The sequence below is a fragment of the Argopecten irradians genome, chromosome 2, assembly GCF_041381155.1.
Source record: "Argopecten irradians isolate NY chromosome 2, Ai_NY, whole genome shotgun sequence".
Classification (NCBI taxonomy): domain Eukaryota; kingdom Metazoa; phylum Mollusca; class Bivalvia; order Pectinida; family Pectinidae; genus Argopecten; species Argopecten irradians.
In genome coordinates this window covers 35,655,795-35,769,359 of record NC_091135.1, presented here as the reverse complement: position 1 = coordinate 35,769,359, position 113,565 = coordinate 35,655,795, and the positions used below count along the sequence as shown (strand labels likewise).

At 34.7% G+C, this 113,565-nt stretch overlaps 3 protein-coding genes and 17 non-coding genes across 30 annotated transcripts; 19 read left to right on the top strand and 1 right to left on the bottom strand.

The window, feature by feature from the left end:
- The first annotated feature begins 4,274 nt into the window (after positions 1–4,274).
- On the top strand, positions 4,275–10,963 carry LOC138316982 (uncharacterized). The gene is made up of 3 exons (XM_069258616.1): positions 4,275–4,780; positions 6,239–6,370; positions 9,659–10,963. Exons 1-3 carry the CDS (start codon positions 4,423–4,425, stop codon positions 9,922–9,924), a joined length of 756 nt encoding a protein of 251 aa, XP_069114717.1. The 5' UTR covers positions 4,275–4,422; the 3' UTR covers positions 9,925–10,963.
- An 807-nt stretch (positions 10,964–11,770) lies between these two features.
- Positions 11,771–11,908, top strand: LOC138317104 (U4 spliceosomal RNA). Its single transcript, XR_011207724.1, has one exon. It is a non-coding gene; the product is annotated as a U4 spliceosomal RNA (small nuclear RNA).
- A 9,025-nt stretch (positions 11,909–20,933) lies between these two features.
- Positions 20,934–24,843, top strand: LOC138316624 (uncharacterized). The gene is made up of 3 exons (XM_069258297.1): positions 20,934–21,291; positions 24,048–24,179; positions 24,575–24,843. Exons 1-3 carry the CDS (start codon positions 20,934–20,936, stop codon positions 24,841–24,843), a joined length of 759 nt encoding a protein of 252 aa, XP_069114398.1.
- Positions 24,844–28,707: 3,864 nt separating this feature from the next.
- On the top strand, positions 28,708–28,846 carry LOC138317100 (U4 spliceosomal RNA). The gene has a single exon (XR_011207720.1). It is a non-coding gene; the product is annotated as a U4 spliceosomal RNA (small nuclear RNA).
- Positions 28,847–30,316: 1,470 nt separating this feature from the next.
- Positions 30,317–30,455, top strand: LOC138317099 (U4 spliceosomal RNA). Its single transcript, XR_011207719.1, has one exon. It is a non-coding gene; the product is annotated as a U4 spliceosomal RNA (small nuclear RNA).
- A 1,450-nt stretch (positions 30,456–31,905) lies between these two features.
- LOC138317098 (U4 spliceosomal RNA) lies at positions 31,906–32,044 on the top strand. The gene has a single exon (XR_011207718.1). It is a non-coding gene; the product is annotated as a U4 spliceosomal RNA (small nuclear RNA).
- A 1,477-nt stretch (positions 32,045–33,521) lies between these two features.
- Positions 33,522–33,660, top strand: LOC138317097 (U4 spliceosomal RNA). The gene has a single exon (XR_011207717.1). It is a non-coding gene; the product is annotated as a U4 spliceosomal RNA (small nuclear RNA).
- A 1,478-nt stretch (positions 33,661–35,138) lies between these two features.
- LOC138317095 (U4 spliceosomal RNA) lies at positions 35,139–35,277 on the top strand. The gene has a single exon (XR_011207716.1). It is a non-coding gene; the product is annotated as a U4 spliceosomal RNA (small nuclear RNA).
- A 1,452-nt stretch (positions 35,278–36,729) lies between these two features.
- LOC138317094 (U4 spliceosomal RNA) lies at positions 36,730–36,868 on the top strand. Its single transcript, XR_011207715.1, has one exon. It is a non-coding gene; the product is annotated as a U4 spliceosomal RNA (small nuclear RNA).
- A 1,473-nt stretch (positions 36,869–38,341) lies between these two features.
- Positions 38,342–38,480, top strand: LOC138317093 (U4 spliceosomal RNA). The gene has a single exon (XR_011207714.1). It is a non-coding gene; the product is annotated as a U4 spliceosomal RNA (small nuclear RNA).
- A 1,468-nt stretch (positions 38,481–39,948) lies between these two features.
- LOC138317092 (U4 spliceosomal RNA) lies at positions 39,949–40,087 on the top strand. Its single transcript, XR_011207713.1, has one exon. It is a non-coding gene; the product is annotated as a U4 spliceosomal RNA (small nuclear RNA).
- Positions 40,088–41,604: 1,517 nt separating this feature from the next.
- LOC138317102 (U4 spliceosomal RNA) lies at positions 41,605–41,743 on the top strand. The gene has a single exon (XR_011207722.1). It is a non-coding gene; the product is annotated as a U4 spliceosomal RNA (small nuclear RNA).
- Positions 41,744–43,401: 1,658 nt separating this feature from the next.
- On the top strand, positions 43,402–43,540 carry LOC138317091 (U4 spliceosomal RNA). Its single transcript, XR_011207712.1, has one exon. It is a non-coding gene; the product is annotated as a U4 spliceosomal RNA (small nuclear RNA).
- Positions 43,541–45,017: 1,477 nt separating this feature from the next.
- On the top strand, positions 45,018–45,156 carry LOC138317090 (U4 spliceosomal RNA). Its single transcript, XR_011207711.1, has one exon. It is a non-coding gene; the product is annotated as a U4 spliceosomal RNA (small nuclear RNA).
- Positions 45,157–49,170: 4,014 nt separating this feature from the next.
- On the top strand, positions 49,171–49,309 carry LOC138317113 (U4 spliceosomal RNA). Its single transcript, XR_011207733.1, has one exon. It is a non-coding gene; the product is annotated as a U4 spliceosomal RNA (small nuclear RNA).
- A 3,971-nt stretch (positions 49,310–53,280) lies between these two features.
- LOC138317112 (U4 spliceosomal RNA) lies at positions 53,281–53,419 on the top strand. Its single transcript, XR_011207732.1, has one exon. It is a non-coding gene; the product is annotated as a U4 spliceosomal RNA (small nuclear RNA).
- Positions 53,420–54,900: 1,481 nt separating this feature from the next.
- Positions 54,901–55,039, top strand: LOC138317111 (U4 spliceosomal RNA). Its single transcript, XR_011207731.1, has one exon. It is a non-coding gene; the product is annotated as a U4 spliceosomal RNA (small nuclear RNA).
- A 1,464-nt stretch (positions 55,040–56,503) lies between these two features.
- LOC138317101 (U4 spliceosomal RNA) lies at positions 56,504–56,642 on the top strand. Its single transcript, XR_011207721.1, has one exon. It is a non-coding gene; the product is annotated as a U4 spliceosomal RNA (small nuclear RNA).
- Positions 56,643–57,850: 1,208 nt separating this feature from the next.
- LOC138317103 (U4 spliceosomal RNA) lies at positions 57,851–57,989 on the top strand. The gene has a single exon (XR_011207723.1). It is a non-coding gene; the product is annotated as a U4 spliceosomal RNA (small nuclear RNA).
- A 2,231-nt stretch (positions 57,990–60,220) lies between these two features.
- On the bottom strand, positions 60,221–101,876 carry LOC138315309 (GATOR2 complex protein WDR59-like). 11 transcript variants are annotated; one of them, XM_069256214.1, is made up of 28 exons: positions 101,795–101,876; positions 100,413–100,462; positions 98,244–98,388; positions 97,297–97,382; positions 95,710–95,790; positions 95,189–95,226; positions 94,772–94,860; positions 94,108–94,224; positions 93,751–93,828; positions 91,795–92,034; positions 90,935–91,156; positions 90,291–90,452; positions 89,608–89,703; positions 88,857–89,034; positions 88,306–88,375; positions 87,490–87,643; positions 85,473–85,621; positions 84,082–84,163; positions 83,680–83,792; positions 83,122–83,248; positions 81,734–81,781; positions 79,412–79,469; positions 70,810–70,926; positions 68,521–68,535; positions 67,450–67,585; positions 66,426–66,568; positions 65,961–66,068; positions 60,221–63,393 (listed from the first exon to the last, which is right to left on the bottom strand). In XM_069256214.1, the coding sequence occupies exons 1-28, from the start codon at positions 101,846–101,848 to the stop codon at positions 63,242–63,244; spliced, it is 3,108 nt and encodes a 1,035-aa protein (XP_069112315.1). In that variant the 5' UTR covers positions 101,849–101,876; the 3' UTR covers positions 60,221–63,241. The 11 variants fall into 11 exon arrangements, with proteins under 11 accessions (XP_069112315.1, XP_069112316.1, XP_069112317.1 ...); XM_069256215.1 differs by lacking the exon at positions 79,412–79,469 and adding an exon at positions 77,324–77,378; XM_069256216.1 differs by lacking the exon at positions 68,521–68,535.
- Between the last annotated feature and the right edge of the window lie 11,689 nt (positions 101,877–113,565).

The window sequence follows — 113,565 nt, the reverse complement described above, 5'->3', positions numbered from 1 at the left end:
CTATCACAAGGACACACGCGCATCCCCTGACAAATGGCCCACTATCACAAGGACCACGCATCCCCTGACAAATGGCCCACTATCACAAGGACACGCGCATCCCCTGACAAATGGCTCACTATCACAAGGACACGCGCATCCCCTGACAAGTGGCTCACTATCACAAGGACACACGCATCCCCTGACAAATGGCTCACTATCACAAGGACACACGCCCTGACAAATGCCACTATCCCACCGCATCCCCTGACAAATGGCTCACTATCACAAGGACACGCGCATCCCCTGACAAATGGCTCACTATCACAAGGACACGCGCATCCCCTGACAAATGGCCCACTATCACAAGGACACGCGCATCCCCTGACAAATGGCTCACTATCACAAGGACACGCGCATCCCCTGACAAATGGCTCACTATCATAAGGACACGCGCATCCCCTGACAAATGGCCCACTATCACAAGGACACACGCATCCCCTGACAAATGGCTCACTATCACAAGGACACGCGCATCCCCTGACAAATGGCTCACTATCACAAGGACACACGCATCCCCTGACAAGTGGCCCACTATCATAAGGACACGCACATCCCCTGACAAATGGCTCACTATCATAAGGACACGCGCATCCCCTGACAAGTGGCCCACTATCATAAGGACACACGCGCATCCCCTGACAAATGGCCCACTATCATAAGGACACACGCATCCCCTGACAAATGGCTCACTATCATAAGGACACGCGCATCCCCTGACAAATGGCTCACTATCACAAGGACACACGCATCCCCTGACAAGTGGCCCACTATCATAAGGACACGCACATCCCCTGACAAATGGCTCACTATCACAAGGACACGCGCATCCCCTGACAAATGGCTCACTATCACAAGGACACACGCATCCCCTGACAAGTGGCCCACTATCATAAGGACACGCACATCCCCTGACAAATGGCTCACTATCATAAGGACACGCGCATCCCCTGACAAATGGTCCACTATCATAAGGACACGCGCATCACATGAACAACATGAGCTGTTTAAGCATGTTACGCAAATTATATCAAAGTCAAATCAAAGCAAGTTAATCCATAAATATAAGCTGTTTTTGGTATTGATATTGGATAATCTATATATGAATATAATTGGTATATAAAATAAATACTTTGAAATCGGATGGTACTACTTCTGTGTTGTCGCATGGAGAGTAATAAAACTATTGAATTGTATGACGCATTAAAGGTTTCGAGGGTATGTTTTAATGGCAGACTCAATCGATGACCGGTAATACCACGGTTTTTTATTATTGACACATGGCAAGACACTTTCACGTTAGGAATTATGCCATCATTACACATCCGCCATCCTGACACACTGAAACCTCGTTGACACATTCCCGACGGAAGGTAAAATATAGTTTGTTTACATGAAAATGCAGGATGACGCGCTCGTTGTAATTAAATGGAAAGTAAATATAGTCGATGTCAAAATATTTTTTACGAAACATGTAAATATTACAAAATGAGATGGAAAGTATGAAACCAAAACCAAAATCTCAAGGTGTGGTAACTATACAAACATTTACAAAATTAGGTAGAGCAGCTTTTAAAGTGGGTGTTCATAAAAATGACCATGAAGATTGACACATTAGTATCCATTTCTTTTTCATCAAACATCTTGCCCTTATTATAGTGCTGTCTCACTAAAACATAACGACAAAGACATCGAACACAACACATCCGACCACATCATACGGGCAAACTTGCCGTCCCACTCCTTTAAATCTAAGCTTTGAGCAAAAAATACCCTCTTCGTGGAGTACGGTGTGTCTCGGCCTATGGATAGAACCCAAATGCTTCCTCACTGGAGCGACCATTCAACAAAAGGCCAAAAGTAAGACGGTTTCAAGGAAGACTTTAGGGAAAAGAACATCATTTCAGAAAAAGAGAAAAGGTAAGTTTCCAAATCTATAAGTCCGTCTTTTTTCTTTAAATTTAAACAAAATTCTAGTTTCCTTAATTATTCAGTGTTTTTCATTCTCCATAAAAAAAGTGTATAATCTAAATGAATTTAGCATTCATATTCGTTCAAACATGTAGAACGCCCACCCTAAAATATATATGGTAAGCCTAATGAAGATCAGAGCTAAACTTTTCTGTCCCTGAGGTTAATGATGTGCACATCCATGTAACAAAACTGGAACAGTAGATCGGTACACAATTTAAGACATTCAATCAGGTCACGTTCCTTCACCATGCTATACTCAACCGTTTATAATTACCCCGGTACTGCTGTAATCCATATCAATTTCAGCTACATTTAAAAATGCACAGCGTTACATTAACAATTATTTCATAATCTAGATACTATTGGTTTTCAGCATTTATCAAATAATATAAAAATGTGTAAATTATATATCATTTATTGTATTTAGTGTGTAGTATGTTAGTCACGTAATAAACGAAGTATGTCTCTGTAAACAAAAGCATGCACTTGAAAAACAGATGTCAAATTAATCACCTTGAGCGATATAATAATCATTCTATTTCACTGTCGTTTATGAACTGGCGTTCTGAAGGTGCAAAATTAATTGATGCTCAATTAATTGCTTTTCAAGCATACGACATATACGTAAATGTTTGAAGTACATCAAAGATTTGAATTATGAATTATGTTTATCTTTCAATTAATCAAAACTTGTCGTTATCCAATTTTTATCTTTCACAACCAACTTAATGAAATATGCCAATCGATATTGATACTAATATTTGGTACATTGTATTTGCGACATAAATAATTTCCCTTCTGATAGACTGCAAACATGTTATCAGGTTTTTTGTTGATAATATATATATGTTATATTTCCCATTCAATATGAAATATATAAAGAAAATTAGAGGTGTTTCACAACACCTTTATATGGGTTTTTTGAAAAGATTTTTATCTTATTGCAATTTACAACTTTAAACCAATTTATTATTGCGTTAGCTTAATTTCGAGTTTTCTTGCCCATCGATATTTTCACGACGATTTAAGTTTTTCAGACTTAGAGGTAAAACTCTTTACTGTACATCGGCAATACAGATATAACTCCCATCTTCGATTCTCCATTGCTTGATCAATGTTAAGGTTATATCCGCCTTATGCTATGTCATAGTAAAACTGAAGGCAGTTCATAGAAAAGAACTGACCAATCACAGGTTTACATATGCTTCTAATGATTCTCAACAAACCGAAGCGTTAGAATTGTAACTGCTGCCCCTATTGCATGATCGTAAAAGGCGACTAAATTTAGGATCTTATCTTTTCTTTTCTTCCTAACTGACTTTATCTTTCCTAATGCCTTCCTTGTCACCGCCTCACTTTTGGCCTTGCGTTGAGCGTTCGCCCCTGTGAGGAAGGCTCTGGGTTCTGTCCCCTGGCCGAGACACACCAAAGTCTATAAAAGTGGTAGTTTCTGCTCCTGCTTAGCGCTCAGCAAACGGGGAGTGGGACGACTGGTTCGCCCGTTGTCAGTATAATGTGACCGGGTGGGGTGTGTTGCTTGGTGTCTTCGGCGGCATGCTTCAGTGATATAGCACTATAAAAAGGGCAATAGTTCCACTATACAAGAAGACATAACATGAATTTACCGCAGTCTCCCAAAACACGCACCTCGCACAACATACACGCAACACACCGCATACATGGGAGGCCGTCCTTACATGACCATAGCTGTTAATAGGACGTTAATTAATCAAACAAACAAACAAACAAACACAAACCGAAGCGCAAATTCAAAGCCGTTACATTGTACCGTTATTAGATCAACCATTTTCTTTTCGTGTACATCAATGGATCAAAATATCATGTCTATTTTATACACAAATTGTCACACTCAACGAAAGTTTTATACCACTTGTGTAACAGAAAATACAACATTCAGTGTTACAACATGTAAAAAAATAGTCGAGCGCTAACGATATTAGATCCATGTGTACATTATCTTTCATTTGGTATGGAATCTACGTTTAATCACATTACTTTGGTAATTTAACTGTTAACATAAATATTGTTAAGCCAATATTATCTTTCCATGTTTGACTACGGAGATGAAAGAACCAGATTAACGTTATATCAGCGGTCAATATCGATCCTAGTACATTTCGTTGGGGTTTGATGAGCCTGGTGCAACCCTATTGTTTGATGGAGCCACTAACCACCAGAGTGCGCTCCTAGTCTCTCATTTATAAAGTTGACGTCATTCTGAGTGGCAACGTTACTGTCCATCATCAACTGCTCAAACGCTGAAAATTAGAAGCGAAAATCATCATTCTTCATACTGGATATCAATTCCTAGAGCGCTTTTGTGAGAAATGCAATCATTATTCTGGACTTTGATATTGCTTTGGAATATTTCATGAATTTAGAATCATCATGAAAATATTTAAAGATCAGCTAAAGGCGGGATTATCGTCTTGGCTGGTGGATCTTGGATGCTTTATCTTGACGGTGATAAGTTTTTGGGACTGCGTTACTACAGTGGACGGAATAAGGATGTTTAAAAGTTCACGACGGCAAAATTTACAAAACATGTCACTGTCTACAAGAACAGTATTTACCAGTCACAACTTAACGAGTCTGAGGTGTGCTGAACAATGTATAAACGACCGTACATGTGTTAGTTTCTTCTACAACAAAAAATCTGGTTTGTGTGCCGGACATTCTATTACTTTAGGAATAACAAACGGATCCACCCCTGCTGTCGGCAATAGGTACTATGTGGTAGAAGACGGTAAGTAATAGATTTACCATGATCGTGTTAAATGTTATAATACAGACTCTAAAATGATAAAATATAGTTTAAGTAATATAAGAAATCATCTCTAATATAGCGACATTTTAAGTATCTTTAGTGTGAAACATCTCATTGTTATCCATAATGATAATAAACAGATAATCATGTGGAATAATTTTATCTGCTATCCATATTGCACATTAAAGATGCTTAATATGAATTTATTTTTTATTTTATTTTTCTTCATATCATACCATAATTTGTGAAGTTTTTAAAGCGACCAAAATCATTCTTTGTTGCCATGGTTACCAAATGAAAGGTCAAACTGAACATAAATGAAATGCAAATGTTGAGTTTAGCTTTCATTCATTGCTCACTCTTGCTGCTTCTTTAATAAAACTTAATGTTTTAGTATTAGAGTACTTTCGTGCGTGAAGTGCGAGGTGCGTTTTATAGTGCTATATCACTAAAGCATAAAGCAGAAGACACCATGCCAAACACCCCAAACGGGTCATATGATATTGACGTACCAGTCGCCCCACTCCCTTAATGCTAAGCAGAGGCAGAAACGAAACTTCCACTTTTATAGACTATGGCGTGTCTTGGCTAGGACAGAACCCAGAGCCTACCTCACAGGGAAGATCGTGAGGCAGTGTAAAGGACGGCGTTAGGAAGAAGGAATTTATATAAGATTTAAGCTTGTTTCCCAATTCCCAAATGGTTTGCATTTTGCATGTATATAACAATATATGAACAAATATTGTTTTAAGTAAGTTAGTCAGTAATAGAGAAAAGATAATGTTCTAAATGTAATAGGCTTAGTCTTTTATAATCATGCAATAGGTGCACCAGGTACTATACTAACGCCCTACCTACAGGGCCAGTGTTTACATGATCCAGACAAGAGCCTTTGTTCATTATAATCACGACTTTCTAGCTAACCTAATAGATATCGATCATTGATGTAAAATTTACTTCACAGAAAGGGAAGCCTGTTCATTAACATCGTACAAAGCAGGAAGGTTGATGTTTCCATATCACTGACTGTCTTGCGGTTATATTATCGCATGGGTTTTTTTTTATTTTCAAAAATGAAATTTGGAAAAAAATTGTTCTGCGATCTACATTAACGTCACGCTAACGTTGATGACGCAGGACGTGCTGACTCTTCCGCAATACTATTGTTCTATATAATAGTCTTCGGATTCTGCCATTGTTTGATGTTCTATAAGTTGATCTATCAATGGGTTGTTACGGTACATAACCATTCACTTTATTCCCGTGATTTCAATAAAGTATGCCATGCGTGCGAGTTTATCGGCTATCACTAGGACATTATCCCACGAGATGCCTAAATTTTGCGTCTTGAAATAGTCCACCTACCTGTCATAATGGTTGTAGGCGTATTTGGTGCCATAGTAAGTATCATCATAACATTTGTTTGTTCTGTTTAAGGTGAAGGTTACATTGGCGATGTCTGTACCACAACCTCAGATTGTTACGTCACAGACTCGGAGTGTCGCAATGGCGCCTGCTGGTGTGCCCCTGGATATAGCTTCTGGCCAAGTTCAAGGTCATGTGTAGCTAGTAAGTTTTTTTCCTGACCGGGTGTCAAGGTATTAATTACCAATAAACTGACATGCCACTTATAATATTAACCGTGGTCAAAGCATACGTACCTTCATCACTGATTACACAACGTTGCATCCATCAAAGTGGTACAGAAAGGTGATAAACGGACGATGCGTGGATAAGATCAATTAGAAAGTTGTATTTATGAAAATGGTAACACTTATACAGTGTACCTTCTCTCAGCTAAGCTTTGACCGAGATATGTGTGCTTCCTGATATATCCTGTGGTATTATATTGATGTCACATTGATTTCTTAATCCTAAGGAAGTTTGTTTCCAGGTCGGGTCACCTATATATTCAAACACATTCTATCACAATAACTAGAACCATAATTTATCATGCTAATACAAGCGGATTCTGCAATTCAATTATTCCTCGGTTTCTATTAAAAGAATCAATAACAGTACGTTCTGATGGTGTGTATACTTAACAATTACATACCTTTAATGTATCAATATAGAATTATATTAACCTGATTCTAATATCAATACATTGACCGAAGGCTCTATTATGGATTTTATTAGTTACGTAAATTAGCATGGTGCCAGAAAACGATGTTCAGTAAAATTGATAATTTAAAAGAACGTTTACTGAGCACCTTACTAAAGATAATTGTGAAAAGTCATTTTCATGGCTTGAAAGCGCTTTATGAAAATATTTGTTTTGGTGTTGTATATTTTTTTCAAAGCATTAAAGAACAATTTTGATATGGTGTCTATAGTGTATATTGAAAAAGATACCAGAGCAATGCATCGGACAAACATTGAACCAACACTCTGTTACGTATGTTGACCACAGATGCCAAATCAAGATAATTGAATTGTTATTTTACGTGATATGATATTGTTTTAAACCAATACAATTTAAAATCGATAATATAAATCTTAAGATACAACATAAAGTTCACGTTTGGGCGTCATTTATATCCTTATATTTATGTGCCTCGAACGAAGCGGGTGCATATTGTTTTTGCTCGGGTTCTTCTTATCATTATTATGTCCCCTAAACGAAGTGGGTGCATATCGTTTTTGCTCGAATTCTTCTTCTTATTATTATAATTATGTCCCCCTAAACGAAGTGGGTGCATATTGTTTTTGCTCGGGTTCTTCTTATCATTATTATGTCCCCTAAACGAAGTGGGGGACATATTGTTTTTGCTCGGGTTCTTCTTATTATAATTTTTAATACATGCTAATCGACTTCCTGTTTTCAAATTGTCGTCTGCAATTCATTGAAAATTGATAAATGGGGGTTTTAACTAAACATTTTAAGGGATTCCATACAGCTATGATCACTGCCAAATCAATTCCTCTGAAAATAGCCTTGTGTTCGGTATGTACATTTTAGGAGACCCTGAATTCCAATATAAAAGTACATCAAAATGTCTCCCAAGATGTTCATATACTGTGCAACTGCATTCTTCATTTGTTGCAGGTGGGAATGGGGAGTGGGAGGGAGTGGTCATTCGGGGACTATGTAATGGTGTCCATTAAAATGAGTACTTGTTACATATGCCCCTATCCAGTCAATAGGAGGGGATTTGCATTTTAAAAAAGCGTAATCGCAATGACGTATGAATACAAACCCAGTGTAGGAACAGATTACTTCTAGTTCACGCTTCGGTAAGATTTTGCGCCAAATGCTAATCTAAATAAACTTTAATTGCTTTACATTTTACCTTGTCATAGATGACATAATTGCGTTGAATTCACAATAAACTAAAAGACGTTTGCAGTCTTATATTGGTCTCAAGACTAATCCTTAGGCGGCACGTACAATACTAAGTTGACAGTAGGAAATTTTACAATGAAATATAATGTTAGTTTCCTCATTATAAGTTGACAGATTTCAAGGGTTGATTTTAAATCCAATTAAATTTGTATTTGTTATCAAAATACAATATGTTTTCAAGCATTGTAACGGTAATAAACAACAAAATGTATCGCTAGCGGGGGCAACAAGTACAAGCAAAATGTAATTATATGGTAATAACGACAAATTAAATAGTGTTTAAGCGCCCAAAAAATAAACATGTATTTCAAATTGGTTTTGCTGATAGCATATACAAAATGTATGTATGTATATCATTAACACAGCAGTTACATTTGCGGCAAAACTATAGTATGCTAAAATGTTGTTAAAATAAATTAGCTTTGAGTAACTCTAAATGAACGTTAAACTACAGTAAAACGTAATTACAAGGAATCTCTGGGGATCAACAAAATTACTTCGTTAAAAGGCACAGTTTTCAAACATCTGTAAAGACTTAAGGGATAAAAGTTACTTCGTTATATCTACAATGTCTTACCACCTCTTCTATATAACCTAACCAAAGCAAAGTGAAGTCTATGGGCGTATACCTAAAACCCATAGTGATCATTATGATGTCACTAATGTTGACATGGTAAAAAGTTAACAGATCACCGTCAAAATGGCTGTTCCATCTTGTGGATTAAATCGGCATGGATAAACGGTTTTCCTGGTCTAACTTAAACATGCCAGAGCTTTGGAGACTAATAGTATCATTCCTTATCTAAATCACAACTCGAAGGGTAATTTATGAACGTCCAGGGTTGGATATTCAGGGCCCAGTTTCATTAACATTCCTTAAATCTAAGGAATCCTTTAACTTAAAATTCTCCATAGGAAACCTTTAGAAATTTTAAGGAAGGCTCCTTAGCTTAAGATTTTTCCTTAACTTTTGTAATGTTTTTCTGGGGAAATTCGAGAAATTCCTTAAAGTGAAGGTATGTTCATGAAACAGGAATTCCCCCGAGGGTTGTGATTTTGTTGTCACACTCTCATAGGTAGAGAATGATTCTTTTTCTCCCACATATCAAAAGAAAAAGAGGAAATAATAGCCTCAACAGCATTTTCATCTCGACATGAACATGGTTCATTGTCTGCACGTCAATATTGATGACGTCATCGACAATTCACGTCACGGTCACACCGCATACAGTCATGACATCACGTAATTGTCTTCATTTTCAAAAGGTTAGCGCGCGCAGACTGTCATACCCTAGGGGTTGACAGAGAAATCTGCCATGGCTAAAGCCGATTACAAATCAGTGAATGGTGGGAGAATATCATCTTATAATGCGTGCTATTATCTGCAAAATTCTGGCATCTATATAGACCATAGGAAAACAGTTCAATGCTTACATAACCACGAATTCGTTGTAGGCGTGTTCGGTATAAATGTAGTTTACATATGTTATATTAAGATTTATATATTGCAGATTGCACAAGCTATGGGGCTGAATTCACTGGAGTAATTAACCACTTTCTCAGTCAAAATAACGAAGATCACATTGCAAATGTCACCTTCCAATCCTGTCTTCAGGCATGCTTGTCGGTGACGTTGTACAATTGCGTCACGTTTGAATATGGATGGCAGTCGGCCGACTGTTATCTACAGAGCGTGACAAAGATGGAGAAACCAGATCAGTGGTATGAGGACGTGTTAAACCGCGGGTTTGTCCACTACCAGCGGGACTGTGCCTGAATGAGACAGGCTTCATTTCTTATATTATCTACAGCGACATTGTCCACTACCAGCGGGTCTGTGCCTGAACGTGACATGCTTCATTCTTATATTATCTACAGCGACATTGTCCACTACCGGCGGAACTGTGCCTGAAGGACACAGGCTTCATTTCTTATATTTTCTACAACGACATTGTTCACTACCAGCGGGACTGTGCCTGGAGGACACAGGCTTCATTTCTTATATTATCTACAGCGACATTTTTCTTTATCAGCGAGACTGTTTACAGCGAGTTTCATCACTAGCAGAGAGGCTTTGTTTAATATACAGTCAATATACAGGCAAACTTGTTATAAAGGAACATATCTATAAAGGACAGACACTTCGACACCATGTGGTGCAATCTACTGTAAAGGACCATTCAGCATATTCCTTTGGTGTCCTTTATAGACAGGTTTGACTGTCTTACATCGCATTTCTTATCTTTACCAATATCCAAACGAGTTTGCCTGGATATATTACAGTTACCTTTTCTTCATTTCTTCACTTTCAGGGATACTGCCTTAATTTGTCACAGTGAGTTTATACCTACTATACAAACCCACGCGGGAAAACCAACCGCCAAACAGACAGTACCAAAAAACATTACCAAGAGTTGGTCCTCTTTCGGTGACACCGAGGTTTCAGGTTTTATCACAAATTTGTCGCGGGTTTTCTGGCGAGACCGTGCTAATTTTCGGTTTAAATGTGAAAACAAAACATACGATATTGGTTTAATTTGTATTTTAGCGACTCCTAATTATAAAATAAAATGATATGGAAAGGCATTTACATCTGGTTGAAATACTCATTAATTACTAGAAGTAATTTAGAGCATTTTGCGAAAGACGAAATTGATACTATCATTACGAAAAATGCTCGATTAACTACCATTTTATTTCATAATATTATTTAAATCTATGCTCGAAATTATGAAACATATCAAGAAAGTGTGAACAGTTGTTGTTCCAATGTCGATATTACAGTCCTCATTTAGCCTCTTTCAATTGAGTAAACATAATAATTATCCATATAATAATGCATGAGATAAAATTTAAGCAAATATAGACAAATCCACTTTTATGTTAAATATGATTTGCATCACCGAGGTAGTTTTACTTAAGACTCTTTGAAGATATTATCAGCATTTTAGACATTAGAAGATATAGTAATAATTATAACAACATGTAGTGTCATTAGGCTACTGAAAGCCAATCTCGTCTACATTGGAATCTAATTTAAATAAAAAGTAGTACTATCAATCAGTAAAATTAACTACTCACTTCTATTGGGACCTCAAAATTATGGTCATTGGCAAAACAAGATAATGAATTATTAACAAATCGATAAAAAGCAAATGTCTGGTCCACATAGAATTCTACCGATAGAAAAATATAAATATGAAGTAGCGCATGTATAATTTAAAAAATAAATACTGACTTCAGTCGGGATCGCACTCAGGACTTTTAAATCATTTATACAAGACGTAACCGATTGTGCTAAATGTCAAGTTACGTAATCGAAACATAGATATGGTAGTAACTGTCTCTGTCTATCGAACGTAAAAACGTTTGGAATGCGAAATATAAAAGCCAGTTTGCAAAATATTATACATGAACGAGTAGTAGATATACACTGTAAAAGACTTCAAAATATTGAATATCAAAAATCTGTTATCAATTACTTTTTATGCATTCAACTATTCGAGGACTGATTAAAACCAGCAGTGGATCAAAAGATGGTTTGATTTATTTCTTAAGTGAGTTAACCCTCGTAAAAAAAAACCATTCATAATATTTAAGCCTGCGTCTTATCACCTTTTGTCTGCTTTGCGCAGTGGCGGTACCATTGTTGATGAGGATTTTCCGAGACGTGGTTATTGCTAGTTGAAAACTATACCCAATACCCTGCACTGTGGCCTGTAATATGGCCGCAAGTGCAATTTTGTTAGCTTCTAAGGGGGCAACATCAAAAATTAAAATCAGTTCCTTCTATGCTGAATGTTGAGAATGTATTCATGTTTAATATTTGATTCAGTCATATTTAATTGATTCAATGAAAGCTGAATTTTATGGTCATGTGATTCGTGGTGCAGGTGTCGAAAATGACCTTCAAAAGAGATGTCGAAGATGCTAACTTCAGTAGATAAAAGATTCCTAATTTAGCCGCGATTAAAACGAAAACGTGTTTTAAAGCCGCTAATGGCTGAGTCAAGCGGCTTTATTAAGATAGGTGCGTGTTGGACCCATTTCCGGTTGATGCGTGCGCATATGCTGACTTCCTGTATTGACAGTTTCGCCAGTTGATGCGTACTCATTTGCTGACATCCGATATTGACAGTTCGCCAGATAAACAATCTATAGCCAAGCCTCCAAACTGTTCATATTTCTATAATCATTACTTGATAATTTTGCAATTCAAAAATAGAAAAGATGTTTTCGTGATGTCTTTTTTTTCTGTATTATTAGCGTGTTTCACGGTCGGTCATATGGTATATGGCTTCAGACGATGAGTTTTGGTCGCTGGCAGTAGATTTGTTGTACAGTACACTTTCTGAAAATAAGGCACATTCTTTAGCAAGGTATTCAACACACTTGGTTCGTAGGTAACATCGGATATGTAGGATAAATTGATTTACAAGATGAATCAATCAAAATTGGTTGTTGCAGTGGCTTTTCATGCTTTCATGAAATATACAACAATAGGTTCCGGATATTTTATCCAGCTCCGCTACTAATATTGTAATATCCATGATTGTGTAACTCTCCAGTCACTGCAGTCAGGGAGGTAAAAAGTGTTGTTGGACTGGAAGCCATCTTGAGTGATGAATACATGACATGGTGACAGAAATTAATATTCACGTTCATCCGGTGTCTGCGCACGAGCTAAAAGATGTATTTGTCACGCACGATAAAAATTTAAATGACAAGATGGCACATAGTGGCGTGAAACACTTGCCAGAATTCAACCCCGCTGACCCAAACACGTGTGCTCCGGAATAGAAACTGTACAAACGAGATTCACATGTGTATTTAGATGCAATATGACTAAATGAGAAACCAGGAAAGAGTAAAGTTGGCATTTTATTGTCAAGTATCAGTCAAGAGACGATCAGAATGTATGAATCGTTCGTATGGGTCGGAGCAATTGAGGCAGACGAAACTAAATAAACTGCCGGTGTACCAGCCGAGGATAGACACAAGTAACAGGACGTGTTCTCGAAGTTTGACCAGCATTCGGCGTTCATTATTACCGTAACATTAAAAGAAAAGAATTCTTGAATACAAAACGTGGAAACATGACAATAATGGATTTCCTTGCCGAACTTAAACGTAAGGCAGAGCGCTGTGAGTACAAAGATCTGAAAGAAAGTTCACTCTCCGATTTGGTAATAAACGGTGTCCAAGACAGCAAATGTTCAGAGATGGGCAACTTTGGTCAAGTCTGCAACACTTGTTGGGTGAAAGGTCGTTTTGGAAGATCACCGGTGTGTAAAGCACGTCAAACAAGTCAGCGATGTGAAAATAATTATCACGACAGAGGCAGGAGTCAGGCGAGACGTGGAGCGACAAATAGAGGTCGAAGGTCAGGGTATGCACCACCCGAAAGGCGACAAGTACACTATACCTAAAGAATACAACCCTCGAGATAATGACGACATTGGAAACGACGATGAACTTCATGAAATGTTTGACCAGTGTACTATGAGGAACATATTCGCTACAATAAACAAATGAACAAAGTAACGATAGTGACTGGGCCATCGAACTCAAGGTAAACAACTATCTCTAGAAATCGACAGTAGAGCAAGGTGCAATGTATTATCGCGAATTGCAGCGGAAATGTACGTGTCAACTAAAGACATCAAGCCAAGTAACGTTATAAGAAGTGAATGAGAGGGAACCCTATGAAAGCATATAGGCAAATCACACTTCCCTTGCTACTACAAGGGCACAAAGAGAAATCTGACATTTCAAGTAATCGACGCACCTGGAATTTAGTTGTTTGATAGACAAGACTCTATCAATTTGGGCCTTCTAACACGAATACATACTGCCAAACTAGAAACATCTCAAATTTTGAAACGCTATGAAGATGCACAGTGTCTTGAGATTGGGTGAATTCCTGGAGAGTACAAAATCAAGATAGACTCGAACATACAACCAGTGGTTAATGCGCCAAGGCCAGTACCAGCACCGATTCGCAGGCAACTCAAGAAAGAACTGGACACGCTGGTAAAAGATAGAATAATTAAGTCAGTAACAAAACCCATAGAATGGGTGAACAGCATGGTTTGTGTCAGGAAGAAAAACAGCCGCGAACGAATTAGCACTGATCCCTCAGATTTAAACAAAGCATTTCTCAGAGAACATTTTCCAACGAAGAGTATTGATGACATCATTACCAGGCTACATGTAAATTAGTGCTGACTGAAAGTGTTATATAGTAGAGATGCATGTGTTCCAAGGGCATGATAATCCATATGTATCTGTATCTAGAGACCACATAGGTCTCATATTAGTTATTGTTGAAAGTTCATAGTTAATGTTAATAGTTTCAGTTTGTATTTCTCTAGTCGAATAAGACTTGCTTATTACATATCTTACAAATCATTATAAGTTACGATGGACAATCGAAAAGTTTATATCTCTAGTCGATAAAACTATAGCTAGTCAAATGATAATAGAGAGCAACCAACTAAATGATTTTACATAGACCACAGTGTTAAACTTTGTTGAAGTTTTGTACTGTATTATTAAAACAAAGAAATATTAGTTAGGTATTGTGTTCTATAATTAAAGTCTAGGTTCTCATATAACACTAGATAGAAAAAAAAGTTTGGGTCCTTCTGCTCAAACTCCAACCAGGGTAGCTTTATTGAAATCAGGCGCATTTTGCACTAAAATATCCGGAAATTCTAATGTTTTTACCTATTCATTATCAAATTGATATTTTGAACCTAAATCTCAATATGAATTTCCAAATTGATATCATGGTTATCTAGGAATAATTACCTGTCAGAAAACATTTTTACTTTTGAAATTCATAATTAGCCAGCCAATCAGCGGCCGGGTTAAAATTCTATCCTGGGCTCAATCTTGTATACACAGGGGCCATTTCGAAGGTCTTTTTTTATTTAGTTGGTTGATCCCTATAGCAGAAATTAAAATTCTAATACTCACCTATGATGTAAAGTGTATTTCGGCTGTATGTCAAATCTGTAATATGAACTTAATCGGTCAAGTGGTTTGTCCAGGACAGGGCTTCACCTTCGGACAGTCACCCGCGGAGTAATTCTGAAAACATGAAATGTTGAACTTACACACTGTGTTGATTAATTGCAAATTATGTATTAAATATTGAAATAGTATTAATGTTGTTTAAGTTAATTATCAGTTACATGATTAAACTTTCTGAATATAATGAAAAAATAGGAAAAGTCCCAAGCCAAGGGGAGATAATCCATTACATAATCAGGTACCCCTATAATATAGAAAATGTGAAGATTTTGGAAGAAAACCAGATATATCAAACCTTTTACACATTCAAATTTACCAGGAACATGGTTCCAGAGCCTTTCTGTTTAAAATAAACAAATTAAACAAAGATCAAACCTGTAATGAGCACAAAAGATGCATGTCTTTGTCCATGACTGGAATCTGTGCAACCAACACATATTTCCGGAAATCTTGAATGACCCTGAAACACCATTAATATGTTTCATTGAAGGAAAAAATATTCACAAAATGGTATTTTTCATCATTATAACATAAAATGCATACTTTTAATAAACTAATTAGCCCTAATATTACAATTAATCAGTACAATTAGTTAAATTAGCTTACCTGAGATGACTCCCCCCAACACCACCCCCCCCCCTCCTCCCACCAATGATACCTGGCAGGTCTAAATACCACACTCGAAACTAGACATTATGTAATACAATGTAATTGTCTCCCCTTAATGTTACCAATTTCAAATGTATAAGCTGTAACTTATGTTTTATACCTTTATGGCTCCCGGCACTCCAATATGGCAGAGATGACTGACCCCCCAATTTCTTGATTTGACCGCTAATTCCTGGTTCACCTAAACTGGAACATGCATACAGTTCTGTGAACTAAATTCTGACAACTGAGGAGACCATGCACCGCGCACCCATGTGATCGTACCCATCTGATGTTAAACGCACATGTCACACGTTTACAGCCGTGCTAATTACCTGAATCTACGTTATATGTACCATTAACTTACTGGCCAATTCTAAATAAACTGCATGCATAGTCACAGTGACACATATTATTCTAAAACTTGGCGACTTACCGTTGTATCCATGGACTCACTCGGCTCCAGTGACTGACTCTTATACTTCCGGTTGCGTTCGCTATAGAGAGCAACCAACTAAATGATTTTACATAGACCACAGTGTTAAACTTTGTTAAAGTTGTGTACTGTATTATTAAAACAAAGAAATATTAGTTGGGTATTGTGTTCTAAAGTCTAGGTTCTCATATAACACTAGATAGAAAAAAAAGTTTGGGTTCTTCTGCTCAAACTCCAACCAGGGTAGCTTTATTGAAATCAGGCGCATTTTGCACTAAAATATCCGGAAATTCTAATGTTTTTACCTATTCATTATCAAAATTGATATTTTGAACCTAAATCTCAATATGAATTTCCAAATTGATATTATGGTTATCTAGGAATAATTACCTGTCAGAAAACATTTTTACTTTTGAAATTCATAATTAGCCAGCCAATCAGCGGCCGGGTTAAAATTCTATCCTGGGCTCAATCTTGTATACACAGGGGCCATTTCGAAGGTCTTTTTTTATTTAGTTGGTTGATCCCTAATAACTCATAATAATTAATTTTCTCTTTGTTTCTGGCTTTCTGATTGGCCTATACATTTTTTTCATTCCACGATGAAAATAAATCCGAGAATGGCGCGGAAATCCGACGTTATCGTGACGTCACAATTGAAACATTGACGATGTGCATTGATTTGGAAAAAATAATCCTTGTGAAAAAATCAATTGAATCGTACGTGTGAACGTATTTCATTTGATAAACTAGCATGGAAAATTAATTACAAGCATTGAAGTCACTATTTTTCAATTTCATCGGGTTATGAAATAAATTTTGTTTGCAAACTTTTGTGAGAATCCGCTACGCGGATTCACACAGTTTGCAAACAAAATTTCCGGCCGCATAACTTGGGTTTGGTTTGGTGTATACTATTTACGACCTATTAACAAAAACGGCAAATTCATGATTCATGATTGGAATAGATACCACATCGACAAATATGGTCTCCAGGGTGGTTGTTGTGGTACCTGTACAGAGGAAACAGTATGTATTCAAACATCAATCCATATGATTTGTAAATCATCGTGAAGATAGTTTTAATATCCTTAAACAGGAACAACGCCCTGACTTTTGATCAGCAGGAGCTGGCAACTCGCCGTTTTCTGGCCAATGGCAGTTTGCTGCAAATTGTAAGAGATGCAACAGGTAAACATTTATTAGTATTGCTTTGTTTGGTCATCTAATGCCAATAATGCCAGATTGTATATTGAAAATTTTCAAGTAAATGGCAGACGATAAAAGACCACTTGAAAATGTCCTGTCCAAATAGATTCTACCTGGCCTATTTCAAAATTTGCTTGCAATATTTTAGAAATTCTTTTAATCTGCTTTTAATATAATTTCATTTGATGGTTTTAATATCTATATTATGTCGTAACCTAAAATGAATTAATGAACGCTGATTCCACGCTAGCTTTTTTATCGGGACCGTATTTTGCTTGGTTTTTAGTTTCTACTCTTTCTTAGCGTTACGCATAAAGGGAGTGGGACGACTGATTCGCTCGTTGTCAGTATAGTGTTGTCTTTGGTGGCATGCACCAACTCACCACTTCACATACGCAAGACACGACATACACAGGAGGCTGTCTTTAAGTGACATTGGCTCTAAATGGGACATATATATATAACCAAACCAAAGGAATGATTCATAAGTAAGAACAAGAATGTATGTTGGAGAAAAAATAAAAATAAATATGAAATTCTGCTAGCAACACGCATCATCGATTTTCAATTACTTAATATCACCGTCGTTATGTCCGCTTTAATACGATGTCGTAATAAAACTGAAGGCAGTTCAGGAGAAACCAACTGACCGATCACAGGTTTATCGTGTCTTCTGAAGAATACAAAAAAGTCCAACTTAAAGTCGATAAAGTGTAAAGTTGTTCTATCAACCGATTTGTTTGTTTATACATCAAAAGATCATACTTTTCTGCCTCATTTCAAATTGTCACACAAAGAACCTTCAGTTTTATAGCGACATAATCCGGGATGGATATAGCAATAGCAACGGTATCGAGGATTAAGATATTGAGGTAGTTAACACCACAAAGTGATCTTGGTTGTTCATACCTCAAACAAGGAATCCGAAGAGCTATTGGGAAATACACACCTTAATTAAAAAGTGGATTAATTTACAACTATTAGGACCCCAAATTATTTTCAACACTCCAAAATCAAATTAAGTTTTTTTAATTAATCGATTCCTAACGATATAAGAGCCACATTGACTTTCGTTTTGAATGGACTCTGCATTGAATTACATCACTTATCGCTTATGTAATGTAAACATAAATATTGCTAAGCCAATATTATGTATCCATGTTTGAAAAGGAAGATGAAAAAACTAGATAACAGTCATTAGCAGTAGATATCGATCCTAGTACCTACCGTATGGTTCGCCGTATCTGGTGCTACCTATTGTTACATAGAGCCACTTAGGCCACACCAATTTGAAAAATAGTTCTTCGGGAAATTGAAATTAAAAATTTGAGCGAGAGGGTGGAATTTTTCTTTAAATCTTAATTTCTCATTTTGGGAGAAATCGGAGCGAGCGGGTTGTAAAATGCTATATTTTAATATATGTATGATTCAACATGTCCAAATTCATTATTAATGTGATATTTGTTTGGTTTATGTTCTTGAAATGTTTTCCTAGCTTTTAATTGCTATAGAAATGAAACCTAAAGGTAGTTGATAAACTTCTTGTCGATTTTGTATGTTCACATCATATAACATTTATATTGTCAATATTAGTTTTAATATAGCATCTAAATAGCATGAATTTGGAAATATATTTAGGATGGGGTGGTTATTTATTTTTATTGGTATCAACACCATTAAATAAATCTGATGCAAGTCATAGGAAATTGAAGTTGTTTCAGTTAGAAAAAATAGTACCAACCAGGTTACTTTTTGTTTGTTTGTTTGATTTATTAACGTCCTATTAACAGCTATGGTCATGTAAGGACGGCCTCCCATGTATGCGGTGTGTTGCGTGTATGTTGTGCGAGGTGAGTGTACATGGAGACTGCGGTATGTTCGTGTTGTGTCTTCTTGTATAGTGGAACTATTCCCCTTTTTATAGTGCTATATCACTGAAGCATGCCGCCGAAGACACCAAGCAACACACCCCACCCGGTCACATTATACTGACAACGGGCGAACCAGTCGTCCCACTCCCTGTATGCTGAACGCTAAGCAGGAGCAGAAACTACCACTTTTATAGACTTTGGTGTGTCTCGGCCAGGGGACAGAACCCAGAGCCTTCCTCACAGGGGCGAACGCTCAACTCAAGGCCAAAAGTGAGGCGGTGCCAAGGGAGGCATTAGGAAAGATAAAGTCAGTTAGGAAGAAGAGAAAAGATAAGATCCTAAATTTAGTCGCCTTTTACGATCATGCAATAGGGGCAGCAGGTACAATTCTAACGCCCTACCTGCAGGGCCAAACCAGGTTACATTATCCTAGAAGTCTATGCAAAGACTCTAAATGATTCTGATATTTTCTCCAACATATGATACAATAATAATTGATGTTTCTCATATAGATTTCGTTTTACTTAGACAATATTACAACAATATTTTTTTTAAAAAAAATATGAAAAAACACAATTCACTGGTCTACAATTTTGAAATTATATTTTAATGAAAAATAACACACACAAAAATAATGTAAAATTATCGCAGGAAGTGAAATTGTTTTTATTGCGTTCATCACAAAATCAAACGGCGATTTTCTACAAAATTCTAGGCCTGCAATTATATATAGTCATGACTGCTTTCCCCCAATCATGTGCTGATTTCTGTATATATTCAATAAATTCCATACATAACTCACCACAGTCATTTAACGCCATAAGATGAGAAGCTATTTCAGTACAACTTTTAGCTGGTGGTTTTGAAGAATGGATTCATGCATTGCATGTTATTCATACTTTCAAAATATTACCGTCATCACTAACGACTCTAACGGCAACTCTAGCAAATCATTGCAAGAACAATCTTCACAACATTCTATTGCCGTGCAAGGGACGTCCAATGTTCATGATTTAACGTTCAATACAGACATTTTCATCTTTCCTCTTGCTTTACTTCAACTATAAAGTTGCAGTTGTAGAAAGCGGCCAACGAAAGCATGTTAACATCCCGTGCCATTTTTCTTTTCATTTCGTTTTTTCCGATCAATTCAAGCGTTTGTGCGACCAAAATGCGAAAATGATGTAAAAACTGGAATTCGTTCGTCAAAATATGGAACTCTTATATAGGAGCGGAATTCGTTCGTCAAAATATGGAACTCTTATATATATATTTTTCTGAAATTTCAATTTTAGGAGCGGGAATTCCCGACAAACAATTTTTCAAATTGGTGTGGCCTTACCACCAGAGGACGTACCTAGTATCTCATATATAGATTTGACGTGCGTCATTCTGAGTGGCAACATTACTACCCATCACCAACTGCTTATTAACTCTGGGAAACAGAGAGCTAAAACCGTCATGCTTCATGCTGGATATAAATTCCTAATGTTTATGTGACAAACATCAAACATCGTTAATCATTGTAGTCAAACTTTTGAAGTGGTTTTGATAAACATTTTATTTCATGAGTAAACTATTATCATGAAAATCATCAAAGTTCAGCTAAATGCGGGATTATTGTCTTGGCTGATAGATCTGGGATGGTTTACCTGGATGGTGATAAGTTTTTGGGACTGCGTTACTGCAGTGGACGACATTAGGATGTTTAAAAGTTCACGACGGCAAAATTTACAAAACATGTCACTGTCTACAAGAACAGTATTTACCAGCCACAACTTAACGAGTCTGAGGTGTGCTGAACAATGTATAAACGACCGTACATGTGTTAGTTTCTTCTACAACAAAAAATCTGGTTTGTGTGCCGGACATTCTATTACTTTAGGAATAACAAACGGATCCACCCCTGCTGTCGGCAATAGGTACTATGTGGTAGAAGACGGTAAGTAATAGAATTGACATGATCATGTAAAATATGACTTTTGTTTTGGAAATGGGTCATTTTTACATCAGAAATCAAACTACACTTGAAATATATTTAGTGATGAAACATTTCATTATTATCCATGATGTCTCCGACACCATTATATACAATATATTATGCCAATGTCCTGATCCAATGAACAGAGAATCTTCTAAAAATTGTATCAGCTATCCCTATTGCGCGTTAAAGGTAGATAGTTTATTTTAATTCTTCTTATATGGGTTTTGTAGGATGACAAAACGTCCAATATTATTTGGTTGTCATGGTTACCAAATGAAACTTCAAAATGAACATCAATGAAAATGATGAATTAATCATTTGGGAGTATATTTGGTCATATTTTCAAAGTAACAGCGAGGGTATTGATAGGGAGGCATTTACTTACAGTTCTAGATTAGCCTTGTGTTGAGTATGGCTTTCATTCCTGGAAGAACGCTCTTTGTTGGTTAGTTGATAATTTTTAACATTCTAGTATTAAGGTACGACATATCCTCAAAATGACGTATTGCATGTGCATAAAGCGTATATCTTCTGATATAATATGTTCGGGGTCAAAGAAGTAATGTCAACAGGATTTTCCAGATGACACAGGATCCCATCAAACGTAAGTCTGTAGGATACGAATTACTTCAAATGGTAAATATGGGACAAAGAAGTAATTCTAACCGTGTGGACAAAAAAATGTCAAATGTTTAAGGCGATCTGCCCCTTTATCAAGACACACAACACAAACACGATTACATAATATTACACGAAATGTAAGACGGGACAATGAAAGAAGACAAATATTTAACTGCGCAATTAACCCTTCGGCAAGTGGCAGCCGAAGGCCGGATTTAACAAAAACTAAAAGTAGCCATGCTGTTCGACAGAACGCTACAATATGAGCGGTGGCTGGAGAGCGTGCAATGTGTAACGTAAAATGTATGGCGAAATTTTTAACATGTAGTGCTCATTTGAATAGGATGCAAATTTAGTCGCCTATCGCTGTGTGCAAAGGAGCAAAGTCCTAAATTTAGTCGCCTTTTGCCGGGCAGCACATGCAAAGAACAAAAATAGCGAAGAAAAAAACGGGAAAATGCTGGAAGTAGGTATTAGCAATTGAAAAGCGAGTGATCAATCGATGTCAATTTGCAAAATATATATATTTAACGTTCGTTAAAGCCCTTTGTATAGCGGGTCTGTAGATAGGTAATCCAGTAATCCTAGTAGCTATGCGATATCGAACAAGTACGATAAAATGCAAACAAACGTTTTATTGTGGTTTACATAATCATTAATTTGCACTATTAGCAGCAATTGTAGCTCTAAAGATGACACCATTTTCTGTATAAAAGTCTTTTGAGCTACAATATTGCAGCTATTTCTGCTCCTGCTTAGCGCTCAGCATACCGGGAGTGGGACGACTGGTTCGCCCGTTGCCAGTATAATTTGACCACGGTTGGGATTTGTAGCTATATTATGGCCAATAGGGTCACATTATAACAACGCGAAATGTTGCCTCACTCTCTTAATCTGTTACCTGTCGTCCTGGTCTTTTTTTTATTACTTTTCACCGCTCTGACCCATCACAATTATTATTTGAACCGGTTCCGGTCCGGTGCGTTCGGTTACAATTAGCAGTCAGGTAGCAATTTGATAGGTTCATTCTTCCAATGGTTCAAAATTTCCTTTGAATTCATTTTTCAAGTTTTGCGCTGAGCAATAGGCAAGGGTTTCGGTTTTTTGGGGTTTTTTTTTTTTTTGACATTGGGAACTATATAGCTCATCTGCAATTGCTACATTAGGCAAAACTACCACTAGACGTCGATGTGTCTCAGCCAGGGCATAGTATCCATAGTCTTCCGCCAAGGGGCAAGCGCTCTGCACAAGCCCAAACGTGAAGCGATATTGTGGGTGAAGGAATAAAAATAATATATACGAAATTTATCTGCCTTGACAATTATGATATGAAGGTACCAGGTTTATTCCGTAGCTTTTTTTGCTACAAAACCATATAACGGACAGACAAAGGTTTGCTTGATATAAAACTGAATCTAGAATAATACGGAAATTAAATAGCTTCCATATAATTCACATAATTAGCGTAATGATTTAACTCCATCATGGCTAATTTTCCATTTATGGGTGTCAACATTCGTTCATGGCCAACCTAGGGTGCCTACATGACACAAGCAAGAGCCTATGTTATTATTTTAATCACGTCTTTCTAGCAAGTTTATTAGATATCGATCACTAATGTAAAATTTGAATTTTAAAACTTACGGGGATGGAAGCAGGTTCCATATTTCAATATTACTGAGTGCCTTGTCGCCGTCTTATTTCAATTTAAAAAATGAAAATTGAAAAAATATCTGCGTCTACATAACGCTAACGCTGATGATGCAGAACTTGCTAACTCTTCCGCAATACTTATTATTGTTCTTTTTAATGAGTATTCGGAATGTGCCAATGTTTGTTCTACTGCATTACCAATTTATGTGACTACCGTTCCGTAGCAATTTAGCTCTTTGTTTTCATTATTATTTCATAAAGTATACCATGCGTGCGATTTTTTCCTGCTGTCAAGAATACATCATTGCGTGGGCCGACATATCTTTGCATCTTGGTTTTTCTCGTTTACCTTGAAAGATGCTAATTACCAGTTTATTCTGGTTGTAGGTGTATTTGTGCCATTGTAAGTATCATTGTAACATTTGTTTGTTCTGTTTAAGGTGAAGGTTACATTGGCGATGCCTGTACCACAACCTCAGATTGTTACGTCACAGACTCGGAGTGTCGCAATGGCGCCTGCTGGTGTGCCCCTGGATATAGCTTCTGGCCAAGTTCAAGGTCATGTGTAGCTAGTAAGTTGTTTTTTTCTGACCGGGTGTCAAGGTATTAACTAGTTACCAGTAAAATGACTAGCCACTTATAATATTAAACATGATCACAAACATATTACCGGTATATGTTCACTACGCATACTCAACACAGGTTACTGTAAACTTTATTTTGCGTCGAAATTATTTCGCTTTTTCATGCGAAGATAACTCTGGCAAATTTTACCGTTGCCAAAGGAATTTGCGCAAAATTTCATAGAGCTAAAATGTGTAAAAAATTAATTAAATTACTTAATTACAGGCTTTGTTTTACAAACGTCTGATAGAAATGTTAAGTGATAAAAGTGACTACGTTATAATCACGAATTCGTTCAAAACGTCTTAGTTATAAACGTGATATTCAGATTTATTTATTGCAGATTGCACAGAATATGGATATGATTTCACTGCAGTTATGAACCACTATATCATTCTAAATAACGAGGAGAAAATCGAAAATTTCACCTTCCAATCCTGTCTTCAGTCATGCTTGTCGGCTACGCTGTACACATGCGTCACTTTTGAATACGTATGGAGTTTGGGCGAATGTTGTCTTCAGAGCATAACAATGCTTGACAAACCAGATGTGTGGACTGAAAACGTGATTTACAGCAGCGAGGTTGTCCACTACCAGCGAGACTGTGCCTAAATGAGAGAGGCTGTCCTAATCTGAGACTGCTTGCTTATATTATGTACATCTTTTGTCCAATATCAGCAAAACTGTCTGAACATGTTACTGCTAGTTTGTTCACTATTATTGAGACTTTTTGAATATGTTACTGATAGTTTGCTCACTATCGGTGAGTGTGTCTGAATATGTTACTCATCGTTTGTTCACTATCAGTGAGTGTGTCTGAATATGTTACTGCTAGTTTGTTCAATATCAGCGAGACTGTCTGAATATGTTACTCCTACTTTGTTCACTATCAGCTGAATTCGTTTCCATAGGTTTGTTCAATTTTGGCGAGAATACGTCTTAATGTAACATCGCAGATTTGTCAATTTGCATTTGTAAGAGATTATGACTGATTTGATCAACACGGTTAACGATTCTTAGACACTTGATTCCCACTAAGATTAAGATAAAACTGTATCCGGATTCCTACTGGCTGACCTAAAGACATCAGCAGTAACTACTAGCACTTTGAACAATAATAGATCAAGACGAAATCAGAATTACTTTATGGATACTATCACTACGAAAAACGCTCGATTAACATCAATGCTGTTTGAATTATGACATTCAGGCTAAATCTGGAAGCTTGATCTAATATTGGTTATAGTCTCAAGTTGTGCAACTGAGAGTGGCAAGTTACTTAAGTCTTCATTTTCATGTTATGTAGAGAATTCCCTGAAATATTTGTTTATTCAATGAATTCAATTTTATGACCACGTGATTTCTGACAGTGGTACAGGAGGTGACCTTTAAACTTTATGTCGAAGATGCTAACGTCACAAGATATCAAATATTTCCTGAAACCACAGTCACATTCTGTGTACGGTGAGTTGATTTTAATTAAGATGTCAATCGCAGTTACCACCTTAGAATTTCTTTAACGATTGGTCAACCTATTCTTATTGATTCATTATATATATCTCAACAACTTTTCAAATGAGATACTAAAACTGTCAGTATTACTTGTCTTGATATTTTAAACGTTACAATGTCCATATTAATTTATTTGTTGTAGCATTACTGTGGACATAAGTATATCTCCATTGCCCAATAATGTCCCAAATACAGTTCGACCAGCATTTCTTTAATACTCGGCGTGACATGCAGCAATACAAACGATCTGTTATTGCTGCAGTATCCCTCTTGAAGTTCTCATTTCGCCCCGGGTATTTTAGTAAATATGACAATTGTAAATTTTCCACACTAAGAGATGATCTATTGTAAATGACTTTAAGGCGTGTGGTCACAAAGCAAAGATGACCTAATCCCCGTTTTAATTCTGTACCACCGAGTTTGTTTTACCCAGGAATCTATAAAGAAGATAGTAACAGCGTATTTGCGACTCAGTGACATAGTAATAGTTATCCTGACATGTACATTGATTAGGCTACTATATTGACCAACCCACTATTACATCTTACATAAATTAAAACGAAACTTAATTCATGATACAGGAAACAGTTCGAAGGTAGTGTATCGCCAGCCGGGCGCGAACCAGCGACCATTGACTTATAGGTCCGACTGAGCTATATATATATATATAGGGAACTTCGCTTGCGACGGGACCAATATGTACCATCAAAACATGCTACACTAGTGGTCCTTCCTTTTAAATATGTTCGCCCCCGAATAATAACCAACCCATGTTCTCTCTCCACAGAAGTCTCCAATACTTTTATTTGGAGTGGTCTATGGTAAACAAATATTATAACATAATGAAATATTTACAACACAATAAAAAGCAAATTTCTAGTTCACATTGGCTTCTAATGATTAGAAAAATATTAATATGTAATAGAGCATCAATAATTAAAATGAACTACTGACTTCAATCGGGATCGGACCAAGGACCTTTAAATCATGTATCTAACACGCAACCGACCATGCCAAATGGCACATATATATTAATTTATGTGTGTTAAACATAAATGGTTTTAGTGCTGATCGTTATCGTTATTATAAGAGCGCTGACCTTCAGAGTGCACGAAGTGCGAAGCACTTCTAAGGTAACACATACATGAAAATATAAGAAACAAGAGATCCAAGAGGGATCTTGCCCCCCCACCAAAGATTGATCTATGTCTGACAATTGTCAGATGGATCTTAAAATGATCATTGAAATGTGAATGTTCTTTTGCCATTTTCCAAGATAATTTAACCTTTTGTTCAGTTTCAATTCGTCTTTTCGTTGATATTTGACTTTTTCGCAGTAAACGGAATTTTAAAGGAAGAAAATGCCTAAAGTTTAGATCTGTCCAAACTTCATCGCAGAAATCGAGAAAATGTGACATGCATGTATACACTACAAAAGATGGCAAACCTTTGTAATTCGAAAGAAATCAAATTTAGTTATCTGAAAGTTTGGTTTCACAATAAAATGATTCATAAAACCATTCATTGATTCTGGGATTCTAACTCAGTTTAGATTTGGTCTCGGCGTAAAATCTTAGTTATCAATATTAATTATACCTAAAACATAATTTCAATATCTGAAATAACCAAAATTGTCATTGAAATTTAAATGTTCATTTATCACTTTTCAAGTTAATTCAACTTTTTGTTCCTTTTCCAATTCGTCATTTGTCATAACGTTTGTTTATATTAGACTCTTCTCCTAGCAAACAATTTTGGTCCAACATCACTGCGGAATTATGAAGAAAGACAATACCTAAAGTTTACAATGTCTGCTTATACTTCATGGGAAATCTTTAATTCAATCGAGAAAACGTAACACATATTCTACAAACGATGGCAGAACTATATATTTCTAAAGAAATCAAATTTAGTTATCTGATAGTTTGGTTTTAATATAATTAAATATCTCCTACAACAATACTGAGAATCTGGCAAGAATTGTGACGCAGTATATTTTTGTCTCAATGTAAATCGTAGTCTATTTAAGTATACATTAAACCTCTGACTGAAAGAAATTTCCTTTATATTATATTGATTTTTTTTTTCAGATAAAATTCGTCACCGTCTATCCAGGACAAGTAGTGATATGTACTATTCGCATTTTTTCCTTACTTTTCCCATCCCAGATCTTTATTTACATTAAAATGTGACAAATATACATTGTATAATCCAAAAGAAAACTTCAATGTAGTTCCATTAAAAAATATATTATATAACACGGCAAGGCAAAAGGTTTTAAACCCATTTCCATACTTGTTTTATTGTGTTTTTTTTTTTTTTTTGAGTTTTTTTCTTATTTTTGATGATCGAATTGATTTTCTGAAAAATGCAACACCTAAAAGATGTACAACTCTGTTCTAAACTTGTTATTGATGTTTAACTCTAAAGGAAAGATTGAGTCCAAATCAACCAGGATCAAACAAAAATGCAAATCCGTACAAGGAACTGACACTAAAAGAGAATGAGAAACGCTGTTGGAATCTAAAGAATAACAAAAATACAAATACTATTTATCGCATTACATTCACTGCCTTTTCTGGGAGTCGAACGGGGGACCTCGAAATCACTAGTTCGTGTCTCTAACGATTGAGCTACTTAACAGACAACATTGATCTTATACTAATCTTTACAAGAGACAAGAGTCGCCCAGATTAGACAAGACTCTATCAAACGTTCTAGATACGTTGGAAATTTGAAATACATTAGACAAGTTACAAATCATACTTCGATAGTACACATTTCATAATTTATATAGTGTATATATTTGCATATGATTTCATTGATATTTTATCTATTAAACGTTTCGATCAAAGGAACAGACACATAAAAAGAAGAAAAAATAATTATTTAGTATGTAAATACGTTACACCAACAAAGAAATTCCATACATTATATTTAAGCCTGCGCCTATCACCTCTCATCAGCTTTGCGCAGTGGCGGTACCATAGTCGATGAGGATTTTCCGAGACGTGGTTATTGCTAGTTGAAAACTATACCCAATACCCCGCACTGTGGCCTGTAATATGGCCGCAAGTGCAATTTTTGTTAGCTCCTACGGGAGCAACATAATACAGAACAAAATTAGTGTTATTGCCTTACTCCTCAACTTGACTAAACTTGGTATTTATATCTTTATTACCTTCCATTTGAAATGGTAAGATTATTTGTCTGAATCATTTCAATATCGGAAATAACCAAAATGGTCATTGAAATTTAAATGTTCATTTATCACTTTTCAAGTTAATTCAACTTTTCGTCCTTTTCCAATTCGTCATTTGTCATAATGTTTGTTTATATTAGACTCTTCTCCTAGCAAACAATTTTGGTCCAGCATCACTGCGGAATTATGAAGAAAGACAATACCTAAAGTTTACAATATCTGCTCATACTTCATGGGAAATCTTTAATTCAATCGAGAAAACGTAACACATATTCTACAAACGATGGCAGAACTATATATTTCTAAAGAAATCAAATTTAGTTATCTGATAGTTTGGCTTTAATACAAATAAATATCTCATACAACAATACTGAGAATCTGGAGAGAATTGTGACGCAGTATATTTTTGTCTCGATGTAAATCGTAGTCTATTTAAGTATACATTAAACCTCTGACTGAAAGAAATTTCCTTTATATTATATTGATTTTTTTTCAGATAAAATTCGTCACCGTCTATTCAGGACAAGTAGTGATATGTACTATTCGCATTTTTTCCTTACTTTCCCCATCCCAGATCTTTATTTACATTAAAATGTGACAAATATACATTGTATAATCCAAAAGAAAACTTCAATGTAGTTCCATTAAAAATATATTATATAACACGGCAAGGCAAAAGGTTTTAAACCCATTTCCATACTTGTTTTATTGTGTTTTTTTTTTTTTTTTTTTTTTTTCTTATTTTTGATGATCGAATTGATTTTCTGAAAAATGCAACACCTAAAAGATGTACAACTCTTTGTTCTAAACTTGTTATTGATGTTAAACTCTAAAGGAAAGATTGAGTCCAAATCAACCAGGATCAAACAAAAATGCAAATCCGTACAAGGAACTGACACTAAAAGAGAATGAGAAAACGCTGTTGGAATCTAAAGAATAACAAAAATACAAATACTATTTATCGCATTACATTCACTGCCTTTTCTGGGAGTCGAACGGGGGACCTCGAAATCACTAGTTCGTGTCTCTAACGATTGAGCTACTTACCAGACAACATTGATCTTATACTTATCTTTACAAGAGACAAGAGTCGCCCAGATTAGACAAGACTCTAACAAACGTTCTAGATACGTTTAAAATTTGAAATACATTAGACAAGTTACAAATCATACTTCGATAGTACACATTTCATAATTTATATAGTGTATATTTGCATATGATTTCATTGATATTTTATCTATTAAACGTTTCGATCAAAGGAACAGACACATAAAAAGAAGAAAAAAATAATTATTTAGTATCTGTAAATACGTTACACCAACAAAGAAATTCCATACATAATATTTAAGCCTGCGCCTATCACCTCTCATCAGCTTTGCGCAGTGGCGGTACCATAGTCGATGAGGATTTTCCGAGACGTGGTTATTGCTAGTTGAAAACTATACCCAATACCCCGCACTGTGGCCTGTAATATGGCCGCAAGTGCAATTTTTGTTAGCTCCTACGGGAGCAACATAATACAGAACAAAATTAGTGTTATTGCCTTACTCCTCAACTTGACTAAACTTGGTTACCTTACATTTGAAATGGTAAGATTATTTGTCTGAATCATTTCAATATCGGAAATAACCAAAATGGTCATTGAAATTTAAATGTTCATTTATCACTTTTCAAGTTAATTCAACTTTTCGTTCCTTTTCCAATTCGTCATTTGTCATAATGTTTGTTTATATTAGACTCTTCTCCTAGCAAACAATTTTGGTCCAGCATCACTGCGGAATTATGAAGAAAGACAATACCTAAAGTTTACAATATCTGCTCATACTTCATGGGAAATCTTTAATTCAATCGAGAAAACGTAACACATATTCTACAAACGATGGCAGAACTATATATTTCTAAAGAAATCAAATTTAGTTATCTGATAGTTTGGCTTTAATACAAATAAATATCTCATACAACAATACTGAGAATCTGGAGAGAATTGTGACGCAGTATATTTTTGTCTCGATGTAAATCGTAGTCTATTTAAGTATACATTAAACCTCTGACTGAAAGAAATTTCCTTTATATTATATTGATTTTTTTTCAGATAAAATTCGTCACCGTCTATTCAGGACAAGTAGTGATATGTACTATTCGCATTTTTTCCTTACTTTCCCCATCCCAGATCTTTATTTACATTAACATGTGACAAATATACATTGTATAATCCAAAAGAAAACTTCAATGTAGTTCCATTAAAAAAATATTATATAACACGGCAAGGCAAAAGGTTTTAAACCCATTTCCATACTTGTTTTATTGTGCTTTGTTTTTTTAGTTTTTTTCTTATTTTTGATGATCGAATTGATTTTCTGAAAAATGCAACACCTAAAAGATGTACAACTCTTTGTTCTAAACTTGTTATTGATGTTAAACTCTAAAGGAAAGATTGAGTCAAATCAACCAGGATCAAACAAAAATGCAAATCCGTACAAGGAAATGACACTAAAAGAGAATGAGAAACGCTGTTGGAATCTAAAGAATAACAAAAATACAAATACTATTTATCGCATTACATTCACTGCCTTTTCTGGGAGTCGAACGGGGGACCTCGAAATCACTAGTTCGTGTCTCTAACGATTGAGCTACTTACCAGACAACATTGATCTTATACTTATCTTTACAAGAGACAAGAGTCGCCCAGATTAGACAAGACTAACAAACGTTCTAGATACGTTTAAAATTGAAATACATTAGACAAGTTACAAATCATACTTCGATAGTACACATTTCATAATTTATATAGTGTATATTTTGCATATGATTTCATTGATATTTTATCTATTAAACGTTTCGATCAAAGGAACAGACACATAAAAAGAAGAAAAAAATAATTATTTAGTATCTGTAAATACGTTACACCAACAAAGAAATTCCATACATAATATTTAAGCCTGCGCCTATCACCTCTCATCAGCTTTGCGCAGTGGCGGTACCATAGTCGATGAGGATTTTCCGAGACGTGGTTATTGCTAGTTGAAAACTATACCCAATACCCCGCACTGTGGCCTGTAATATGGCCGCAAGTGCAATTTTTGTTAGCTCCTACGGGAGCAACATAATACAGAACAAAATTAGTGTTATTGCCTTACTCCTCAACTTGACTAAACTTGGTATTTATATCTTTATTACCTTCCCATTTGAAATGGTAAGATTATTTGTCTGAATCATTTCAATATCGGAAATAACCAAAATGGTCATTGAAATTTAAATGTTCATTTATCACTTTTCAAGTTAATTCAACTTTTCGTTCCTTTTCCAATTCGTCATTTGTCATAACGTTTGTTTATATTAGACTCTTCTCCTAGCAAACAATTTTGGTCCAGCATCACTGTGGAATTATGAAGAAAGACAATACCTAAAGTTTACAATATCTGCTCATACTTCATGGGAAATCTTTAATTCAATCGAGAAAACGTAACACATATTCTACAAACGATGGCAGAACTATATATTTCTAAAGAAATCAAATTTAGTTATCTGATAGTTTGGCTTTAATACAAATAAATATCTCATACAACAATACTGAGAATCTGGAGAGAATTGTGACGCAGTATATTTTTGTCTCGATGTAAATCGTAGTCTATTTAAGTATACATTAAACCTCTGACTGAAAGAAATTTCCTTTATATTATATTGATTTTTTTTCAGATAAAATTCGTTACCGTCTATTCAGGACAAGTAGTAATATGTACTTTTCGCATTTTTTCCTTACTTTCCCCATCCCAGATCTTTATTTACCTTAAAATGTGACAAATATACATTGTATAATCCAAAAGAAAACTTCAATGTAGTTCCATTAAAAAAATATTATATAACACGGCAAGGCAAAAGGTTTTAAACCCATTTCCATACTTGTTTTATTGTGGTTTTTTTTTTTTTTTTTTTTTGTTTTTTTTCTTATTTTTGATGATCGAATTGATTTTCTGAAAAATGCAACACCTAAAAGATGTACAACTCTTTGTTCTAAACTTGTTATTGATGTTAAACTCTAAAGGAAAGATTGAGTCCAAATCAACCAGGATCAAACAAAAATGCAAATCCGTACAAGGAACTGACACTAAAAGAGAATGAGAAACGCTGTTGGAATCTAAAGAATAACAAAAATACAAATACTATTTATCGCATTACATTCACTGCCTTTTCTGGGAGTCGAACGGGGGACCTCGAAATCACTAGTTCGTGTGTCTAACGATTGAGCTATTTACCAGACAACATTGATCTTATACTTATCTTTACAAGAGACAAGAGTCGCCCAGATTAGACAAGACTAACAAACGTTGTAGATACGTTTAAAATTTGAAATACATTAGACATGTTACAAATCATACTTCGATAGTACACATTTCATAATTTATATAGTGTATATTTGCATATGATTTCATTGATATTTTATCTATTAAACGTTTCGATCAAAGGAACAGACACATAAAAAGAAGAAAAAATAGTTATTTATGTAACTGTTAAATACGTTACACCAACAAAGAAATTCCATACATAATATTTAAGCCTGCGCCTATCACCTCTCATCAGCTTTGCGCAGTGGCGGTACCATAGTCGATGAGGATTTTCCGAGACGTGGTTATTGCTAGTTGAAAACTATACCCAATACCCCGCACTGTGGCCTGTAATATGGCCGCAAGTGCAATTTTTGTTAGCTCCTACGGGAGCAACATAATACAGAACAAAATTAGTGTTATTGCCTTACTCCTCAACTTGACTAAACTTGGTATTTATATCTTTATTACCTTCCATTTGAAATGGTAAGATTATTTGTCTGAATCATTTCAATATCGGAAATAACCAAAATGGTCATTGAAATTTAAATGTTCATTTATCACTTTTCAAGTTAATTCAACTTTTCGTTCCTTTTCCAATTCGTCATTTGTCATAATGTTTGTTTATATTAGACTCTTCTCCTAGCAAACAATTTTGGTCCAGCATCACTGCGGAATTATGAAGAAAGACAATACCTAAAGTTTACAATATCTGCTCATACTTCATGGGAAATCTTTAATTCAATCGAGAAAACGTAACACATATTCTACAAACGATGGCAGAACTATATATTTCTAAAGAAATCAAATTTAGTTATCTGATAGTTTGGCTTTAATACAATTAAATATCTCCTACAACAATACTGAGAATCTGGCAAGTATTGTGACGCAGTATATTTTTGTCTCGATGTAAATCGTAGTCTATTTAAGTATACATTAAACCTCTGACTGAAAGAAATTTCCTTTATATTATATTGATTTTTTTTTTCAGATAAAATTCGTCACCGTCTATTCAGGACAAGTAGTGATATGTACTATTCGCATTTTTTCCTTACTTTCCCCATCCCAGATCTTTATTTACATTAACATGTGACAAATATACATTGTATAATCCAAAAGAAAACTTCAATGTAGTTCCATTAAAAAAATATTATATAACACGGCAAGGCAAAAGGTTTTAAACCCATTTCCATACTTGTTTTATTGTGTGTTTTTTTTTTTTTTTTTTTTTGAGTTTTTTTCTTATTTTTGATGATCGAATTGATTTTCTGAAAAATGCAACACCTAAAAGATGTACAACTCTTTCTTCTAAACTTGTTATTGATGTTAAACTCTAAAGGAAAGATTGAGTCCAAATCAACCAGGATCAAACAAAAATGCAAATCCGTACAAGGAACTGACACTAAAAGAGAATGAGAAACGCTGTTGGAATCTAAAGAATAACAAAAATACAAATACTATTTATCGCATTACATTCACTGCCTTTTCTGGGAGTCGAACGGGGGACCTCGAAATCACTAGTTCGTGTCTCTAACGATTGAGCTACTTACCAGACAACATTGATCTTATACTTATCTTTACAAGAGACAAGAGTCGCCCAGATTAGACAAGACTAACAAACGTTCTAGATACGTTTGAAATTTGAAATACATTAGACAAGTTACAAATCATACTTCGATAGTACACATTTCATAATTTATATAGTGTATATTTGCATATGATTTCATTGATATTTTATCTATTAAACGTTTCGATCAAAGGTACAGACACATAAAAAGAAGAAAAAATAATTATTTATTAACTGTTAATACGTTACACCAACAAAGAAATTCCATACATTATATTTAAGCCTGCGCCTATCACCTCTCATCAGCTTTGCGCAGTGGCGGTACCATAGTCGATGAGGATTTTCCGAGACGTGGTTATTGCTAGTTGAAAACTATACCCAATACCCCGCACTGTGGCCTGTAATATGGCCGCAAGTGCAATTTTTGTTAGCTCCTACGGGAGCAACATAATACAGAACAAAATTAGTGTTATTGCCTTACTCCTCAACTTGACTAAACTTGGTATTTATATCTTTATTACCTTCCATTTGAAATGGTAAGATTATTTGTCTGAATCATTTCAATATCGGAAATAACCAAAATGGTCATTGAAATTTAAATGTTCATTTATCACTTTTCAAGTTAATTCAACTTTTCGTTCCTTTTCCAATTCGTCATTTGTCATAATGTTTGTTTATATTAGACTCTTCTCCTAGCAAACAATTTTGGTCCAGCATCACTGCGGAATTATGAAGAAAGACAATACCTAAAGTTTACAATATCTGCTCATACTTCATGGGAAATCTTTAATTCAATCGAGAAAAACGTAACACATATTCTACAAACGATGGCAGAACTATATATTTCTAAAGAAATCAAATTTAGTTATCTGATAGTTTGGCTTTAATACAAATAAATATCTCATACAACAATACTGAGAATCTGGAAGTATTGTGACGCAGTATATTTTTGTCTCGATGTAAATCGTAGTCTATTTAAGTATACATTAAACCTCTGACTGAAAGAAATTTCCTTTATATTATATTGATTTTTTTTTCAGATAAAATTCGTCACCGTCTATTCAGGACAAGTAGTGATATGTACTATTCGCATTTTTTCCTTACTTTCCCCATCCCAGATCTTTATTTACCTTAAATGTGACAAATATACATTGTATAATCCAAAAGAAAACTTCAATGTAGTTCCATTAAAAAAATATTATATAAACACGACAAGGCAAAAGGTTTTAAACCCATTTCACTACTTGTTTTATTGTGGGTTTTTTTTTTTGAGTTTTTTCTTATTTTTGATGATCGAATTTTTTCTGAAAAATGCAACACCTAAAAGATGTACAACTTAAACTTTTATTGATGTTAAACCTCTAAAGAAAGATTGAGTCCAAATCAACCAGGATCAAACAAAAATGCAAATCCGTACAAGGAACTGACACTAAAAGAGAATGAGAAACGCTGTTGGAATCTAAAGAATAACAAAAATACAAATACTATTTATCGCATTACATTCACTACCTTTTCTGGAGTCGAACGGGGGACCTCGAAATCATTTCGTGTCTCTAACGATTGAGCTATTTACCAGACAACATTGATCTATACTTATCTTTACAAGAGACAATAGTCGCCCAGATTAGACAAGACTCTAACAAACGTTCTAGATACGTTTAAAATTTGAAATACATTAGACAAGTTACAAATCATACTTCGATAGTACACATTTCATAATTTATATAGTGTATATTTGCATATGATTTCATTGATATTTTATCTATTAAACGTTTCGATCAAAGGAACAGACACATAAAAAGAAGAAAAAATAATTATTTAGTATCTGTAAATACGTAACACCAACAAAGAAATTCCATACATAATATTTAAGCCTGCGCCTATCACCTCTCATCAGCTTTGCGCAGTGGCGGTACCATAGTCGATGAGGATTTTCCGAGACGTGGTTATTGCTAGTTGAAAACTATACCCAATACCCCGCACTGTGGCCTGTAATATGGCCGCAAGTGCAATTTTTGTTAGCTCCTACGGGAGCAACATAATACAGAACAAAATTAGTGTTATTGCCTTACTCCTCAACTTGACTAAACTTGGTATTTATATCTTTATTACCTTCCATTTGAAATGGTAAGATTATTTGTCTGAATCATTTCAATATCGGAAATAACCAAAATGGTCATTGAAATTTAAATGTTCATTTATCACTTTTCAAGTTAATTCAACTTTTCGTTCCTTTTCCAATTCGTCATTTGTCATAATGTTTGTTTATACATGTATTAGACTCTTCTCCTAGCAAACAATTTTTGTCCAGCATCACTGCGAAATTATGAAGAAAGACAATACCTAAAGTTTACAATATCTGCTCATACTTCATGGGAAATCTTTAATTCAATCGAGAAAACGTAACACATATTCTACAAACGATGGCAGAACTATATATTTCTAAAGAAATCAAATTTAGTTATTTGATAGTTTGGCTTTAATACAATTAAATATCTCCTACAACAATACTGAGAATCTGGCAAGTATTGTGACGCAGTATATTTTTGTCTCGATGTAAATCGTAGTCTATTTAAGTATACATTAAACCTCTGACTGAAAGAAATTTCCTTTATATTATATTGATTTTTTTTTTCAGATAAAATTCGTCACCGTCTATTCAGGACAAGTAGTGATATGTACTATTCGCATTTTTTCCTTACTTTCCCCATCCCAGATCTTTATTTACATTAACATGTGACAAATATACATTGTATAATCCAAAAGAAAACTTCAATGTAGTTCCATTAAAAAAATATTATATAACACGGCAAGGCAAAAGGTTTTAAACCCATTTCCATACTTGTTTTATTGTGTTTTTTTTTTTGAGTTTTTTTTCTTATTTTTGATGATCGAATTGATTTTCTGAAAAATGCAACACCTAAAAGATGTACAACTCTTTGTTCTAAACTTGTTATTGATGTTAAACTCTAAAGGAAAGATTGAGTCCAAATCAACCAGGATCAAACAAAAATGCAAATCCGTACAAGGAACTGACACTAAAAGAGAATGAGAAACGCTGTTGGAATCAAAGAATAACAAAAATACAAATACTATTTATCGCATTACATTCACTGCCTTTTCTGGGAGTCGAACGGGGGACCTCGAAATCACTAGTTCGTGTCTCTAACGATTGAGCTATTTACCAGACAACATTGATCTTATACTTATCTTTACAAGAGACAAGAGTCGCCCAGATTAGACAAGACTAAACAAACGTTCTAGATACGTTTAAAATTTGAAATACATTAGACAAGTTACAAATCATACTTCGATAGTACACATTTCATAATTTATATAGTGTATATTTGCATATGATTTCATTGATATTTTATCTATTAAACGTTTCGATCAAAGGAACAGACACATAAAAAGAAGAAAAAATAATTATTTAGTATCTGTAAATACGTTACACCAACAAAGAAATTCCATACATAATATTTAAGCCTGCGCCTATCACCTCTCATCAGCTTTGCGCAGTGGCGGTACCATAGTCGATGAGGATTTTCCGAGACGTGGTTATTGCTAGTTGAAAACTATACCCAATACCCCGCACTGTGGCCTGTAATATGGCCGCAAGTGCAATTTTTGTTAGCTCCTACGGGAGCAACATAATACAGAACAAAATTAGTGTTATTGCCTTACTCCTCAACTTGACTAAACTTGGTATTTATATCTTTATTACCTTCCATTTGAAATGGTAAGATTATTTGTCTGAATCATTTCAATATCGGAAATAACCAAAATGGTCATTGAAATTTAAATGTTCATTTATCACTTTTCAAGTTAATTCAACTTTTCGTTCCTTTTCCAATTCGTCATTTGTCATAATGTTTGTTTATATTAGACTCTTCTCCTAGCAAACAATTTTGGTCCAGCATCACTGCGGAATTATGAAGAAAGACAATACCTAAAGTTTACAATATCTGCTCATACTTCATGGGAAATCTTTAATTCAATCGAGAAAACGTAACACATATTCTACAAACGATGGCAGAACTATATATTTCTAAAGAAATCAAATTTAGTTATCTGATAGTTTGGCTTTAATATAATTAAATATCTTCTACAACAATACTGAGAATCTGGCAAGTATTGTGACGCAGTATATTTTTGTCTCGATGTAAATCGTAGTCTATTTAAGTATACATTAAACCTCTGACTGAAAGAAATTTCCTTTATATTATATTGATTTTTTTTCAGATAAAATTCGTCACCGTCTATTCAGGACAAGTAGTGATATGTACTATTCGCATTTTTTCCTTACTTTCCCCATCCCAGATCTTTATTTACATTAACATGTGACAAATATACATTGTATAATCCAAAAGAAAACTTCAATGTAGTTCCATTAAAAAAATATTATATAACACGGCAAGGCAAAAGGTTTTAAACCCATTTCCATACTTGTTTTATTGTGTTTTGTTTTTTTGAGTTTTTTTTCTTATTTTTGATGATCGAATTGATTTTCTGAAAAATGCAACACCTAAAAGATGTACAACTCTTTGTTCTAAACTTGTTATTGATGTTAAACTCTAAAGGAAAGATTGAGTCCAAATCAACCAGGATCAAACAAAAATGCAAATCCGTACAAGGAACTGACACTAAAAGAGAATGAGAAAAGCTGTTGGAATCTAAAGAATAACAAAAATACAAATACTATTTATCGCATTACATTCACTGCCTTTTCTGGGAGTCGAACGGGGGACCTCGAAATCACTAGTTCGTGTCTCTAACGATTGAGCTACTTAACAGACAACATTGATCTTATACTAATCTTTACAAGAGACAAGAGTCGCCCAGATTAGACAAGACTCTATCAAACGTTCTAGATACGTTGGAAATTTGAAATACATTAGACAAGTTACAAATCATACTTCGATAGTACACATTTCATAATTTATATAGTGTATATTTGCATATGATTTCATTGATATTTTATCTATTAAACGTTTCGATCAAAGGAACAGACACATAAAAAGAAGAAAAAATAATTATTTAGTATCTGTAAATACGTTACACCAACAAAGAAATTCCATACATAATATTTAAGCCTGCGCCTATCACCTCTCATCAGCTTTGCGCAGTGGCGGTACCATAGTCGATGAGGATTTTCCGAGACGTGGTTATTGCTAGTTGAAAACTATACCCAATACCCCGCACTGTGGCCTGTAATATGGCCGCAAGTGCAATTTTTGTTAGCTCCTACGGGAGCAACATAATACAGAACAAAATTAGTGTTATTGCCTTACTCCTCAACTTGACTAAACTTGGTATTTATATCTTATTACCTTCCATTTGAAATGGTAAGATTATTTGTCTGAATCATTTCAATATCGGAAATAACCAAAATGGTCATTGAAATTTAAATGTTCATTTATCACTTTTCAAGTTAATTCAACTTTTCGTTCCTTTTCCAATTCGTCATTTGTCATAATGTTTGTTTATACATATATTAGACTCTTCTCCTAGCAAACAATTTTGGTCCAGCATCACTGCGGAATTATGAAGAAAGACAATACCTAACGTTTACAATATCTGCTCATACTTCATGGGACGTCTTTAATTCAATCGAGAAAACGTAACACATATTCTACAAACGATGGCAGAACTATATATTTCCAAAAAAAAATCAAATTTAGTTATCTGATAGTTTGGCTTTAATACAATTAAATATCTCCTACAACAATACTGAGAATCTGGCAAGTATTGTGACGCAGTATATTTTTGTCTCGATGTAAATCGTAGTCTATTTAAGTATACATTAAACCTCTGACTGAAAGAAATTTCCTTTATATTATATTGATTTTTTTTCAGATAAAATTCGTCACCGTCTATTCAGGACAAGTAGTGATATGTACTATTCGCATTTTTTCCTTACTTTCCCCATCCCAGATCTTTATTTACATTAACATGTGACAAATATACATTGTATAATCCAAAAGAAAACTTCAATGTAGTTCCATTAAAAAATATTATATAACACGGCAAGGCAAAAGGTTTTAAACCCATTTCCATACTTGTTTTATTGTGGTTTTTTTTTTTTTTTTTTTTAGTTTTTTTTTCTTATTTTTGATGATCGAATTGATTTTCTGAAAAATGCAACACCTAAAAGATGTACAACTCTTTGTTCTAAACTTGTTATTGATGTTAAACTCTAAAGGAAAGATTGAGTCCAAATCAACCAGGATCAAACAAAAATGCAAATCCGTACAAGGAACTGACACTAAAAGAGAATGAGAAACGCTGTTGGAATCTAAAGAATAACAAAAATACAAATACTATTTATCGCATTACATTCACTGCCTTTTCTGGGAGTCGAACGGGGGACCTCGAAATCACTAGTTCATGTCTCTTCTCTAAAATTTAGCTAATTTACCAGACATAGGGCAGGGTTGGGGCCCTTGGGGTTCCTACTTATCTTTACAATCTATTCACAAAAGTTAACCCAGATTAGACAAGACTAACAAACGTTCAAATTAGATACGTTTCACAATTTGAAATATATTAGTACAAGTTACAAATCATACTTCGATTAGTAACATTTCATAATTTAAAAACTAGTATATATTTGCATATGATTTCATTGATATTTTATCTATTAAGCGTTTCGATCAAAGGTACAGACACATAAAAAGAAGAAAAAATAATTATTATGTAACTGTTAATACGTAACACCAACAAAGAAATTCCATACATTATATTTAAGCCTGCGCCTATCACCTCTCATCAGCTTTGCGCAGTGGCGGTACCATAGTCGATGAGGATTTTCCGAGACGTGGTTATTGCTAGTTGAAAACTATACCCAATACCCTGCACTGTGGCCTGTAATATGGCCGCAAGTGCAATTTTTGTTAGCTCCTACGGGAGCAACATAATACAGAACAAAATTAGTGTTATTGCCTTACTCCTCAACTTGACTAAACTTGGTATTTATATCTTTATTACCTTCCATTTGAAATGGTAAGATTATTTGTCTGAATCATTTCAATATCGGAAATAACCAAAATGGTCATTGAAATTTAAATGTTCATTTATCACTTTTCAGTAAAAACCGCGTTATGTGCTACTTTGTAATGAACTTCAATGCATTCCACCGGATAATGTGGTGCGTGTATGACTCGAAAAATACTGTTTACCTGTTGACCCTGGAAGCTATTTTGACCAGAAAGTCACCGATACGGGTAGCGTGAAATGCATGCTGACGAGTACACGGTAAATGCACAGGGGGCCAACTCAATGAAAATGGATGTTGTCATTCAATTTTGTATTTGGTGGATGGACTGATGAGTATATATGACAGTCATGTGATTTTTTTCAAAAAATACGAGATTTGAATTTATTTTAAATCGGGATATTTACTATAAAACAGAGAAAGGGACGACAGTCGCCATATTGGATTTTTTACCCCACCTCGATTAAAGTTAATTTTTTCACAATAGTATACCTTTTTTCCTAGAGTCATAGTCACGCATCAGTCCTCCGATAATCCATAATCACACACATACCATACAAAAGCATATAAACGATGTCTATATAGTCAAACGCAATATTTTAATCCGAAATTACCGGCGCTTTCTGACTTGTGACATCGAAAGCAACGTCCTAGTAAAGAGCGACTAGAGTGACTTCCCCTGCAGTCTAATTCAATGGGTTTAATCAGAGATATTCCGATACGTTTGTTTTCGCGGAAAATTTGAATATTAATACGTATCGGAATACAAAAAAACACCGAGTACTAGAATAGACTCTTGCAATAATTTGACATTGAAAGCGTCCGATTCTGCAGCTGACATCTGTCCACAACCAATACACAATAATTCAGACTTTTCCCTATTTATTTTGGCGCCAGAAGCCCGGCCATATTTTTCAAAAACATCAAAAGCCTGGTCAATGGAAGTTTTGTTAGCCAGAGTCAGTGTAGAATCATCAGCATGCTGGAAAATTTTAGCAGACGTATTACTCATAGGAATTGAAATACCGCTAATCATGTCATTTTTAGGTATAGCTTGACCTAGGGGCTCCGCTACAAGTACATATAGTAATGCAGACAATGAACAGCCTTGTCTTACAGAATTCTTAATTGGGAAATATTTAGTAAGATGACCATTGCATTTCACACTGATATAGATCCCATTGTAAAAAATTTAATCCACTTAATGAAAAAAATTACAAAATTCATGTCTCTAACGATTGAGCTACTTACCAGACAACATTGATCTTATACTAATCTTTAGAAGAAACAAGAGTCGCCCAGATTAGACAAGACTCTAACAAACGTTCTAGATACGTTTGAAATTTGAAATACATTAGACAAGTTACAAATCATACTTCGATAGTACACATTTCATAATTTATATAGTGTATATTTGCATATGATTTCATTGATATTTTATCTATTAAACGTTTCGATCAAAGAACAGACACATGAAAAGAAGAAAAAATAATTATTTAGTATCTGTAAATACGTTACACCAACAAAGAAATTCCATACATAATATTTAAGCCTGCGCCTATCACCTCTCACCAGCTTTGCGCAGTGGCGGTACCATAGTCGATGAGGATTTTCCGAGACGTGGTTATTGCTAGTTGAAAACTATACCCAATACCCCGCACTGTGGCCTGTAATATGGCCGCAAGTGCAATTTTTGTTAGCTCCTACGGGAGCAACATAATACAGAACAAAATTAGTGTTATTGCCTTACTCCTCAACTTGACTAAACTTGGTATTTATATCTTTATTACCTTACATTTGAAATGGTAAGATTATTTGTCTGAATCATTTCAATATCGGAAATAACCAAAATGGTCATTGAAATTTAAATGTTCATTTATCAGTCTTCAAGTTAATTCAAATTTTCGTTCCTTTTCCAATTCGTCATTTGTCATAACGTTTGTTTATATTAGACTCTTCTCCTAGCAAACAATTTTGGTCCAGCATCACTGCGGAATTATGAAGAAAGACAATACCTTACGTTTACAATATCTGCTCATACTTCATGGGACGTCTTTAATTCAATCGAGAAAACGTAACACATATCCTACAAACGATGGCAGAACTATGTATTTCCAAAGAAATCAAATTTAGTTATCTGATTAGTTTGGCTTTAATACAATTAAATATCTCCTACAACAATACTGAGAATCTGGCAAGTATTGTGACGCAGTATATTTTTGTCTCGATGTAAAACGTAGTCTATTTAAGTATACATTAAACCTCTGACTGAAAGAAATTTCCTTTATATTATATTGATTTTTTTTCAGATTAAATTCGTCACCGTCTATTCAGGACAAGTAGTAATATGTACTATTCGCATTTTTTCCTTACTTTCCCGTCCCAGATCTTTATTTACCTTAAAAGTGACAAATATACATTGTATAATCCAAAAGAAAACTACAATGTAGTTCCATTAAAAATATATTATATAACACGGCAAGGCAAAAGGTTTTAAAACCCATTTCCATACTTGTTTTATTGTGTTTTGTTTTTTTAAGTTTTTTTCTTATTTTTGATGATCGAATTGATTTTCTGAAAAATGCAACACCTAAAAGATGTACAACTCTTTGTTCTAAACTTGTTATTGATGTTAAACTCTAAAGGAAAGATTGAGTCCAAATCAACCAGGATCAAACAAAAATGCAAATCCGTACAAGGAACTGACACTAAAAGAGAATGAGAAACGCTGTTGGAATCTAAAGAATAACAAAAATACAAATACTATTTATCGCATTACATTCACTGCCTTTTCTGGGAGTCGAACGGGGAGTCGAACGGGGGACCTCGAAATCACTAGCTCGTGTCTCTAACGATTGAGCTACTTACCAGACAACATTGATCTTATACTTATCTTTACAAGAGACAAGAGTCGCCCAGATTAGACAAGACTAACAAACGTTCTAGATACGTTTAAAATTTGAAATACATTAGACAAGTTACAAATCATACTTCGATAGTACACATTTCATAATTTATATAGTGTATATTTGCATATGTTTTCATTGATATTTTATCTATTAAACGTTTCGATCAAAGGAACAGATACATAAAAAGAAGAAAAAATAATTATTTAGTATCTGTAAATACGTTACACCAACAACGAAATTCCATACATAATATTTAAGCCTGCGCCTATCACCTCTCATCAGCTTTGCGCAGTGGCGGTACCATAGTCGATGAGGATTTTCCGAGACGTGGTTATTGCTAGTTGAAAACTATACCCAATACCCCGCACTGTGGCCTGTAATATGGCCGCAAGTGCAATTTTTGTTAGCTCCTACGGGAGCAACATAATACAGAACAAAATTAGTGTTATTGCCTTACTCCTCAACTTGACTAAACTTGGTTACCTTACATTTGAAATGGTAAGATTATTTGTCTGAATCATTTCAATATCGGAAATAACCAAAATGGTCATTGAAATTTAAATGTTCATTTATCATTTCTTCAAGTTAATTCAAATTTTCGTTCCTTTTCCAATTCGTCATTTGTCATAACGTTTGTTTATATTAGACTCTTCTCCTAGCAAACAATTTTGGTCCAGCATCACTGCGGAATTATGAAGAAAGACAATACCTAACGTTTACAATATCTGCTCATACTTCATGGGATGTCTTTAATTCAATCGAGAAAACGTAACACATATCCTACAAACGATGGCAGAACTATATATTTCTAAAGAAATCAAATTTAGTTATCTGATAGTTTGGCTTTAATACAAATAAATATCTCATACAACAATACTGAGAATCTGGAGAGAATTGTGACGCAGTATATTTTTGTCTCGATGTAAATCGTAGTCTATTTAAGTATACATTAAACCTCTGACTGAAAGAAATTTCCTTTATATTATATTGATTTTTTTTTTCAGATAAAATTCGTCACCGTCTATTCAGGACAAGTAGTGATATGTACTATTCGCATTTTTTCCTTACTTTCCCCATCCCAGATCTTTATTTACATTAACATGTGACAAATATACATTGTATAATCCAAAAGAAAACTTCAATGTAGTTCCATTAAAAAAATATTATATAACACGGCAAGGCAAAAGGTTTTAAACCCATTTCCATACTTGTTTTATTGTTGGGTTTTTTTTGAGTTTTTTTCTTATTTTTGATGATCGAATTGATTTTCTGAAAAATGCAACACCTAAAAAGATGTACAACTCTTTGTTCTAAACTTGTTATTGATGTTAAACTCTAAAGGAAAGATTGAGTCCAAATCTACCAGGATCAAACAAAAATGCAAATCCGTACAAGGAACTGACACTAAAAGAGAATGAGAAACGCTGTTGGAATCTAAAGAATAACAAAAATACAAATACTATTTATCGCATTACATTCACTGCCTTTTCTGGGAGGCGAACGGGGGACCTCGAAATCACTAGTTCATGTCTTTTTTTTTATCTTAAAAATATTATTTTAATTTCCCAGACATAGGGCCGCAGGGGTGGGGGCCCTTGGGGTTCCTCACATTGCAATCACTACAATCTATTCAACATAAAATTAACACAGGCATCAACAAGATAAAATATCAAAATTAAAATATCACAGTTGTGACATCATATGTCAGTAAGCTAAATATCACAGACATTACAAACAATGAAATAATTGAAAAACTAGTAGAAATTATACCCGTACGGCTTTACAAATTTACTTTCACTCCATCCAATTCTACAGAAACAATTTCGTTATCAATTTCAAAATATTTCATAAAGAGCCTTGCATTATCCTGTGCTTTATATTGATGAAATGAATACTTAATAAATTGTTTAACCGTGAATTTGAAAAAAACGTAAAATTGGTACATTCTTTTCACCGAGCAACAACATGTTCCTCCTCTTAAAAATACAAAATCTTGCCACGCTCAGTATAAAATTAACAAGGAAGCCGTTTACATGCTTCCATTTCTCGCCAAAACCCAAAATAATAAGACAGTCATAATTCAGCGAGTTCACATTCTCGGGACTTGCCTTGGAAAGTAAATTTTCTAATAAACCAACCATATAAACCTTGAAGTCCGATAATTCCGGACAGTGAAGAAACATATGAAAAATATCCTCAGACTGTGTCTGACAAACCGGACAATCATCTGAATCTGAAATACCGCACTTTAGAAGTTTCTTTTTAGTAAAAAACCGCGTTAGGTGCTACTTTGTAATGAACTTCAACGCATTCCACCGGATAATGTGGTGCGTGTATGACTCGAAAAATACTGTTTACCTGTTGACCCTGGAAGCTATTCGACCAGAAAGTCACCGATACGGGTACCGTGAAATGCATGCTGACGAGTACACGGTAAATGCACAGGGAGCCAACTCAATGAAAATGGATGTTGTCATTCATTTTTGTATTTGGTGGATGGACTGATGAGTATATATGACAGTCATGTGATTTTTTTCAAAAAATACGAGATTTGATTTTTTTTTTAAAAATCGGGATATTTAAAATAATTTTTCAAATCTCGTATTTTTTTGGAAAATATCCAAAGGTCTGTCATATATACTCATCAGCCCATCCTCCAAATACAAAAAAATGTATGACAACGTCCATTTCCATTGAGTTGGCCCCCTGTGGGTAAATGTCACGCGTGTGTCGTGGGATAGTGCGTGACCCCGAAGCATTCAGTTTCAGTGATATAACGGGTTGTGTCGGACCAGTGTTCATGTAACAGTTGTTTATAACTGTTTCTACAAAATTAAGTGGAAGCTGCCTGAGAAGTCTCAGATATTTTACGGATACTTCCTCCCTTGTGATTTCCGGATATTTTTCCTGGACTAATTCAACCACTGCCTGGATAGGAAGAAAACCCTCTACAACTTTGTAAGTAAGATCCTTCAAGTATATCAGACCTGAGTCTATGAAAATTTTCTCAAACACCGTATTACCATTTTCATTTACTATGAGTGGATTACAAAACATAGGTTGAAAATAAACATTCTCGGGCCCGTTTTCAAAAATAATAGAAGAGTAGATATCGGACCAAGCCAAAAGCATATCTCTGTAAAAAATCGGAACACATTGAAGCTGCTTCAGTTTAAAAACACAGTTAAAAAACTCCCAATCCGAGATTCATACCACCTATTTTAGATAGAAAATACTTGCATGTTTCTTTCCATGGTGATAAATCAGAATTGTAAAAAAGCCTGAAAACAAATTTAATTCTAAAGGACTTCATTTTGAGGTCTATATCCGGATATTGTAGTCCACCTTCAGACTTGAGCCCTATAAGAGTTTTAAAACCAACTAAGTGAGCTCCATTATTCCATAAAAAATTAAGACATAAAGTTTTGAGTTGTATTTGATATTTATCTGCAATACTTGCTACTGTCAATGTATACCAACACTTGGACAGCAACAGAGAAGAAATTACAGTAGCCCTACCCTGAATAGTTAATTTTCTCTGGGACCACATATTTGAAATATTGCGTATAGATGCAACTTTAGGTTCCCAATTCAAAGATTCACATAAGTTACCATTTGGACCCAAAAAAACACCGAGTACTAGAATAGACTCTTGCAATAATTTGACATTGAAAGCGTCCGATTCTGCAGCTGACATCTGTCCACAACCAATACACAATAATTCAGACTTTTCCCTATTTATTTTGGCGCAAGAAGCCCGGCCATATTTTTCAAAAACATCAAAAGCCTGGTCAATGGAAGTTTTGTTAGCCAGAGTCAGTGTAGAATCATCAGCATGCTGGAAAATTTTAGCAGACGTATTACTCATAGGAATTGAAATACCGCTAATCATGTCATTTTTAAGTATAGCTTGACCTAGGGGCTCCGCTACAAGTACATATATTAATGCAGACAATGGACAGCCGTGTCTTACAGAATTCTTAATTGGGAAATATTTAGTAAGATGACCATTGCATTTCACACTGATATAGATCCCATTGTAAAAAAAATTAATCCACTTAATGAAAAAAAAATAAAAAATTCATGTCTCTAACGATTGAGCTACTTACCAGACAACATTGATCTTATACTAATCTTTAGAAGAAACAAGAGTCGCCCAGATTAGACAAGACTCTAACAAACGTTCTAGATACGTTTGAAATTTGAAATACATTAGACAAGTTACAAATCATACTTCGATAGTACACATTTCATAATTTATATAGTGTATATTTGCATATGATTTTATTGATATTTTATCTATTAAAACGTTTCGATAAAAGGTACAGACACATAAAAAGAAGAAAAAATAATTATTATGTAACTGTTAATACGTTACACCAACAAAGAAATTCCATACATTATATTTAAGCCTGCGCCTATCACCTCTCATCAGCTTTGCGCAGTGGCGGTACCATAGTCGATGAGGATTTTCCGAGACGTGGTTATTGCTAGTTGAAAACTATACCCAATACCCCGCACTGTGGCCTGTAATATGGCCGCAAGTGCAATTTTTGTTAGCTCCTACGGGAGCAACATAATACAGAACAAAATTAGTGTTATTGCCTTACTCCTCAACTTGACTAAACTTGGTATTTATATCTTTATTACCTTCCATTTGAAATGGTAAGATTATTTGTCTGAATCATTTCAATATCGGAAATAACCAAAATGGTCATTGAAATTTAAATGTTCATTTATCACTTTTCAAGTTAATTCAACTTTTCGTTCCTTTTCCAATTCGTCATTTGTCATAATGTTTGTTTATATTAGACTCTTCTCCTAGCAAACAATTTTGGTCCAGCATCACTGCGGAATTATGAAGAAAGACAATACCTAAAGTTTACAATATCTGCTCATACTTCATGGGACGTCTTTAATTCAATCGAGAAAACGTAACACATATCCTACAAACGATGGCAGAACTATATATTTCTAAAGAAATCAATTTTAGTTATCTGATAGTTTGGCTTTAATACAAATAAATATCTCATACAACAATACTGAGAATCTGGCAAGTATTGTGACGCAGTATATTTTTGTCTCGATGTAAATCGTAGTCTATTTAAGTATACATTAAACCTCTGACTGAAAGAAATTTCCTTTATATTATATTGATTTTTTTTTCAGATAAAATTCGTCACCGTCTATTCAGGACAAGTAGTGATATGTACTATTCGCATTTTTTCCTTACTTTCCCCATCCCAGATCTTTATTTACATTAAAAGTGACAAATATACATTGTATAATCCAAAAGAAAACTTCAATGTAGTTCCATTAAAAAAATATTATATAACACGGCAAGGCAAAAGGTTTTAAACCCATTTCCATACTTGTTTTATTGTTTTTTTTTTTTTAGTTTTTTTCTTATTTTTGATGATCGAATTGATTTTCTGAAAAATGCAACACCTAAAAGATGTACAACTCTTTGTTCTAAACTTGTTATTGATGTTAAACTCTAAAGGAAAGATTGAGTCCAAATCAACCAGGATCAAACAAAAATGCAAATCCGTACAAGGAACTGACACTAAAAGAGAATGAGAAACGCTGTTGGAATCTAAAGAATAACAAAAATACAAATACTATTTATCGCATTACATTCACTGCCTTTTCTGGGAGGCGAACGGGGGGACCTCGAAATCACTAGTTCATGTCTTTTTTTTTATCTTAAAAATATTATTTTAATTTCCCAGACATAGGGCCGCAGGGGTGGGGGCCCTTGGGGTTCCTCACATTGCAATCACTACAATCTATTCAACATAAAATTAACACAGGCATCAACAAGATAAAATATCAAAATTAAAATATCACAGTTGTGACATCATATGTCAGTAAGCTAAATATCACAGATATTACAAACAATGAAATAATTGAAAAACTAGTAGAAATTATACCCGTACGGCTTTACAAATTTACTTTCACTCCATCCAATTCTACAGAAAACAATTTCGTTATCAATTTCAAAATATTTCATAAAGAGCCTTGCATTATCCTGTGCTTTATATTGATGAAATGAATACTTAATAAATTGTTTAAACCGTGAATTTGAAAAAAACGTAAAATTGGTACATTCTTTTCACCGAGCAACAACATGTTCCTCCTCTTAAAAATACAAAATCTTGCCACGCTCAGTATAAAATTAACAAGGAAGCCGTTTACATGCTTCCATTTCTCGCCAAAACCCAAAATAATAAGACAGTCATAATTCAGCGAGTTCACATTCTCGGGACTTGCCTTGGAAAGTAAATTTTCTAATAAACCAACCAAATAAACCTTGAAGTCCGATAATTCCGGACAGTGAAGAAACATATGAAAAATATCCTCAGACTGTGTCTGACAAAACCGGACAATCATCTGAATCTGAAATACCGCACTTTAGAAGTTTCTTTTTAGTAAAAACCGCGTTAGGTGCTACTTTGTAATGAACTTCAACGCATTCCACCGGATAATGTGGTGCGTGTATGACTCGAAAAATACTGTTTACCTGTTGACCCTGGAAGCTATTCGACCAGAAAGTCACCGATACGGGTACCGTGAAATGCATGCTGACGAGTACACGGTAAATGCACAGGGAGCCAACTCAATGAAAATGGATGTTGTCATTCATTTTTGTATTTGGTGGATGGACTGATGAGTATATATGACAGTCATGTGATTTTTTTCAAAAAATACGAGATTTGATTTTTTTTTTAAAAATCGGGATATTTAAAATAATTTTTCAAATCTCGTATTTTTTTGGAAAATATCCAAAGGTCTGTCATATATACTCATCAGCCCATCCTCCAAATACAAAAAAAATGTATGACAACGTCCATTTCCATTGAGTTGGCCCCCTGTGGGTAAATGTCACGCGTGTGTCGTGGGATAGTGCGTGACCCCGAAGCATTCAGTTTCAGTGATATAACGGGTTGTGTCGGACCAGTGTTCATGTAACAGTTGTTTAATAACTGTTTCTACAAAATTAAGTGGAAGCTGCCTGAGAAGTCTCAGATATTGTACGGATACTTCCTACCTTGTGGATTTCCGGATATTTTTCCTGGACTAATTCTTTAACCATCTGCACGGATAGGAAAGAAAACCCTCTACAACTTTGTAAGTAAGATCCTTCAAGTATATCAGACCTGAGTCTATGAAATTTTTCTCCAAAACCGTATTACCATTTTCATTTACTATGAGTGGATTACAAAACATAGGTTGAAAATAAACATAATCTCGGGCACGTTTTCAAAAAATAATAGAAGAGTAGATACGGACCAAGCCAAAAGCATATTCTCTGTAAAAAATCGGAACACATTGAAGCTGCTTCTAGTTTAAAAAACACAGTTAAAAACCTCCCCAATCGAGATTCATACACCTATTTTAGATAGAAAATACTAGCATGTTCTTCTTTCCATGGTGATAAATCAGAATTGTAAAAAAGCCTGAAAACAAATTTAATTCTAAAGGACTTCATTTTGAGGTCTATATCCGGATATTGTAGTCCACCTTCAGACTTGAGCCCTATAAGAGTTTTAAAACCAACTAAGTGAGCTCCATTATTCCATAAAAAATTAAGACATAAAGTTTTGAGTTGTATTTGATATTTATCTGCAATACTTGCTACTGTCAATGTATACCAACACTTGGACAGCAACAGAGAAGAAATTACAGTAGCCCTACCCTGAATAGTTAATTTTCTCTGGGACCCACATATTTGAAATATTGCGTATAGATGCAACTTTAGGTTCCCAATTCAAAGATTCACATAAGTTACCATTTGGACCCAAAAAAAACACCGAGTACTAGAATAGACTCTTGCAATAATTTGACATTGAAAGCGTCCGATTCTGCAGCTGACATCTGTCCACAACCAATACACAATAATTCAGATTTTTTTTTTTTTTGATGATCGAATTGATTTTCTGAAAAATGCAACACCTAAAAGATGTACAACTCTTTGTTCTAAACTTGTTATTGATGTTAAACTCTAAAGGAAAGATTGAGTCCAAATCAACCAGGATCAAACAAAAATGCAAATCCGTACAAGGAACTGACACTAAAAGAGAATGAGAAACGCTGTTGGAATCTAAAGAATAACAAAAATACAAATACTATTTATCGCATTACATTCACTGCCTTTTCTGGGAGTCGAACGGGGGACCTCGAAATCACTAGTTCGTGTCTCTAACGATTGAGCTATTTACCAGACAACATTGATCTTATACTTATCTTTACAAGAGACAAGAGTCGCCCAGATTAGACAAGACTAACAAACGTTCTAGATACGTTTGAAATTTGAAATACATTAGACAAGTTACAAATCATACTTCGATAGTACACATTTCATAATTTATATAGTGTATATTTGCATATGATTTCATTGATATTTTATCTATTAAACGTTTCGATCAAAGGAACAGACACATAAAAAGAAGAAAAAATAATTATTTAGTATCTGTAAATACGTTACACCAACAAAGAAATTCCATACATAATATTTAAGCCTGCGCCTATCACCTCTCATCAGCTTTGCGCAGTGGCGGTACCATAGTCGATGAGGATTTTCCGAGACGTGGTTATTGCTAGTTGAAAACTATACCCAATACCCCGCACTGTGGCCTGTAATATGGCCGCAAGTGCAATTTTTGTTAGCTCCTACGGGAGCAACATAATACAGAACAAAATTAGTTGTTATTGCCTTACTCCTCAACTTGACTAAACTTGGTATTTATATCTTTATTACCTTCCATTTGAAATGGTAAGATTATTTGTCTGAATCATTTCAATATCGGAAATAACCAAAATGGTCATTGAAATTTAAATGTTCATTTATCACTTTTCAAGTTAATTCAACTTTTCGTTCCTTTTCCAATTCGTCATTTGTCATAATGTTTGTTTATATTAGACTCTTCTCCTAGCAAACAATTTTGGTCCAGCATCACTGCGGAATTATGAAGAAAGACAATACCTAAAGTTTACAATATCTGCTCATACTTTATGGGACGTCTTTAATTCAATCGAGAAAACGTAACACACATCCTACAAACGATGGCAGAACTATATATTTCCAAAAAAGAAAAAAAAATCAAATTTAGTTATCTGATAGTTTGGCTTTAATACAAATAAATATCTCATACAACAATACTGAGAATCTGGCAAGTATTGTGACGCAGTATATTTTTGTCTCGATGTAAATCGTAGTCTATTTAAGTATACATTAAACCTCTGACTGAAAGAAATTTCCTTTATATTATATTGATTTTTTTTTCAGATATAATTCGTCACCGTCTATTCAGGACAAGTAGTGATATGTACTATTCGCATTTTTTCCTTACTTTCCCCATCCCAGATCTTTATTTACCTTAAAAGTGACAAATATACATTGTATAATCCAAAAGAAAACTACAATGTAGTTCCATTAAAAAAATATTATATAACACGACAAGGCAAAAGGTTTTAAACCCATTTCAATACTTGTTTTATTGTGGTTTTTTTTTTTTTTGGTTTTTTTTCTTATTTTTGATGATGATCGAATTGATTTTCTGAAAAATGCAACACCTAAAAGATGTACAACTCTTTGTTCTAAACTTGTTATTGATGTTAAACTCTAAAGGAAAGATTGAGTCCAAATCAACCAGGATCAAACAAAAATGCAAATCCGTACAAGGAACTGACACTAAAAGAGAATGAGAAACGCTGTTGGAATCTAAAGAATAACAAAAATACAAATACTATTTATCGCATTACATTCACTGCCTTTTCTGGGAGTCGAACGGGGGACCTCGAAATCACTAGTTCGTGTCTCTAACGATTGAGCTATTTACCAGACAACATTGATCTTATACTTATCTTTACAAGAGACAAGAGTCGCCCAGATTAGACAAGACTAACAAACGTTCTAGATACGTTTAAAATTTGAAATACATTAGACAAGTTACAAATCATACTTCGATAGTACACATTTCATAATTTATATAGTGTATATTTGCATATGATTTTATTGATATTTTATCTATTAAACGTTTCGATCAAAGGAACAGACACATAAAAAGAAGAAAAAATAATTATTATGTATCTGTAAATACGTTACACCAACAAAGAAATTCCATACATAATATTTAAGCCTGCGCCTATCACCTCTCATCAGCTTTGCGCAGTGGCGGTACCATAGTCGATGAGGATTTTCCGAGACGTGGTTATTGCTAGTTGAAAACTATACCCAATACCCCGCACTGTGGCCTGTAATATGGCCGCAAGTGCAATTTTTGTTAGCTCCTACGGGAGCAACATAATACAGAACAAAATTAGTGTTATTGCCTTACTCCTCAACTTGACTAAACTTGGTATTTATATCTTTATTACCTTACCATTTGAAATGGTAAGATTATTTGTCTGAATCATTTCAATATCGGAAATAACCAAAATGGTCATTGAAATTTAAATGTTCATTTATCACTTTTCAAGTTAATTCAACTTTTCGTTCCTTTTCCAATTCGTCATTTGTCATAATGTTTGTTTATATTAGACTCTTCTCCTAGCAAACAATTTTGGTCCAGCATCACTGCGGAATTATGAAGAAAGACAATACCTAAAGTTTACAATATCTGCTCATACTTCATGGGAAATCTTTAATTCAATCGAGAAAACGTAACACATATTCTACAAACGATGGCAGAACTATATATTTCCAAAGAAATCAAATTTAGTTATCTGATAGTTTGGCTTTAATACAATTAAATATCTCATACAACAATACTGAGAATCTGGCAAGTATTGTGACGCAGTATATTTTTGTCTCGATGTAAATCGTAGTCTATTTAAGTATACATTAAACCTCTGACTGAAAGAAATTTCCTTTATATTATATTGATTTTTTTTTCAGATAAAATTCGTCACCGTCTATTCAGGACAAGTAGTGATATGTACTATTCGCATTTTTTCCTTACTTTCCCCATCCCAGATCTTTATTTACATTAACATGTGACAAATATACATTGTATAATCCAAAAGAAAACTTCAATGTAGTTCCATTAAAAAAATTATAATACACGGCAAGGCAAAAGGTTTTAAACCCATTTCCATACTTGTTTTATTGTGCTTTGTTTTTTTAGTTTTTTTCTTATTTTTGATGATCGAATTGATTTTCTGAAAAATGCAACACCTAAAAGATGTACAACTCTTTGTTCTAAACTTGTTATTGATGTTAAACTCTAAAGGAAAGATTGAGTCCAAATCAACCAGGATCAAACAAAAATGCAAATCCGTACAAGGAACTGACACTAAAAGAGAATGAGAAACGCTGTTGGAATCTAAAGAATAACAAAAATACAAATACTATTTATCGCATTACATTCACTGCCTTTTCTGGGAGTCGAACGGGGGACCTCGAAATCACTAGTTCGTGTGTCTAACGATTGAGCTATTTACCAGACAACATTGATCTTATACTTATCTTTACAAGAGACAAGAGTCGCCCAGATTAGACAAGACTAACAAACGTTGTAGATACGTTTAAAATTTGAAATACATTAGACATGTTACAAATCATACTTCGATAGTACACATTTCATAATTTATATAGTGTATATTTGCATATGATTTCATTGATATTTTATCTATTAAACGTTTCGATCAAAGGAACAGACACATAAAAAGAAGAAAAAATAATTATTTAGTATCTGTAAATACGTTACACCAACAAAGAAATTCCATACATAATATTTAAGCCTGCGCCTATCACCTCTCATCAGCTTTGCGCAGTGGCGGTACCATAGTCGATGAGGATTTTCCGAGACGTGGTTATTGCTAGTTGAAAACTATACCCAATACCCCGCACTGTGGCCTGTAATATGGCCGCAAGTGCAATTTTTGTTAGCTCCTACGGGAGCAACATAATACAGAACAAAATTAGTGTTATTGCCTTACTTGACTAAACTTGGTATTTATATCTTTATTACCTTACATTTGAAATGGTAAGATTATTTGTCTGAATCATTTCAATATCGGAAATAACCAAAATGGTCATTGAAATTTAAATGTTCATTTATCACTTTTCAAGTTAATTCAACTTTTCGTTCCTTTTCCAATTCGTCATTTGTCATAATGTTTGTTTATATTAGACTCTTCTCCTAGCAAACAATTTTGGTCCAGCATCACTGCGGAATTATGAAGAAAGACAATACCTAAAGTTTACAATATCTGCTCATACTTCATGGGACGTCTTTAATTCAATCGAGAAAACGTAACACATATCCTACAAACGATGGCAGAACTATATATTTCTAAAGAAATCAATTTTAGTTATCTGATAGTTTGGCTTTAATACAATTAAATATCTCCTACAACAATACTGAGAATCTGGCATGAATTGTGACGCAGTATATTTTTGTCTCGATGTAAAACGTAGTCTATTTAAGTATACATTAAACCTCTGACTGAAAGAAATTTCCTTTATATTATATTGATTTTTTTTTTCAGATAAAATTCGTCACCGTCTATTCAGGACAAGTAGTGATATGTACTATTCGCATTTTTTCCTTACTTTCCCCATCCCAGATCTTTATTTACATTAACATGTGACAAATATACATTGTATAATCCAAAAGAAAACTTCAATGTAGTTCCATTAAAAATATATTATATAACACGACAAGGCAAAAGGTTTTAAACCCATTTCACTACTTGTTTTATTGTGGGTTTTTTTTTTTAGTTTTTTTCTTCTTATTTTTGACCTCGAAATCACTAGTTCGTGTCTCTAACGATTGAGCTACTTAACAGACAACATTGATCTTATACTAATCTTTACAAGAGACAATAGTCGCCCAGATTAGACAAGACTCTAACAAACGTTCTAGATACGTTTGAAATTTAAATTACATTAGACAAGTTAGAAATCATACTTATAGTACACATTTCATAATTTATATAGTGTATATTTGCATATGATTTCATTGATATTTTATCTATTAAACGTTTCGATCAAAGGAACAGACACATAAAAAGAAGAAAAAATAATTATTTAGTATCTGTAAATACGTAACACCAACAAAGAAATTCCATACATAATATTTAAGCCTGCGCCTAATACCTCTCATCAGTTTTGCGCAGTGGCGGTACCATAGTCGATGAGGATTTTCCGAGACGTGGTTATTGCTAGTTGAAAACTATACCCAATACCCGGCACTGTGGCCTGTAATATGGCCGCAAGTGCAATTTTTGTTAGCTCCTAAGGGAACAACATCTAAAGAACAAAATCAGTTTAAGTGGTTTTCTCAACTTCAATCAAATATTTTAGTTATTCATATATAAACTGGAGAATATTTACTTCATTGGAAACCCAATTCTATTAGACTGATATATCATTTTATTCTCTACCAATCGAAAAAGATTACATTTCTTGTCTAAATCTATTTTCTTATCGGAAATAACAAAAATACCATTTTTAAAGTTTGTTCACTTGCCATTTTCATGTTAGTGATTTTTATTTCTTATGAATTCGTCATTTTTTATAACATCTGTTTGTCTTAGACACTTAACCCAGTAAACAATTGAGATTGTTGTTTATCCTTCCATGTTGAAGTTTAGTAAGTACTCTTATATTTTGGAAGATTTTGGAGTTCGTGATAAGATCCGCATCTCCAATCATCTATTCTTTTGGAAAGCCTTTTCATTAGGGCGAAACAGTGGTTTGACTCAATTGTTTAGAGGTATTTTAATATCTGGTGACCTAAGCCTTTGCATAATTTTTTTCTAGTACAAAAAAAAAGCTTTTTCGCCATCAATTGTTTGAGTAAGTAAATATGGGTTTTCAAGAGGAGAAATTCCAATTTCCTATTGACGAAAATACTGGTAACCATTAATTCTAGCTATTCAGTATTTTTTGTGATTCTTATTACTTTATACCCTTCACGGGTAACATACATGTATTGGAATTCGTATTCTTAAATATCTATATGTATAATTATGCTCCAAACATTTGTATGTGCCCAAATTAATTTAAAGGTAGACTGTGTTGTCCTATTGCTCTCTAAATGGATTATGCACAACTTATGACCTTGAGGAAGCTACATCTGAAATAAAAGTGAAATTTGAAATTTGAGAAAGATACACTAAAGATTATTTTAATAGTTCATCATTTGATACTTCAAGAAAAGCAAGCTGTCATTAATTCCTTTGGCGTTTCAATAATATCTTGAACATCAGTCATTAAAAACACGAGGAACAGTAATTATATGATGTTTCATTTATTCCCAATAATGGGGTCAATTTACTGAGTTTCACATATGGAGAGCTGTTCCAGTGCCATTGAATCGCGTTTGCCAATATTGCTTCTTAATAAAGAACATTTATTTCGCTAAAACTAGTACGAGCATTTTGCATATTCTGTTTCATCTTGCAAAAGGGTGATTCTGGTTAATTCATCCATTTCATTATAAAAACAAGAATTCCACGGAAGTGGATGTGTTGCCTGCACAGCAGTTTACTAACATCACAAAAAATAGTTATTTCCAGTCGAAAATATTGTTAATAATTAAGTGAACTTATCAAGTCCCATAACTCTTGCAAATATTGATGGATTTTAACCAGTATCAAACCGCTCACTCCGAGATATCATTGATATAAAGCAATATACCAAATTTGGTTGAAATGGGATAATATGTATACTAAAGTTATAGAGCGAAAACCATGGATTTATCTGTTTTAATGATTTTAAAATCTCGTAACTCTTGCAAATATTGACGGATTTTGACCATTATCCAACTCATCCGCGATCTCATTGATATAAACAATATATAAAATTTGGTTGAAATCGGAAAATAAATATTAAAGTTATTGAGTGGAAACCATTGATTTATCTTTTTTGACAATTTCAAAGTCTTGTAACTCTTGTCAATATTGACAGATTTTGACCATTATCAATCTCATCCGAGATCACATTGATATAAAGCAATATACCAAATTTAGTTGAAATCGGACTTTAAATACTAAAGTTATAGCACAGAAACAATTTCCAGGACGCCGACGCCGCCGACATAGTGATACCCAAGTGTTGCCCTTGCGTTACACACGACACAAAAACGATGAAAGTTGTGGAGTTAACAATTGACCTCCATGAAAGAAATGTGAGATGGGTAACCCAAGTTTTGAAATAAAAGTCGTCCACTAGCTTTACTAGTCTGGCCATTTTGACAAAATATACACCTATTTTTTTGTACATGTATTTATGTTTTGCAAGGTATTTTGCCATTTTAATGACTAACATTTTGTCAAGTCAACGGGTTCTTTTTTCCTCGGCTGTCTTGAAACCACCAAGAGGCAAAAGACTGATATTAACAGCAAGACATTTAACCTCCAATATTCTGATTTTTTTTTTTTTAAATTTCAATTTGTTTAAAATTGAACATATACTGCATCTATAAAACGTAATTGTTTAAAGGAATAAATTATAAAGAACAAAACAGTAAGAACATTTCAATGTTTTAATACATTCAAGCACCTTGAAACATCTTTTCAGTGAGAATTTTAAAGATGTTTTGCCCTTCCAAGTAGGATATGATAAATATTGTACTATGAAGAACTGTAAAGATGCTACACCGCAGATGAATAGTAATTTTAATCTGTTAAAAACAGGAGCAGATGAATAAGTATTTTTCTTCAGTAACAAAAGTTGCTTATTTTACACTATAACCATCATTGAAAAGTTTGAACTTCTCATTTTATTTCAATATAAAACCATTTAAAATAATTAATTGCATCCCAAAAAATTCCATGACATTGTCCTATATGGAATGAGAAACTGATTGTGCGGACAACAAAAGCAAAACAAATTATTTTTTATGTATTTTTGTGTTAATTAGATATAAATACACACAATCAAACATCAGTTATTGTCCAAATGATAAATATTGTTTATGATCTGTCGGTGGTTGAAGCATTTTTAAGGAATCAAACATTTATTTTTGACAATCATCATATAGTGTTGATGCAAACAGAATGTTCTGTGTGGAAATTTCCTGAATAAATTTATATTTAAACTTTTTTCCAATAATTACAGAGTTAAGTACAACCAAATATACAGGTACATAAAACATTTTCCTATACCTGGGATGTTTTTTTAATAAATTGGTAAAATAAAGTTATCTCCCTTTGTTTTTTAACAATCGGGGTAACAAACCAGAAATAACATAACAACTGACCGTTCACCAGATGGTTTGTACCCATACTTTTTGCTCGCCCACATACACGTTTTATTCAATATCAGAACAAATGCGATAGCACAATACAAAGTGACCTGCGATACCCCGGCTGTTTAATTGATCGCTAGCAATCCCTCATTTTGATATTTTACCAAAATTTGTATTCAGTATTGATAGCAGCTGTCGAAAAAGTCAAAAGAGTGACATCAATTAATATTGAACTTATGTTATCAAGAAACGAATTTTACAGAAAAAACAATTGTTTAAGATTTGTACAATATAATCATATATTTAGACATTTCAGAAACAGCACTTAAAAAGACACAAAACATGTGTAAATATCACAGTCGTTGTTTAAAACATAAATAACCAACCTGCTGTTTCCACAACCATACATACACATACATACATTCAGCGTCGCAAATATACTCAGTACAATTATATAGATCCAGTGTGACTCGGGACTAGACAGCATTTCAATGACATTACCTTATACAGTTGGTTGTCAATTAAATCAACAACACTGCCAGATAACAACTGATTGACACAATAAATGTATTGTAATTTTAAACACTCTCAACTTCTCCATCAAATAGAAACATTATAAAATTCAACAATAACAATGTTAATGGCTATTTTCAGTAATATGAGGAACAACCGGCTCAAGTATTTGTTAAAGTCATTTTTTCAATATATAGCGTAAATTCTGACAGACCTGCAGATTTTATACATGCGATGAAATTCTTTATAAAGATTTTTCTTAAAAAATAACATCAAACCACCAGGTCTATCATTATTGAACAAACAAACAAGCAGGTCCAACTAATCGAACCATGTAAACGAAAATGGTCAAGATCTACAAATTAATGTTCATGCTTAGTTGCCATTTTTCTTAATCACTTAATTCTCTTATTTACTATATATATTTAAGGTGTGCAAAGTTATCTGCCTTTGTAAACAAATCACATAGGTATATGAATTACTGATTGAGAATATTAAATAATTCTTGCAAATACTGGTGATGTTAATCACACAAATGACCTTTCTCTGACAAACAAACGATACAAATAATCCTGTCCTTACTGATAAGCGGTTAACATAAACAATGATAGTTAGTTATTCACAAGAAGTTGTTTAGATGATTTTAGCCTATTTGACCCCTGTGATCTTGAATGAAGGTAAAGGTCCTTCATTTGAACAAACTTGGTAGCCCTTCATCCCAGCATGCTGTAGGCCCAATATGAGTACCCTGGGCCTTTTCGTTCATGGGAAGAAGATATTTAAATTTTCTTTGGCCTTTTTAACCCCTGTGACCTTGAATGAAGGTCAAGGTCATTCATTCCCTTCCGGTCAGATGACCTAAAAACCTGGCACTCATAACATACAAATTTCTCACACTCTTACATATACATTTGGCACCGAAGTTCTCAAATGTTCCTCAAGCTTTTATTTAAAACTCTTGACAACTAGAATATACATAATTATGACTTACTTTGCACATATTCTCTAATAAGTAAATTTAAAAATAGGCATCAAAGTATTTATAATCATCATAATATGAAGATTTTGACACCTTCATATGGCCACATACACTCATGAATGCTTATAAAACTCATTATTACAGTTTTTAATTATCCACAATGCGGTTTTTTAAATAAAGTTCATCTTCCAGTCTCACATGAAAATTACGCACGATAAACATTCAACAGGAAATCTGAACACACTTAAACCATTGTTAAAACAATTCCATTATTTTGGGAAGATTTAACAAAGGGAAACAATAGCTTGAGTCTGATCAACAATCTTTCATTATGGACACACTTAGACAAGCTCAGCCTGATTTCTGATAGCCCCAGTCTCAGTGTCTTTACGATGAAGATTGCAACAGCCCTCCCTTTAATGTAATTCATTCTTGTAGTAACAGGGGAGAAGAAAGTAAAATCCTGATCTTGTTATCTTCCTTTAAACAGGAATTGTTCATGTTAGTGCTCTAGAATTATATACAGAGAGCCTCGTTCTCAAGAGTTATTTCATCTTGATGAAAAAGAAATACATGAACTTCAAGTTGTAGTAATTCACTCCAATACATATTCTCCTGGAGATATTCATCACTTTCCAGGAATTAGAGTGAAGATCACTCCTGATCAGTGTTCTTTCCTGACATCACAGATATTCTCCTCTCTGTGGAAGTCCCATGCCATGTCCATACCCCTGAATAAAGTAGACATGTATTCTCTACAGAATTCTCATCCTACCAGGAACAATTTTAACCACTGTGTGATGTTGGGCATCAGGAGTTATAGGAAGTCATAGTGATGTAGGTTTTACCACGGATACATTTACATCCACAGCCTGTCGGACACTCGTCGTGCGTCTGGAACCAGTGTAGGATATGGTTTGTATGGCCACCATGTCCGCATGTCAGACAGAAGTTGGAGGAACCTGGAATGTACAGTATATAGTTAGACAGATGTTGGAAGAACCTGGAAAGAACAGTATATAGTTAGACAGAAGTTGGAGGAACCTGGAATGTACAGTATACAGTCAGACATAAGTTAAAGGAACCTGGAAAGTACAGTTTATAGTTAGACAGAAATTGGAGGAACCTTGAAAGTACAGTATATAGTTAGACAGAAGTTGGAGGAACCTGGAATGTACAGTATACAGTATTATTATTAACCAACCGTATAGGATATAATAATAGGAATACTCTCAATCGACAGCCAGATAATTTATCTTTATTTTGGTATATGATACAATATATATCATGCCGTATAAATGTCACTAGGTATCCAAAAACATCGGAAAACAGCCAGATTTCAACTGGTCGGACACTGTGGTGTCCTCCGATGAACACGCCAGGGCTCTAATGGGTAGCTCAAAAACCACTGCATGTCAACACTTCAGCGTCATAAGAATGAAAGTTTGGTAGAAAACAAACTTACCGGTTAGTAAATCCCTGGATAAATACCATCCATTTGCCTAACGTAGCCCTTTGAAATTTCCGATTGAAAAAAATTATGTCTCTAGCCGCCATGTAAGTATGTGTGCAGTAGATTTGTTTTGTCGGCGTTGATTGGCTCTCGAAAATTAATTGACCAATCAACGCCGAGAAAACAAATGTACTACACACATATCAACATGACGGCTAGAGACACACATTTTTTCAATCGGAAATTTCAAAAGGCTGTATTGCGCAAATGGATGGTACATAGATAAACACTAACATACCGGTAAGTTTGTTTTTTTACCAAACTTTAATTCCTATGAAGCTGAAGTGTTGACATGCAGTGGTTTTTGAACTACCCATTAGAGCCCTAGCGTGTTTATCGGAGGACACCACAGTGTCCGACCAGTTGAAATCTGGCTGTTTTCCGATGTTTCTGGATACCTAGTGACATTTATACGGCATGATATATATTGTATCATATACCAAATTAAAGATAAATTATCTGGCTGTCGATTGAGAGTATTTCTATTATTATATCCTATACGGTTGGATAATAATCATACTTTTTCTGAAATTGGGTAGTGTTATATGGTCGGCCGAGTTATAGACCTTGACCCAGTATTATACTTATACTTATATTAGAAACGAACACCTGTGGTCAGACATAAGTTAAAGGAACCTGGAAAGTACAGTTTATAGTTAGACAGAAATTGGAGGATCCTTGAAAGTACAGTATATAGTTAGACAGAAGTTGGAGGAACCTGGAATGTACAGTATACAGTCAGACATAAGTTAAAGGAACCTGGAAAGTACAGTTTATAGTTAGACAGAGGTTGGAGGAACCTGGAAAGTACAGTATGTAGTTAGACATAAGTTAAAGGAACCTGGAATGTACAGTATATAGTTAGACAGTAGTTGGAGGAACCTGGAAAGTACAGTTTATAGTTTTTATAAGATGGTAAAATATTATATAAATATCTTTTAACAAATACATTTGAATCCTATAAACAATGCAAAGCAAACTACACACAATGTATGCATTTAATGACCCTAAATATATAAGCCTGCCTGCACCAATGGTGTATTTGCATATTACAGAGTTATCTGCCCTGGAGGATAGGTATTGATTGTGATGTCATGTGTTTGCAAGTGTAACGCCATACCCTTCGGAGAAAACAACGTGAATTTCGCTCACAATATAATGACGTTACAATCGATACCTACCTCCAAGGGAGGTAACTCTGTAATATGCAAAGACGAAATAAGTTAGCCTTGATATCTTGTAATACTGTTCCATTTATCAACAATATAAATAAGGTGTAGTTTTATTTTTCTTCTGTGTTGTTACTTAGAATTAGAGTTTTCCATAACTCAGAGGATAGTTCATAATTTACGGTCTGTTTATACTATATCACACAGTCTTCTCCAGCCAAATATGTTACTGAGAAGTGGTCAGGGTACTGTCACATGTAGATGGACATTGTCCGAGTTATTGAACATTTGAATTCTAATACAGTTCCAGAAATATATCTATAGTGGTACGATTTGTTTTGAGAATAATTACAAACAATGACACAAGAAATGATGTAAGAATCAATAACCACTAAATAAATCACAAACTCACAAAATTGTTCCGAATTAATTCTACATAATGTATTTGCCATGATTTACACCCCTTCCCCTACCCTTTTCTGGAGAAGAGTTTAAGTGGTATCAATGCCCTCCATCACCTGGATTTAACAATGTTTTACAAGATATGATGCCTCTAATATCAGTATTGTATCCAATATTACATGAACTTGTGAGCTTTTTATGTGAATCACAGCATAATAATGTTTACTATAACAGATTATAATTTATGTGCCATGGGTACTGAAAGAGTAAAATATGGCTGACTTTTTCATCCACAACTTGGTTTTGCTTCACTATCCCCCTTTGTTACAATTTTTAAGCGCCCTTGAAATACAGTGAAGATGAACACTGTCCCTGCATAACCTCTAATGTTCACTGCCTAGTTCATGCAAAATTAAACTCATACAGAGTCTAGATGACCTCTTACCTCTGACCCCGATGTGGCATATGACACAGTTAAAGGCCAGTACTTTACAAGATCCACATTGAGGCCCTCGTACTTCCTTCCTACAGCGATGGCAACTCAGTCCAAACTCTATAAACAAAAACATGTTACAAACCAATAGACTCTTATCCTATGTATGGAATTCTAATTTAAAGAGAATTTGATTTTGAATTTGGACAAAGCCTCTTCTTAGAAGCAAACTTCAGAGGAGCATAATTATTCGAATAACCGTCATGTGATTAGGTGGAATCCATTATATCTACATGGTATATCATTTTTTGTACAAGTGTCAACCATAATACAATCTAAATACTACACAATGAATGTACTAAATCAATTTAGTCCGCTCTTATTATAAAACCAATAATTAACAGAATATGTAACTTGATAGTATGTCTTTGTGCCATTCTCAATACTTCAGAATATCTCTATTGCTCCTATCCTTACCTATGCCCTTGTGTTGTTCCTGAGGAGTAGAAACAAACTTCAGTACATGTGTTGCCTGGATGCCACGTCCCCACTGATATAGTATATTAGCATATGCCCGTAGATACTGGTCATACTGGTGCTGAGCTCCAGGGTCCATCATCCTGGTCAAAAACAAAGGACCGAAGGTTCGCAAAACATCAGGTTACCATACAGTAAAGATTACCTCCTCTGAACATTGTTAGCTATGACCATAGTTATCAAATCTGGCCATTTTTACCTCCCCTAAGTGATGTTAGCTCTCAAGGCCATAGTTATCTACCCTGACCATGTTTACCTCCCCTACAAGTTGTTACCTCCCCTGAGTGTTAATAGCTCCCATGACCATCGTTATCTACCCTAACCATTTTAACCTCCCCTGAGTGTTGTTAAATTGTTGCTCCCATGACCATAGTTATCTACCCTGGTCATTTTACCTCCCCTGAGTATTGTAAGCTCCCATGACTATAGTTATCTACCCTGACCAATTTTACCTCCCCTGAGTTTTGTAAACTCCCATGACCATAGTTATCTACCCTGGCCATTTTACCTCCCTGAGTTTTGTTAGCTCCTATCACCATAGTTATCTACCCTGGCCATTTTGATATTCTCTGGGTTTTGTAAGCTCCAATGACCATACTGTATTTATTTTCCCTATGCAATGTAGTTTCCTCTGAGCATTCTTACCTCCCTTAAGTGTTGTTAGCTCCCATGACCATAGTTATCTACCGTGGCCATTTTGACATTCTCTGGGTTTTGTAAGCTCTAATGACCATACTGTATTTATTTTCCCTGTGCAATGTAGTCTCCTCTGAGCATTCTTACCTCCCTTAGTGTTGTTAGCTCCCATGACCATAGTTTTCTACTTGGGAGTTTTTTTCATTTTTTCTCTGTATTGTTGCCTCCCCAGATCCTGCTCCCATAGCCATACTTATCTCCCATGTGCAATGTCTCCTTTAAGTATTGTTACCTCCCATGAGTGCTAATGCCTTCCCTATTTAATCACCTGCAGTTATTTTCATGCTGGAACTGTTCTTTTTCTGTTTCCTTCTGCTTGATGTCTTTGCTGTCCTCAAATTTATAGTCCTCCATGGAGTCAATATCAAATGACCAGCTGTTGGACCGCCTCATCTTCTGGACAGCTGATTTGGAAAATCCACATAGTAAGTGATTTAAATAGTTTTAAAGTGTTGCATTGCAAGCCATGAGGTTAGTGTTCCACACATTTTTATAAATACTGTTCAGGTTGAAGAATAATGTTACATAATATTATCTAAATAATAACTGAGTATGTCTTAAACATTTTAAGATCTTTTGCAAAAATATTGACAATTATTTGAAAAAGATTATAAACTTAACTTCAAATTTTTCCTTTACGAATCATGATTGCTATCTTAAACAACTGAGTACATTATTTAAACTAGGAAACTGTTCTTTGTTGCTTGCTTTAAACATTTACAGGTAAAGTTACATATTTTCTTGATTCAACATAAATTGTAAATACTGTGTGCATTGCACAGTTGTATAAAAAAGCTTAATACAGTGTAACATAACGTAGATAAAAAGAATTTTTAATTCAAAGGGTTTTTTATGTGTAAGACTACTTAAATAAATAATTTGTGTTGTACGTTTGCAGTAATAAACAATAGGGTCCATCAAATATAGGACTGTTATCACTTCTTTTTACATATATGTTTTTGAAAATAATAGTCAGAGTGGTATACAGCCTAAAGTGTGCACAGTGCAATTGACCCGTGCAAAACTGTGAGGGTAAGTATCAACATCAATAATTTGTCTGAATCGGTTACAAAGCATCACTTTGTGTTAAAAGCAATTAACTTATATAGTTAACTGTGCAAAAAATATAACTGAAGCAAATCAACAAAAATTTTAATTCAGCATCAGTAAACATGTATAAAAGATGTTTCTTTTTCAAATGTTCTTTTTGTGAAAAACGTAAAAAGTACTGAAAACAAGTCAAAAGCATTGTTTAAATAATATATATCTGTTAAATAGAATAAATATGGAAAACCAAAATCATAACTGTCAAACAAAACAAAACTGATCAAAATGCTACCTGGTGAAGTTTTTTCTGAAATAAGAAAAATTGGATACAATATATAAATGTTTCTATCTATGTACAGGGCTTAGATGCTATATCCCTATCTATTTGTAGTAAACATCCTACATTCCTCTATTGATCAATTGCATGTGCATGGAATTTTACAGCTTATTATGTATCATGACTGTAAAATACTGTGAGTACTTCGACAATTACAAATCTCATTATTTGTTCAAAAATATGTAGAAAAAATCCTCTAAAATGTTGGGTAAACTAAATGTTTAATTTCTGCTTAATTATTTCACAATTTTAATATAATGAATCATTTCAAATTGTTTTTTAGGTAAAATATAGAGCATGAAAAAATTATTTTAAACATAATACAACTATTTCCTGGAAATGATACCTAAATCAATGGACCTTATTATCATATGCACCCCTGTATTTTACAATGAACTTTTCTTTTTATAGAATAAGAAGAGTTCAACTGTGTTTTCAAGGGGGAGAGTGAGTTAGAATGATCACTAGAACTGTATGACACATTCAGTTTGTTTGGTCTGAAATACCCACACATTGTTTTGTAGTTTCATGAAATGGTGATTCTACGTAGAAACACGCAAACCAGAGTTACCTCCCCTGCAAATACCATAGATCGTGGTAAACTCATTTGCATTCTTCTAAAAAGATCTTAGCTTATAGATGGAAGACCTTCCAGAAGCAGAATAGCTATAAATCAAGTATTGGGTAGTTACATTCTAGAATTAGAAGAGGGCAAATCAAGTTAGGGTCAGTAAAGTCCTCTACATTAAGAAATACAACATTCAACTATCCAGCAATATCAAGTTAAAGGTTGTTTGGAGGTTATTACTGAAAATGTTACTGGAGTATTCACTATTACAAACAAGTAAAATATTTTGATATTAAATAACTATACAATTCTACAATAAAAACAAAATGGTTCATATTAAATAGGAATCTACATTACAAAAGTATCATGTTTATACCTCAATGTTTATTTTGCTAAAGACTAGGCCAAAATTTCGTGAAACAAAAAAAAATCTTACTATATATTGAATATTATACATCTTATATATACTCTAACAGGGTTTCATAAAATGCGAAATAAAGAATTGTATTGTGAAAGAACAGTGGGGGCATAGAGTTATTACAATATTTTCAGCAAGTTTGCTTTAATTTGTTTCTGTTCCAAAGGCCTGTCATTTAGTCAATTTCCCTCTGTATTATTTTCACAAATAATTTTAAAGCTCCTTTGGTCAGCTAATAAGATATTGATTGATGAAAACATGTCTATATAAACTTGGCAGTAGTCATTAACATTGTGCACCATCTATACCCAGTTGCTTGTGTAGTACTGTGAAATTCTGTATAGGAGGCAACCATCATACCAAGTTTACATACATGTATATTATATTCTGTACATGTTGTTCCAGGGACAGTCCAGAATGTAATGTGTGGTCATGCTTACAGAACTAGTGATAATCAGGATTTCTGAGTATAGACAACAACCAGTAGCATGCATAAAATTGAATTTTGATGATGATGAAGATGATGATGACGATGGTGATAATGATGACATTGACATGCCACTGATATTCTACAATAAACACCGAGCTTCTAGAGATTTCTGTCTAAACCTTACAGATATCTAACACTATGACTCTGGTTGGTGAGATTGCCACTAAGACTAGTAAAACTTTCACCTTCACATTTTTAGAAGCTTTCGTATCAAAAGTTATGTCTCAATTCCTTTGTCACTTTTCATGTATATGTATGACACCCTGTGAAATTAGCTATATTTATAACCCTCCCTTTCCAGATTGTGACTTTAAAGAGGTTTGCACCGATGTCCTCTTGTATATGTCTGTACAGTATAGTACATTGTCGTAAGTCTGAAACTGCAATATATATATAAATGGTACGTAGCCTGACTTTCTATTCCACCAACACCCGATACCCATCCCCGTTTTATTTTTGAGAGTACTGTACAATAATAACACGGCTACCGCATGATGGAGACTTGCCCCATTTGTCTGTTAAAACTCCCTTCTTTTGGTTCATACCTAACCTTTCCTTGTGTCATGGGGAAAGACCCCATTTTCCTATCCCCACCATATGAATGCATCTACTCAACTCCCTTCCCTTGGTCTTCTCATCCCCTAATTGAGGGTTTTCTCGCTATCCCTATCGCCACCATACATAATATGCTTGGTCCATTCCCATACTGTGTTCTACCCTACCCCCTAAAGTATGATGCCCCCTTTGTTGTGGGGTATGGTGACTTACCTGACAGCTGGAAGGCGGGGAGGTTCGGATGTGACGCGACCTCTGCGAGGGAAGCCGTGGAGGAGGAGGTGGGAAGGGGACCAGTAGTGTGTGTGGATCGCTCAGCGAGCTGATAGGCTGATGGTGGTGAAGATTGGGATTAGTCATCCATAGTAGCATAGCAATATTTAGTACAATAAGTGTTAGTTAGTATAGATCAGCTTAGCTGTCTCACACCAGAACCAGACTAAACCCACACTGGACAGTCTCAGACCTAGCACACTGCTCAGGACATAACTTACCGGTGAAATAGTGTGATTAAGATAAAATAACAATATCCAGAATAGTAAATACCTGTAAATCACAGAGCTGATACATTAGACTGGCTGTACAGTCTAAGAATATTAGAATAATTAATTAATTAGTCTTAATAATTCTGGTCTTTATCTTTTTCTTAAGTTTCAAATGAAAGTGAAAGGAGATAATCTTAATATGTAGAATTCAGATCTACTTTTTCTTTTAATCTAAGTGGTCAGATATACCCATGTATGTTACACACAAGAAAATCACTTAGTGCTTTTAAAAGGTCATTGTACAATCTTCATTTGAATGCCATGTCATCCATATTTTCTTTCACAAAGAAGAAAAATATCTCATCTTGTTTTTACCTTTACATTCTAGTTAACAGTTCAGATAATTTCAGTAAAATTGACCATGTATCTCACACATCTACAAAGCAGTTAGCTAGCCCAGAGTATCTGCCAGTTGGTCTATATCCTAGCAAGGAGGCGACACAGAAAGCTCATGAATACTCAAATATCAAAGTAACAAACATGGTAATATTCTGGTCTGTGAAAGTGTGAATAGTGATATTTAGTACATAACAAAAACAAAAGTGTTAATAACATAAATATACAACATATATACAACAATCAGAGCTGTGACAGTAGATATATATATCTGTGTGGCAGAGGACTCAAACACAGACCAACTCAAGGTCATAGATTCTGATAGAGTTACTTCCCTTAGAGATAGAAAAGGTTGTATTAACAGCCAGGTTAAGATGGTGGAGGAAAGCAGGAGTACTCGGACAAAACCTGCCCCATATGAGATTCGAACTCATGACCAAGAGGTGGAGGGTTTGTGGTAATATGTCAGGAAATCTTAACCACTCAGCCCCTGAGTTGAAAATGAATTAAGGAACAATGTGTTATCATATATAGAGGGAAAATTGACCCTTGAGTTAGCAATGGTTTTGATAATCTGCCTACAGTACAAGAAAAGGTCATGAGAATGATGCCATTTTGTATGTACAGACGTCTATGTCAATATATCTATATAAAAGGAAAAAATTGTCTAAAATAGAATGATACACATAAGTAAAAGGCAAAGGAACGTCTATTAAGTTCCATTCCGAGATCAAAGCACTGCTAAAAAGCTGTAGTTTTAGACTCAGATGAGATGGTTGGTATGTAACAAAAGCATGCATGAATCATTCTCATGCAGAATTTCAATCAAAAAGATGTAGAGAAGATTTTACAAAGAGACACCTGTCAAACTGCGACCTGTCGAACAGAACAGGTTTCCGCTGAATACTCCACAAAGGAAAGCTATTGATGTAAATAGGAAAAAATTGGCCCATTTGATATATGTACCAAAAGTTATATAAAACAGACATTTGATCAAAGATTACCTTTTCAAAAGTTTAAAACTCCGGCTTCACAAAATCTTAGAACTCTTAGGACTATATGTTACTTGTAAAATGACAATTTGGGAAGTTGTTTGGTATAAGATGTTTTTCTTAAATAAAATATTTTCTTTTTAATTATCAATATTTTTTTGTTTATTTGATCTCACAAAAAAAAGGTGCTTATTCAATTGATTTTCTACGGTAAAAACAGTATGATAAATATTGAAGTGATAAAATGAAAATTATGTATGATCTTAGAAAAGTGACTTAAAGATGCTTCATAGCTGACAGAACACAAACGATACTCGTCATTAGAACAATAATTGGTGTTTAATAATTATATATATATATCTAATTAACAGAAGAAAAAAAATTGTATGAAATAATTTATTTCGCTTTTAGTGCATTTGCAATCAGTACTTCATTCCATATACAAATGTAGGACATAGTGACACAGAATTTTTTCGGGATGCAATTTATTATTTCTGATGTTTTTATCTTGAAGTAAAATTAGAAGCTCAAACTTTTCAATGGTGGTAATGGTGTAAAGTAAGTAACTTTCTTAACTGAAGAAAAACACTAAATTGTCTGTTCCTGTTATTGATAGAGAAAAATATACCATTTGTCAGTGGTGGAGCATCTTAAATTTATCCTTAGTTTTTAAAATTAATGTGACATTTCCCAATTTGGATAAATAAATAGCGTCAAGAACCATCGTCATTTTTTTTTAAAAATATTTTTAAATAATCTTTGATATTTCCTTGATAACTAAAATCAGTTTATGTCTGTTTCATGATCCAATAAGGAAAGTGTCACCTCACACATCTTTATCACCAAATTAAGAAACTTCACACTTTGTTAGAAATCCACCAGATAATCTTATATAACAGTTAAACATAACAGAAAGTAAACAGTACAGTAAAACCTGCCTTAGCGACCAGCTCTGTATAAAGAAAACCTGCTTAATAAGACCACTTTTCTAGGATCTCAAATGACTACTTTCAACACAATTCAACCTGTGTATAAAGACCACCTGGCTATAAAGACTGCTATTCCTCTGTCCCTTGGGTGGTCTTTATAGACAAGTTTGACTGTATATTTCGACATTGTGCAAAATTGATAACAAAAACAATTCTAATTCCATTGTCAATGCAGGTAAACTTGATAGTGACATCATGATTCTGACATATAAAATGGCACATTTTCAAGACAATTTCTACGCAAGTAGATGTGAATTGCATCCACAGTACTATGAAAGCATAATTGTTAGTTCAAATTAAACTTAGATTCCGATATATTGTTTCTCAAATTCATTGACTTTTTCACCCTGCAGATACAACTGAACCCATCTAATTCTAAAGCTGAGACAGTTCATTGTGAAATACTACAAGTATACAGTTAACCTAATTAGTGACTAATGCAAAACAGAGTATATGTATCATGAAGCAATTTTGTTTCCTCTGTAAATTCGTTTAGATTTGTATCTGGTAAACCTATATGGAAAGATACCAATAACATTCCATTATTGTGATTAAACTGCAAACAAAACTTTGAAATCTCAAAGAAAATAACACTCCAATGCGTGATTCAATTATACCTTGATTTTCATGACTGAACATCAAGTGATGTAATCTATATCTGAGCTATGTGATCAAATTGGTGTTTGTATTCATTTTTGAGAATCATACAAAATTTATATACTGTATAACATGTGTAGAAATTATTATTTTAGAGTCTTGAATATATAAAAGCTAACCATGAATATTTGTACACACAAAATTATTTGATATCCCCAAATCATGAAAAAGAATACCCAAGAATATTTCATGTTATATGCAGAAGCCATTGAATTCAGAGTTATAAAAAGTTTATGATGTCACAGTTATATCTTCCCAAAAAACAGAAATTGTTGTCCTATTGCCTCTCTATCTGACATGTCCAATATCTATTTTTAACTTCAGAGCTACTGAGTCTGGCTCATGGCAAAATGTTATTCTTCCAGCAATGAACTGCTTTGCGTTTAGAAATAGAAGAGTTCAAATGTTTGTTAGGAGGTAAAAAAACTACATAACTAGACACTGTCAATCATTTCAATATTAAACTTGCATCAATTGATCAACGGTAATACACTCAAAAATACACTCTATAATACAAATATCAAAAGACGGAACACCAAACAATCACAATTACAAACACTAAACATATTCTAAGGGACACAACCATAAGCTTTAAACAATTCAACTCTTAACAAACTACCACACATGCATTTGGATCCAATCTAAAGGGACGCAACTCTCACAAAACATGCACTGAATACAGTCTAAAGGGACATTACTCATACATATCACAAATTATATACATGTAACTGAAAGCCAATGGCTAACTAATACCCCAGCTTTTGGCCAGCTACCCTGTATCTGACACCATGGCAACTAAATGCTTCCCTTTTTTGTTTCCATGCTAATTGCTATTGAAGCATGTGATGTGTCAAATTATAGACATCCACATGTTACAACAATTGACTATGAGTTTTGAACCAAATTAACCTAAAGGCTAATTCTCATGAGTTATTGGCAATTTTACAAAATCTGGGATTAATGACCTGGTTATCATATGAAAGTCAAAATTTTGACCTGCAGTTCATCTATATATCCATGGTCCAGAACATCCCTGTGGAGTTTTACTGATATTGAAAAAGTTTAGGAGTTGTCTGGGCAGATTTTTTTCCTCACCCCCCCCCCCCCCCAAAAAAAAAAAAAAAAAAAAAAAACCCAAACAATTTATGAACAGTGGCCTAGTTCTGCAAACAAAAACCTGCATGCACATCTACATACAAGGTCCCCAGCATTGCTGTGAAGTTTCACTGAAATTGATCCAATAGTATAAATGTTGTAAATTCCCCACCCTCTACTGTAAGTTTGTTGTAGGGGCATCTACCATGCGGTAAACCAGATAACAGTCAAAGCCTAGAATAAGCCCAAAATATGCTCATAATTAGGGAACAGATAAAACAACACTAAATAAGCTCTTAAAAAAGGGACACGACTCTGTAAAACTTAAACCATATGTTATAAAGTTCCTGATCTCTGTAAGAATTCTGAGGAATTTGAAGTTAATTAATGAGCCATTGTTATTCCTATGTCTAACAAGGGTAAATATATAATTACACGTTGAAAGTTTTATATACTTGTGGAAGCAAGCAGATGACTCATCACTGAGGTTATCTTCCTTAGCAAATTAATAAATTTGATTTTATACAGAATAGGATGCTACATCGTTTTTATAAATTTGAATGATATTGCCTTATAATTTGTTTAAATTTTAATTACCCAAAAATGTATATCTTCATCTTTTGCACTTCCATGCAAATGTATAAAAGTGCTGCTGCTATGCACCAACGACTTACTGAAGTAAAGAGAATTATATTTCTAGAAATTTTGTGTTCTGTAATATAATTCAAAATTTCGCCTTACATTGATAATAACATTAAATACAATACAAAATAATTGTATCTTGTTACTTTTAAGTGATCTTAGCAGACAATTCCATTTCATCTGTTTCAAAGTGTTTTGCTTGTCCTGACCAACTTTATGATAAATGGGAAAACTCCCTGAATGCGATTTGTCCTCACTCAGATAATTTAAACAAAGTTCTAATTCCGAAAAAAAAAAGTTCGAATGTTTTTCTCTCTGATTAAAGTGTACATAGCATAGAAAATTGTCCTTTCATGAACCATACAACATTGCAGATAATGTTTCATGCAGTATACATAAATCCTTTTACCCAAAATAAACAGCAAACACATGAGTGACTCTGATTATACAGCTACTTTGACTTTTCTGTATATATGACGTGCCTCTTAAAAATTGAGAATATATGATATTTTATTAGTGATATACTTTGTTATTCCGTAAAAGAACATAATTAGAAGTTCAATGAGAATGAATATTTTCCACAGCAGAAATTGTTAAAACTAAACGCTATCAAATTAGTAATGAACAGGTAATGGCTCTGGGATTTCTGTGATGTATAATATATACTCTCTCGTTTCATGGCATGAGCACAAAGTTTAATATCATAGTATGCTAGTTATAATTGTAATAACTCATTAAGAATATCCTTATTAAAAAGGGTATCTTATGAATGCTTCTCTAATGCTCTCCGTTGAGTTACCAGCTGGAGCTGCCATTTAGTCACTAACAGATAAGAATATGACATAACAGATGAAGTATTGGCCTACTATACATTTATTTATTACTGAGTCAAATGAACAAATTAAAAAGTTTTCTGTCCAATATTATGACTAAGAACCTATGTTGGATTTAATTTGTTACTATCCATCCAACCTACCCCCTACCACTTTATCACAATGCTACTAAATCTACATCTAGGGAGATTCTAGAAATACATATCAACAACAATAGAAGATACAAAGGGTATATACATAAACAATTTTTTACACCCTTGATACAAATACACCAGTATATAGTTATAGGCAGTTTTACTAAACTGAATAAGGTTAGTCACACATATGTTATGAAGCCTGAATTTTATGAGGTTTGTGTTAAAGAAACTTGAGCTACATTAAAATTATTCTGTGAGAGTTACAACCAGATTCTTCTTTTTTTTTTAATTTTACAATTTCTAGTAAAAGTGAAAATCATAGGTGATGAAAAAATATTAACAAAACCCAAACACATACTTGCAAAATCAGGTAGTGTGCTCTACATAGACATTATAGGATGAATTGGGAAATAAATGATTAGAACCGAAGGCACAGATAAGGCAGGCCACAGCCAGATCTACCGGTCATCACTCACAAGCTGGACAAGACTGACCACTTACTTGACCACCCTTTGAAGAGGCTGGATGAGGAAGACACCGTGTGATAGGGACTATACTGTCAAAGAGAAGGGTCAAACAAGTTATACAACAAACTCTGATCTACCATTGGTTGGTTAAGGTCACATGACTTGTTTTCATTGGTCTGTTCTGAAGTCACATGACTTGTTGAATAGAAATACCATTGGATTCGTTGATAATGCCGTGCCTGTGTTGAATCCTTCTGTTGATAGCTGGTAAACCTAGAAGAAAGCCTTAGTCTGACTCTCTGTAAAGCAGACAAGTGAAAGTTTAGAAAAATTTGTCTGACCAGATACACAACTCAAAAAGATTGGCCCTCATTGGTGGTCTGAAACAGAACTGTAAGCACAAGATGCAAGATATGACGTACCATACTGATCAGCAGCAGAATTAAAGAAATAAGAAAAAAAATATTTTGCTTAAAACGGTAGGACGAGGACATTTAAAAAAGTTTCTGACCTGTAAAAGTCCATTAGAAATATTCCTAACATGCCCAAGTCTATGATTTACTGATGTCTATCAAAATACTTTATATGACAAATTGAGCCTTTTTTTTAATATTATAAATCTTTGTGTAGTAAATACCTGCCAAACATCACTACCATAGTTAGTAAAACTGCCAGCATGCTATTAGTAGTAACTATAGCAGTGCACTCAGACGGTCACCAATCAGACGTGATGCTCGACTGTAGACTACAAAATATACAAACGGTCTAACCTACAAAACAAAGCTTACAATGTCCAAGTGCATTATCACTATGTCAGGTAATGGTGTTTGGATACGTTGTTGACTATCTATTTGAAAAACAACATTTGTCTTTATTAACTATCATATTTTGTATTTTTCTATAAGCAAGTGCAGTGTGTTGATGGGTAATTTATTTTTAACATTAAAAATCTAAATTTTCTGTCAAGTGTGCGTTTGCTGAATGTTTTTTTTCTTTCATATTTCGTAATTCCTACATTTGCTTTACAATGTGTATTTTACCTTTGTTCAAATTTCAATGATTTCTAATACGCATTTCCTAATATCAAAACTCTAAATATCTGCTAAATAATTGTTTATGGAAAATAACATCTACATTTTTTTTTTTTTTTTTTTGCAAAGAATATCTGTACTTGGCTTATTTCTCATATAAAGTAATTTCTCTAATATGTACTTTTCTTTAATTCCCAAATTCTTATTTTCAGCCAAGTGCAATTCTCTTCAAATCAAACTTTAATGCTTTGTCAATTGTAAGTGTGCATTATCCTTATTTCTTCTTCCTTACTTTCTGCAAATGTACTTTTTCAGTTTTAATATTATCCATAGAATGTACTTTTTTTAAAATGCTAAATCAACTTTTTATTTCACAAAAAAAAACTTTCCTCAATTGTACTTTTAGACATTTTCATCAAGTGTGTATGCATACCCTGTTCGACTGTAATACCTGTTGATCGTTTCTGTACTATATTCTGTTATTATACACCTGGACCCATCCTACATGTTAGGGGTGCCAATGACCTAATATTTACACATATACAGCTATACCTTTACAACCATTGAGAATATACATACATGTGTTCAGATATACATTTATCATACAAACCTTCAAACCCCTCCTGTAAACAAAACGTACCGGGCATTTACAAACACAAGGAAAAATTTCACAAAGAAAATGTCTAAAATGAGTTTGCCTGGAAGCAGGAAACATGCCAACCAAAATCACAATTTTCACTGTCACACCTAAAACAGATGTGAAAAGGTCTTTATGGTGGAAGTATCAATAATCATTTTGATATTATTTGAAATGTGCCAATTTTGGGGGGAAAAATCATTTAAGGTCTTCTGAATTTTCGGTATTTGTATCAGTTACGAATTACCTCTCTAAGCTAAAATTTAGATATTTGAAATAAAACAAAGAGTCATTTAAACCTCTTAAAAAATTAATATTTTTAGCTTTGGTTTCTATGTCTATAAGAAATAGAAATTGGTGATCCCAATCTTAGTGGTCAGTGATGGTGTGGTCATTTGGTTGGCGTGTCTGTGTAAAGGGAGACAATAAAAGATCGACAGTATTGGTCACTTACGCAGTACATTATTCCATCCACTATCAGTACTACTGCCAAGGTAGTAGGCACTATCACCCTAATTTGTAAAAAACAGCATGTCAAAACAAGAAATGGTAAATACTAAGTATGCTCATAAACATCTCTTACAGCAATAGATATCTTCTTGTATGTTAGGTCTGAAAGGTCTGGTGTGTCTGCTCTTGAGATAAGGCATTTAGTTTACCTATTCGCTGATATTATTTAACATATATCACAAATTTAGAAAAAAAATGTTGTCATACAGAGATTTAGAATTTAATGAAATACCTTCTCACAAGAGCAGACACTTTTGTGAAACCATTCAAAACAAATCATAGAGTTTCAGAGAAAAATCACTGACATGTTGCCATTTTTGTCAATTACAATTGTGTAAACTGGGGCCTCAAACTTTTGCGCCAGCTTTAACTGAAGTTTAAGGAATGGACTTTTTTCTATTTTAAATCTCATTTTGCTTTAAACAATCAAATATAAAATCTTGATATAAAAGCTCACTTTTCTCAGTATTAGAGTTTAACTTTTGTCATATGTTTATAATCATTAATATTTTTATTTCAAATAAACTGTAATAACTGGTTAGGGGGTTTTTTTCTGTAAAATTCATTTCTACTATAACTAGTTTTGAAATGTCGAGTGCATTGACACAATTTTCAATGGCCAAAACTCAAAATGATGAAGATGATATGATGCATTTTTCAGAACAAGAAACTATCTTCTACAGAATATCAAATGAAAAATAATTGTCATATGTGTAGATGAATGATAAGATTTAGTATGAATCCTTTCTCCTCATCTAATGAGCACTCCTTGTAAGCATACTAAACATTAAATTTTACAAAATGAAGCTATTTATCAAAATACTGAAAATTTTAAACACAACAGAAAATACATATTGGTGACAAGTAGGCAATTCCATTTTGCCTGTTGCCCAATCCATTTGTTAATACTCCATCTTTTACACTTTATATCCTATTTATGTTTATAATTCTTGTACTACCAATAAAATATTTTGAAATTGAAAATTGCCATTTCCTTGAAGAAATCTAATCTAAATGATAGCACCTTATATTTCTCTTTCGTCTAGGACATCATCGTAATTCCATTATTTGGAGGATTAGAATGCTTAGCATTTACAGACCAGCTGAATAAATTCTTTGAAACATGCACAATAAATCTAATTTTGCACAACATTACATAGCAATGCTTTATATGGCCAAGGTTTCAACATGCAATTAAAAGACCTGTATAGTGTATACAAAAGAACAATTATAAAATAAACACATGAAATCTAACTTTTGTTATCAAAATTAAATACTGAATATTTATAAACACAGCCTACATCTCATAGTAATTCTATTTCTACTTTAATTTAAATCAGAAAGGAAGGTCAAAACTTTTTTTTTACAAACAAAACATTATAAATAATACATATCGGTCTAAAGATTCATGAAACAATTTTAAAGCTCACTTTTTGCTCAGCCAATCAAAAATTACTTTTCTTAACATCGTCTGTGATTGGTTGAGCAAATGCGATAATAATTTTTACCTAAGACTGTTTCATGATCTTGAGACCACGACTGTAATGGAAATGTTTAAATTAAAACAAGGGAGTTAAAATTGGACTGGAAAAAGCTGTTTATTTTCACACAAAACCACAAGTATATGCTATTACAGAAGTCAACATTTTAAAGAAATCATGTTGTCACTGAAAATCATTGGGTCCGGGACATGCATCAGGCTATCAACTGGTTTTTGCATTACCAGAAGTAGGGACAAGTTCAAAAAAAAGAAAATATATTCAGTTGTATTAACAAATTCTCACATCAGAATGAATAAAATTTCTCAAGCTCAAGTTCAGACATGGCAAAACATTCCCTCGTACAAATAGATACCCCTGAAGTAGCAGATAAGATTTCACGATTTTAAAGCTCAGAAGGAAAAAAAAAATACCGCAGCTTTTTTTCAAAAATGCAAAAATAGAGTCAGTTTGGGTTTTTTTTAAAGAATTTTGTACATCCGAGCCATTCCTCCCATTTCAATATTTTTTCTTTTTATTATTTTTTTTCAAACAGATGTACAGCCTATTGAACATATTTCATTCAGCAAGAACATTTAGTCTAGAAACCTATAGAAATTTTATTACTGCAGTATAAAGAAATCTGAAAATTCTTCAATCTTGAGCATTTACAAGCCTCTGTCTCGACTAACTAGCAAATCATAAAACTAGGAAAGCGACAACTGATGGATTTTCAAAAGGTATTTGGAAGAAATGAACATCTCATTCACACTGTCTACAATACTTACCGGAGCACTGCTTTTGTTGTCATATATTTGAGGAAGACTGTAGCGCACCTGAGAGTACATTTTACATCAAATATTCTCTGTTCATTTGAACATTTTCTGCAAGTGTTACCTGAATTGAAGGTGGCTATGGTCTGGTAAAATTTGATAGCCGACCCTTTGATGTTTATCATATTGTTCATACAGAGATATGATAAAAGGGCAATACTAGAAGAAAGAAATGGTTCTACCAAATAGCTCAAAACTCCTAAAAGTTCAAACAAGTGCCATTTTGACAGCAAAGCATCAGATGACTCTACAAACACAAGTACAGACTACAAGTCTCTAAATTGTTCTACAATTGTTCTAGAATGTGCCAGAGGTCTACCAAAGAAAGTCTTTATGATTTAACAAAACAAAATATATTTCTACAGCAAAAACACACCAGTAGGTTCTAAAAACCATTAGATTGTTCAATAAAATGCAAAATCAAAACGGTTTTGTCAAACTCTAAACTGTTCTGCAAAACTTGTCAAACTCTAAACTGTTCTGCAAAACTAAAGTGGGTTCTGAAAGGTTCATAAGATGAAGACATTTTACAGAAGATAAGCAAGATCAACAAAACTACTTACAAAGGCTAAAATACCCACTCTAGATTATGCCACTTTGATTAAACCAAACGAAAAATGATAAAGATGAAACTTTAGTAAATGAGAATGAGATTTTACAAAATGGTTTTACCCTTTTAAAATGAGCTTCTTCTGCATTGTTATTCTGGCAGAAAACAAGACTTTGTTTTCCCCTTAGAGATATAGAGCAGTGCTAAAACTCTTCAAGTGCAAAAAGTTCAAACAAGAAGAAATTTTACAAAACCTTATCATACAAATTCATCTAGAAACTATAAATAGATCTACTTAGAAGCCATAATATTAATCTGAAGGGTATTGCCAAACATTTTCAACATGAAAGTTTTCCTTTATCCAAGAGTTTCTCTTTCACTTAAGACTTCAACCATACAACAATTTGCAAATCAACATCACTTGCAGAATTGAACATAAAAACAAATACATTTCTACAGAGACATAAGCGAAGACCACGATATTGAGCCTGTTGATAGCCTGATGATGGTGTTTATACTGAAATCCTGACTGGAATCCAAACATATTTATCATCTGAACAATCTGTGGAAGAATACAGAGAGACAAAGGGTACAATCTATATCAAATGTCAGGTACATGAAAGTGTGTACGAGTTATAAATTGAAAGGTAAAAGCAAGGCAGACAATAAGTGTAGCAATATAATACATAAGTTCTGATGCCGAACCATCTTCCCCACCATTGTTATAGTCCCCCACTAGTATCACAGATACAGCAGTGAGTGCATAAATGGTCACAACCCAGTAAACACTTACAGTTGGAGGGATGTACTCGACAGAAGACGACTGATGTAACGGCCGCTGTACTTCTTGTTTGTTCCAGAACACACAGCACAACATGGCTAATGTCTGTACATCATGTAGTCCACTGTAGAAATCCATACTGGGAAACAAGAATTTGTCATTTGATTCATAAGTAATGATTTTTTTTAAATATTATTTACATAAATTAAAAGTCTCACTAGCTGTACTTCACTCATCCAATTTTTTGTAATGACCTGTTCTGTCCTTATATTTATTTTTACTGTATTAATAATTCACTAGTGTCTCATCAATTTTCCATATCAAATTTTTCTAATGTCTGTCTAAATTTATTTAAATAAATTATAGCGCATACAGTAAAACAAGTCTCTGTATAACAAGCACCTGCTTGATAAAAGCACTTTCTTTGTGCCCAAATTGGCCAATACAAACACAATACACAAGTGTCTGACAAAATCAGCTTTGAAGAACTTTTTCTTTGTCCTCTGGATGATCTTTATAGACAAGTTTGACTATGACTTATGTTTCTGTAGTTATGTTTTGTTTATTTACAAGTGTGTGAGCAGCTGCCTTGCGAATGGGTGTCGTCCCCAGGGACTGCCATCGTCAGGATTGGAGGATGGAGCAAGTCTCTTGTCAGACATGAGGGTAATCAGGTTCCATAACTGTGAAGTATTACAGGAATAATCGTTTACAGTTACTGCACAAATAGAGATATATTAAAGAAAGATAATGATACAGATTACAGCATTATGAACAAGTCTTGGAAAGTCGTTTTTAAGGCTCATCCTAAAGCAATTTAATTTAACTCATTCACCCCTGAAGACACATTTAGATTTTTTTTAATCAAAGACTAGACCTGTCCATATTTTTTTTATAATATATGAAAACCTTAGTCCAATGATCTTTACCATAAAAAAATAGAATGTGTCTTACAGTAATTATAATAAATACCTGTACTAGGTCCTTCCTGCCTACACTAGCTGCCTGAGAAGCGTTGTGTTGACACATCCCCGGTATATCATCTAAATCTATCCTGTAACCAAGAGGTTGTAGAAATTATTTCTGTTCAAGTGAAAATTGGCATCTCCATATAATGAATTATATGTGGTTACTTACTTTCCAGGTTTGGAACTTTCAAATTATTTTGAGAGTTGAAATATTTGTTGCTCATCTTTGTAACAATGATTCCACTACTGTATAACATGATATATTCCTTGTGTAGATAATGTTTGTTGTTTTTGTAGTTTGTGTCGAACCGCAACATTAAAACAAACAAAAGTTGGTTAATATGTTATCAACAAGAGATCCCAGAGGGATCTTGGCCCCCAACAAAGAATGATCTATGTCTGACAATAGAAAGAGGGATCTTTTCTCTGCTTTTCAAACTTTTACTACATAATAATACATATGAAATTTGAGAAAGATCCTTTGAGTACTTTCTGAGATATATAACAGTAACAAACTTCAATTATCAAAATCCTAAATGGCTTCCTTTCGGCCATCTTGTTGACCGATGGTTCTGAAAACGCAATATGCACACCTAAGGTCCTAGGGGAACATACATATAAAATTTGACAGATCCCTTTATTACTTTCAGAGAAATAGCGGTAACAAATTTCAATTATCAAGATACAAGATGGTGGCCAGCTGTCGGCCATCTTGTTTACCGATTGGTCCCAAAATGCAATATGCACAACTAGGGGCCTAGGGGAACCTATACATGAAATCTGGGAAGAATCCGTTTAGGACTTTCTGAGAATTGTCTAAATCCAAGAAGGCGGCGGCCATCTTGTTAACCAATCGGTCCCAAAATGCAATATGCACCACTAGGGCCCTAGGGGAACCTACATATGAAATTTGAGAAAGATTCCTTTAGCCCTTTTTGAGAAAATAGTGTTAACAAGAAATGTTAACGGACGGACGGAAGGATGGACAGACCACAGACCACGGACAAAAACCGATTTGAATAGCTATAAATATGCTAACCACAAACATTACGTCCCATTACATATTTTAAAAACTCTAAAAGATAAAGTATTGTATTGACTTTTACATTTGTGTCTCCATAGCAACCACAAAAACAACAAAAACCTCTACACACAAAAACTCCATGTAATACAATATTCACAATTAATGACTTATAATCTCTTTGTTCTAAATCTTGAATATGTTTTCCCGTACAAAGAACAAAATGATTTGTAGCTGTTCTTAGCTCTGGCAGAACCTCAACAGAGAATACCTTCAAAGTCTGTACCAGAATCAGAAGATATCAAATTATGTGCTTAGAGAAGTATTTCAGAAGAGATAAACAGTAAGTGTTGTCTTTTGTGTTAGATCCTTACTTATAATGTGTGCCCAGGTTTTTGTTGATCGGTAACAGGTAACTGCTATCGTAGATTTTGACTGGGGCCAGATTGGGACCCTTCTGTTTGTCAATCTCTTCACTCTTGTCCTTCACCACTTTTGACTTCATTCTCAGGCTGTTTTTCTTCTACAATTTAAAAATATTCTAAAATTATTTTCTTTTTATATTGTACCTCTGGAAAAAAAATAATGAAACACATTGCATCACCTAATGAGTAGCAACAGCTATAAAATGCTCGGAAATGCAGATTTTTTACCAGTCTTTATTTTAAATATATATCATCAAAAACTATTCTGGCAACTCTAAAATTCCTTATTACAGAATTACCTCCCCTGCAGGTAGGTATCCAAAAGACATTGTGACATCATTGTTTTGTGATGAAAACTCGCATCCTTTTCTATGAAAAGTATTACATTATGCTCAAAAACACATGACACCATAATCAATACCTACTTACAAGGGCAGATGACTCTGTAATATGCAAATGCAGAATACTTCTGTTTATAGATCTTTCTCAGTTCTCTCACATATACATTATATAAATACTACCTGCATTAGAGGGTGACAGTGCCTAGTGTCACCCCGAGGATATCACTGTCACCTGAGGTGAAGCCGAGGGTGACAGTGATAATCCGAGGGGTGACACTAGGCACTGTCACCCTTTAATGCAGGTAGTATTTATTTTATTATACCAAAAGTCTAGAAACAAAACTAGTTTCAAGTATTTTCAATCTATTGAAACATTTTAACTGATTTTAGCAAAAGTCGAACAGTCACCGTCGACAGTAGAATAGCATATCATGATCAGCTTCTACTCAGTAGCGCTAACTATCATTGCATTATAAAAAAGAATACTCACAATAAACATTTAGTGAAAATTCTTGTTGTCTTGTCTCCTGCGTTTGTTTAAATCTTAATGTTTTTGTAAACCTCAATGAATTTTTATTTCGTCCCGTCGTCTGTTTACAACATTAGCAACGTCACGAAGACGCTTGAAATCGCATGTCTTCCGTTCACCTAATCACCGACAGGTTCTTAAAAACCAACATATAGCGCTGGACGGTAAGCGAAAAGGTGTAAACGGAAAGCTCCGTCCTTAATTTAAAAAAAATACATTGATATATAGACTAATTTGGCAAAACCATTACTAAATAGCTCTAGATAAATTTTGAAGCGTAGCTTCAAAAAACAAAGATGGCGTCGAAAAAAGAAACGAGTGCGCATCTTTTTTGGGCGGTTAATATTTTGCACTGTCAAAAATACACTATCACCCGTTGCTAGGGGGTTGCTACGAACGTGTCTATTGTTTCCTATTGTTCTAATGTTACCTGCCATGTGATAGTGTAAAACACAAATATCTCTCGACCAATCAGAATGCAGGATTCTCACTTGAGGTATAATGAATGCGAATACCAGCTTTGTTTTTTAATTCTTGAAAAGATGTCTGAGAAAAGGCATATCAGAAGTCAAATGGTTGAGTGCTGCTCGCAGAGACTTTGATCCTGATCTGTCTGTTAGAGTTTGCAGAGTCAGCAAATCACTTTAGCGGAGGTCAATTAATATTTTTTTACATAGAATAAGACAGAAGAACATCAATCCAAGGAGTAGCATTTGTAAGCTGCAAACACAAGACTTTCTGAGTGTTAGACAGCATTTGGTTTTACTAATATACATCTGAAGATAAATTCAACTTTCCCTTATACATGCCACCAACTACAGGATGATACTGTACACCAACTCATTTTGTGCAGCTACTTAATTTTACATTTTCCTACCAAACTACTTTTTCACAAGAATCTTATTTCCCGATTTAGTTTCATATTATTCAACTGTACCTGTGCTCAAAACAAATTTGCGGTACTAACCACCAATGAAGTGTGCAAACTTTAATCAACCCCAAAATTAAATAGGTTTACTATGTGAGAGTTTACTGCCAAGAAAGATTCTTTTCCCCATCAGAATCAGAATCTGTGGAAATAGTGTACATTACTCACCTTCTGTTCTTTATAGTAGTAGGACTTGATCGTGAAGGGATCCGAGGTGGTGGGCGGACTACGAGCAAATGGGTACTGTTGGTACGGAGTAGGAGCAGCATGGTTACTTCGTATCCTTGCTCGGGATCCGTACTGAGTCAGCTCTGACAAGGCTCTGAAAGTCAGAGAGGATGTTAGTGTATAAATGTATAAAGAGTCATATAAATGAGGGTATGTCAGCTCCGACAGTGCTCTGAAAATCATAGTAAGTATACAAATGTATAAGACTATTTCATTTGAGGGCATGAAGGAAGGAGATATTTCCCCAGAGGTGTCCCTAAATTTGGTTTTACCTAATAAAGTAACTCCGAGGGTAAATATCCATCCTTTTCTATTTTTTCTAATGACGTCATAATGCATGTAACGTCATATCATCATCGTGCCGTCACAATAAGGAATTGTTACCAAGACCCTTGTACAATAATATGTACTGAATATAGGTTTATTAACCTGGACAGGCCTTTCTGTCACAGGACGATATGAGAGATTTATGACATATCTAAAAAATGAATGGATTGTTTTTATTTACTCTACCGATCTTTTTAATAGCTGACTCGGTATGTGATGACATTTTTATTATGTGATGTCAATAACCAAGGCATAAAATAGGAACACGATCAAGCTATATAACTAAAGTGTAATATAGAGTTGTTTTGGGATGTGGTTTAACTTTCAAAACTAAATGTTACTGAAGATATGGCTAAAATAACTATTAAAAGCTTTTAAATATTCTAGTACAGCTTTTACCAACTTGCAGTTGTACATAGCATTACTTACTTTGGAGTGTGATCTGCACCTGTTCTAGCTTTCTTGGCTTCTCTGGCTCTCCCAAATACAACCAAAAAGCCTGAATAAAAACAGAATCCATATGAATTACCAGCTGTAAATATGTCATCTGATAGTGCAGTTAGTGGATATAACTGATAATCATGTGACAATTTACTTAATACTTTTTACCAGGTAACTTATATAATTTGATTGGTAAAGAAAAAAAAATCAGATTTAAAAAAATATCTTAGTCTTTGGGACTAAGGCTAACCTATAATTTGACCAAGTATTTGAGTAAAATGAGTTCAAAGGTTAGTCTCGACCAATGAAATTAAAAAGGGTCTTAAATTGATAAAGTTTTAGCTTTCATGAAACAAATCTATTTCAAAACATGATGTTTAATACAACAAATAAAATTGATAAAAACAAAACAAAAGGTGCAGCAAAAATGTACAAAATGTATCTAGATGCAATAAAGTCTCCTTTTGTATAGGAAGGCATCAGACTCATCAAAGGATTTATTCCTTAGAAAGAACAACTATATTTCATGTGACAATTACCTGCAGCACAAAAGCGAGCTCCACTGGTGCGAGGGAACGGAATGTTATGGTCCAGCATGTAATGGTATGGACTGTAGTGGGGCGGGAACTTGTTGTGGCCGTGCAGCTGTTTCGTAGGTTTGTGTACAAATGGTAGATGCATGGGAGTCTCTGATTCTGGAGTTCTTCTGTCATCAACCTGTGTTCAAAAGGGAAAGAAGAAAACTTAAAGGTGACATCTTCTCTGATTTTCTATCATATCCTATTCCAATTATATTTTAGTTAATCAGCCAAGTTACATTTATTTGATTCATTAATAGATTGATTGAGATAATTTATTTGTTATCACAAATATATATTTAAGATTTAAATGAACAAATACCATAGAAAATTTATATTTTGTTAATGGGCTGATATTGAATGATAACACGAAGTTATCAGTTCTTGTGAGTGAATACTGATTGATAACAGCATTGGTTTATAAATGAAAATTATGTTGATTTCTCTTAACGTCCTTAAATGAATCTGACAGTACTAGTTATCTTTCCAGGTGGGTCGGTATTGATCCTGAACTAATGTTTGTGATCATAACATTTTCCAGAGAAAACGACAGGAGTTTCACTCATTAGATAATGATGCAACAGTTGATACCTACCCAAAAGGACAGATAACTTTGTAATATGCGAAGACTGAATAACAAATGACGTCACAACCTACTCTCGAGAGAAGGTAACTTTGTATGACTTAAGGATAAAAATCATATAAAACTGACCGTGAGCTTCTCTAGGTACATAGCCAACTGTCTGAGGACTGGCTCCAGACAATTAGTATTCCTCGTCACATGTTTCAGACAGATATCGGTTAGGCCCTGCAATGGTGATGTTAACTTTATAATAATCACAGAAGAAAGTAATTAAGATACAAATGTATGATAAGTCATACTTCTTTAATTCAGAAACTAGATGCATATATTCTGCCAGAAAAACATCAACAACCAAGAATAGTTTTAGATCCCATAAGATGTAAATGGGAACAATTTGGAAGGATTTACCAAGGCTCATTCGGCCTGCATTGAGCACTCACCTGCACAAGTTATCCTACTTTAATTAACATAATTTATAACACACATGCTTTAGACCTAAAATCAGTATAAAGTGTCTAAAGGAACTGAAAAGTTATTTCAAACATTTAAACTTACTGTAAGCATACTTCTTTTAGCGCTAAAGTACATAAGTTGTATTGACCAGGTTAACACAAAGATAAATTCGCACAATCACTATAAACTAATATAAACTATATAAAAAAATGGAGTTGGGACATTTACAATCTAGTACAGCATTTCTGGCATGAAAATTGCTAAAAATAAGATTACTACTAAAATATCTAAGTTTACAGCATCTGACCTAGTGACATTGAACTTAATCTAAGGTCATTTCAACGAGCATAGGAACATACCAGGTGAAGACGTTGTTGTACTTTGTTGTTGATGGTAGCGTACAGGATGTCCAGAGTGGGCATGTCATTGTTAGGGTAGTTGTCTGGGAAGACCAGCTTCAGACGGACGTTGTGGTTGTTAGCCATCGCCAAGACGATACATGTCCTCGTAGTAGGATTCAACTGAGAGTAGACAAAGACATTATCAACTAAAATCTTACAGACCAAAGCATTTGATTGTTTATTTACATGTGGTCATTAGCTTTTACTTCATGATATTCTACAATGAATTTTTACCTAAATTCATATTCTATTTGGGTATTGTTTTCAGTACCAAATGTTTTTCTTTTCTTTCTTCATTTTGTTTTGTTTTTTTATATTGGTGTTTTTAAAGGCATTCTACAATATCAGACCAGAAATTATTGCAAATGAGAGTGAATACATTAATAGTGTGAAAATAAAATCAAATACAAAATGGATTCTTTAAGAGAACATCCATATATATATATATATTAAATTGAAAACTTTTAATTTAGATCCAGTATAAGATATTTTAGGGTATACTTGATCTTTTCATGTATTTTTTTTTTTTTTTTTCCATTAGCAATACTGAACTGAGATGATAGAACAAATTAAACCCATCTTTAAGTTTAAACAACACTCACCTCTTCAACAACAATATTAGGAATCTCCACATTGACCAAAGAGAACTCTTGTTTCAGAGTACGTGGTTGCTGAGCCGTGATACTGTCCGGACTCCCTGAGGGTTGACGATTCGCCTCACTTCCATCTCCCTCCTCCCCCTCGTAACTATTAGTACTACTAACCAGGGACATGGTACCCAACTCTTCTCCTTCAGGTAGGTCTCCAACATCATGTCCACATAACTAAGAGACAAAACATATCAGGAAATGTAACAGAGGCAGACTAGGAAATATAACAGAGGCAGACTAGGAAATGTAACAGAGGCAGACTAGAAATTGTAACAGAGGCAGAACCAAAGAACACAAATCTTCAGTGATGTACTGGATTCGTCCAAAACTTTGAGAACCTTCTATATTTCTTTGAATTGAGACTCATCGAAATTTGAAATTTGGTGTTCTAAAATTGCAATGATATAACAATAGGGAAGTATCTCTGGCCAGTAAGTAGCAAATGCCACATGTTGACCATGAACTTGCAACCAAGATATGAAGGACTATTAGTCAAATTCCAGCCTTTTTAATATTTGTGCTACCCACAGTTACAAAATTCTTGATATTAAAGAGGTTACTATCACTGTCATTCAATTTCAATATACACCCAACTTCAAAGCCATACAGTAAACCATTGCTCAATCTTTTGATGTACATCAAAGGATCTAATTACTGTCTCACCTGTTGTCACACACAGAGCCTTTAGTTTTCTCATTGTCCAAGGGTGGATATGAGGACAGTGATAGTAAAACCTGGAGTATTGAGGATGCAGTTACCTCTATGAGCCCCCATCCAATCATTTCATGGCATGGACAGAAGATGTTGCCTACCTTCTGGTGCTGTAGGTCCACCTTCCACACACGGAGGGTCTGGTCCCGCGCCCAGGTCACCAGCTGGAAGTCACGGTCATCGTCTGTCTGCTTTCGCCACTGGAACTCTAAAATAGCATCTTGATGTCCCATGAATTGGTGTACAAGTTGGACATTATCTTCAACAGTCCAAAGATACAAAGAGTTGTCTCCCCTCCTTATCTGTGGTACAGCTACAGTGACTAGACCATGTCCAAATGGCTGTAAAAAAAAAAAAAAAAAAAATACAATTTCAATTCTTTAAGCAGAAATCAACATTTACATACAAATTCTATCGGGAATGATGGTTCTCTTACTAATGTAACAGGAGAGGAGAAAATGTAGCGGCCAGACCGGGATTCGAACCCGGGACCCTCAGAATACTAGCCGAGTGCTCTACCGACTGAGCTACCTGGTCACTGATGATCGACCCAGTCATATCCCGCAACGCTCCTCCCTCCTTTCTGGAAGTCTTTGCCCTCGAAGACACACGAGACCCTTCCAAACACCACCACCGTGGGTTATTTAGTTGGGCGCCAATTTTGTAACAGGAGAGGAGAAAATATAGCGGCCAGACCGGGATTAGAACCCGGGACCCTCAGAATACTAGCCGAGTGCTCTACCGACTGAGCTACCTGGTCACCGATGATCGACCCAGTCCAATCCCGCTACACTAACACTAGATCAAAATTATGAAGTTTCAAGTTTTTCTTGTTCTTAAATTCTTTTTTCTCTGTTTGAATCATGTAATATACAACAATGTGCCTTATATATGAGGGCAACTCAATGTATCATTTCCATCTACAGATGATCCTCAGCTGGACTTTGTTAGCAGGCATAAAAAACATCATATGATCAATTTGGACATAGACCATAACTATTACAAGAGGCCCAAAGGGCCTGTATCACTCACCTGGTTTGTAATACCAAGTAATAATCTGAATACAGGTTCATTGTTTCTTTTCTGAAAGAATTTTAATATTTACCTCTAATTCCCCCATTGAGCCCCGCCCCTCCTGCCCCCAGCGGGTCAGAGGCAAAATATATACAAGTTCTGTTCCCCTTCTCCCAAAGATGTTTGTGGCCAAATTTGGTAACAATCCATGCTAAACTCTAGGACAAGTAGCGATTTATAGGAATTACTACTATTGCCCTATTGGGCCCAGCCCCACTTGTCTACGGGGGGTCAAAGCCAAAATTTATACAAGTTCTGTTCACCTTACCCCAAGGATGTTTTTGAACAAAGGTTACAATCCATGCAGAACTCTAGGACAAGTAGCAATTTATAGAATTACCACTATTTCCCCAATTGGGCCCCGCCCCTCCTGCCCCTGAGGGGTCAGAGCCAAAATTTATACAAGTTCTGTTCCCCTTCCCCCAAGGATGTTATTGGCCAAATTTGGTTACAATCAATGCAGAACGCTTGGACAAGTAGCGATTTATAGGATTTACCTCTATTTCCCCTATTGGACCCCGCCCCTCTTGTCCCCGGGGGATCAGAGCCAAAATTTATACAAGTTCTGTTCACCTTCCCCCAAGGATGTTTTTAACCACATTTGCTTAAAATCCATGCAGAACTCTAGGACAAATAGCGATTTATAGAATTACCTCTATTTTCCCAATTGGGCCCCACCCCTCCTGCCCCCCGGGGGTCAGGGTCACCATTTATGCAAAATCTGATCCCCTTCCCCTAAGGAAGTTTCTGACCAAATTTTGTTAAAATCAATGCAGTACACTATGACAAGTAGCAATATAAAGGAAATGTTGACGGACGGAGGACGGACGACGGACCATGGCAAAAAAAATTAGTTCACAAAAACTTCAATAACGGTAATCATGTTCAAAGGAATATCTTTTTGTGTAAAAAGCATAAACAAGATTGCTGCTAAAAATGTTTACATTGTCTCAAGCTATATTTCTATTTAAATGCTTTATTACCGTGTATCTTGCCCTCCACACTGGACAGCCGGCTGACATAGAGCCTTTAGCCTGTTTGAAGTTAGTGACATCCCAAAACTGTAAATAAAAGATTGATGTGATTAAATGTTAAAGACTACCAACATGGATTATTAGAGATCCATGAAACTGGGTGAATATAGCTTTTTTGATTTTGAAATATTGGTTTGCCAAATGTAAAACGACTCTATTACACAGAAAAACAATATCTACTTTTGGTACTAAGACTTTTTGACCATCACACAGTGAAAACCATCACAAGAAAATATGGAAGGTATACTTGACTTTTCAAGATTTCAAACTGAATGGTTTTATTTCAGAGCAGATGCAAATCATCACCTTGACAGAACCGTCCTGGCTAGCTGTTGCCAGACAGTTTTCATTATGAGGACTCCAGTCTAGGCCGTGGATCTTAGACAGGTGAGCAGCTATGTACGTCAGGGGAGAGTTTCCTTTCTGTAATATAAAGAGTTTGATATTATAATAGATAAGATATATATAAAAGCTTTTAGATGTGGCAGACAAGAACAATTTCCTCAGGTGAAAACCAATAACTTATCAATTCAATAAGCTTCAGAATCACTGCCAATAGTAAGGTATCTAATATAAGATATTGATAGCATTTGATTTTTGTCTAGTGTAAGAAACCTAATTTAAATAAAATGAGATTATTTTCTTAACCCATTATAGAGGAAAATCTAAGTGATAGCTTTAAAATTCCATTTTATATTTCATGTGACCAAGACAATGATAAATATAAGACCGGATAATTAAAGGACATACTAAGTAAAGGAAAACTATAGTTCAAACATCCTTAATCTATGGCCCACTACCACAAGGCATATGGGTTTAAACTCACTACAAGGAAGTATATTCATCTGATTTCAATGTGATATTCTATTCACTACAATTTAGCATTTGCAATAAAATTTACCAAAGCCAAATCAAGATGAATGACAGTGAAGTTGACATAAAAAAATAATCAGATTGGCAAAGAGCATACCCTCGGGTCCCAGATACGAACATCGCCCTCATGAGTTGTTGCAAACAGGTTGGTTTGGATTTTATTCCACATAACTTGTGAAGCTCCAGCTGTAGACAGACAAATAAGAGATCATAAATAATTTAATAGCATGAAACACAACAATGTCTATGTAACAAGTGTAACCATGCAAAATAATTAATTTGAATTGATGCCACTTTACCAACTATATATGGTTGTTTAAGAATGAGCCTGGATTTACTGGTAGAGGAAAACCAGAGTACTCAGAGAAAAACCAAGTATATGTCCTGCCTGATTCATCGTAATGTGACACTAAAAAGTTAATGGATCACTATATGGACCTTCATATTATTTCCAGATGAACACTTATCATTAATAAACAAACAACTACAACATATAACAACACAATATACATACCCACTGTCTGAAATGATGACTGCGGTTTTCTTGGCTCTCTGAAATCATTTATAATTAAATCATAACTGTTATTCAAAATTCTTCCTTTAAGATTAAGATAGATTTCCAATCTAAACAAAATATGATTGGCAAAGAGTAGTTGGTTTTCAATCCATCAATGAGTGAATATCTGTATTGTAGAGTTGTGTTTCTAATGCATTTTAGGGTTGTTGTTATAAATAAGTGCTTATAGTAATTGTAATCTACATGCAATTCTGGGGGCTGCTGTGGCCAAGTGGTTAAGATGTCCCGATATATTACCACAAGCCCTCTACCTCTGGGTTCCTACTTTGAATCCCTTGTAGGGCAGTTGCCAGGTACTGGCTGCTGGTCGGTGGTTTTTCTCTGGGTACTCAGACTTTCCTCCACCAACAAACCTGGCATGTCCTTAAATGACCCTGGCTGTTAATAGGACGTTAAAATAATAATACCAAACATCCAATCCTTACACAATAGACTAAGTTTCTGATTTCAATGCTTACCTTACATCCCATAGGTGTGTAAAGGTATCTACAGAACATGAGGCTATCACATTGACATCAAATGGCGACCAATCTATGTCACTGAAATAAAGCAATAGGAATGTCACAACATTTCAAAACAACAACTGCATGTGGCAGATCAAGACTTTTCTTGATAAATGTGAAAAACAAAGAAAGTCTATTTTGTTTTGAAAATATCAACATATATGGCTTTTCATTGCACACTGAAGGGGTGAGGGGGGAGGGGAGGGAGGATCTAAACCTACCTGACAGTCCTGGTATGACCTTTATCTCCCTACCCGACAGTACTAGTATTACCTTTATCTCCCTACCTGACAGTCCCAGTATGACCTTTATCTCCCTTCCTGACAGTCCTGGTATGACCTTTATCTCCCTATCTGACAATCCTTGAATGACCTTTCTTTGTACACTGAGGAGTGGAGGGGACAGGGATTTTTCTCACTGCTTTGGGAATGGGGCCTGTGGATTTGAATTTGGGAAAATGGAGCGCCAAAACCAAGATTTGGGAAAATTATGAAATATGAAATAAAGCATAACAATTAAGATTTTTTTATTTCCAGTGTAGTTTATATACTTTTTTGAAGCCAATTCACAAATATTTAGCCTTAACCAACTAAGTTCATGCTTTATTTTTGGATAGTTTTCAAGAAACTTTGATTTTAAGAAATTTTAGGGTTGAATTGGGAAAAATTTAGAGGTTTTGCCATGGGGAATGGGGCCGATTTTCGGCCCCAAATCATGCTGAAAAAAAGCCCTGGGGGAGGTCTAAACTTACCTTACAGTCCTTGTATGACCTTCCATTGTACACTGAGGAGGGGAGGTCTGAACTTACCTGACAGTCCTGGTATGACCTTTCATCGTACACTGAGGAGGGGAGGTCTGAACTTACCTGACAGTCCTAGTATGACCTTTCATTGTACACTGATGAGGGGAGGGGAGGTCTAAACTTACCTGACAGTCCTAGTATGACCTTTCATTGTACACTGAGGAGGGGAGGTCTGAACTTACCTAACAGTCCTGGTATGACCTTTCATTGTACACTGACGAGGGGAGAGGAGGTCTAAACTTACCTGACAGTCCTGGTATGACCTTTCATTGTACACTGATGAGGGGACAGGAGGTCTAAACTGACCTGACAGTCCTGGTATGACCTTTCATTGTACACTGAGGAGTGGAGGGGAGGTCTAAACTTACCTGACAGTCCTGGTATGACCTTTCATTGTACACTGAGGAGAGGAGGAGGTGGGTCTAAACTTACCTGACAGTCCTGGTATGACCTTTCATTGTACACTGATGTGGGGCGGTCTAAACTTAACTGACAGTCCTGGTATGACCTTTCATTGTACACTGAGGAGTGGAGGGGAGGTCTAAACTTACCTGACAGTCCTAGTATGACCTTTCATTGTACAATGAGAAGGGAAGGGGGGTGTAAACTTACCTGACTGTCCTGGTATGACCTTTCATTGTATATTGAGGAGAGGAGGAGGTGGGTCTAAACTTACCTGACAGTCCTAGCATGACCTTTTATTGTACACTGAGGAGAGGAGGAGGGGGGTCTAAACCTACCTGACAGTCCTGGTATGACCTTTCATTGTACTCTGGTTAGTACACACACCATCCTTCCAGGAGTACAGGTCGAGTCGCTCATTACACTACAAACAGTAAAAGATGATAATGAGAAATGTTACTTATTAATCGTATACATACACTGTACATTGATAATGCAGAAGAACAGATAAAGAATTCACATAATTTTTAATGACAATATCTGCATTTGATTATATGATGAATTTATGACGATGAAGTGTGCCAATACTTTTAGAATCTTTAGTGCAACAAAGATGGCCACATTGAGTAGTTTACATGATTGTACCAAAAATCTCCAAGTATCAAAGTAGATACTACAAAGTATCTTCAGACTATTCCTCAAACCTGGTATGGTGATCCTGTAGCATGCATGACTGGGTGGATATATGATGAGAAAATCACATATTAAACTGAAAATACTCATTAGCTGAGATGAAGTCTGCCTAGTCCTACTCCATGCATGTGTCATAACTCTCCCTTCTGGATTAATTATGGTAATCCATACCAAGAATTGTGACAAAGCTAAAGTCATATTAACACACGATACAACTTTTACTGAAGTCTTGAAGCTCAACAGTGCAAAAGACAAGCAATCTAATTCAAATTAGACCTTTTATGTTCCTTCCTGTAGACTGTCCCCTCTTCTACGTACAAGGTCTAATTCTAATAAGGCACCTAATCTATATCATCACACAGTGGAACTGGAGAAGAAGTTCAAAATATTTTTTCAAGATAGCAACTGTAAGGCACATCCTGGACTTATACTTCAGACTAAATAAAAAAAAATAACTGCACTTTGAAAATACCACCTCAGTATCATAAATGTATGATAAGCGATGGGTACAATCACAGTATTTGTTTGTATGTATGAAGACATTGACAATATTGGAGCCCATTGTAGGTGTTTGATGGAGTTTAATACATACAGCAGTGACAAAGTTATGGGCGTGGGATGGATGTGGATTCCACTGGACACAGTTGATGTCCCATTTCTCCCACTTGCTCTGTCGAGGATGTCTGGTAAGTAGTTCTGTGGGATTCTTCAGGTCAACAAAGGCCAAAGCCTTACGGCTGTAAAAAGAAAAGAAAATAAATTTAAAATGTTTAAATTTGATTACAATGTATTTAATATTTCATAATATTATAGAGGTTAAAATGAAAACTATTGCAAAAGTGGAAAAAAAACCTGGAAGAGTGGGAAAAACACTGTATACAAAATATAGACAATAACACAGGAAGAAGTCAGATACGATCCGTTATCTGGAGTAACGAGGTAGTCCTTTCATACACCAATTATAACAGTGACTGTTGATTCATTGATCAAGTATTGGATTCCCTGAAATTCTACATTATGCATTTCTTTTGCAAGAGATGAAGTATACAACATAACATTGTTTGACTTATACATCTTGGAGTTTGTAATATACATGTTGTAAACTGTTGTTGATCTCGCATTTGAATGTGTAACAAAACCAGACTACCAGGTGGTCAAAAATTTCAATTACTGACATATTTGGAACTATATGCAGGTGATTGCTATTTGATCACTGCCCTACCTGAACTGAAACAAACTGTCACTCAAGGAAAAATATTTGAATAGCCAATCTATAGGCCCTCTTGAAATTCCCCTAAAACTATGAATGATTTATTCATAACTTTTCAGCTTTTGGACATTTGTAACATCCTCCTTTTGATTTAATGTTTTTATGTTACATTGCCCCTTGATACCCAAATTTAGCTGCCTCACTTCTTTATAAGTCTTGCCCCACTGTGTTTCCCGCTTCAAACTTGAATTTTTTGTTCGAGTCCAGTGAAGAGGAACTTTAGTTTCATTGAAAAATATTTATATCAATATTACTGTAAAGAATGCAAACAGTGAGTTTTCCAGCAATACTATTGCACAATTTTTATGTGCTGTTTAGAACTACCTTATTACTGAAGACAAAATGATTTAACACATGTAATAATAACTAGGGCTGGAAAATGATATAGTAGAATCAGACCTTCATTTTCATTTCATTATAATTGGTACCGGTACATGAACCAACATGTGTTAAAAAATGTTTAATTGATGAGAGTTATTACATAATTTTTATGTTTTGAACATGGAAAGAGGTTTGTGCATTTATGAAAACTTGGTCACATCACACCTAGGCGCTCCTAATAACTTGGAGATTTGACTAAAAAAAGTTACATGTGAAGGTTACTTCAAAATGGAGGGTCTGCTGAGGCTGGATTTTAAACCATGTTAAACAACTCATAAAGAGTTGATATATGCCATAATGGAATAAAAAGGCATATATGTGGTTAATAAATTATGTTAATAATCAACAGAGATAAGAAAGATGTTCTTTCATACCATACACTAGTTGTTTTGAACAAACGAACTGTCCAACACTGAATAATTTGGGAAAAAATCATGTTTTCTAGTATCTGAGGCCGGTTTACCGGTGAAAAATCTTTAATTGATTACAAATACTTCTAATTGTTGCACATCTAATAATATAGCGTTTTCAAGAGTTACATGAGAAAAATACTCTCATATAATGTGGATGTGACTGATAGGAATATATTCTACCCTAAGGATAATAAAAAGTTGTAAAACTCTTAGCAGGGCATAGGTACATATGTGTAGAATATTGATCTTGTCAACTTCATTTATAAATTTATATCTTAATCCCCTACAAATATAGGGAGATTCCATATATAGGTGTAATGTATGTACACAGTTCTCCCACCATTCACTGATTTGTCACTGTCTGCAGGTTTATAAACTGTGTGATATTTTTGTCAACACCTAAGGTATGACAGATCCAGAAAAATAATTATGAGACATCATGCTGTGTAATTGTGGTGTGCAATGTCAATGATGTAATCAATATTTATGTGTGATCATTAACGGACCATGTTCATGTCGCGGTAGAATCCAAGACAAAGAAAGACTCATCCCCTTACCTAAATGAGGGTGTGACAACGAAATTACAACCCTCACTGGAAATTCTTGAAAGCCTCAGGTTGAATGTTTATGAATTACTCCTTGGGTTGTGATTTCGTTGTCACACTCTCTAAGTAAGGAAAGATTATATTATACTTACCCTGCAATAACTGTTACCAGGCCCAAACAGTCGACAGCCATCGACCTTGCCTGAAAAAAAACCCAAATATACTGAAAATAGCAACACCAAGTCATACAAACATTCCATATTCAGATGTCATTGTGCTAATATACATACAACATTTCCGTGTATGGTTACATCTACCTGGATAATGACCACCTTCATCTAGTTGAAGACTATGACAATTGAGTCTAAGAAGTATGCTCCTCCATCAGCTGATCGAAAAAGACCACATATTTATTTGTTATCACACTGACCCGATGGCCAGGACCTATTTCCTTATCCTAGCCTATTTTTAATTTGAGGGCAATATCACACCCCATTCCCAATCTAAAATAGCCTAGCCATGCTTTCCTGATGTTTGGATTTTTTTGGAATAAGGTAAATGTTTTTGTTTATTTTTTGGTAAACTGAAAAAAATATCATTTATTTTTGGAAGGAACTGAAAAACAAATATAACAATAAATAAATATCTAACAAATTATCTATCTGCTATGAAAATAATGTGCCAGCATTGTATATATTATGAAGTTTACAAAACTTCATAGTCTCTATAAGGCTCTATGTACATGTACAGGTGTTGTTTTCGCCAATATTGGTAGCCAAATCCCCCCATTGATATTTTAGAGCAATAGTTTATGCGTATGTAACTAAGTCTTGTATGAATGGTCTTGATAAAACATGGAAAAGGATGAAATGCATGTGAAAATGCACTGTATATAACCCCTTCCCCCACGCCACTGAGCTGATCACCTCACCTAAAATCGTCAATATTGACGGATGGTGATACACCAAAGAAGAAGAAAGAAGAAGAAGACACAGCATGGTAATACATGTATAGGCCTAATCAGAATTTCCACTGGAGTTTGATGTTCTGTCAATAATACATAGTATATATATATATATAAAATTATATAGTATATAGGGGTGTTTTTATATATATTTATACTATACATTATTGACAGAACGTCAAACTCCTGTGGAATTTCACAATTTTAGATGTAAAACATCCCACTTCAAACGGCCCTGGACAGTTTTCCAGATTATAGGATACAATATATTATATATACATGTATATGGGTCACGGTTTCGTTATATTCAAGCTCAGAGAGACGTCTTCGTGACTCTTTATTTTCTATTGTTTCCCCATCTATAATTCATAAACTGTTTGAAAGCACAACAGTTTTATAATTTGAAAAAATAATAACAAGTTTACTTTATGTTTATTGAAAACTCTTACTTTCAGAGAAATTGACGGTCGAAATTGAGATTATGCATTCACGTGTAGACCTGAAAATAGATTGTAAAGTGTCATATTCTATATTTATGTCACTTTCTATTCCAGTTTTTGATATAAATACCTGCAGATCGCCATAATCTGCAACAATTTGTTCCGAACTCCACATTGTTGCCATTCTCCATTTTCCTCTTTACTAATCTGAGTCAGTTGGACGCTTCCAGGGTAAAGCGTTTGGCACACTTGGACCAGTCAGGAAGGAAAAGGCATACTTGACCTGTATGCCTAAATGCATCCGCGATACTTCAGGGGTTCCGATTACTTACGATCTGTGTAGGGATCGTAATGATCGGAACCCATGGAATATCGAGGATGGCCTACATGTCACTATGAAGTCTTTTTCTAGACTGTATACCAATTTCTTCACGAGTTTTTAGAAGACATTTATAAAGAAACATAATGCAGCAGTCTGAAAGCTTTTTTTGCGAACAAATCAGCACAAGACAGGGAAATGTATACTCTGTTCATGTGTAACTTGACTAAACTGTCTTGAGACTAGGAACTCATTCATTCATGTGATAACAGATGAAACACCAGTTTATAAGACATTTTTTTCTTGCTCAGCTACTTTCAAGTCTGTCTATTAATTTATAGGCATTATCATTATTTTGTTCTTCCAAAAAAAAAATTAATCTTTGTATGATGTTTCTGGTCTAACTACTGTATATACTTGTAAATGTATCATGTTAAATTACCTTTCTTATCTTGTACAAGCATGTGAAATATGACAAAAATATACAGAAAACTGGCGCAAACATCTCCTGGTGAGCAGGGAAGCTGCGAAAGCGCTAGAGATCACAGACCTGTTTTAATTTTTGTTTTTCAATATTTTAATTGCATCAAAAGGATATGTATTCTATATTTATTTAATTAATTCAGAATATATATGTATATATATGTAAATTATGCGATATCAAGAATAGAGAAAGAGGAGATAATATTTCAATTCAAGTATATAAACAAATTCTTTAAAAATCTTTTCAAATCCCATTTTTATAGATCTACACTGTATATGTTTAGAAACCTATTCTCATATAATATCGCCGAAGAATAAAAACCATGATTGTTTGAGGTTGTAATACTATAGTATTTCGGTGCATTAAAAAAAAAAAAAAAAAAAAAAACACACAAAAAAAAAAAAAAAAAAAAAAAAAAAAAATCAGCACAGTAATTAAAAATACATGTATGTGTTGATTATGTGTCTTCACAACCGTTCAATGGTATCCTTTACAAGAAAGTTCCATTGCTATAATATATATTCAAATATTTAAAGTATGCACTGACATGGACTCAATGACTATGCGTTCTAGCATTATCATTGTATAATGACAGTAGAACACGTGCGGCGTGAAGACAATCGATCAAGGGGAGGTAACTCGATAAAAAAAAATCAGTTCGCGAAACATAAAGAAATGCTGTTAAAGACATTTTAAACATTGTTAAAACATTTAACTGATTTTGGCTATTATATGTTTAGTTAAAACGAATGTTTTTATAACATGATGACCATTAAAATCATAAGAAACGGGGAACTACATGTATTTTTTTTTGTCAATGCCGCAATGCGAAGGGAAAACGTGGGACCATGACCCCACTTTCGGTGGGAACATATGAATGACTCGATAACAATCAGCTGTTCAATCGAATTCGTTGATGATGACGGGGGAGAAAAATATTGTGGGTATTTAAAGAAAAAAATATGCAACTGTCGCGAAAATAAATAACATTCATTTACGTTAAAAACTGTAGATATAAGGCCGGGGTTACATAATTTACACGTGCTCCATTATTATTATTCCCTCATAACCTCAACAAAATCAAAAAAAAAATTGTTCCTTAAACATTTTCTGCAACCCAACTAAATGGCCTTACCAAACCAAAGTCAGTTGGCGTTCACAATGCACGAACTGTCACTGCTTATTTTGACGTCATACTCATTGTGACATCACAATTTTCGAGTCAGTATCAAAGAAAATAACTGTTCAAATGGCTGTTCCTTCCTTGAAGATAATTAATTGTTTATTCACCCTTCATGTAGATGCAAAATATCTTTGAATTTTATTATACAATTATTATATAATGTAAATATAACATTGAAATGTATTCAGGTGGCAATTATAGGAATAAATCTCTTCGAATTTTATCACAAGATTGTTATCAAACTGTATTCAGGTGGTAATTAATGGAGTATGATTAAATGTGTCGCTTTCCAATTGGCATTCATACTCCCACAATTGCCAACTGATACAGTTCAATGCTTGAGTATATTTTTGTCAGGATGTTTAATTCGAATCATTTGAGTTGTTAGAACGATAGTAATTGTAAGAATGCATTGAGTTGTGATTTCTTTTTAAATTCTTACACAATCTTCTCAATTTCTTGCAGCTAAATATAACATCTAACAAAAATAAAGAAACACAGAATCAATCTGTTGGGCATAAAATGAACCATGTTATTGCATGATCGTAAGAAGATAAACTTTCGATATAATCATCTTCTTTGTTCTATATAAACTAATTAAATTCTGAAGAAAATATATTGTGTCAAATCTTACTTTCAGGTATTGGATTGATCGTCCGTCCATGTGCTGATGGCTCAAACTGTTTTAGAAGCAGTGTCAGTATAAGGTATAAGCTTTAACAGAATGCATTAATACAATGCAATGATGAAAGTCGTAAGTATAACTGAATATTTCTGGTTGTTTGTTGATAAGATTAACATCATCAGTACAGATAGGTTCATCTAAGGACGGCCTATCGTGAATGTCGTATATTGCTTGTGTGAAGATTGTGCATATTCCGAGATACAGCAGTATGTTGGTGTTGTTCCTCTTTATAACAGTGGAATATTTGCCCTTTTAACAGCGCTACAATTTATGTCATTGAAGACACGGAACAATCACACTCACCTGGTCACATTATGGTTGCAACGGCAAACCAGTCGTCCCACTTTCTTTATGCTTAGCGCGAAACAGGAACAGAAACTACCGCTTTTGTAGACTATAGTGTGTCTCAACCAGCTCATTGAACTCAGAGCCTACCTCACAGAGATGAGCGTTCAACTGATGACCAGAAGTGAGGCGATGTCAAGAGAGACGTTAAGAAGAAGATAATCAGTTTCTAGAAGAATTGAAAAGATAACATCCAAAATTTAGTCGTTCTTTACATCTTGCAATGGGAACAGCTGCTGGTGCCTGGTACAAATCTAACGGCAATGACCTATCTGTAAGGCAGAGATCTGAACAAGATGGACAATAATACTTTGCTATTCTGTGCACCTACAGAACAAGAACAGATTAAGTAAGTCATATGAATGTTTACAATTTTCTAACTCAATAAAGAACGATAGAAAAATCACAAATACGAAATGTAAGTGAATGGCACTGTTAACCTGTTAAATGTTAAACATTTGCTACTTTTGCATGCTATTCCATTTCTGAGGACATGGGATCGACATGACCTTACAATCTATTTCAAAAAGCTATATACTTTGTATAATGTAACGAGAGGAATGCTTGGGTGTTTTTGTTGAGCTTTTGAGTGGGAAGAAGGCTATCATAACATCTTCACACTACTAGCAAATTAATTTTGAGGTACAAACTTCTTATACCATTATTTCCGGCCAATGCACATTTTACATGTACCAAATGATTGCATATTACTTCGGTTTTGTCTATGATTCATAAACCCAAAACAAATTGAGAATAGTACTTTTAATTTGATTTCAATAACTCAATGGGATACTAATTAGGCAATACTTTTCTTGCGTTTACTTCTTTTTGCATTAATAAAATTCAGATGTGACGCACTGATATTTTGTCCAATAGTATTCAGTTGTTTCGTGCCTTTTCAGTCAACAATCCACACTCTTTTCCTGAGGTGTTGAGACCAACCCGATGAACAGTTTATAGGGTTGGTCCCAACACCGAGGGGACAGAGTTTTGACTGTTGACTGAAAAGTCATGAAGCAACTGTTTTGTTACCTGAACCGCAATCTTAAATTTATCACTGAGCTTCTCATCCATTGACACAGTTGCAGAACTGGCTGAGGTATTGGAACTCCGCGAAAGCCAATCCAGTAAACCTAGAAGAGGAAGAGAGCAAATGGAAGAGTTTTGACGATGCTATTGTGCCGTCCTAGAAACTACTCTTCAAGGGAACATTGAGAAAAAGGTAGAGGCTATGTCAAACATTATCTGCAACATCGGGAAGGAGCTATTTGGAGTGGTAGAAAACTCAAAAAGGAGATCACATGAGCAGGAAGGTGTGCCTAATAGACGAGAGAGGAAGATTCGGCAGTGTCGTATGGAACTCAGGCAACTGAACAGACAATTCAGGAAAGCAACCGAGTATGAGATTTTGGGAATAATAGTTCTGACAGATGATGTAAGATCAGAGCTGTCAAAGCTAAGGAGGGCAGAACAATTACGGAGGCCAAAAGCAAAGAAGGAACAGAGCAGGAGGGAATTGGTGGAAAAACCCTTTAAAATTCACAAAAGAGCTAGTTAGAGGGGGAAAATCAGGAAGTCTCCATTGTTCAAAAGAGAAAAAGGAAAGACATTTGTGGGAGACACATCATGATCCACAGCGTCAGGAACCGTTAGGCAAGCGCCCAAGAGAAGTAGACGTGGAACAACCGAGAATACCCATGAATGGAAAAAACTCTCATGGAAGGAAGTGTCCAAAGCGTGTAAGAAGTCAAGATCAGAATCTGCACCAGGCTTTAATGGAATTCCTTTCAGGGTTTACAAGAAATGCCCACGAAATTATAGCAAATGTTAAAGGTTGTGTGGAAGATGGGAGTGATACCAAAGTGTTGGAGAAAAGCTGAGGGATGTTTCCTACCTAAGGAAAAGGATGCAAAGATCATCAGTCAGTTCAGAACAATATCCTTACTGAACGACAACAACTGCATCGACAGATCTATGCAGAAGGCAGGTATTTCTGGATTTTCTGGGAAGAAGAACCTTACGGTGATGTGGTTAAACCTGGCTAATGCTTATGGATCAGTCCAACACAAGCTATCAAATCAGCAATGGATCTTTACCATCTGCCAATGAAAATGAAAGACATTATCAAAAGCTACTTCATAGTGACATAAAGTTTCGCTTTACAGTAGATGAAGTGAGGAGGGCTGAAGTTGGTTTCGAGTTCCTAGTTCCTAGTTCCGTTTAATAAACGGAACTAGGAACCAGACCCGAGTTCCATTTAACTTAAACGGAACTAGGAACCAGACCCGAGTTCCATGTAAGCTTATACGGAACTAGGAACCAAACCCGAATTCCGTTTAACAAACACACTGGCCAACGAGCGGAGTTCCGTTTATTAGAATTCCTACCTCTAACTGCATGTTCAATTACATATCATATACAGGAATCGAACTTAAAGCTTCCATGAATAATACAGCACAGAATTAATCTCCTTAACACAAATTTCCTTAAACGGATCTGACACCTAGACTCCAGTTCCGTTTAACTTAAACGGAACTAGGAAACAGAACCGAGTTCCGTTTAACAAAAAATACTGGCCATCGAGCGAAGTTCCGTTTATTAGGATTCCTATCTCTAACTGCATGTTCAATTACATATTATCTACAGGATTCGAACTTAAAGCTTCCATGAATAATACAGCACAGAATTAATCTCCTTAACACAAATTTCCTTAAACGGATCTGACACCTACACCTGCAGATTGGCAACAACTGGAGAAGGGCATCATGGCAGGTTATACCATATCGCCAATTCTGTTCATCATGGGAATGAGCCTGGTAACCAAGACTCTGGAATATACCAACCTCCCTTGAGAGGCTTTATGGACGATCTGACCTTAACGATAGGATACTACATACAAGCCAGATCGGTATTGACCGCACTGCAGAAGAGCGTATCATGGGCTCGCATAAAGTTCAAGCCTCGCAAGTCACGGAAAGACAATCCAATCAAATGCTTAGGGAAATGGTTTTATGAGTCACTATCAGATAACAACTCCACAAAGATGACTCTATCACAGGCAAGATCATGAATGAAAAAGGTTGATGGAAGCGGACTACCAGGAGTTCCACCAGGATTTTCTTCCGTAGGATTGTATGGGAAATCAAACCAACTATAATTACCACTTTCATCCATAGTAGAGGAGTTCAAAGTAGCGAAGACTCCTTAGATGCAAAAGTCAGTGGAGCAGGTGTCCAGACAAGGACAGAAAGAAAGTGGTCAGCATCAACTTCTGTAAACCAGACTGAAAGTATGCTGTTACTACGGGATGTGATTGGAAACATGGCAGCGTGAGGACTAGGGTTGCAACACTTTCAACAGTGGAAAAAACGCATCAATGCTCGAGAGGCGAAGGATGGATCAAAGCGAGGTCAGGCGGGTAGAGAAGGACAAATCTTCATCAGTGGAGACTTATTGAGGACCCATCTTGTCAGCCCTATGGGAGCCAGGGATCAATGGCCCACATCTTGTCAGGGTGTCAGATATCGTTGGCACTGGGCCGGTACAGATGGCGTCACGATAAGGTCCTACGCGAGCTGGCAATCATTGTAGAGGAAGATAGGAGGAGGATTTTTGTAAGGGAGGACGAGACAGTGGAGCAGAAGAAAGCAGTTACAACGTCATTGGTGGATAGAGGAAAGGACTGGGAGGTCGAAGTGGACCTGGATGGAAGGCTAGTTTTCCCAATAGTGGAGACTACATGACGTCCCGACATGGTTCTGGTATCAAACTAGTCCAGAACTATCATTGTAGAGGAGCTCTCAGTAACCTGGGATGAAAATTGTGAAGAGGCTCATGGAAGGGAGAACTTGAAGTATGTAGATCTAATAGCAGACTGCAAAGAGAAAGGATGGAATGCATGTCTGTTCGCTGTCGAGGTTGGATGCAGCTCAATCAACTAACAGAACCCTGCAACATTTAGGAGAACGGGACAAGGCAATGTCATCAGCCTTGCGAGGAACTGGTGAAGCTGCTGAGAAAGCATCTTGCTGGTTATGGCGCCGTCGGGGCAACTTGGAATGGAAGTCAGGATCCATCGAGTAGTGGATTGGCTACCACTACTGACCCAACAACTGGAGGATGTCGTGGTTAAGGGTTGAAACATCTGAGGATAGTTGGCGACCACCTGATGACGATTGAGACTTGACAAGTGAGCGCCGAGGTGAAGAAAAACAGGCATTTGAATTACAGGGATGCTAGGAAGATGATGCAGCATTAGATCAGCTGTAAGTGTAATATTGGTAAGAAAGATATTCGCCGAAAGAATACCGGTATTTGGGTCCGGCGCGCCGGTGTTTATGACGTCAAAAATTAATTATGACGTCAGCAATAACGCGCATGCAAAGGTTCCGCGCCGGTCAACATTCAAACTATTGACCGGTCAGTAGTATACAGTCGCTGACTGGGGTTGAGGGCAACAGATTATTTGTTGGAACCGAAGACTAACTGTTGCCCTCGACCTTTAACAGTTTGAGTGAGGGTTACACAATTCTTCTGTTGCCCGAAAACCCAGCCGATAACTGTTTTATTATACCACATGGTGACGTCACTCCGGTCCGACAGCACATTTTAACAGTCGATTTTAACAGTTTGTTGGTCGATGGAACAGTTTTTTGATTTGCCTTTTTTGTCATAAGATTTTATATATAAACTGTTTTATAAAGTTATAACAATCGAAATTACTTCATTTACATATATATAGAGAGTCAGGTTGGCCAATGACTGCCTCTTTTAACATTTCATGCGGAAACGTTCTTCGCTTCATAATACTCGACATACACGTCTCTCAGTCTATACAAAACTAACCTCAAAATTATAACCAATAATTCCTAATGTGTGTAAATTAAAAAATGAAATGTAATTATTGTAAGAGTTAAAGAAATAATATCAGCAGAAGCCAGTATTAGTCAACATACCAACAGCTTTCTAACTCGTCACTTAATACGTGAATTGTGCATTTGGATAAAACTTCCTGGTATAGTTTGTTCATCCTTCAGTTTCTTAATATTGACAATAATTAATTTCATGCTATTAACTGAAAATGTCAAATGAGCTGGTTATTGACATTTTTAAGCGTGAATTATCACAGAGTGCGTTAATTTATGTAACATGTCGGTTTTTACACTGCTTGTTTTTTTCAGTTGCTATCACAATTGCTATCTTAAATATCAGGATCCAAAGAAAATGGAGGGAAAAACTAGGTATGACTACAATGTGACGCCAATGCGATAAATAGGATCTTAAATTGGTATGTCAAGTAGATAGATATACCGATTCGCGATTTCGTAGGACATTAATATTGTCACGACTATTCCATCCGCTTACTATTAAACAATAGACAAATTATGTAAATACACATTGACTCATAAAGCCATATCACGAAATTTTATCTGTCATAAATTCGCTTTGTTTCACCCGCTAAAATAACTGGCTTTACTCGAATAATGGGATAACTGAAATTTCTCATGGTGATGCCGACTTTGAGTTATTTAGGTTTTGATTTTAACAACCAGTGATAAAAATCATCTTAACTTTGATACTATTTTACTCCAAGCAACGAAGATAATGTCCCAGGCATAAACGCGTAGTTTTAATCAGATTGAATTATTTGGGATTTTAAATGAGGACAACTGTTGTGAAGGACTTCTCACCTCGCCTTCACTACATTCCCGTTGTTAGAAATTGTACGTCCGTCCTCCAAGTTATCGTATTATGTAACTGTTTTTATTTCATTGATGTAAAATGTAAACATGATACTTATAATGAGGAAAAACGGTATAAAGCTAGTATATTAATAATTCGAAATAAAAGGCCAAAATAAATAAATTCAAAGTAAAATCAAAATCATTTCTATGGAATATATATTCAGCCACTATAGGGCCTTCTTCAGTCCGAAATAACACTAACACAACGTGTTCGTCTACATGTTTGTTTACATCTATTGTGTGCAGGTACGAAATGTCTCGGCCCGTTTGATGTATACGGCGGGTTATTTCGACCCAACATGCTATGTGCACTAAATCATGATACTGTTTTACGGTTATTAGGGTAATGGATTCTAACTTTTACAATCGTAAGGGAGTGCACTTTTTCAGTTTATCATTTAGTGAGGTGAGCAAATATCCTCATTTAGCAAAAGAAATGGGAGCTTTTCTGTAATGGATAATTTCCGAAAACCTGTCCATTATTAGAGAGAATGGGCGAGGTACAATCCATTCTCTCTAATAAGGGACAGTTTGAGGATTTTATCCTTCTTAAAACCCATCATACCACTACCCACTAGCTTGCGTACCCTGTTAGAGAAATGGGACATCCCACTTCAGGTATTGCACAGGTCTTCACTCACCTGTGACAAATAATGGACTAACAATGTTGAGATGCATGCACAATCATTTAGTTTTACACCTTTGGAAGTACAACAGTGTTTTTGAACATGTCGGATAGTGATATATTCCTTATCCGGTCATCATTTAGGGATGTACGCAGCAGTGATTCAGATGATATAACGTTGTAACTGGAGTAAGTGTTTGCTTGTTTGAAGTGACCTGTTTATTCGCACAAGGACATGTGCATTGTATAACTTTGCATCAAGTACATACAAGCAAGGTGAGTTTTCCCTACACTTATCTAAATATTACTGGGGTTTTTTAATCGACCATGCGCATGTTATATGTATGATAAAATAGCTATATCTGATTGATATGGTAGCATTGCACTGGTATACTGTTAAACCTGTCTAATCCGACACCACGTGGGAACAACTTGTTTGGTCAGATTATTCAGGGTGTAGGAAAGTCAGATATTGTTGTATACTATTGTTGCTATTGTTGAATACGGAACAGTTACAGATAGGATGTAGGGAAACCAGGTGTCAGATTAGACAGGTTTCGCTTTACTATGATTATTATGTTATGTTTGCCCATAATCATCAGATTATATGTTATAAGGGTTGTGAGATATCTGAGCGAAAAGACTTCATATTATACCACCTCAGTCAAGAATCTAGAATTCCTATTCCTCGTCAATAACAAGTTTTAAAAATATGTAACAAATAATAATACAAGACTCTAATTATGTTTTTGTTTATTTTCAGAACAGTAAAAGCTAGGAAGAGAAGTAATAATTTCGATGGAGCAGTGAACATAAATGTAAAATTTTGGTTGGTCCAATAGACTTGTTTGGTTTTCTTTACAGCAGCATTGTTTTCCTGTGTTCAAAATAGACTGTCCATTATTCTCCCAACTGTCCATTATTTTGGGGAATAATGGACAGTGACCCTATAATAATGGACAGCAAGTTACATAATGGACTCCTAGGTGTCCATTAATTAATATAATTGTCATATACAACAAAGGAAACTTTACTAGCTGTGTTTTAAATATCCATCTAGCAACATTTGTAACAATAAAAATTACACTATTGAACGCCATGGCCTACAGATGCTACAAGTAATTATACACCAGGCCTAGTTAAGGTAATATGCTGAGACTACAGTTATGAAAACAAGTGCGACGATGACGCAAGACAACATTGTGATTGGTTTGACGAACTTCCTGGTGAGTGTAATTAATCTGTCATATTATAGCGTTTTCGCTTCAGTATTATTGCACTCAATTTTGATTACGCTTATTTATTTTCTGTATATGGTTCATAAAGCTGTTATGGCGATTACTCGAACGGACTGGTTCCCGCCTCGGTTACCTCTCTTGCATACACCTCACTGTAATCGGATTTTGTTTGTTTGTCTGTTTAATTAACGTCCCATTAACAGCTTTGGTCATGTAAGGACGGCCTCCCATATATGTGGTGTGTTGTGTGTATGTTGTGCGAGGTGCGTGTTTTTGGAGACTGCGGTATATTAATGTTGTGTCTTCTTGTATAGTGGAACTGTTGCCCTTTTTATTGTGCTATATCACTGAAGCATGCCGCCGAAGATACCAAGCAACACACCCAACCCGGTCACATTATACTGACAACGGGCAAACCAGTCGTCCTGCAATCGAACGAACTCCTCGGATGTGAAACATAACCTCGGATGTGATAGATGAAAGAATATGTAAGAAAATAAAACTTGTTTTGTCGAAAAACCTAATTACGCCCTAATTGCGCATAAGAAGATTAATAGTTTTTGAAATGTTGAACATCTAAATGTATAGTCGTTTTTTTTTATTAAATTGAATGTAACAATATCTCATTCGAGACGGACAACATACCGCATCGATAAACAGGTACAAGGAGTTGTGTCCCCGGTGGCAACCAGTTGTTATGAAAATAGTCCCTTAGTTTCAAAATGGATGCTCTTCTGTCACATACGAGGTCAATTTAAGTTACATCTGAGGAGTTCTGAATGCACTTCACTGAGTGAGTGGAGCGCAGCCTGGCGGAGTGTAGATAACTAAGGGAAGGGAACCAGTCTGATTACTAGAATATTCTATTAATAGTTTTGCGCTAAAAATTGAATGTGCCACAATACGTCTGTTTAAAGAATGTTGAAGACGTCGGCTCTTATTGAATAGATACATTTTGATAACTACTGTATGTATGTCATTTTTTTCAAACCACGTATGACCTTGAATTGTGATATGTAGTAAATGATTCTCATTGACGCAATCGGCCTTTGATCTGATATCACTATTATCTCAAACCAACAATTTTTGCTGTTAATATTGTGCCATCCTGAATTTCTCTGTGTTACTGTTTTCAGTTTACTGTCCATTTCTTATGTTTCTATAACTGTAAATGTCTTCTGAATATTTCTATAATATATCCGCCATTGATATTAATATTAATACATGTATGTAATCCACAATTGTTAAGGTACAGCCGTTTTACTACATATTTGTAAA

Coding starts and splice junctions, on each gene's coding strand:
- LOC138316982 (XM_069258616.1), top strand. CDS start 4,423: ATGAAAATATTTAAAGATCAGCTAAAGGCGGGATTATCGTCTTGGCTG. Junction 4,781..6,238: donor GTACTATGTGGTAGAAGACG/GTAAGTAATAGA, acceptor GTTCTGTTTAAG/GTGAAGGTTACATTGGCGAT. Junction 6,371..9,658: donor TTCAAGGTCATGTGTAGCTA/GTAAGTTTTTTT, acceptor TATATATTGCAG/ATTGCACAAGCTATGGGGCT.
- LOC138316624 (XM_069258297.1), top strand. CDS start 20,934: ATGAAAATCATCAAAGTTCAGCTAAATGCGGGATTATTGTCTTGGCTG. Junction 21,292..24,047: donor GTACTATGTGGTAGAAGACG/GTAAGTAATAGA, acceptor GTTCTGTTTAAG/GTGAAGGTTACATTGGCGAT. Junction 24,180..24,574: donor TTCAAGGTCATGTGTAGCTA/GTAAGTTGTTTT, acceptor TATTTATTGCAG/ATTGCACAGAATATGGATAT.
- LOC138315309 (XM_069256214.1), bottom strand. CDS start 101,848: ATGGCAACAATGTGGAGTTCGGAACAAATTGTTGCAGATTATGGCGAT. Junction 91,157..91,794: donor TGGACCTACAGCACCAGAAG/GTAGGCAACATC, acceptor TTTGTCTCTTAG/TTATGTGGACATGATGTTGG. Junction 88,376..88,856: donor AGCTCGCTTTTGTGCTGCAG/GTAATTGTCACA, acceptor GTTTTTATTCAG/GCTTTTTGGTTGTATTTGGG.